This window comes from Cyprinodon tularosa, unplaced genomic scaffold, assembly GCF_016077235.1.
Source record: "Cyprinodon tularosa strain WSP-4 unplaced genomic scaffold, ASM1607723v1 ctg172, whole genome shotgun sequence".
Taxonomy (NCBI): Eukaryota; Metazoa; Chordata; class Actinopteri; order Cyprinodontiformes; family Cyprinodontidae; genus Cyprinodon; species Cyprinodon tularosa.
In genome coordinates, this window is record NW_024038551.1 from 293742 (window position 1) to 434447 (window position 140706).

At 40.5% G+C, this 140706-nt stretch overlaps 9 protein-coding genes and 1 pseudogene across 10 annotated transcripts; 3 read left to right on the plus strand and 7 right to left on the minus strand.

Annotated features, from left to right (window-relative positions):
- Positions 1–611: 611 nt before the first annotated feature.
- trappc14 (trafficking protein particle complex 14) lies at positions 612–20783 on the minus strand. 2 transcript variants are annotated; one of them, XM_038281577.1, is made up of 13 exons: positions 20498–20783; positions 12632–12954; positions 12446–12541; positions 12234–12363; positions 9269–9355; positions 8838–8958; positions 8618–8765; positions 7908–7990; positions 6433–6584; positions 5476–5612; positions 3398–3476; positions 1494–1608; positions 612–1424 (listed from the first exon to the last, which is right to left on the minus strand). In XM_038281577.1, exons 1-13 carry the CDS (start codon positions 20688–20690, stop codon positions 1268–1270), a joined length of 1821 nt encoding a protein of 606 aa, XP_038137505.1. In that variant the 5' UTR covers positions 20691–20783; the 3' UTR covers positions 612–1267. The 2 variants fall into 2 exon arrangements, with proteins under 2 accessions (XP_038137505.1, XP_038137504.1); XM_038281576.1 differs by having other exon boundaries at positions 12632–12957.
- A 2738-nt stretch (positions 20784–23521) lies between these two features.
- LOC119781186 (odorant receptor 131-2-like) lies at positions 23522–24546 on the minus strand. The gene has a single exon (XM_038281584.1). It carries the CDS (start codon positions 24544–24546, stop codon positions 23584–23586), a length of 963 nt encoding a protein of 320 aa, XP_038137512.1. The 3' UTR covers positions 23522–23583.
- Positions 24547–26415: 1869 nt separating this feature from the next.
- Positions 26416–117729, plus strand: LOC119781187 (odorant receptor 131-2-like). The gene is made up of 2 exons (XM_038281585.1): positions 26416–26770; positions 116427–117729. Exons 1-2 carry the CDS (start codon positions 26416–26418, stop codon positions 117020–117022), a joined length of 951 nt encoding a protein of 316 aa, XP_038137513.1. The 3' UTR covers positions 117023–117729.
- On the minus strand, positions 39016–40543 carry LOC119781185 (odorant receptor 131-2-like). Its single transcript, XM_038281583.1, has one exon. The coding sequence runs from the start codon at positions 40494–40496 to the stop codon at positions 39528–39530; it is 969 nt and encodes a 322-aa protein (XP_038137511.1). The 5' UTR covers positions 40497–40543; the 3' UTR covers positions 39016–39527.
- Positions 52187–53324, minus strand: LOC119781183 (odorant receptor 131-2-like). The gene has a single exon (XM_038281581.1). The coding sequence runs from the start codon at positions 53177–53179 to the stop codon at positions 52187–52189; it is 993 nt and encodes a 330-aa protein (XP_038137509.1). The 5' UTR covers positions 53180–53324.
- On the minus strand, positions 61178–62309 carry LOC119781180 (odorant receptor 131-2-like). The gene has a single exon (XM_038281578.1). It carries the CDS (start codon positions 62180–62182, stop codon positions 61178–61180), a length of 1005 nt encoding a protein of 334 aa, XP_038137506.1. The 5' UTR covers positions 62183–62309.
- LOC119781184 (odorant receptor 131-2-like) lies at positions 72854–74389 on the minus strand. Its single transcript, XM_038281582.1, has one exon. It carries the CDS (start codon positions 74337–74339, stop codon positions 73356–73358), a length of 984 nt encoding a protein of 327 aa, XP_038137510.1. The 5' UTR covers positions 74340–74389; the 3' UTR covers positions 72854–73355.
- On the minus strand, positions 81544–82564 carry LOC119781182 (odorant receptor 131-2-like). The gene has a single exon (XM_038281580.1). The coding sequence runs from the start codon at positions 82562–82564 to the stop codon at positions 81572–81574; it is 993 nt and encodes a 330-aa protein (XP_038137508.1). The 3' UTR covers positions 81544–81571.
- A 4729-nt stretch (positions 117730–122458) lies between the features above and the next one.
- LOC119781213 lies at positions 122459–124019 on the plus strand (annotated as a pseudogene).
- A 4792-nt stretch (positions 124020–128811) lies between these two features.
- Positions 128812–129947, plus strand: LOC119781149 (odorant receptor 131-2-like). Its single transcript, XM_038281530.1, has 2 exons — positions 128812–128851; positions 128959–129947. Exon 2 carries the CDS (start codon positions 128990–128992, stop codon positions 129932–129934), a length of 945 nt encoding a protein of 314 aa, XP_038137458.1. The 5' UTR covers positions 128812–128851; positions 128959–128989; the 3' UTR covers positions 129935–129947.
- Positions 129948–140706: the final 10759 nt, after the last annotated feature.

Below are 140706 nucleotides of genomic sequence, written 5' to 3' on the forward strand. Positions count from 1 at the left end.
ACATGAAAATATACAAATCTGCACGGTAACAACAAAATAACGCTACATAGGCCTGATTTAAATAGATCGCAAAAAGAAAAAAAAAAAATCTAAGAGAAACATTAGTAGCTCCAGATGAAGCATCTGGGGGACAGGAAGTGGTGGACAGATGACTTCCTGTCTGTCAAACATCACTACTGCGGCGGCCATTTTTCTTTACATTTTGGATAGTTTGTTCTTATTAAATCCACATGAGTGTGTTTAGACTCCTGGACACGTTGCCTCTCTGGATAAACCCAAAATATATCTAATTAGTGTTTTTCTAATATTGCTAACAGTAGTTAGCCACTAAATGGGGGGTGTTTTTGTTGCATTGTCTGTATAAAACCAGCAGCCTGTATGGCTGAATCATCTCCTCTACTTTTCTTAATGAGGCGGTTTCTTTGCTGCGCTCACTTCTGCTGAGTCGGGTTGCAGTTTTCATCAAACAGAAGGTGGGAGCTGTCACTCTGGAAGTTACCTGCTTTCTGAGATGGTGACAGAAGTTTATGCTCTTATTAGTCGGATCCTGGGCTGTGGTCAGACTCTAGGAGGAGGTTCTGTTGAGCTAATGAGGAGACCAAACACTCAGAAACTTTTAAACATCAATCTGTATTCTGGAGATCACAGCAGAGAGTTATTTTCCAGTGAACGTGACAGTCCGTCCAGCGGTTACTCCAGTGTCTTCACCTTTTCGGATCAGATCAATTCAACATTCAGTAACTTGAGGAGGAATGACAGCGATGCTGATTGTAAACAGATGATGGTGGAAGCAGCGCTGAAGCCAGAGGCCACTCCTCCGCCTTCAGGCTGACTGTAACGTCTTCCACCGTTAAACACTACAGAAACGATGAGGTAACACTTTAAGTTTTCCAGCTCGATGCAGAAGCTTGGTGCTAATCAGAGGGAAACCATGTTGATTTGAAGATTCAGCAGGTTAAATATTTCCCGGCTTTTTCCTAGAATCAGCTTCTCTCCCTGAGTTTCCCTCTGAATCAGGACCAAACGGGACACATGGTCATCTGAAGCAAACAGCTTAATACTCTGTAACATCAGGAAATGTTCAGGACCTGGAATGCTGCCTGTAAATACATTAAAACAATAAATATTTTATAATTAAACTCAGTTCCTCCCAACAGTTTCTGTGGAAGCGCTTCTCCATCAATATTTCCTGAGAAGCCAGCGTCTCTTCTGCTCAGTAGTTTCACATCTTTGACTTTAGTCTCATGGTTCTTTTTCCAGGTGAAAATTAGCCGACCGGATCCACCACCAGAACCTTACATTCCCTCTTGGCGATCTTGTCCACGGACAGCAGCGTTTTGTCCTGCGGTGGCAGGTAGAGCGGCCGCCCGACGGGGGAGCCGACGGGGGGCGTGATGGCCCGACGCTCCATGGCGCTGCCCGTCCTAAACACCCAGAAACAGTTAGAGACGCTCCCTGACAGATGGAACCATCTCCTGGACCTTATGTTTTACCTCATGATGTGCGATCGGGACGGCTGCTGGTGCGAGAAGGACTGGGAACGACCCAGACTGGCCTGGTGTCGGTCCAGCAGGTCTCGCACGGCTGGGCTGGACGGGCTGTTTTTACCTGAGGATACAAGAGAATTACATTTTGTTTCTGAGTTGAACTTTCAACTAAGATATCAAAAAAGCTGAGATCAAACTCTTTAGCCAGAATGTATACAGTAATATATAAAATCATTTGTTATTTATTTACAAAAACACAGAAATTTATTTGAACCGCTAAGTTTTTGAGGGCAGTAACGGTCAGTGCAGACGTCAGTGACCATTCGTAGCACAAACAGGTGCTTAATAAAAGTGTCTAAGTCTGCATGAATGTTTACTGGCATCGGGGGAATGCAGATCTTGGCGGTTTGCTTAATCAAAAGGGTTTGATGCATATTTGCAACAACAGGCGTTACGGGGTTAAAACAGATGTTTGGTTTCAGCTCCACCGAGTTCCGTCTCTCGGTTCATCAGGTATAAATACTGGATCCCACCAAATCAAGGAATGTGTCTCAGCATAAAAGTTCAGCTTCCACACTGTGAAACTGTCCATTCTGAGAACTCAGACACAATTTGATCAGGTTCACGAAATGGTTGGGGTAGTTTAACGGTAGGCTTAAAACTCTCCTTTTTGATAAAGCTTATAGTTAGGGTGGCTCAGGTTATCCTGAGAAATCTCTATAGTTATGCTGCTATAGGTTTAGACTGCTGGAGGACAGAAGTCTAAACCTCTCCTATTCTGCAGAATCTGTTAGTTCAATCTCTAATGTTATGCTCTCTCTGATTTTTCTCATAGTAGCTTCATCTGGTCCGTTCTGTTTGGCTGTGACTCCATCCTGGAGAGAAATATCAGCTGTGCTGCTGCCATCAACACCTTTGTTATAGATGTTCAAGATCAGCCTGTTTTCCAGTGTAGTCCTGTTTCTCTGACTGTGACTGGCTGGATGTGCTTTCTTCGTCCTCTGGCATGGGAGCTGGCTTTGAGCTTGTCTGCCTGACTGTGTGTTTCCTGGTTGGAGCCGCCTTTTATAGCTGCTTTTTGTATCTCTGCTTCTGTCTCCTTGAACCCCAGTCGAACTCGGCAGATGGCCGCTCACACTGAGCCTGGTTCTGCTGTAGGTTTCTTCTTGTTAAAAGTGAGTTTTTCCTCCTTCCATTAGAGTCAAAGAGTCGATGCAATCAACTGGTCCTTAGATAGAAAACTTTGAATCAATTAGACTGGATGATCTGGTAAACTGTGAAGTGCCTTGAGCTGACATGTGTAGGGATTTTACACTATAGAAACAAACTGAATTGAATTGAGTTGGATCCTGGAATGCTGCACAACGTGGAGAGGTCAGCTGGCTGCACCATCCAGCTGCAGACCACTGGGACTGCTGGGATCCAACAGACTGGTCAGAACCGTACTGGTGGAGTGAGATGAAAATATCAGAGTGTTGGTCCGATTTATGTAGCTGAACAGCCGATTTGGCACCAAGAGGTGATTTTCCTGGTGTAAACGGATCCATCAGTAGCCCGCGTGTTGATGAAGTTCTGGATGAACATGTATATATTACAGTAAGCCTTTTATTCAAAGTTCTAATCATAGATTTTAGATGACAGATCTGCACATTCAAATAGACATTCTGATGGTGATATGGTCATCAGGTTTTCAGGAGAGTGACTTCCTGGTTTTACTAATTAAGCTACACAGAGGCCCTTCTGTATTTGCTAACTAAGAGCGATTGTGATCTATGTATGAGGGCGTCATGAGGCGCCGACGCTGAGGGAGCACTCTTATCTACCATATCTACCAAAAACAGGAGCTGAAAACTTTTTCCACAGGAGTGTGTGCGTGTTTTGGCTCTTTCAGCGAATCGAGATATTCTTACGTGAGAGCGGCCGAGCATCAGGGGGAGGGTTGGAAACGGAAGCGGTGAACTGAAGCTTTAACTTCATGTGCTGACTTAGCTGGAGGAAAAGAAGGAGAAGAATCAGAAACTCAGAGCTGGGAAATTTAAAAGGATGTAAAAACCATCAGCTTTAGAAAACTCTAGGACAACCAAGGATCAGAGAAGTCAGTCACAAAGTTAAACATACATCTGTGCGCCATTAGAAAAAAGTCTGATTTCTTTTATAGCACAGCATACTGTGATCATGCCGATGCTTCTGCAAAAGGTTCTGCTTGATGCTTGAAACCAGGCAGATGATGAATAGAGTCCATTTAAACAGACTGAACTTAAAACGTCTGTACAAGAGATTCTCCAAACTGCAATGAAATATTAGTTAATCAGATAACCAATGTTTCATCCTTGTGGAACTTCCAAAGCAACCATAAAGCAAAGTTGGATCGGAAGCAACCGACTTCTCTCTCAGTTTTTCTTTAGATGTTTCCACACCTATCCAGAGATCTTTGTCATTCTGTCAGCTCCACCAGATCCACCTGTGGTTGGAGCGCTGCTGTTTTAAGCAGCATAGAGGTCTATCATCATAAGTAGGGCTGTAACTAATGATTCATTTGAAAATCGATTCATCTGTTGATTATTTCTTTATATTAATCGATTATTAATCGGATAGCCAAAGGTTCCTTAAAGAAGATTTATGGACGTAGCATATTAATGGTCGAAAAAATGTTTTTTTTTATCTTAAATGGAAAATGTTTAAATGTTTTTTAAAATTCTGATATAATTAATTCAATTCAATTCAGTTTATTTATATAGCGCCAAATTCACAACACATGTCATCTCAAGGCACTTTACAGTTCAACCAGATCATACAGTCAAATTGATACAAAGTTTTCTATCTAAGGAAAACCAGTTGATTGCATTGACTCATTGACTCAAATACAATCCCCCACACTAAGCATGCTTGTAGCGACAGTGGAGAGGAAAAACTCCCTTTTAACAGGAAGAAACCTCCAGCAGAACCAGGCTCAGTGTGAGCGGCCATCTGCCGAGGCCGACTGGGGTTCAAGGAGACAGAAGCAGAGATACAAAAAGCAGCTGTAAAAGGCGGCCCCGTCCAGGAAACACACAGCCAGGCAGACGAGCTCCAAGGCAGCTCCCATGCCAGAGGACGAAGAGAGCACATCCACTCAGTCACGGTCAGAGAAACAGGACCACACTGGAAAACAGGCCGATCTCCAACATCTATTAACAAGGGTGTTGATAGAAGCAGCACAGCTGATGTTTTTTTCCAGGATGACGTCACAGCCAAACAGGAACAGACGAGGCAAAGCTACTCTGAGAAAAAGCAGAGAGAGCAGAAGGTTAGAGATTGAACTAACAGATTCTGCAGAATAGGAGAACAGAGAGAGAATGAAGCAGAATGATGAAATGGGGGTCCCTATAATTACTGCTCTATTTGGGTCGCTCTGTCAGCTAAAAACTGTTTTAGAGTCTCTAATCTAATCGATTAATCACTATTTATCCGATTAATTGTTTCAGGCCCACTCATGTGCATGCTCCAATTACAAATAGTTGTGATGCAAACCGACAGACCTGACAAAAACACCTGATTAGGTGTGGAAACATTTCCAGGAAAACGGAGTAAAGATCTGGTTACCTTCAGCCTGGTTTGAAGTTGCCAATGACCCTGATGACTGAGATTTTGCACACATGTTCTATAAGGAATGTTGATTTTATTTAATAATGTTACAGTTAGTAAATAATCAAGCTCCATCTTATATCAGAGATCTGATTGTTCCTTATGTTCCTAACAGAGCACTTCGCTCTCAATCTGCAGGTTTACTAGTGGTTCCTAGAATTTCTAAAAATAGAATGGGAGGCAGATCTTTTAGTTATCAGGCTCCTCTCCTGTGGAACCAACTACCAGTTTTAGTCCGTGAGGCAGACACCCTGTCTACTTTTAAGGCTAGGCTTAAAACTTTCATTTTTGATAAAGCTTATAGTTAGAGGCTTTCAGTCCAGTTTAAACCTGAACAGTTTCTCACCGCAGGAGCTCCACCTACCTCGTACAGCCCAGGTTTAAGGATCTGGAAGGAGACGCTGAAGGACAGAGTGCTTCCTTTGCGACAGTGACCCAGGTTACTGAGTGGCGTGTGGCAAACCACCGCGGCCAGCGTGGCGTCCTCGCTCCGGCCGCGCCCTAAACACATCAACAACTTTACTCTGGTGTTTCAGGTGTTAAAAACAACTCGAGTAGGAAAACATCTATGAAAAACAGAGACGTCGAAGGAAATGAACGGAGGCTGTTCCTTACTGGACAATCTAGACAATCAGATCCAAACAGAACCTTAACAAGCTTTTTCTGTGCTTCCTTGGGGAATGTTTTTACTAACAGAGGAGCGGTTCAGTTTTTGGAACAGTCTAGTTCTGAGGCTCCAAAAACCACAACCAGAATTAAAAGTTAATGCTTGAAGCAAATCTCCATTTTGTCTCTGATAACGAGGAGGAAGCATGAAGCTTCTCCAGGTCCAGGAATTTAGTTTTGATGTGAGAGCAACTTAGGCTGAATATTTTCCTGTTGGGATCAAGAAGAAAAATGTTAAAAAAACCCCAAAACAAACTAAACTAACTTCCAGCAAACAGAACCTGTTCAGTGCAAACGATCTGCACCGCCGCCTGCTTTGCGTTACTCTCATCTTAAGAGTTTATTTGGGTCAGAGAAATCATAATTCATTAACATTTAATCCCAATTTTGCCACCATTGCTGTCTGAAGTTGAGCAATCTGCTTTGACTCGCAATGATTCATGGGAAATAAATGGCAACAAAGGCTAATCTCGACAGTTTCCTTCCAGATGCTTTTAATCAAAAACTTAGCTTTGTTAAAATCAATAATATATATATAAAAATCTATAAAAGTCTTTTTCCTGAGACCTGATGAATCTACTCCAACACATTTTTCCTGAGGAGGTCCTAAAATGTTAAACGTAGGAACTATAGTGGAACTGCTACAGGAACTAACCTTCGGGGGTCCAGACGAGCCGGACGGCCAGGAAATCCTGCAGGTTGTTGATCAGAACGTATTTGACCTTGAAGTGCTCCTTGACTCTGACGGCGCTGGGACAGCTGGCGGTCATGACGAACCGGGGCCGGTCCAGACGGATGCTGGGTAGCCTGGTGGAGGAAAGCTGAGTTACAGAGCTGCTGACATGTAGAAACATCGCCACCATGCTGCGGCCCGGAGGTCTGCCTCCAGCCGTCACTGGGGTAGAGCGTCTGCAGACTTCATCAGCTTTGGTTTTTAGGAACAATTAAAGAACCAAAAACTGAGCCAGGAACTCTCAGAAAGCCAGCCATCCGTCCATTTTCTAACACGCTTATCCCGAATGGGGTCGCGAGGGGTGCCTGTGCCTATTTCCAGGAGTCAATGGGCGAAAGGCGGGGTCACCCTGGAAAGGTCGCCAGTCCATCACAGGGTAACACAGAGACAAACAACCATTCACACACACACTCACACTTAAGGGGACTGTAGAGAAGCCAGTTGACCTAACAGTCATGTTTTTGGACTGTGGGAGGAAGCCGGAGTACCTGGAGAGAACCCACGCATGCACAGGGAGAACATGGGCTGGGAATCGAACCCAAGCTAAAAATTAAAATAATTTCCTATTCAGGAGTGAAAAAAAAGTGGATTTAAGGAAAAAGTAAAACTTTCTTTCTTTTATGGATTTTAATTTTGCAGTTTTGACTCATTGTGTTTCTTAGAGGAGAACTGAAACCTGACTGGAAAAAATTGAGCCTGCGGTGTGTTGATGGGACGCTGGTTTACAGCGCCATCTAGTTGTTAACAAGCAACATTGCAGCTGAATATCAGTAAATCAGAAAATAATCAAAAAATTAAAAAGAGCAATAATTTATAATTGATAAATGTCCCTTACTTTTGACACAGTGTGAGTTGAGCTCCACACTGTTCACAGCATGCTGCACCCAAGCTATTAATGGAAAGTTGAGTGGAAGGAGAAGAGCTGAACCAACAGACATAACTGGAGCTTTGAGAGGACTGGGAGGCAAACTAGTAGCTATTTACAGGCTGTGGTCTGCAGCTGCAACAAGGACCCAGGAATTAAAGCAAAAAAAATAAATAATCCTGGGAGAGGTGCCGTGGATAGCACTGAAACTAATGAGTCCACCCCTTTGGAATGAGGGTCATCTGCCTTCCCCCCATTCCAAAGAGGTGGACCCTTTGGTCCGTTTCAATTTGCATGTTTTCTAAAGGCTTTGCCAAGCATCGAACTCAACGCTATTTCGTCTTTACACTTGGAAACAAAGTCCAGTGGATTTTTTTGGGAATGACTGTGACCTGGATGACTGAGAACATTCATCAGCATGTTGAAACCATAGGAAAGAGTTTTGGAATAATGTGTTCATCAGTGTTCAGAACCAGGTTCTGATGGTGCTGTAGATGTTTGGACCTCTTTGTTTCAGACGGTCTGCGTTCACCTGTAGTGGGTGTAGATACAGTTGGTGAAAGGCATCTTGGGAGTGGACCACTGCAGCACCGCGACCAGAGGAACCTCCAAACCCTGAAAAGCACAAGAGAACCCAGACTTAGAACCTTCTGAGTCAGACCCAGAAACCTGTCTGCTTTCAGTCATTCAGATCGGCCAAACGTTTCATTCCCAGGATTTATTTCTTCTTTACTTTGGATTCTTTTATCTGTTCGCTTCACGTTTCCTCCTAAATCTGGATGTGCCGTTTTTAAATGTCTTCCAGAACCTTCTGCTGTGACTGATGTTGCTATCTTCTAACAGAGGAAGGAACATTTTAAACCTGTGGGATCATCTTCACTCTGGAACAAATCAAACTTTAGATAAGTCATTTTTTCTTAAAATAAGTGCATTTTTTTAAGCGCATTGAGTACAGTATGTGAGACACTTCGCCAATGGAACAAGACAATTTATATCTAAAATAAGAAAAAAAAAAATATTTCATTGTCTTATTTCAAGTGTGTATTATCCAATTACCTTATTTTAAGAGTAAAAATGCTCATTCCATTGGCAGATCATCTTATTTACCTTCTCTAATTAAGGGTAAACACACTTAATTTAAGCCATTTTTACTTTTTTCTAGATCGTTTTTGCAGTTCACCCTGAAGACATTCCTTCAGTTTCTACCAATAAAACAAACGTCTGAAGGAGAGAGGAATAAACCTCGTTAGAGTCGTCCTGCGGAACGTCGTTCAGGTGCAGCTGGAACAGGAAGTCGTGCTCCTCCAGAGCGCCGAGCATGCTGGGAAGTCGGCAGGCCTTGCTGTCCACTCGGCAGAAGGAGGCCATGCCGATTTCACCGGACTGATGGCTGGAGGCAGGAGAGGAACACGTGAGGCACGGCGGCTTCTGAACGGGGACCAGCGGAGAACCAGGTACGTACCAGACGTTGTCCACCAGCAGGACGGAGCCGTCCGGCATCATGGGAAGGTAGGAGGCGTTCAGGTTGGGTAGAATCCGGACGTCTCTGATGCTCAGCTCCTCCTGGGAAGATTCATTCAGGACTGGGAGGAAAACAGACGGAAACCAGTGAGAGAACATCAGGTCTGACCACAGGTCATCTGGACTTTGATTAGACTAGCAGGTGTTCTGATATAGTCCCGCCCATCTACCCACAGCATGATGCTGCCACCGACGTGTCTCGCTGTGTTCAGGTTGTTTTTCTTGTTATATTTTCAACAAACTTCCTCAATGTTTAAAGTTGAAAAGTTGAAAGAGTTCAGTGGTGTGGAAACTTTAGTGGTTCTGTCCCTGAAACTGCTGAGTTTGTAAAATAATGAAAGCAGCTGATGTTTGGATGAAGGAGGAGCAAACCTTTGAGGACGGCGATGTGCTTCCCAGAGACGGTCATCTGTTTGCAGCGGACGGTTGGAGGCGGCAGGACGGTCAGGGTGGTGCTCACTGTGGACAAACACACCAGAATCTCAGTTCTGTCAGAACTCAGAAACACACACATTAAAGGGGAACGCCATTTTTTTTCAATGGGCCCTTGATTTTACGTTATTACATCATGTTCTACTCACCCATATGAGTTTTGTGTCATTTGGAGCTGTCCTGGCGTTCCGGCGTGCGCGGATGACTTCATGCACACTCCCCTTCGTTTTTAAAAGATATTATTATAAAAAAACTATAACCGTGGATGTCTGGGGGACAGTGATTCGCCTACATGTTATAAATGCTGGCGTACCATAAAGAATAAATTATGAACGATTAGTTTGTGCCTTCAATTCGTTGCCCATAGGAAGACGTTACTTGAATATAACCTAACCGATTATCTTCAGAACAGCTCCAAATGACACAAAACTCATATGGGTGAGTAGAACATGATGTAATAACGTAAAATCAAGGGCCCAAGGTAAAAAAAAAAAACTGCGTTCCCCTTTAACCCCTCAGTTAACACCATTTTATAGCACAAACCAATTGCATAACCAAACGCCATCGGCCCATAAAAATATATTTTAAATCCCAAATGCTTGTGATTTGTCCCATTTAAAAGCTTAGATCTGAGGTCACGAATTAGCGGACCACGGCCCGGATCCTGACCCACCTGCTGGCTAATCCGGACCCAACCTGATTGAAAAACTTTACAAATTACCACATGTTGTTCGACAACAGTGTCTAACTTCGATGAGGAAAATAAAGCAGAGAAAGTGTGGGCTGCTGGAAGAACTGTGGTGAACTGGTGAAAGAAAAGTGAAATGGTGCTCAAAGATGATCCTGCACATTTAGAGGATGTTTGGCTCAACCTGCTGCTGTGAAGCAGGATTCTGCACCATGAACAGAATCAAACATAAATCTGGATCCAGGCTCAGAATGAGCTCCTTGATATGTGCTTTAGAATCACTTTGTCTCCATTAAACCCAGGTTTAAAGCCTGGCAGGGCAGCATAAAGCCCACTGCGAACATTAAGACAGAAAAAAGAAAAACAATAACAAACGGTCAGTTCAGGCGTTATAAAAAAAAAAGTGAGTCATGAAATTTTCTATATACCAACTGAACGATTGTGTTCTCTACTTAAAAACCTAATTTCATTTCAGTGTTAGATTCTGTTTAAAGTAACAGATTATAATTAAAAATGTCTCCGGAGCTTTACTGGTTGATGATTTTTTTATTCGGACCCCCTATATTCTGGGTATAATTCATAGTCGCTACACTTGTTGCTCATGTTGTTAATAACTGTGTAAAAGTTCAGATTTCCAGTCATAAGCATTGTGGAACTGTGACACTTTTTGTAAAGAAAATGTCCATTCAGCACATTTCATCCCAATTAGAACCAAAATTGAATTATTTGAATTTTATGACAAATTTGACCATAAAAAAAAAACATTTCTAGCTTTATACAATTCATTCAGGCACTTTCCTTTATAATATTTAAAATGTTCAGCTTTCAGAATTATTTAGAGAAAGTTATTTCTCCTCTCCCTCCTTATGAGCATCAATAAGCACCATCTTTTCAGCCCCTCACTAAACTTCCAATACTTCATTGAAAAGCTTTGCCTGTTGATTGACAAAATGAAATTGTTTAGAGAGCTGTTCTAAATGAAATTTATTTGTGTTTACACTTGTATATACAAAATGACAAAATAAATCTTTCTAAGCCTAAATATATCAATTAAAGATCGGCCACTATGTTCCAACTGCAGTTTGCAGTTTCTTAGGTGCAGGAAGTTTCTGATGTATCCTGGATACTAAGAACAGAACTTTGGGAGCAAACAGATTGGTGAATAAGCCAACATAATGTAGATAATCTAAAAGGGGGGGACATACTTCTTAAGACACAAAAAAGATCTGCTTTTTTTTGCTGATATTTTCACTTTTCCACAGAAAAAAAAAGAGCTTTTGTGGATTATTACGACAAAAGGGTTTTATTTTATGGTAAATAAAAGTGGATATTACTTTTCTGTGGAGTGTTACGGACAAAATGAGCCCATTTTTGCATAGATAGGAGAAGAAAGATGATGAAAGGAAGATGAAGATGAAAAAGAAGTAGGAAGTGAAAATTATGAGTTGTAAATTTCTGACAGATTATCAGTTATCTGTGTTTGTTTAGTATAGTTGCCTTACAGTTGAGTTAATTAACATTTTCTCTACAACATGTTGGGTTTTGTTTATAAATAAGCTTGCTGCTTGATATGAAGTCAAATATTTGATGTCAAAACATCCTGGGGGTGGGAGATAAGGGGTTAAACAAGCCACCAATCAATCAGCTTCACTCAGGATAACACTGCCACCTGTGTCTAAACCCGGTACTGCAACTAAAAGCAAGGCTGCAGGAAAATGATCCAGAGCCTGATTGGACCCGCCTCCATGAGCGGCTTCTCTACATCCTGAAGGTCCAACTGGAGCAGGAATTAGACCTTAGAACCAATCGGACTGGAGGGAATAGCACCACAGCATGATGCTGCCTCCTCCGTGCCTGATAGCTGCTACAATGCTCTGGACTCCATCGGCTACCAGCTCAGTCCTGATTGTCTGTTAGCAGCTGCAGGTCAAGCTTGTAGGTGTTGGTTCTGAAGTAAGAACTTCTGTTTGGGTCAGCGCCCTCTAAGGGCGGTCTGCTGGTATTCTGGCCGATATCGACACTAACCAAAGGTTAAAGGGCCTCAGCAGGACGGAGGTCCTTCCAGAACTTTCAGGAACTGATTAAATGTGTTTGAATATTTCTGACCCTGGCTGATCAGAGAGAACTGATCTCAGAGCTGCTCCTCATGAAGGTCAGATGAGTTTTTATCGCTGGGGAGGAGTTCTACTACAAGCAGAAGTCAGGAGGGCGTCCTACCCTGAGCTTTGAAGGTGTTCAGGTCGTGTCTGAAGGTGTGGCTCGGTTCTCGCTGCTGCAGGACGCTCAGGTATCCCAGCTCCTGGACCTCCACCTTCTCTGCTTCCTTCTTCCACACCGTCACCATGACCTGCAGCAGAAATCACCATGAAGCTCTGAGCAGACAAACAGAGGAAACCTGGCGGGTCTGAGCAGCAGGAGCTTCTCCTCACCTTCACCTTCAGGGTGTTTACAGGAAGTTTGTCTAGAGAGACGGTGAGCGGGAAGATGACTTCGTCTGTCAGAACCACCGGTTCGTCCAGAGGAGACTGGAGACAGGGAGGGAATGGCTTCAGAGGACTTTCTCTGCCTGCAGACACACCCAGCCTTCTCCGGAAGCTTCCACCCATTTTCCTTACCTGAACAGGAGCCCTGCGGAACTCCCTGGAGGCCGTCCCAGACCAGTTATGGATGAGCAGAGGTTTGCAGTCCCTGAAGCTCCGGCAGCGGGAGTCCACCCTACTGCCCAGCGCTGCGATGGCCGCCTCCGCCGCCGCCATGTAGTCGTCCTCGCCGTCCTCGTCCCCGCTGCTCTGGTAGTCCTGCTGGTGGTTGCCACGATGACGGCTGTTCTCACCCGGACTGACGCTGGCCACGGCGCAGAGAGAGCCGGCCAGTTCCCTCCACGCTCGGCTGCTGGCCGACTCTGAGCCAAAACTGGGTGGTGCCACGTCAGCGCCCCCTGCTGGGAGAGGAAGAACAAGGCTGTATCAGGGCGCCTTTTGATTAGCTAAGAGGCTTCAAAGGGGACCTTGAATGCTTCTAGGCAGACATTTATGCTACGTTCTGACCGCGCACAGCAGGAGCAGCAAAAACGAGGGGGCTGCTACATTTCTGATGCTTGTACAAGTTTAGTTCTGACGTTGGGCGAAGCTACCCTATCCTTTCTTTGCCTGTAACAATGGCGGCTATACAGGTCCTTCTCAAAATATTAGCATATTGTGATAAAGTTCAAATTTTACGCAACACCCAACACACTGGATGAGCTAAAGGCTGCTATCGAAGCATCCTGGGCCTCCATAACACCTCAGCAGTGCCACAGGCTGATTGCCTCCATGCCACGCTGCATTGAAGAAGTCATTTCTGCAAAAGGAAATGACTGAAATATGCTAATTTTGTGAGATAGGAATTTTGGGTTTTCATGAGCTGAATGTCAAAAATCATTTGTATTAAGACAATAAAAGACCTGAAATATTTCAGTTAGTGTGCAATGAATCTAAAATATATGAATGTTTAAGCATTATCATTACATTATGGAAAATAACGAACTTATCACAATATGCTAACATTTTGAGAAGGACCTGTATTTGCTGTGATCAGTGGGTAAAAAGTAGTTTTAATATGTATTTAAGTGAGAAAGTCCACCTGAAACTTCATCTGTGCAGTCAGTTCATACAGGTTACATCCTGCCTTCAAATATTGTTTCGCAGTCGGAGTCGCTCAGAACCCCGTACACCGGCGGTTCTCTGTCACTGGGAATCCCGTTCAACAGCAGCCTCTGATGCGATATCTTCTTTGCGGTTTTCAGCTACTGTTCGCGGCGGCTCGAAGGCGTTTTTCATGTACGTAATCCAAACTGCAGGCACCAGAATAATAATATCAAACATATTTTGCTGGAAGGTTTCGACATTTTAAGCTAATTTAGGCGTTAATAAACTGTTTCAGGGGAGTGATCATAGCGATCTGCATCAGCAGTGCTGTCTGTCCCCCTGCTAGCTCCAAGATCAGCTTGTCTGATTGGTTGATGTGGCGCGTAGAGCAGCAAAGATTCAAATTTTTACAACTCCAGCAGCTGCTGCTGTCAGATGCTCAGAAGCTCATGAGGCTCTGCTTCACTGGTTCAGACGCGCTGCTCCTGCTGCTCGAAACGCGCTGCAGGACCTTTTGTTGCCTTTTAATGCGCGTCAACCATAGACTCTGCATGTAAACTAGCTGCTTCTGCTGCCTCTGCTGCTTGCCTTTTGAACGTAGCATTCAGACGAGCCTATGACCTGTACTGTATCTTTTCTATTTGAGATTTCCTCTCTTTTCAGACAAAACTTTCACCTTTATGCACTGTAGATTAATTTGGCCACGCCCCCAACACGTTGCTAACACCTTTCACTTTATTTAGTGAACATGGCTGCAAACAGAGTGACATTAGTGGTCAGGTCTAGAGATCGACCAACACATAGGTGTATCTCTAGGCATAGCTTACTTGTTGCAGCAGCCAGTGATGCTGCAGCTCACACATCACTGTTAGCCACTGTTAAGGTTTGGTTTGATTTTGTTAATAAAGGTTTCCTTTTTGTTTAAATTGGCACCAGAATGACATTTGATATCCTTTTAGTTTTTATCATAGAATGAAAGAAGCATAATCAGTTCCAATGATCGACCCAATATCAGGGATTGAATCAAAATAAATATTTAAAAATAATCCTATCAAAGCTGGCCCTAAAAAAAACATATCAGTTGATCTCTAGTCTGGGTATAAATTCAAATTTCAAGAATTTATTTGATTCCAATTCCTAAGATTTAGTTGATTCTTTTGGATCCACTTCAATCAGGTCTGATCTTAAACTGCATTGCTGATATTGAGAAAGTTTTTTAAACTGAACTACATGACTGTGTAGCTATGAATCATATTAATGCTGGTGTTACATTAACATTCAACAGAGAACCGAAAGCAGCCATAAGGGGGAATGGGAATCCTTATATTAATCCATCTTTAGGAATTAGAGTGAATCCAGAACTGGATTACTAATTTCGTTTTTTAACGCACTTCTAATCCAGCCGTACATCTTTGACCCTGATTTAGACCCAGAAGCTGAAGAAGAAGCGCCGCCTCCTCAAGCAGCAACGATGCAGCGGGCGGCTTCTAAATGCTAAGGAAGGAGAAGCTAACTTGTCCTAAATGACAAATCATGTGCAATGAATAGAAAACACAGTCTGGTCATGTTCAAAATTCTAAATTCTAAAATTACTTTAAATATAAAATTAATCCATACTGTTCAACAAATAATAAGTGTTTTTAATTCAGAGTAATTTTCATGTGAATGTGTTTTACTGGAGGCATCCATTTTTTTCAAAAAACACTACTGCCACCTACTGGTTTGTGACGTCACGGTGCGGTATCGGCTGTTGATCAAGTCCCAGTGCTGTATCTGGTGTTTGTCTCAACGCGCTATTATCCAAGTCATCTTGAAAACATTCTTCTTCCAAATGTTGGCTACATATTACGTGTTTTTTCTCTGGCCAAAAGTTCGATGGCAAATCCTCCCTCTTCAAGTTGGCGATCCAACAACGAACCCGTCCGTGGAGGATCAGGAAAAGTGAAATAACTCATTTGTTTTTCACTTTTACCCGATATATTAAAACATCCAGCTGCCATGCACGTGGGCATTGTCGGTTTCACCATAGCTCTGGTGAATTTCAATGGAGAAGTCCTCTGGAAATGTTCAATAATTGTTGTTGATTGCAGATCATTAGATTTTGCTTGTAAAGCGGGGAGAATGGCGCTAGGCTAACCGCACCGTGACGTCACTGCCGGAAGATGTCAGGATTGAGGTGTTACTATATTTGGGAAAAAATGGCCGCTCCCTGACTCAGTGATCAAGATGAAAATTATTATTTTATTTTTTTTAGTGATTAATGCTAAATTCATTAAATCACTGTAAACATATTATTTTTAGGTATAAATAATGATCCATTGATTATTCCTTGCTGACCGGACTTTTCCTTTAAGAACGTGTCCTCCATCTGTAGATCTGCAACAAACAGAATTTTAAAGGTTTTAAAGCAGCTCCATCATGCAGCTGTTCTCCTGAATGGTTTTTGCAGCCAAAGACAAACAACAGTCTTTTCCAGCAGCTGCTGTGCAGCGCAGACAGAAGTAAAAGAAGCAGACCTTCTGATAAGGAGGTGGGTGGAGCTAGGATTGGGTTGCTAGGTGAGGAGCGAAGCCGCAGATTGTGATGTCATCAAAAGATCCAGACAAAAACTAAAGATTTAATTACTGAATAAAAAAAAAAAAAAAGATTTTCTTTCCCAAACTGAAGCAGAAAAAAAGAAAATGTGAATCTTTGGAATATTTGGTCCATTTAATCCTAAATGGCATCAAGTAGAAGGATATGAGCAGAACTCTGTTCGATGTTTTCTTATTTCGTGGTAAAGAAGAAACTAATGTTGTAAAAAGAAAAGCAAATATCTGAAAATATCTCCCATCACTCTGACATCAACTAACAGATATGATTAATAATAAAGTCATTTTATGCAGAGTTTATTTCCTTAAAGCTACAGTGTGTAACTTTTAGCGACATCTAGCGGTCAGACTGCAGCAACATGAACATCTCCCCCCCACCGCTTCTCCCCCCCAACAGTACGGCTAGCGTTACGGGACAAAATGTCTTCCACGACGTCCGCATCACCTACCTTCTCAAGTGATGAGGTTTGTTTACATAGATAATTTTACAGATAGTATTTCATTAGTCTGTGTGTTCAGTACCGTCTCAGTTCATCTCTCTCAACTTGCCGTAGTTACTTTCGAGCGAAATGGGCGATCTCGCAATCGCTAGTTTGTTGGCTCTGCGCTGCCGTAGCGCAAAGATGTCTGCCTCCATGGCTGCGAGACCCGCTCCTATGTAATTATAAATAACGAATTCTAAGGCAATGCAAATATTAAGGTTAAGAGGCTGAGCTCGTAGATGATGATAAATAACATAGTTACCGTATTTTCACGACCATAAGGCGCACCGTACTAAAAGGTGCAGTCTCAGTTATGTGTCCCATTTCTGTATTTAACACACACATAAGGCGCACCGGACTATAGGGCGCATTTTTTATATACAGGTACATGTCCTCTACTACCTTTAAATACCTCTACTGCGTATTTAAAAATACAGCGGGGGCAAAACTGAGTATGACTGTGCTTTATTCATGTATTTATTACAAAGTATTAATCAAACCTGGCAGCTGGCCGTGAGACAGACACATCGCAGATGACACAGCGCTGTGATCACTCCTAAATTAACTTAAAATCCTGAAACCTGCCGACGGAATATGTTCGCTTTTATTACCGGTATCCTGGTGCCTGCAGCTAAAATTGTTTAGATGAAAAACACCTGCCAGCAGCCGCCGGTGAGGCTGCTGTTGAAGGGATTTACTGTCGGTGCACCGCTGGTATGTGGGGGTCTGAGCACCTCCGACAGAAATAGTATAGGCACGATAATAATCTGGATGAACTGACTGCAATTATTAAGTTTTCAGGTGGTCTTTCTCACTTAAAAACATATTAAAACTACTTTATTCCTACTGATCACAGCAAATATAGCTGCAAGATTTAGATTATTTAGATGAAAAAACACCTGCCAGCCACCGCGGTGAAGAGGAGGAGACCCGCCCAGAGGCTGCTGTTGAATTAAGTTTTCAGGTAGAAAAATAGAGCGGGAGCAAAACTGAGTATGATTGTGCTTTATTCAAATATTTATTACAAAGTATTAATCAAACCCATCAAAGTCATCATCCTCTGTTTCTGAATTAAACAGCTGCGCTAAATCAGACATGCCAATTTCCCCTTCTTCGCTGTCAGATTCACTTTCCGTGCAGCGCAGCTCCTCAGAAATAATGCCGGCTTTTGCGAAAGCTTGAACAACAGAGCCAGCAGACACGTTAGTCCATTTACAATCCATCCGCAAACGGTGGCGTAACTTGCCCGGCGCTGCCTTCCACTTATCCTGAAACTGTGGTCTCTGTCGGTCACCCATCGCTCCCACGCCGCTCGCAGCCTTACTTAGAACGGCCGCTTCACACCGATGTCGAGCGGTTGAAGTTCCTTTGTCAGACCCCCCGGGATAACGGCGATTCACCTTTTTTCACATCGGCTGTGAGATGGGCACGCAGCGATGGTGATGCGTGGAAAAAAGCACCTGGTCTCCTCACATACGCCTGCCTGCATCATCTCCTCATACATCCAGCCTTTTCTTTTGCGTTAATATCATATGTCATCAGAGCGCTGTCTGTCTCGCTCTCAGCTCCCAGATCAGCTTCTCTGATTCGTTGATGCGGCGCGTCCAGCAGCAAAACTTCAATTTTTCCATCTCGAGCAGCAGCAGCGCGTTGGCGGTGCGTCAGATGCCTAAAGGCTGCGGGACCTTTTGCTGCACCTATACGCGCGTCAACCATTGACTTTGCATGTAAACTCGCTGCTTCTGCTGCACCTGCTGGGTCCGGTTCACACCGATGTCGAGCGGTTGAACAGCGAGCACAGCGTTAATTTGTTTCCCCATGTTTTTCACATCAGCTGTGAGATGGGCACGCATGGACTTACATATTAACAGCTATGGTGAGGGGTGGAAAAAAAAACACCTGGTCTCCTTACATTCAGCCACTCTTTCATCATCTCCTCAATGAGGTGGTCTCAAAAGTCGCAGTTACAACACACATAGGGCGCACCGCACCATAGGGCGCACCGCACATTTTGAGGGAAAAAAAAGACGTTTAAGTGTGCCTTATAGTCGTGAAAATACGGTATGTATAATATATTACATTTCTGACTGTATATCCCTGTAATTATTACACACTGTAGCTTTAAAGGTTTCTACAGTGGCGGTTCTAGACCAAATGTACCAGGGGGCCAGTAGGGGGCAGCGTGTTTTCATGCGGGAACAGAAAAGCATGAAATAAAAAACAGACCAAGAGATTTAAATATATTAAGAGAGCTGCATGAAGTGAAATTTCTATTCAATTAGGCTTAAATAAAATTCTATCTTATTAGGTTAATATACATTCAAAATGTAGGAATTTTACATAATTTTTTACTTAATTTAGGTTAAAATTACTGTTTTTTTTGTTTTTGTTTTTATAAAATCTGAATTAGAACTCAAGAAAAACTAATAAATTTACCTGCAAAAATTATAGTTTCTTATTTATTTATTTATTTTTTGAAAAACATTTCGCAAATGAAAACTGGGATGCTATCTCAACCCCAATTGAAGCTATTACCTTATGGTTTTAAGATAATTAGTAAAACAGAATTTTTTTAAGGAAAAAAAATGAAATAGACCCAAAGGACCAATCAGTAACCATGCCTGTTCCTGTGCATATTATCATTAGAATTTCTTTGAATATTATGTCTTCAGCACGGGGGCCATAATAGGGGCCAGGACATGATCTACAGGGGCACTGGGCCCCGTTGGCCCCTGTCTAGAACCGCCCATGGGTTTCAAACTGTTTCACTGTATTTTAAACAAAACCGATCAACTAATGAGCAGTGCAAGAGAATATGGTGAGATCCAATGATTCAATGATTCAGTGATCTAATGATCCGGAGATCCAATGATTCAGTGATCCAACGATTCAATGATCCAATGATTCAGTGATCTAATGATCCAATGATTCAGTGATTCAATGATTCAATAATCCGGTGATCCAATGATTCAATGATCCGGTGATCCAATGATTCAGTGATCCAATGATCCAATGATCCAATGGTTCAGTTATCCAATGATTCAATAATCCGGTGATCCAATGATTCAGTGATCCGATGATCCAATGGTTCAGTTATCCAATGATTCAATGAGCTGCTGATCCAATGATTCAGTGATCCAATGATCCTGTGATCCAAACAGAAGCATATGAACTGAAGTTCTGGTCAGTTATGGTTCCCTCAATAGAAAGCCCCCAGAAACCACCAGCTAAGAATAGTTAACTGGATCTCCAGGCTGAGGGGTTCTGCTGCAGGGCATCCTGATGGTCAGTCAGGTTACCACCAGTGCAGAGCTTGCTCCCTGTCAGAGGTGGAGCATGCAGAGAGGAATGAGCCAAAGCAGCAGCAGGGTTAGTTCTGCTACTGCGGAACTGAACAGAAACTGAAACCCTGGGTGAGTCAGCTGACCCCCCCACCAACACCCCCCATCATCACTACATGTTGTGATTCTGGGTTTCATTCTGCTTCAAGCCAGAACCTCCAGATCTATCAGAACCAAACAGCTGGAACTCATCAGAGAGGACCGGTTCCGGTACTGATTAATAACCGGGCTTTAATTACCGCCTTGTTTTCTGATCTGATGAACACGGAAATGATGCTCCCTCCATGTTGATGTTAAAGGTTCTGCTAAAACATCACAGAGGTTCGGTCCGACAACAGAACAAAGGCTGGATATTTACATCAGAAACAGGAGGCAGAAATGCTCCAGAACCATCAGGAAACCGGATCTGATCCGGACCGGACCCCCCCTCCTCCTCCTTACCGGGGCCCTGCTCGCTCGGTGTCCCCGCAGCGTCTCGGCACCGCAGCACCAGCAGGAAGCGGACCGTCTCGCCCAGGTAGAGGTGGCTCCGCCGGGGCAAGCTGCGGTACCGGGCCGGGTCCGACAGGTCCGTGATGGGCACCGCCGGGAAATACATGAAGTATTCACACTGCGACTCCATCATCTGCACCATGGCGACGACCGGAGGCTGAGGGGAGCGGGACCAGGACCAGGAGTCAACGGACCTAGACCAGAACAATCAAACACCACAACTTCCGGGTACTTTCAAAGTAAGAGCTTGATCAGCAATGCAGAGAGGCTAATGGATGACTCAGCTTCGCCCCCTAGTGGCCATTTTAAAGCACAGCCGCTTATTCACCTAAAAGAGAGAAACTACAGTGAAAAAAATAGTAATGCTACCGCATTGGGCATTTACTTAATCATATTTAGTTACTTTAACACTATTGTTTTATGTCCTACCCTGAAACAATTGTGTTACAGTAAATAAATATGATTAAGTAAATGCCAAAAACAGTTCCATTATTTTCTTCGGTGTGTTCACACCCTCACATATGTCCTCCCCTTTTTCATGTCAAAGACAACCAGAGAAAATAAAAAATATAAAAATAATAAAAAATGATTCTTTTATTTATAAATGGGAAATGAATAAATCAAATCCAGTTTATGGTCTACTTATTTTTGCAGCATTTCATTCCAGACTTTGACTAGACCCTTCCAAAAAGCTGCCTTCCTCTGACCTTTGGATGAGATGTTGATGTTCTCTTGGAATATTTTTGTTTTGTCATGCTCTTCTGGATGGTTCTCTTCTGTTCCATGTTTTCTTTTTAATTTTAATCCTTTGGAAATGAAGGTCATGCATGATGGTAACGTCAACAGCTCTGAACCATATCGCAATAAGACAAACTAAAATCTAATTCAAATAATTTTAACATTAAATTGCAATCATTTTAAGATGAAGTCTTTATTTCACTGTGTAACAAAATTTAACACTGACATAAATATTTTCTTTTTTTAAAGTAACTACTCAAAATTGGTCATTTATGCAGGTCATTTCTGCCATGTGGAACCGTCTGTGAAAGTCCTGAAGTTTGCAGGTGCTGGTCCTCTTCTTTCCACCACCATCCCTCTTTCTGTCCTGCGTTCACTCATCACTGTGAGCTTTGGCTCTTTTACAAAACATGACTGGTCCAAACGGCCACAAACAATCAGGTCTGCAGAGGGCATCATCACTGCTGACCAGAAAAGGCCAGAGGACGTCCCTGCAGACCCACAAATCACGTGCAGCAGGGCTATTCAGACGTCATCATGCATCTCATGTAGCGAATGGCAGATGTTGTGTAGAAAGGGCTTTAAAAGCAATGTGTGGGTAGTTCTGATCTGATCTTATATTGTGTCACGAGAGCAGAGAAACCCTTCTGCTCAAGACTGTTTAACTTCTGTAATTATTCTCTGTTCAGATGTTTCCCCACCTTGTTGATTTCCTCCCTGCACTGGAAAAAAAAATGGAAATCTAGATAATGAATTTTAATTAAGTGTATTTGTTTTGGACTGAGTAGGTAAAAAGAGACATTTTTCCAATGCAACAAGACAATTTACACTTAAAATAAGAAAACACAATTGCATTGCCTTATTTCAAGTGCATATTATGTAATTATCTTATTTTAAGGGTAAAAACACTCATTCCACTGGCAAACTATCTAATTTACCTTCTCAAATTAAGGATAAATACACTTAATTTAAGAAAGTTTTACTTTACTTCTGTTCATGAGAACAGAGCTACCCTTGCTCTCATCACTGCTTCTCGTAAACTTGTTTATTCGCCTCAGCCTCATTTGGTTGTAAGCGAGTCCAGGCGTGTTCACCTGAACAAAGGTCGTCATTATGTTGAATTAATATTCCTTAGAAAGGGGTTGAGTCACTCAGTGACGTATGGAGCCATTTTTTTCTCCTTGTCTGCTTTAAAACGTTAAAGAAATGTAAATTAAAAATAACAAAGCCTAATGTTCAACAACATTACAAGCTGTTTTTGGACTGAAAGCTCCTCCTGCTGTTTAATAAATGAAAAGGAAAATATTTTGGACATGAAGAAGCTCTCAGAGCTGCTTGTTTCCAGTAGTCATATTTTGAACAAACATAAAGTTGATAAGTTAACACAAGCTCTTTTTCTAAAGACAAATAATTGTGTAAAGATTGCCACATTTCTTAAAATAATCGTGCTGAATTGTTTATTGGATCACTGATTAGAAAACACTTTTTTTTTCTACACCCCTAAGATTCTTTTTCAGACTCAAACCAACAAACAAATGTAGGGATTTACAGTATATTTATTAACATGAGTTGCATGTTGTAGTTAATTTTGAAAGCTGAACTTTCATTCTAAAAGCAACCATTTTTATTTTGCAATAATTAAGGCATCGATATAATAATAATGAATATCATTCCTCCTTCTGCTTGAAGACATTAACATAAAGGAGAAAACATGTAATTCACTATTTCTTTTGAAAAAGAAAATGCCGCATAGTTTAACCAGTTAAATGACTGGATGAGGATTTTTTTCCTCCTCTTTCTGTAACTTCTTTTGTTTAAAGATAAATGTAATTAGTTAAACACTGCAAATCTAACTTCAGCTGATGTTTCTTTTAGCCATCTTTACTGATTGTTGTTATTGTGTACTTATGATGCATTAGTTATGTCATCTGACTAATAAAAATTAAATAAAATCAACTGTAAACCCAATTACAAAGCATTCAGTGTTCCAGTGGATCTCACATACTTACTGGACAACGATTTGGCTGATAGGTCCTAACATTGAGTCCACTCCCCTGAAGCAAGCTGATCCATTCACACCTCTGCTTGTACCTCTTAGCATCACATCCTGCTCTTTAATCACTGAATTCAATTAAATGTTGGAAGAGAAAACAAGTTTAACCTAATTTCCTTTACATTCAAGGTCACTAAGACTAAAAGAAAAGACTACAAAGAAATAATTAATGACCATATTTTAGAAAAGTACACAGGCTGTTGCTGTTAAAGCAAAACTCACAGCAATATATTAACTATTACGTTCAGTTCTCTCTTAGAAAGAGCAAACCGGAGCCTCTCCACTGACAGCTGAGATTGAGCACGAGGATGGGCCTGATTGTCTGGTCTCTAAGAGCATAGATGAGGCAGTTCAGACATTTAGGAAGAATAGTTAAAGAAACATAGAGAAAAATCTGCAGTTGAACAGCTACAACCCTGTGTAGGTTTTTGGAGATCACCATCACAAGTGAGCTGTGTACCGTTGAAGACACAGTGAGGCCCATCTGTAGCAGATGCAGAAGCAGAGTCCTTCGAACCTTTCTGGCTGAAGTTTTGTCTGCAGAGGCTGAACGAGCTGCTATAATGACACCAGTATAGGTAAAAACGACTGTTACGCCTCCCAACACAAACAGGAAATAGGTGGAGGCTCTGTCGTAAAGGTCAGAGACTGGATCAGAGAATATGCTCTCTTTTCCACAAAAGTCTGTCATCTGAGTGTTCTCCAGGTCTTCTACAGAAAATTTAAACATTATAATTATTTGAACCATAACATTTAGTGAAGTAAAAGTCCAAACAACAGAAATAATTCGAGTTGTGTTCCTGGTGGTGATGACAACGCTGTGTCTTAGAGGATAGCACACGGCTATGTATCTCTCCAAACACATCACCACCAGAGTGAGTGGTGAAATCCTGTGAGAAAGAAAATAAACGGCTGACAGGATGGCGCACACGGGATACGCAAGCGTTACTCTACCGAGAGACAGGAGGAACATCGACTGACTGTGGACCATCTGCAGAGTGTCTGCAAGCAGAAGGTTAAACAGGAGGAGATAACGAGAAGTCTCTCGAAACACTTCTTTACTTCTTAGTGTAAATAAAGTGATCAGATTAATGAAGAGAAAAACGCAGCACGGCACGGTTGTCACAAAAAAAGACACCGCCAGGTTCAGGAGCCCCAGGCGCTGCAGCTCAGCAGTGCTGTTTCCTTGAGTTTTATGAATAAACATTTTTACCAGTATTTAGAAACACTTGCATTTGAAATTTGACATTTCAATAGTACAATTACAGCTTTGGTTCATAAGGCTAAGGGAAATCAACTTCATTCAAAATGCACCATCATTCCTTCCTATGGCTGGACCTGCTTTCAATGCACTATTTATGTTATCTTCAGAGACACCTGAAGCCACTACCCTGTTGTCAAGCTCAGCTAATGATTAGCAAAGGCTGTGATGAACCCACTGAGGACATGGTGAGGCAGAACCTCTGAACTGATGGGGGCGGAATATTTTCAGGAACAAAGTTGGAGGAATCTGTTTTTTTCTTTCATAGGAGTTCTATAAAATTGTTCTGAAGCGGCCTGTCAGTCAATCCAGGAAACCTTTTTGCAGCTGATCAATCAGTTTAATCTATCCTGAAAAGAAACACCCCTTCCCTACAGGAACAGCATCCTCTTTTCCTTCAATAAACATTGTTGGATTTTTATGAGCATGTGCACAAACAGAACATGCAGTTTTAGTAAACATTGAGCGTTTAGATGTGGAATACAGTTTATTCAATCTACAAAGAGGAGTCTTTGAATATAAAAATGAGAGATCAAGTCCTGCAAGTCCCCCTGTCTTGCATGTTTTTGGGGTCTCCTTGCTGCTGTTAGAGTTCCAGTTCTGTTATGTTTTTCTTTTGGATGTTCAGTTTTGCTTTGCTCCTTGTTTTCCTGTTTTTTATGGTTTAATTCTTATTTTATTGTGTTCTTTGTTTTTTTCCGGGTTACTGTCTTAGTCTTGGTTCTGTTATGTTTTCCTTTGAATGTTCAGTTTTGCTTTACTCAATGTTTTTCTAGTTTTAGTTGTTTAATTCTTATTTTGTTGTTCTAGTTATTTTCAGTTCTCGGGTTTTTATTTGTTGCCCTCTGCTGCCCTCTTGAGTTCTCCTTTTTTCCCTTGCCCCTTACTTGTTTCTGCTCTGCTCACACCTGCTCCCAATCTCCTCGTTAGTCCTCTCTTTGTTTCAGTCTCCCATAAATACACTCTCTGTTCAGTTCCTCAGGGCTGGTTCCTCATCAAACTTCCTCCTACTCCGTCTCTCTGAGCCTACCTCCTTGTGATTGTGATCCCCCTGATGTCTCCTTGGTTTCTGGTTCATTTGACTTGTTTTCATGTTTTGATTTTTGGATTCCTGGTTTCCTGTTTGTTTGGGCTTTGTTTTTTCATATTAGGATTTCCTGCCTCTGTATTCAGTTTACCTTTTCATTAAATCATCAAGAAATTCACCTCTGCCACCTTGCCTCTGCATTTGGGTCAACAGACCACAACCAAATCTTGACAGTCGCCACACTGCATATAAAGGAGGAGTATTTACTTTATAGAGTAACTAGTTATAGTTACTAGAAACATTGACCGGTCAAAGCTCAGTAACTGAGATAACTTATCGTGTGTAAATGGAAAACAAACTGAACTAAACCGAGCTAGAAACAACCAAACCGAGCTAAGTGGAGACCAGTTCCCGAGGTGGGCTCGGCTCAGTTTTTCCCTGGCTCGGTTCTATGACAACAAGAGCGCATGAGTAAAAAACCCCGATTCCTCCAACTTTGTTCCTGAAAATATTCCGTCCCCATCAGTTCAGAGGTTCTGCCTCACCATGTCCTCAGTGGGTTCATCGCAGCCCTTTGCTAATCATTAGCTGAGCTTGACAACAGGGTAGTGGCTACAGGTGTCTCTGAAGATGACATAAATAGTGCATTGAAAGAAGGTCCAGCCATAGGAAGGAATGATGGTACATTTTGAATGAAGTTGATTTCCCTTAGCCTTATGAACCAAAGGTGTAATTGTACTATTGAAATGTCGTATTTCAAATGCAAGTGTTTCTAAATACTGGTAAAAATGTTTATTCATAAAAGTCAAGGAAACAGCACTGCTGAGCTGCAGCACCTGGGGCTCCTGCACCTGGCGGTGTCTTTTTTTGTGACAACCGTGCCGTGCTGCGTTTTTCTCTTCATTAATCTGATCACTTTATTTACACTAAGAAGTAAAGAAGTGTTTCGAGAGACTTCTCGTTATCTCCTCCTGTTTAACCTTCTGCTTGCAGACACTCTGCAGATGGTCCACAGTCAGTCGATGTTCCTCCTGTCTCTCGGTAGAGTAACGCTTGCGTATCCCGTGTGCGCCATCCTGTCAGCCGTTTATTTTCTTTCTCACAGAATTTCACAACTCACTCTGGTGGTGATGTGTTTAGAGAGTATGAGGATTATTCTCAGAATCGAGGTTTTGCTATGCCCGAACAAGTCAGCTAAACTGTTAAACCATGAATGATATTGAAAAAATTCCTTCAATGTGAGTGCTAGAAGGGTCTGAAGATGTTCTATACCAAGTTTCATGTTAGTACTTTAAATGGTTAAGAAATGGGAGCGATACGAAAATATGTATCATTTTGCCTTTTATTTTGTAGGGTTACTGGAGTCTTATTTTGAAAGTCTAGCAGTTTTGTATCAGGGTTGCATGTGAAGGGAAGGGTCATTGTTAGAGTGATAATTATAAAATTAATGTGTGGGCATATGAAACATTCTGGTTCTGGTTCTATCCTGTGATTCAATTTTTATGACCTGCATCCAGTAGCTCATGAGGCAGAGTCACACGGTTGTGTGACTTCCATCCAGCCAGATGGTCATTTCACACTATCCTATGACCTGCATCCTGCCAGATAATCATTACTGGGTTTTCTGTTTAAGGCCTGCCCTATTATGTTGTAAACTGTTAATAAAAGGCTTTGCTGTGAAGGGATTTGAGAAAAAAGGTGCTGTTTCTGAGCCAGCAGCTTCTCTCCCCTGTGCAGAGGTTGACAACATCCCTGTCTGTGTTTGATCATTTCGTCCTCTTAATCTTTTAAACTCACATTTCTCTGGATTTAAACCCCAACATTTTTGGTGCCGAAAACCTCGGGAGTCAAGATCCAATTGTCCAGGACCGTGCGGGACCAAGGCCAAAAAACTGTTGACAGTAGCCAATAGGTTGGTCCAGCCCTGCCCTGGGCATCCTGGTGACGACTCAAGCTGAGGACTGATCTGCACGACAAAGGGTAGGCCTAAAGCTTTTGATCAAAAGTTGGTCTGGGACCATGTGAAAGCTATAACTAGTTGTACTCGCAAGAATATTTGACAAACAGGGTTTTGTTGTGATAGATCTGGGATCGGTATTCTGTGCGTTTGGGTCTGGGAACCTCTGTGTTCAAGCTATAACTGGTTGTAGTCGCAAGAATATTTGACAACCAGGGTTTTGTTGTGATAGATCTGGGATCGGTATTCTGTGCGTTTGGGTCTGGGAACCTCTGTGTTCAAGCTATAACTGGTTGTAGTCGCAAGAATATTTGACAAACAGGGTTTTGTTGTGATAGATCTGGGATCGGTATTCTGTGCGTTTGGGTGTGGGAACCTCTGTGTTCTTTTAAGATAAGAACACAGCTAAGTAAGGTTTGCAGCTGCCGCAGCAGGGATATTTCACAGATACGGCATCTGGGTATCCAGTGCGTGCGAGGGCCTGGAGTTGGAGACTCCAAAGTGTACACGTAACGATAGCTGTTTTTTTTGTCTATGTTGGTTAAAATAAAAAAAATATATTAGGCCTTAGAATAGGTGTGTGTGACTGTGTGAAAGTGTGTGAGGATACAATCGAACCTTTCAGGTTCTGTTGTTTCATACTAAAACAGCAGAAATCAATACAGTATAACTCTTGTGGATGCAGAGGCAAGAATTTCTCACCTGAAAATGTAGAAGCAGAAATTACCACAACAGTGTTTGGGTGCTGTCCTGCTGAATGAACATCCAGTGCATAGAATACCCTAGGTGTTTGTACTGGACTAAATTCTTTAAAATGGGAAAAGGTCAAAATAAATTAGAGATAACTCAGAATCTACGATTAGAAGTCGTAGAAGTGCAGGATCCAACAAAAAAAATTATCACTTGAATATATAGTTTGGAAAAAATATGGGTTTGAGGGACGCCTCTATTCCAAGATAAAATAATAAGAACTAAAGGATAAAAAAAATAGAACTAAAGTGAGTCAGGGAGGTAAAAGAATTAAAAAGGATGGGTTCAGGGAAGAGTATAGAGAAGATCATAAAGGGGATGTAAAGTTTGTGTCAGATTGATTCAAGTAATTTAAAATACTTGTAGGAGTGGAAGTAGATCAATGGAGAAATGTTATGTGCCGGCTAAAAACAAGCACTAGTGAAAAATAGATAAATAAATAAATAAATAAATAAATAAATAAATAAATAAATAAATAAATAGATAAATAAATAGATAAGCTCCAAATGGTGAGGTGTAAGTATGATACATGCACAAAGTAGATACGATGAAAACCTAAATAAATAGATCTAATGCTGTGTTTGTCCGGTTTTAATTTTATGTGTTTCTGTCTTTAAAGTTATGTTTGTGGGTCTTTTAAGTTGTTTGTGTGTCCAAAAAATAATGAAACACAGTTTAGAGGGAGACAGCTTAAATCTGCATAAGCGCGCAGGGGGGATGTCACTGGAGCGATGGCTGCAGCATTGTTCTAATTGACAGCCTTCCTAATGCGTCTGCAGGGTCTCCAAAACTATAATTTCGGAACCAAAATTTAAAATTAATAAACCCACAAAAAAATTATTTTAGTCATGCAAGCTACATACAGGAAAAAGGGGGTGTTGAACGCTCCACAGCCTAAAACTAAAAAGCAAATGATGGCTTTTCTAGGTTTGTGTAATTACTGTAGGACATGGATTTCCAATTATGCTGAGGTTACTCAGCCACTGCTTGATCTCATTTATACAAATGATATGGCAATGATAGATAAAATAGTGTGGACTCCAACTGCAGAGTCAGCTTTTTCACAACTAAAGGACCTGATTGCAATCTGTAGTGGCACTACCAGATTATTCTAAACCATTTATCCAAGCAGTGGATTGCAGGGGACAATTCATGACCTCTCTGCTAATGCAGAAACAAGGGGAAAAATGAGGCCAGTGGCATTTTATTCCAAAAGATTAGATCCAGTTGTAGCTGCCCCACCACACTGCGTAAGATCAGTTTGTGCTGCAGCTCTAGCTGTGCAGAGCCCATCTGAAATTGTCTTGTATCATCCGCTGACCTTGTTAATACCTCATGCAGTGGAACTGTGGGTCACATTAGCAAAAATGACTTTTATGTCTCCAGCCAGACATCTAAATATTATGACCACTTTGCTGTCTCAGCCTCACCTCACGCTTCAGAGATGTAATTCTTTAAATCCCTCAACCTTGCGGCCCACACCGGAAGATGGTGACCCAAACCAATGTGTTGAAAAAACAACTATGAGTTGCAAGCCGCGTTCAGATATAAAAGATGAACCACAGGAGGGTTATAAAAATTTGTATGTGGATGTGTCAGTTTCCAAAAAGAAATTAGTTGTTTTTACAATTGTAGATGAGTTAAAAAAAAAAAAAAAACTCTTTACAGTGCTGCTTTAAAATTATCATATTCTGCGCAAGCTAGCAGAAATTGTTGCATTAACGAAAACATGTGAAATTTCAAAAGGCATCAAGGATGCAGGGGCGGTTCTAGAACTTCAAAGGGGGCTTTCAGCCCAGACCAGTAAAAGCAGACCAGGAAGGAAGAGTCCACAGGGGAAGTTCTTCATCTGAGTGTGAATAGGTGTTTGAGTAAATGGGGGACCAGGAAGACAGAGTCCACAGGGGAAGTTCTTCATCTGAGTGTGAATAGGTGTTTGAGCAAATGGGGGAGACATTAAAATAGTAGACGTGTATGAAGCATGGGGGATATTAAATGCATTAAAGGCAAAAACATGAATAGTTTTAACAATTATTAGACAAACAGTTAGACTTATATGCAATTCAGGAGCCTGTAAAATTTGCATTAAAGATAATGTAGGACTAAAACCATCTAAAATGCTAGTTTTTGTAAAACCAGCAAATGGTCAAACATCCTAGGAGTGGATGTCAAAGGATTAGGAAAAAGATTGCAAGGTTGCATGTTTTTGTAGTAATATCACCAACTAACCACATTAATTTGTTAGGATGGGAATTGATGGGAAAATTTAAGCAATTTTTCCCAAACAGGGTGGCATGAAGGCTGAATGTGGAGAACATATAAATAGCGTTTCAACAAAATCTTCTTGTGTTTATATGCACTATGCTAGAAGCACATTGTCAGATCCACAGGATGAAAGTCTGTTAGTTGAACAGTAGAACACTTTGAATTTGTGCAAAACAGTTTCTGAAACAAGACATTACTATAATGGCGACACAAATTATGTACATAGATGGGGGTTCTTAGCAGCAGTTACTGTTATTACACAGATGTAAGGAATGTACTGCTTATCATGGGTAAATCATTTGTAATTGGTTAAGACCAGTGAAGCACAGTGGAGAGACACAGGCCTGCATTTAGAAGCTGCAGAAGGCGCATCTGATTTCTATCTATGTCCGCACCACACAAACCAGGCTGGCTTTATAGCCATAACACAGAACTATGGAAACAGCCTCATAAAATTCTGTTCAATGTAAAACCCCAGGTTCAAGATTTAGCATGTGTTATAATAACTCAGCATTCTTTGCTATCACAATTTGATGAAAATGATTTCAAAGATATTCCAAATACTTTGTGGTCTACAAGAAGAATTGATGCAAGACTGTTGACAACTATAGATTTAGTTGAAATAGTTCCTAATACAGGCCAAGGATAAAACAATATCTGCTAGAATGTGAAGCAAAGGAAAGTATAAACTAGTTATACAAATTTTAGCGGGTGCAGAAATAAGTTTGTTGTTTGGGCCATGTTATTTCGGAGGAGGGTGAAAAGCTAAAAGGGTATCTTTTTGGAGTTGTGCAATGACTGCAGGGCTTAGATTCCACATTATGAAAAAAAAAAAAGAAACTCAGCTTTTCTTAAGTTTTTTTTTTTTATGACACACTAATAGCTATGTCAGAGAAGCAGACAGCAATTCACAGAGCTGAATGTAGGACTTTTCTCGGCAACTGTCTTAGCTTTGTAGACTTATCAAAAGCCGTGCAAAAGCTGTGCATTAAAACAGTTGGCGGTTGAGCAGGTCTACTTTTAGGGTTAAAGGGGGCCCGTGTGGACAACAGTTCCTCCATATTCTTATTCTTTAGTTGGATATATTTATATATATATAACTGTAACTTGAGCATGTAGCAAAAGCAATTTCCCTCTGGACTTATTCTGATTCTGATTAAAACCAGCAGCTATTTTGATCCATGAAATTATCATGTTTCAAACAGGGGGGGGGGGGGGGTTATGATGAATATAGTATAGTAACACACACAGGTGTGTAACTACTACTGCTTTTAAAAAGTTATGATGAATATAGTATAGAAACACACACAGGTGTGTAACTACTACTGCTTTTAAAATTTTTGCATGTCTCACATGTTGTAAATACAATTCACAAGCAAATCAGAAAACTAAGTGAGGACAGACACCAAGAGGTACAGCTCCATTTGAAGTAATTAGCATGGACTACATTGAGCTGACCCCAAGTGGACAGTACAAGTACTGCATAGTCCTAGTGAACAATTTTTCTAAATGGGTAGAAATTATTCCCACAAAACATGCCAATGCACTGACAGTAGCAAAAGCTTTGTGTAAACATATCATACCTGAGCATGGTATCCAAAAAAAAAAAAAAAAAAAATCCTTACAAAGTGATAATGGAACACATTTTGTGAATGAAGTGGTATGACTGATGTCCAAACATTTAAACATAAACTTTGAAACATCACTGTTCCTACCATCCACAGAGTGCATGATTAGTGGAGAGAATTGCAAAATAGATTGAGAAAATTCATGGCAGAAAAAGGAAAACCATGACCAGAGTGTTTGCAATTGGTAAAATTACTCATGAGGATTATTCCAACATGTGATGGTTTGGCCTCTTTTGAAATAGTGAATGGGAGACCTTTTGTTCTACCTTTATGGGAAGGACAGCCATGGACTGAAAAAGAAAAAGAACATTGACCCATTAACTAAGTGAATTCTGAAGCTGTTCAAATACAGAACTGTTCAAAGAACATGTAATCTGCCCAGAGCTTCTTTTGTTTCCCCGCAGGAAGGTCTGAAGCCTGGAGACCGAGTGCTGATTAAAATCATCAAAAGGAAGAATTGGGAAGCTCCGAGGTGGGAAGGACCCTACATACTGTAGTGCAACTAACAACCCCCACCGCTGTGAAGATCCAAGAGAGAAAAAACTTGAATCCACCAGAGTCATTGTAAGCTGATTAAAAAAATTTCCTCAGCAAAAAGCCCAGTTACTTTCACAGGGACCCCACAACTAAGGTAAAGATCTGTGGTGAAGTCCAGCTTCAAAGGGGTTTGGTTTTTTAGGACCACTCGTCTCAACGCTGGTGAAGAAACCAACCTAACCCAGTCTTTTAGAGTCCGGTTAGTGGGTGTTTCCTTGGACGGACTGGCGAAGATGTGCAAAACCAAAGTGGTTTTGCTGCCCGGTGATGACCGTTGGACTGGTGTTACTAAGGACTCAAACTGACTGTCTGAAACAAAGGAGGAACAGAATGGTCTTTGATGGATCCACAGCAAGTCATCCTACAGTGCCAAAATTTGGTGGCAGCATTCCAAGCGCCTTGCTGAAGATTTGAACAAAACAGACTGTTATGTTTTTACTCATGTTCCTACTTCTATGAATACAATATGAATTGAAAGATGCTGATGTTAATTATGCCCAACAGGGGGGAAATGTTAGAGTGATAATTATAAAATTAATGTGTGGGCATATGAAACATTCTGGTTCTGGTTCTATCCTGTGATTCAATCAGGAGAGTCATAAACTTTTATGACCTGCATCCAGTAGCTGTTCAACTGCAGATTTTTCTCTATGTTTCTTTAACTATTCTTCCTAAATGTCTGAACTGCCTCATCTATGCTCTTAGAGACCAGACAATCAGGCCCATCCTCATGCTCAATCTCAGCTGTCAGTGGAGAGGCTCCGGTTTGCTCTTTCTAAAAGAGAACGGAACGTAATAGTTACTATATTGCTGTGAGTTTTGGCTTTAACAGCAACAGCCTGTGTATTTTTTTAAAATTGGGTCATTAATTATTTATTTGTAGTCTTTTCTTTTAGTCTTACTGACCTTGAATGTAAAGGAAATTAGGTTAAACTTGTTTTCTCCTCCAACATTTAATTGAATTCAGTGATGAAAGAGCAGGATGTGATGCTAAGAGGTACAAGCAGGACCTATCAGCCAAATCGTTGTCCAGTAAGTATGTGAGATCCACTGGAACACTGAATGCTTTGCAATTGGGTTTACAGTTGATTTTATTTAATTTTTATTAGTCAGATGACATAACTAATGCATCATAATTTCACATGACATATAGATATATGTATATATATATATTTTAAAGTGACTCCTCAAAAATGGACCTTTATGCAAGTCATTTCTGCCATATGGAACCGTCTGTGAAAGTCCTGAACTTTGCAGCTGCTGGTCCTCTTCTTTTCACCACCATCCCTCTGTCTGTCCTGCGTTCACTCATCACTGTGAGCTTTGGCTCTTCTACAAAACATGACTGGTCCAAACAGCCACAAACAATCTGGTCTGCAGAGGGTATCATCACTGCTGACCTTCCCTCTATATAGGACCTGCACAGGTAGGAGGTCAGAGGATGTCCCTGCAGACCCACAAATCACGTGCAGCAGGGCTATTCAGACGTCATCATGCATCTCATGTAGCGAATGGCAGATGTTGTGTAGAAAGGCCTTTAAAAGCAATGTGTGGGTAGTTCTGATCTGATCTTATATTGTGTCACCAGAGCAGAGAAACCCTTCTGCTCAAGACTGTTCTGTAATTCTTCTCTGTTCAGATGTTTCCCCACCTTGTTGATTTCCTCCCTGCACTGGAAAAAAAAAATGGAAATCTAGATAATGAATTTTAATTAAGTGTATTTGTTTTGGACTGAGTAGGTAAAAAGAGACATTTTGCCAATGGAACAAGACAATTTAAACTTAAAATAAGAAAACACAATTGCATTGCCTTATTTCAAGTGCATTCTATATAATTATCTTATTTTAAGGGTAAAACACTCATTTCACCGTCAAACTTTCTAATTTACCTTCTCAAATTATGAATAAATACACTTAATTTAAGAAAGTTTTACTTATTTCTAGATCGTTTTTCCAGTGTGACCAACTGCCTCATGAGAACAGAGCTACCCTTGCTCTCATCACTGCTTTTCGTAAACTTGTTTGTTGTTCATTTGGTTGTAAGCGAGTACAGGCGTGTTCACCTGAACAAAGGTCGTCATTATGTTGAATTAATATTCTTTGGAAAGGGGTTGAGTCACTCAGTGACGTATGGAGCCAAGTTTTTTCTCCTTGTCTGCATTGAAATGTTAAAGGAATGTAAATTAAAAATAACAAAGCCTAATGTTCAACAAAATTAAAAGCTGTTTTAGGACTGAAAGCTCCTCCTGCTGTTTAATAAATGAAAAGGAAACAATTTGGACATGAAGAAGCTCTCTGAGCTGCTTGTTTCCAGCAGTCATATTTTGAACAAAACATAAAGTTGTTAAGTTAACACAAGCTATTTTTTTAAAGACAAATAATTGTATAAAGATTGCCATATTTCTTAAAGCTGCAGTCTGTTACATTGAGGAGAGAGCAGACTTTGACTGAAAATTTGAAGAAAAACAGGTTTCACGCCACTCCCCACCCTCTCTGCTTCACTCATGCCCCACCTCCAAGCTCCACCCCTCTCACAGCATCTGCGCGGCTACCGCATGCGACAAGAAGCGTCCAAGGAGCGTACGCGGCATGGAGTGTGAACCGGTAAGAGCGATAACACTCACCTCCAAGCAGCTAGATATAAGATGCCGGGCGGCAGCGGCAGGTTCAGCGGTGAGAGGGAGGGGGCGGGATTCAGCCTGTGTGAGCTGTGATTGACACTCCATCAGACGCTCCTCTGGCTGTGATTCGTTGTTTTGTCTCGTCCCGAAATATTCTTTCCAGATTGCAATACAGGCAGTAGGCGGGACCAATTGAAGCAGTTTTTTTCACAGGTTACATATCACATGTAGTGCTGTCTGGGCATAGGGACAGTTTTAGCCAATATGACAAAAAAGTGATTTTTAAAAACTTAGACTTCAGCTTTAAATTAATCGTGCTGAATTGTTTATTGGATCACTGATTAGAAAACACTTCTACATGTTGGGATCTGGAGCTGTACCACCTTCCTCCAGCAGAGTGCGCCGTGGGTCCTCCTGAGCTGAGCCTCCAACACACCTGTGGGGCATCTCATCATCAGAGTTCCAGCGCTATATAACCTGCCTTCAGACCTTGCTTCAACGCCGCAGTGTTGAGCTAGTTTGGTTAGCGACCTGAGCCTTGTAACCTGAGAATCTTAGCTATCTCTTTATGAGATAAGATTCTAACTCTTCGTTGTTTTTTGCCTCACAGGAATCCTGTCTCTCCCTGAGGCTCTGGATGAGCTTAACCTGCCGAGCCTGCCCTCGTGAGCCAAACCTGAAGACTCTTCTGTGGATTCCCCTGCAGCTCTTGGCTAAGAGCTGGAAACTCAAATCAAGGTCTGCCCTCAAAGTCAGAAGTAAGACGCTGAAGCAATTATTGGACTCTGCTGAACAAACAGTCTCTGGACCCAACAGTTTCCTCTCTCAAAGAGAAACCCGGACTCCTTCAAGGTATTCCTCAGAAATATCTAAGACTCATAACTCATCAGTCCGTTTGCTAACTGAACTGTCATCCCTGCAGACTCCAGTGAACCTGCCCCCCGACCAGCTCCAGTTCCAGTGCAATATTCATGTGCTTGTGTTTCAATAAACCTTGTTAAACTTTTTATCCAGCCTCCGTGTGTGTTCTGCATATTGGGCTTACTCTGTAACCCATCATGACAGAACACTGCGGCCAAACACTAAGCCCAGCAGGCCACCTCCGTCGGAGGCTTGAGGAGCAAGACGCTCAGATCCAAGGACACGCTCAAACCCTCCGTGAGTTACATACCAAGATTGAATGTCAAAATCAAATGCTTCAAACGTATGCTGGCTACATGGGCAGTGCTAACGCTGCATCAGCAGCACGTCTTTTTCCGGATCCACTTCCGCCTCTAAGGTCAACAGCTGTGACGTCATCTCCTGAGTTCCGTCCTAGTCTCCCTGAAAAGTTCTCAGGTAATCAGAAAGAATGTAAGGGATTTTTGTTTCAATGCCGTCTAATTTTTGAGAACTCGCCTGGCAGTTTCCCTACAGATAAGAAGATGATAACTTTTATTTTGTCCCAACTAACTGGACGAGCCCTGGAGTGGGCGGAGGCAAGGTTTGCCTCCGAGGACAGCTTCAGATGTACATTTTCTGATTTTGTTTCTGAATTTTCCCAGGTGTTTAATCAGGACTCTGATCAAACAATTGACTCTCGAGCTCTGCTAAATCTAAGACAGGGAAATTCCACGGTGGCGGAGTTTTTCATCGACTTCCGGGTCAAAGCCACAGCTTCCGGATGGAACGAATGTGCTCTTAAAAGTGCATATTTTAAGGCACTGAATGACAATATCAAGGATGAACTTGCAACTCTCGACGAACCAGCTAGTTTGGAAGAATTAATCCGCCTAACGATTAGGTTGGAGAACAGACTTCGTGCTAGAAACAGCTCAAGACAAAAGAGTCAAAATTTTTTTGTGTCTGCCCCTGCATTGAATAATGCTTCTGTTTTTTCTGGATCCACAGAACCCGTTTCCAAGCCAAGGCCTAAAACCCAGACTCTCTCTATGCCTGTCCAGGTCTCTCACTCAGTTGAGACGGAAGCCGAACCCATGCAGGTTGGACACACAAGGCTAACTCCTGAGGAAAGACGTTTCAGGGGCAAGTTGTGCATATACTGTGGTGAGACTGGCCATTTCATTGCTTCCTGCCCTGCTAAGTCAAAAGCCGGGGCCCGTCAGAGGAACTGAGGAGTCTGACGGGCCATTTGAAAATTGAAAAGTCTCCTCATTTGATGCTTCCAGCCACTCTGTTTTTCTCTAACCAGAATCTCACATTGTCTGCGTTTATCGACTCTGGATGTGAGCGTAATCTTATAGACTCTAACCTGGTTCTGCAGCTACAGATCGAAACTGTTCCGTTAGCCAAACCACTTAGTGTCTCTGCTATTGATGGGAAGAGACTGCATCAAGTTACCCATCAAACGCAACCTCTAGAGCTTTTGATCTCTGGAAATCATCGTGAGACTTTAACATTTTTTGTTCTTCCTTCTACATGTGCTTCCTTGGGGCTGGGTTTTGAGTGGTTGGAACGACATAATCCCCATATTAACTGGGCTGAACGCCACATTGAGTCGTGGTCGACCTCCTGTCATGAAACATGCCTTCGTTCTGCAGCTCCCGCTGTACAGTCTCCTAGAGGTGGGGGGGAGATGGACTCTCCTGACCTTTCTTCTGTCCCTTCCGAGTATCATGATCTGGCTCCTGTCTTCAGTAAGGTCAGTGCTACGTCTCTTCCACCTCACAGACCATATGACTGTGCGATTGAGCTATTACCTGGAGCTCCCCTGCCCAGCAGCAGACTTTACAACATTTCCAAACCAGAACGTGAAACCATGAAAAAGTATATAAATGAGTCCCTAGCTGCTGGAATAATCCGTCCATCTTCTTCTCCGTTGGGTGCTAGTTTCTTTTTTGTGGGCAAGAAAGATGGTTCCTTAAGACCTTGTATAGACTACAGAGGCCTTAACCAAATAACTGTTAAAAATAAATACCCACTTCCGTTACTAGCATCAGCCTTTGAACCAGTACAAGGGGCTACTGTCTTCACCAAGCTCGACTTAAGAAACGCATATCACCTTCTCAGGATAAGAGAGGGTGACGAATGGAAGACAGCCTTTAAAAACCCCTTTGGGCCAGTTTGAATATCTGGTTATGCCTTTTGGTCTCACTAACGCTCCTGCATGTTTTCAAGCGCTCGTCAATGATGTCCTCAGAGACTTTCTGAATATTTTTGTGTTTGTATACATTGACGACATTTTAATCTACTCCAAGAACCATTCTGAGCATAAGAAACATGTCCGTCTGGTCCTTCAAAGATTGTTGGAGAACAAACTTTTTGTAAAGGCTGAAAAATGCGAGTTTCATCAACCTTCTGTCACCTTCTGCATATTGGGCTTACTCTGTAACCCATCATGACACTACACCCCTAAGATTCTTTTTCAGACTCAAACCAACAAACAAATGCAGGGATTTACAGTATATTTATTAACATGAGTTGCATGTTGTAGTTAATTTTAAAAGCTGAACTTTCATTCTAAAAGCAACCATTTTTATTTTGCAATAATTAAGGCATCCATATAATAATAATGAATATCATTCCTCCTTCTGCTTGAAGACATTAACATAAAGGAGAAAACATGTAATTCACTATTTCTTTTGAAAAAGAAAATGCCGCATAGTTTAACCAGTTAAATGACTGGATGAGGATTTTTTTCCACCTCTTTCTGTAACTTCTTTTGTTTAAAGATAAAGGTAATTAGTTAAACACTGCAAATCTAACTTCAGCTGATGTTTCTTTTAGCCATCTTTACTGATTGTTGTTATTGTGTACTTATGATGCATTAGTTATGTCATCTGACTAATAAAAATTAAATAAAATCAACTGTAAACCCAATTACAAAGCATTCAGTGTTCCAGTGGATCTCACATACTTACTGGACAACGATTTGGCTGATAGGTCCTAACATTGAGTCCACTCCCCTGAAACATGCTGATCCATTCACACCTCTGCTTGTACCTCTTAGCATCACATCCTGCTCTTTCATCACTGAATTCAATAAAATGTTGGAGGAGAAAACAAGTTTAACCTAATTTCCTTTACATTCAAGGTCAGTAAGACTAAAAGAAAAGGCCACAAAGAAATAATTAATGACCGAATTTTAAAAAAGTATACAGGCTGTTGCTGTTAAAGCCAAAACTCACAGCAATATAGTAACAATTACGTTCCGTTCTCTCTTAGAAAGAGCAAACCGGAGCCTCTCCACTGACAGCTGAGATTGAGCATGAGGATGGGCCTGATTGTCTGGTCTCTAAGAGCATAGATGAGGCAGTTCAGACATTTAGGAAGAATAGTTAAAGAAACATAGAGAAAAATCTGCAGTTGAACAGCTACAACCCTGTCTAGGTTTTTGGAGATCACCATCACAAGTGAGCTGTGTACCGTTGAAGACACAGTGAGGCCCATCTGCAGCAGATGCAGAAGCAGAGTCCTTCGAGCCTTTCTGGCTGAAGTTTTGTCTGCAGAGGCTGAACGAGCTGCTATAATGACACCAGTATAGGTAAAAACGACCGCTACGCCTCCCAACACAAACAGGAAATAGGTGGAGGCTCTGTCGTAAAGGTCAGAGACTGGATCAGAGAATATGCTCTCTTTTCCACAAAAGTCTGTCATCTGAGTGTTCTGCAGGTCTTCTACAGAAAATTTAAACATTATAATTATTTGAACCATAACATTTAGTGAAGTAAAAGTCCAAACAACACAAATAATTCGAGTTGTGTTCCTGGTGGTGATGACAACGCTGTGTCTTAGAGGATAGCACACGGCTATGTATCTCTCCAAACACATCACCACCAGAGTTAGTGGTGAAATCCTGTGAGAAAGAAAATAAACGGCTGACAGGATGGCGCACACGGGATACGCAAGCGTTACTCTACCGAGAGACAGGAGGAACATCGACTGACTGAGGACCATCTGCAGAGTGTCTGCAAGCAGAAGGTTAAACAGTAGGAGATAACGAGAAGTCGCTCGAAACACTTCTTTACTTCTTAGTGTAAATAAAGTGATCAGATTAATGAAGAGAAACACGCAGCACGGCACGGTTGTCACAAAAAAAGACACCGCCAGGTTCAGGAGCCCCAGGCGCTGCAGCTCAGCAGTGCTGTTTCCTTGAGTTTTATGAATAAACATTTTTACCAGTATTTAGAAACACTTGCATTTGAAATTTGACATTTCAATAGTACAAATACAGCTTTGGTTCATAAGGCTAAGGGAAATCAACTTCATTCAAAATGCACCATCATTCCTTCCTATGGCTGGACCTGCTTTCAATGCACTATTTATGTCATCTTCAGAGACACCTGCAGCCACTACCCTGTTGTCAAGCTCAGCTAATGATTAGCAAAGGCTGTGATGAACCCACTGAGGACATGGTGAGGCAGAACCTCTGAACTGATGGGGACGGAATATTTTCAGGAACAAAGTTGGAGGAATCTGTTTTTTCTTTCATAGGAGTTCTATAAAATTGTTCTGAAGCAGCCTGTCAGTCAATCCAGGAAACCTTTTTGCAGTTGATCAATCAGTTTAATCTATCCTGAAAGGAATCACCCCTTCCCTACAAGAACAGCATCCTATTTTCCTTCAATAAAAATTGTTGGATTTATGAACATGTGCACAAACAGAACATGCAGTTTTAGTAAACATTGAGCGTTTAGATGTGGAATACAGTTTATTCAATCTGCAAAGAGGAGTCTTTGAATATATAAATGAGAGATCAAGTCCTGAATCTCTGCTCCCTTTAGGTCCCCGTGTCTTGCATGTTTTTTGGGTCTCCTTGCTGCTGTTAGAGTTCTTGCTCTGTTATGTTTTTCTTTTGGATGTTCAGTTTTGCTTTGCTCCTTGTTTTCCTGTTTTTTATGGTTTAATTCTTATTTTATTGTGTTCTATGGTTTTTTCCGGGTTACTGTCTTAGTCTTGGTTCTGTTATGTTTTCTTTTGAGTGTTCAGTTTTGCTTTACTTCACGATTTCTAGTTTTTTTATGGTTTAATTCTTATTTTATTGTGTTTTCTGGTTATTTTCAGTTCTCGGGTTTTTATTTGCTGCACTCTGCTGCCCTCTTGAGTTCTCCTTTTTTCCCTTGCCCCTTACTTGTTTCTGCTCTGCTCACACCTGCTCCCAATCTCCTCGTTAGTCCTCTCTTTGTTTCAGTCTCCCATAAATACACTCTCTGTTCAGTTCCTCAGGGCTGGTTCCTCATCAAACTTCCTCCTACTCCGTCTCTCTGAGCCTACCTCCTTGTGATTGTGATCCCCCTGATGTCACCTTGGTTTCTGGTTCGTTTGACTTGTTTTCATGTTTTGATTTTTGGAATTTTGGATTTCTGGTTTCCTGTTTGTTTGGACTTTGTTTTTTCATATTAGGATTACTTTTTCATTAAATCACCACAAAATTCACCTCTGCCTCCCTGCCTCTGCATTTGGGTCAACAAACTACAACCAAATCTTGACAGCTGCCACACTGCTAACGTATAAAGGAGGAATTTTTACTTAATATAGTAACTAGTTATAGTTAGAAACTGACAGTGGTGGACGAAGTACTCAACTGTAGTACTCGAGAGAAATCTCATAGTCAGATCTTACTCGACTACAAGTAAAGTGTAGTGTAGTAAAGTACTCACTGTTGAAAATACTTGCATTCAAAAATACAAATAGCATTTTCTAATATCAGTACATTTCTGTATTATTTTTAGAGTAGAAACTTGTAACTTTCAGAAACCACCTGATTTACTGACTGGAGCAGAGCTGGGATGATTGTATTGAAGGCAGAGCTGAAATCAACAAACAGGATCCTGGCTTAGGAACCTGCAGAATCCAGGTGCTGGAGGATGTAGTAAAGGGCCAAATTAACAGCGTCATCTGCAGACCTGTTGGCTCTGTAAGCAAACTGTAGAGGGTCAGAGAGGGGATCAGTGATCTCTTTCAGGTTTGAAAGTGCAAGGAGCTCAAAGGACTTCATAACCACATAGGTCAGGGGGACAGGTTTTGGCTTGTTGGGAACAGGAATAATAGTGGAGGACTTGAGCAGGTTGGCACGTGACATGTCACCAGTGAGGTGTTAAAAATGTCTGTGAACATTGGAGAAAACTCATCAGCACAGTGCTTCAAGGTGGATGGAGAGACAGGATCTGGTCCAGTAGCTTTCCGGGGGTTCCGTCTTCTGAAGAGTTTATTAACATACCACTCGTTTTTGGAAAGAGTTGTCACTGAGGTGGGTGGAAGGGAGGAGGCGTGGGTCTTTAAGGTGGGTACAGTGAGAGGTGCCCGGCCCCCAGCTGAGGTGGGGGAGGTGTCATGGGGGGTGGTTGCAGGACTGTCCCTTTTACCCCATTTACACTACCCTTGAAAAACCGTGTCGACACCGGTCAGAGCTCAGTAACTGAGATAACTTATCGTGTGTAAATGGAAAGCAAACTGAACTGAGCCGAGCTAGACACAACCGAACCGAGCTAACTGCAGACCAGTTCCAGAGGTGGGTTTGGCTCGGTTTTTTCCCTGGCTCGGTTCTCTGATAACAAGAGCGCATGAGCAGAACGCGTCATCTCCGTCTGGCTGCACATCCCGATTCACACTCAATTCCTGTAGTTGGTGGTAATGCCCCTCCAGAAGTTGCTTGCCAACCAACACAAAACAGAAGAACAACAACTATAAACAACTATAAACATCCACGAAAGGTTGCCGTCTTCGCCTGACCCGCCGCAAACACTGAATTACAGCAATAATAATCAAGCATAACTTTCTGAATATGACGGGCGCCGCCATTTTGATTTGCTTGATTCCCTCCTTCTTCATCTTCTTCTTGTGTTTTATGGTGGTTGGCAAACAACTTTTGGTGCATCAACTGCTTGATTTCCTCCTTCAATACTGGCAGTAATACCGCAGATCATCACTAGGAAGCGAGGAGTTGAGGAACCGAGATAGCGTGATGTGTAAACGGTCGTCAGAACCAAACTCGGCCTGGTTAACTGATCCGAGCTCGGAACGGTCTCGGCATGGATCGGTTTTTCAAGGGTAGTGTAAATGGGGTATTTGTCTGTCAAAACGACAATAGAAGTCATGCGTTGGTTGTTCATGGAGTTTGGGGGTTAGGCTTGTAATTTCTGATCTGTCTATGTCCTTTCCAGACAGACATAGTGTCATTGGCGGTAAACTGGTTTTGGTGTCTCTCAGGATACCATAATTTAGCCTCTTTCACAGCCTTGCTGACCTTGTATTTTGCATCTTCAATCTGCATTTGTCATCACGCCTGAAGGCTTCTTTATTCAACCTTAACCGTCCGAGTTTGGCAGTGAACCAGGGTTTGTGGTTATTGTAACTCACCCTGGATTTGTGATGGAACACAGAAGTCCTCACAGAAGCTGATGTATGATGTCACAGCCTCTATGTACTCATCTAGACTGTTGGTAGAGCCAGTCAGTAGAATCCAGACAAGCCTGAAGATCCTCCACAGCCTCAGTGGTCCACCACTTTGATGTCCTCACTACAGGTTTGCAGAGCTTTAGTTTTTATCATGAACCTACAATTTTGAACGTAACAGAAGTCATGTCCCCCTGATAGCAGCTGCGCCTCAGAACTTCCCTTCCGGTTCTTTTCCTGGCAGCAAGTTATTTACTAACTCAAACTGGGTAAAACCATATAAAAAAAGGACTATAAAAACAAGAGTAAAAAAGTAACAGAGTTTATTCCAGATCAGGTTGTTACAGGACAGAGAAATTGCTTGGAGTTTGCACAGCTGTGGGCTCAAAAAACATTAGTGAGTGTCTGGCAAAGTTGAGCAAAGATTGAGCCCCAGACAAGGTAATCTCCTCCTTATACCTCATGAGTCTATGTGTTGCATCATGTGGATGTTTAGCTGTCTGTATCAGAAACTGACACGCCATCCATGTCTTGAACTTCATTTGTCTTGCCTCTTTACCCCAGGATTGCACATAGCTCTCCTCTATCAGTCAGGCTCCAACATGTGCCCATATCCTGTGTATTTCTAAAGACATAAAGGCTGTCCAGATTAGATGACCTCCATACACACAGTGACATCCACAATGTGAAGGAAGGCCTTCCACTCCGGCTAATCTGGCTAACAGAATAACAATGCACATGCTGTATAAAGAATAAACCTAAGTTTCTGCTTGTAAATAGGAATCAGGTGAACCATGACTTGTTGGATTTTCCCAGTTTAAGCGCAGAGGACGGCGTGATAACCTTCCCTAACTTTGGTGTAGCAGTGATCCAGAATGTTATCTTGTTTGTTCGAGCAATTACTAAAATGTATATACTTTGGAAGTTCATGAGTGAGGTTTCCTTTGTTAAAGTAACCGGGGCAATCTGGTCTGCGAGTGTCGGCTGTGCGACCTGCACGTTTGCATGTGGCGCGATATAAGCTCTGACCAGAATGAATGAAGAAAACTTACATGGTGAATAGAAAGGCTTACTGTGTTTGATGAAGGATTCCAGGTCAGGAGAACAGTGCTGGATCACTGCCACATCCTTGCACCAGCCGTTGTTGATGTAAAAACAGTTTCCTCTACCTTTCACTTTGCTGTAGATTTGTGTGTCTGTGTCCACTCTTTGGAGTTAGAGGCCTGCCAGTCCAGTATTAATCCACACAGCCACTATTCTGTGAAGCACAAAACAGCAAATAAGGAGAAGTCCCTATTTTTTCCCAGAATCAGTTGTAACTGCTTCAGTTTGTTGGGCAGGGAACGTACAGTACGTTAGACAGGATTATGCTCGGTATTGGTGACTGGATACTTCACTGGCGAAGATGCATAATCACACCGGCATGTTTTCCTCTCCTCCAGCGTTTCGCAGCGTGAGCAATGGAGAGCATACCTTTGACCAGAATGTCCAAAATTTCCAGTGTAGGGAGAATAAAAGTGGGGAATAAATCCTCTGATGATGTTGCCCTGATGTTCATGAGCTATTCTCTGGTTAAAGAGTTCTGGGTTGTTAGGAATTGAGTTTGTGTGGGTTGTGTTTTTGTTTGTTTTCCCTCCACCACCAGTTGGCGCCTGGTTCTCATTGGCCTTCTCACACACCTGCGGATGGTTGCCTCATTACCGGAGGACTTTTAAGCTGCTGACTGCCACTACCTTGACGACAGTGTTTTGGGAAGTCATCCTGCAAACTGGATGTTTTGGACCTTCTCCCCCTGGAAGGATCGTATGAGTTTCAAACTGAACTGAGGATTCAAACTGGAGATTTGGAACTACTTTTCCCCAAGGAATTGTTTGAGCTACACTCTGAGCAGGGGATTCACCTCCACAAGAAACAGTTCAAGTACCATTGGAAATCTAAGTGGCAGTTAGCTCCTCCGTTCCTCAAGTAACCACCACAACCAGGGTAAACCCTGTCTGCCCTCCAATGAGCAACTCAATTACTGGAACAACCCACACCGACTGGATTCAGAGAAAGACAGCTTTTATTGGAAACGTGAGTGCAATTGCCTTTACTCCCTATTGCAATTTGAAGCTCAAATTTCCCACTGAGCCTTAACTAATCACAGGATCTTCCCCTTCACTTTTCAGTCCCGGTTGGCCAGTGTTCAGAAAAGCACTGGACCCATCTCTACCAGTTCTCAATAAACCTGTTAAACCTTCCCTTGGTCTCTCTGTTTGGTTTCCTGCATGTGGGTCAGATCTTAGAATTAAATCATGACACGGGTATCATTGCAAAAACCAGAGTTAAATTGTTAAACAAAACAAAAGAATGTGCACCAACACACTGAGGCAGCGGTCTGTATCGCCATCTTAGTACGTAAGTACGGTAATCAAGTTAAGACTGGCATACACTATACAGTATTTTCAATCGTTGTACAGGGCTACAGCTCAAATTGTTTGATGAAACTGCATTTCATTATTATTGAATGAAATACGATATTACCCAAAAATAATGATTGTGTGTAATTCATGTCTCATTAGCAAATTCCTATGACATGCAATGGAGGGATGTGGGTCACTGCCATGTAATCTAAGTTTGGCAGCCAACTTCCTCTGCTGATATTGTCTTTCCACCATCTTAGCATGTATGTATGGAATTTGCTCTCCTTCCTTTCAATGCAAACAAACTGTGCAAATATAAATGTATATGATATATGATCTATACACATTTACCTCTATGTCTGCAACAATATCATCTGAAACCACATCCACAGTGCCTGCTCAACTGTGCTCATCTCATAAATATGATATTGGTTTGATTAAAGACACTGAACTTTATTTTCTGTGAAGAAGATTGGACCCCCAGGTTGTCCAAGTGAAAATGTATGCAGCACCCTGTGAGCTGTTAATACAGTAGTTGTACCATGTGCATCCTCGGTGCCAAATCCGCATACCAAATTAGTGCAGACTCCATCTGAGGCCTGATTTCGTCTATGGTTGATCTATCCAATGTGCTCTCTTCAGTTCTGGTTCACCCTGATAGTCAATATTGGTTTCCTTTTATTTGATGGAAGACCTTATATCTTTAACAGGCTTGGTCAGGGTTATTGTGAAATCTCAACCATGTATAATACTGCATTAGAAACCTCCCTTGATCTTATCCTGACTAATGGTAAGATTAACTTGGTTCCTCTTTATGAGAAAATGGCCTGCAGTGCAAAGAAAATAATTTGCTAAGTTTTTCTTTGGAGGTCTTTATGTGTAACCATACTTTGGCTCTGGTTATTGATTGTCCATTGACAATTTCTTGCTTTGTGTGATCATCTCATAATCAAGAGGGAGGAGTGTTGTGGGAAATTTTTTGCATGACTGCCCTGACCATGCTGACTCTCATGTGAGCTGACTTCCTCAGCTTTTTCTATTTCTCTCTTTTGGTTTATTTGACTTAACATAAAATTACAGAGGGATTCAACATACTTTAAGATAAAAAAAAAAGTATTGATAAGACTGACTATAAAGACTAAAACACTAAAGTGTGAAGGATGGTGATTTGGGAGCAACACATTATGCTGAATGTTTTTTTCTTGGAATAAACACCAGCTTTGGTTATAGTTCTTAACAAGGCGTCTGTGACTATTTCATTTTCCTCCTCCTTTGGAACCTAGTTTTTACGTGTATCTATTCATATGGGCTGTATTACACTTTATGCACGTTAAACATAAGACAGTGGCTGAAGTTTGTCCAGCTCATTGCACAAACAGCGGACAGTGGAGACAAAAAGTTTTCTGACAAATAGGCTGGAGTTGTTCCTCTAACATTCATGAGCTGCAGCAAAAAATTAACATTCTTGCTGTAGTGAACAGAAGGAATAAAAGTAATTTTTGGTTTTACCAAATCCTCAGCTTTGTCTCCAAGGGCCAACTGCGCTGATAAATTAGATGTTTCTCTGCTCCAGCACACTTTATCCAACTGAAACCATTTGACACAGTACATATTCAGCATATGAAAAGTTAAATAAATACAAAAACAGTTGTTTATATTTTTTGCTAATGCAGGTATATTTGTTTTCTCTCATACTTACATTGTAGAGAACTTATTAGTACAGATATTATATGAAATCTGATTCTCAGACCTAGAAAAAAGTCATCCAAAGCCCACATTTATTTCATATTAGAATATTTCTAACAAAGGGATTACAAATGTGTTTACGGCAATAATCAGTCTTACATGCCTGGCAAATATTGTACCATAGTATAGATTTAAGTTAAAATCCATACCAGAGGTGATGGAGGAAATCACTGGACAAAGAGTTTAACTAGAATAATTTCACTTCCCTCACCAGCAGAGTTAAACAGACTTATGTATTTTGATTTTATCTTTAGCTGAAACATCAGGGATTAAAACTGACCTTCTCCACTGACAAATAAGATTCAGTACAAGGATGGGCCTGATTGTCCTGTCCCTCAGCCCATATATAAGAGAGCTCAGACATTTGGGAAAGATAATAATGCATATATACACAACAATCTGCAGATGCACAGCAAGAAACCTGTCTACAATTTTAGAGAGAACTATGAGCAAAGAGTTGTATATTGTTGAGGACACTGTGAGGCCCATCTGCAGCAGATGCAGCAGCAGAGTCCTCTGTGCTTTCTTGGCTGACGCTGCGTTTGTGGAGGCTGTGCGAGCTGCTACCATGATACCAGTATAAGAGAAAGTGACAGTTACACCTCCTAACACACAGAGAAAATAAGTGAAAGCCTTGGTAAAAACATCAGAAACTGGATCTTCGTACACACTCTGTTTTCCACAAGAGCCTGCATACTGCACCTGGTTTAAGTTGCGTAAAGAAAACTTAAAAATTAGACTTAGTTGCATAATGCTTTTTAGTGTACTAAAGCACCAAATGATACAAATAACCACTCCTGTGTTTTTGGTAGTCATGAACACACTATGCCTGAATGGATAACAAACAGCGATGTATCTCTCTAAACACATTATTATCAGTGTAACAATAGAGACAGTAAGTGTGAGACTGTTCAAAATAATTAAACCCACACACACAGAATACAGCATTGTTACAGTGGTAGTGGACAGTAAAAACATCGACTGACTCTGTGCCAGCTGGACTGTGTCTGCAAACAGAAGGTTAAAAAGAAGAATGTACCGAGAGGTCTCTACAAACACCTCTTTACTCCTTAAAGTGTATAACATTGTCAGATTTATGAAAAGAAACACACAACTTGGCAATGTTGTCACAGTGGAAAACAGCACATACCCCAGAATGCTCCATTGTGGCACACCTAAGGTGGTGTTTGCCTGAGATTGATTAATAAAGGACATATTTGACAAAGATTAGTTAGCTTTAAACTTTTATCAGAACAGAGACCTAGCAAGCAAAGTGATCCTCTGTAGGCTATTACAGCAATAGTAAGAATACAGATGGTGACTGAGCTGATGTCTTTTAACTAACAAACATCCTCTACCATATCTTGCAACCGGAAACGATCTGAATGATATGCCATCACCATTCTTTATATTTGCCGCACGCTCCAAAGTTTCCTTGAGGGGATAGGGAGCTTTACTTTAATTTAGGTTTTCTGTTACATCTATTGACACATGAGCTGCACAAGAGAGCAGGTAGTTTTTTTAAATACATAGATTATTATCTTTGAGCGGCTGGTAGGACCTTTCTTCTGCCTGATCAACTTTGAGCATTTTTATGCATAACTATGGTGATTGGAAATGCAATGCAAATACAAAACTTGCTGCAAAGATTTAAAGATATACTGTAGACTTCATGTTATTTTACATTTAAATCATGAAGAAGAGCATAACAGGTGGTTCTGAGTTATAAGAGCAAAAATACAATTAGTAGCGCCATGGTAGTAGCTAACATTTATTTCTTTATGGAACAACCAAGCGATTTTTTCAGTGAGGGAACAAAATTCAAAACATTTCCAAAGATGCCATAGAGTGCTACAACCTCTTCTGATCTTGTCTGACCTGCTTCACCCACTTTGACAGCAGCTTAGGATATTGTGGAGGATTTTGTTGATTTTTAAAAAAACGACCTGCTCTCTCCACTTGCGCCATCTTTGTGATTACTCTGTCGGGCAGCAGCAGCCTATGGCGACAGCGCTGTGACAGCAAATCCCATAATGCTTTGAGAGGAGAGCTCTCGCTCAGTGCAAAGCATTCCGGGATATTTTTGCCTCTTCTGAGGCCTTTATTTTCTTCTCATACACTTCGTAGACACTTTTTCTCTTATGACCCTCAGCCATTTTAAAGAACTGCGGTGAGAAAGATGAGCTTCAATGACACATATAGGCCTGAAAGTGTGCATGCGCAGAAAAAGATAGCTAACGGGACGAGCATGTAGGACGGTCTTATGTAAACATATCACCAGAATGATTGACAATTAGGAAGAGCACTTATTCAGATTGTCCTCTATACCTTTAAATAAACTGACATCATCTTTATGGGGTTGAAGCAAAACGCTTCAGCACAACATAACATAACATAACATAGCATAACTATATCTGAATCTATGAAAGCTTTAGCAGTTGTCCATGAAACCACTGTTCAACTCTGGCTCATTTCCCTGCATATGTCAATTTCGTTTTCTCCCTCAGTCACTAAGGGGCAGTAGAGTCCTCTGAACAGCAGCAATTTAAAGAAAAATAAAACTACTTTATGCAGGCCCCCTTGAAATTAATCATTGGTATTAACAATGCTAGACAATGTCAATATTGTGTCATCAACACTTGGGGTGATGATAAAACACAAACACGCAAAACATATGCAATGTAAAAATGCTGAAAGTAGCAAAAAACGTAATTTTGAGGAAAGTGCAAACTGACTCCTTATAAAACAAGCGCTCCAGACCACCATTTGATTAGAAGCTCAACTCTATAAAGACAGAAATATTGCTCGTATGATAACGTTAAAATGGTTATTAGTGTGGTGATTGCTGTGTAATGTCCCAATTTACCAGGTTATATGATGTAAATGGAACTGTAAATTTCCTGAAAAATGATTATGTGATGGGAATTTCCATCTTAAAAATTTTGAGTCAAAGGCTTGGTATTTGTAAAGAATATACAACTATTTGTGTAAAAAAATAAGGAAAAATAACTGGGTGCAGCTATATAAGCAGATATTGAATTAAAAATGTCTTTGATGTTTGATTATAAAAGTCATCACTTCTAACGTGGATTGAATTTACTTTCGCAAAGGATTAGGTTTTAAAAGTTTGTCTTTATTTAGCATGGCCAACATGAATTGACATATAATCTCTCTGTTTGTTGTAGAAACTGTCTGTGGACCTGGAACCCCTGAAGAAGGCCCTACAGTCCTTGATCAGAAATATCATGTTCAAGAAGACTGGACAACAGGAGGACAAAAAATAAAAATAAATCAGCTACTCCTGTTTAATTCTGACGTGTGGCAATAGCGTCTTTGCTCCTCCAGCTGCGCAGTCAAAAAGTTGGTCTGGGAGGAGCTACCATATCCTTTCTTTGCCTGTGATATGGCAGCAATGTTTGCTGTAATAAGTGGGTAAAAAGTAGTTTTAATGTTTTTAAGTGAGAAACTCCACCTGAAAACTTCATCTGTGCAGTCAGTTCATCAAGATTACGATCCTTCCTTCAAATATTATTTTGCTCTCGTATAATGTGTATAATGAGTTAAAACAAACTGAGAATTTATACACTTAATTCACTTTTATTTATTATCTAATTACTTTTATGCCAACAAAATGCACTATTCCTCTTTTTGTGTTTCTATTGTGCTCCTTATCTGAATTACAACAATTTTAAAAGATTTGCTAATAAAATGTGCTTGTGTTGCTTTGATTAAACTGAATAGCCAAATGACATTGCAAAAAACAGTGTTGCTTACAGTCTTGACAAAATTAATTGGGACAAATAAGGACGATTCAAACAATTTTAAAAGGAGTCTGACATGATTCTTATCACAGCATTAATGACACATTGGTTCACTCACTCAGATTGCACTTATTTATTCTCATGTTTTCTGGATCCTGTTTTACCTGAAACCATCTGATATAATCATTAACAATCCTATCATCCACATAAGGTCAAAGAGGGTGATGTTTTTCTAATAGCTCTTTTTCTTCATTTACTTAATCTTTTTAAAGGCTATACTTGAGCTTCTAATAAAGCTATCATTAACTCATACTAAATTCCACAATTTCATACTTATTAGAATAATCCCCCCACCTTTTTTAAAATGAAGCATCACCACAGTGACTTTGGAATAGATACATTTATATGAAAAGTATTTATTGAAAATTACAATATATATTAAATTGAAAAAAAAAAACAAAAACAAATATTGACAGAATTCATAGATTTTTCTCTATAAAAATTTTCTGTATTCTTTGAACATTGAATATCCACATATGTAACATACAGTTTACAACCATTAAGAAACATATACTCTGATATTTTTATGTGTCAGCACTACAGCCATGGAGACTGACCCTCTCCACTGACAGCAAAGGTTCAGCATTAGAATAGGTCTGATCGTCTGGTCTCTGAGGCCATAGATTAATGAACTCAGACATTTGGGGAAAATAATGATACAGATATAAAGAAAAACCTGGATACGCATGGCTTCAAGTCTCCCTACATGCTTTGAAATGGCTATAAGCAATGAGATGTATATTGTTGAGGACACTGTGAGGCCCATTTGCAGCAGATGCAGCAGCAGGGTCCTTCGAGCTTTGCTTGCTGATGCTTTGTCAGTGGAGGCTGAGTGAGCTGCTACTATGATACCAGTATAGGTGACAAAAACAGTTACACCTCCTAACACAAACAGAAAATAAGTAAAAGTTCTGTAATAAAGATCAGATGCTGGATCAAGAAAAATACTCTCCTTCCCACAGAAATCTATCATCTGTGTGAGCTGCAGGTCTGGAAATGAAAACCTTAATATCAAACTTAGTTGTGTAATTACATGAAATAAACTGACACACCAAATAACACAAATAACCCATCCTGTGTTCCTGGTGGTAATGATAGCACTATGTCTTAGAGGATAGCACACAGCAATGTATCTCTCTAAACACATGATAACCAGCGTGATGATAGAAACACTAATAGTGAGAAAGCTGAGGAGGGTTAAACCGACACACACAGAATAAGACATTGTTACTCTGGTAGTGGAAAGCAAAAACATCGACTGACTCTGTGCCAGCTGAGTTGTGTCTGCAAACAGAAGGTTAAAAAGAAGAATGTACCGAGAGGTCTCTACAAACACCACTTTGCTCCTTAAAGTGTATAACATTGTCAGATTGATGAAAAGAAACACACAGCATGGTAATGTTGTCATAGTGGAAAATAACACCAATGCCAGAATGCCCTGACGCTGCATATCTAAGGTGGTGTTAACTTGAGTTTGATTGATAATAGTCATTACAAAAGTCTTACAAACATTAAAGAGATTTCAATTTTAATTAGAACAGAGGAAGAAAAGGAAAAAACGTCTGAAGGCTACCTATTGCAGCAGTTCATAATAAGAATGCGGTTGGTTCCGGACTTCATATCTTTAAATCAAAAACCTAATTTGCACACTCTTGTGGCCCGAAATGATCTGCATGATTTGCCATTCCGTCTCCTTAAATTTGCTGCACCTTGTAAGTTTCGCTTCCTCATTCTCCCATTGGAAGGTGGTACCCAGATTATAGCAGATAAGCGGGGGCTATAGGGCTGGGTTTGGTCTCAGCTGAGATAGAGCAGAGCTATCACAATGATGAAAGGTTTGTGACGTAGCATTAAGAATTCTAGAGGATTTCTCTGCACCGGAGACAGAGATAATGAAAGAAGAAAGAAACCAGCAGCCCTGAGCCACACTGGTTTAAACTGCTGATTTAGAGGGTCAGTGTGGCTGTTCCCTCCAGCAACATGTTGTGGTTTTTATGGGGACTGACAAAAAATATTTAGAACCCAACACTCTGATAATTATTGGACTGACTGTCCATAATGAAAACCTTGTTTAATCATATGTCCACTGGTGCACTTTGCACCAGTACACCCAAGGCTAAAGGTCAATGATCAACTTTGTTGTTGTATCTTTTGACCTAAAGCCACATGTCTTGGACATTCGGGGTAAAGAGAGGTGCAGTCCACCAATCACCATCTGGAGGAGAGTTGGATATGCCGGAAGTGGAAGAAGCCTGAAAAACTAAGCAGGCCCAAGTGTGAAGTGAGAGTCTGCTGTGATCGCTTGGTGGAGCTCTCAGTCAGGGACATGTTCAAATGCCCCAAGCAGGAGAGCATCTCCCAGATTCCAGGGGAGGCTGGAGAAATGGAGTCTGACTAGACCATGTTCTCTGCCTCCATTGTCAACGAAATCAGCCATAACTGTAGCTGTAAGGTTTGTGCTGCCTGTCATGTTGGCAGTCACTGTACCCAATGGTGGACACCACCAGAAATAAATGCTATCAAGCTGAAAAAGGAGCCCTTCTAAGACTGGTTGGCTTGTGGGACTTGTCAGGTAGTAAGCAGGTATCCTGAGGCCAGGCATGCTGCTGCCCAGAGAATTGTAGAGGAAAAAACTCTGGTCTGGGATGAGTTTGGAAGGCCATGGAGAAAGACTTGAGAAAGATCAATTGGCCTTAAAGCAAATCTGGCAAACTATGTGGCACCTCCAGATGGGAAAGCAATGCTTAGCTAACACTGTTTTCAGTAGGAATGGGGAGCTGCTGACCCTGTAAGAGGAAATTGTTGAATGTTGGAATAAATACTTTAAGGATTTCTTCAATCTGACTGACACACCTTCTGTGGTGGAAGAAGAGAGGGGAGCTCAACGCTGACCAGGCTTTTGGGGTGGACGAGATCCGCCCTGAGTACCTCAGAGCTCTAGATGTTGTTGGGCTGATGTTGCTGACAAACCTCCTCTGTACACTGTGTCATGAACGCATTTCTGTCTAATGGCATGCGGGATAGGACATTTACATCTGCATTACTCATTCTATACTTTACAGACAAGTCAAATTCAGCTCCTTCACTCACCTAGAACCGTTGCATTAAGCTTAGCTGTCAAGAGAGTATAAGTTAATGGATTGTTGTCTGTATATACAGTACTTTGAAGCGTGGGGCATGATAAAGGTAATCATGAAAACTTTCAATCTATTCCCCATTTTAAAAACGTATTTATTTCCCTGAGTACATATGGTCCAACCACAGACTATAACTTCCATCTTACTATTCTCTCTCTGGTGTAGTACAGCCCCCAATTTTCTTCCTGGTATGCGTCTGTGGAGAATGAATGGTTCGGTCAACTCTGGGTATACAAGGAGGGGAGGCTTTAGAAGCTTGTCTATGAGAGAGTTTAATATCTTTTGGTGGTTAACTGCCCACTGCATTCGATTGCTAGGTGGGAGGGTACGTTTCTTCTTCCAATTTTGGCTCTGACTTTCTTTCCACTCCCTTGATCTGATGTTTATAGCAGCTTGCAGAGAGGCTGGGCTATTCTGGAGAAGTTTGGGATGTATATGGTAGTATGACAGGAATCTAATTACTTCTCTGTTATCCCACTTTTGTGGGTGCTTTTTCCTTATGGGCACTGAGCTTCACTCTGTGCCTGTGGTATCTCTTTAACACAGTTCTCAGGTGTTCAATCCTGTCTTCAAAAGCTTTTGGCTGATTTGTCATCTAGGTACGGTTGACACATTACATCTATCAAGACATGCAAACAGTCTTCCATGTTCCTCTAGAATTCTGAAGGTGCTGCACTCAGTCCGAATGGGATTCTGACCCAACAGTACAGGACCTAGGGAGTTATGAAAGCTGTCAGGGGCTGGCTTTCCTCATCAAAGAAACCCTGGTGGTAGGCTCTCCCCTGGTCTAGGAAGGCAAACCAGGAGCTGCCAGCGAGAAAGTGGAGCATGTGTTGTATTTAGGGTATGGGGTGGAGATAAGGCAATGAAATTTTGTTCAACTCCTATAATCACAACAAAGCCTTAATGTTCCATCCTTCTTTCGAACACACCTGACTGGTGAGGCATACGGAGATTGTGAAGGCGTAATCCAACCATGATTTAATAAGTCTTAGATATACTCTTTTACCTCCTGGTGAAGTGGCTTTGGGATGGACATGTTCATTGTTGGTTAATGTCATTCATTTTTTCAAAATGAATGACATTAACCAGCCTTTTACACCTGACCAGATTCGGAGAGCACAAGAAGTAGGTAATTCCTGTTGAGAGTTCTCTGGTGCAAATTGCAGACTGGAAGACCAAGTAGGACAGAAGTGAAGGCAGACTAACAGGTCTTTGAGGGTCAGAATTCTAGCTGATAGACAGGTGTTCAATCCTTTTTTTCAGCTGTATCATACAAATAAATTGTTAAAAAAAATCATATGTTGTCATATCTGGATTTTTTTATGTCTCTCACAGTGGACATGCACCTAAGATGACATTATCAAACCCCTCAATGATTTCTAAGTGGGAAAACTTGCAAAATAGCAGGGTGTTCAAATACGTTTTTTTTTTTTACTGCATATTAATGGTCATGAATTACTTCACGAGGTTCACACAAGGATACCCAACAAAGAACAAAGCAGCCAAAACACTGCTGACAAGCTCTTTAATGACTTTGCACTTGAGTTTGGCTTTGCAAGTGTGGCTTCCCGGTCAGATTACACCATGACATGAGCAAAGAGTTTGACAACAACAACAACAAGCTTATGGCAAGGTTGACAGAACTCTCAGCTATCAAGGGACCTCACACATTTTCCTACCACCCACAGGATAATGGACAGGTGGAGAGATTCAACCGCACTCTGCTGTCCATGTAATCGACCCTAGAAGACAAGGAGAAGGATGACTGTAAAGAGTCATTGAATAAAATCGTTCATGCATACAACTGTATGAAAAGTAAGGCAACAGGCAACGCCCTATATTACCTCATCTTTGGATACTCCCCATGCCTGCCCATCGGTCTCCGCCAGTCACGTGACATTTGTTGCTAAGACGCCATTTTAGGTGGAAAAGGCGTAGTGTAAACAACCGCAGCATAGCTAAACGAAGGACTAAAGGCCCGTTTACATAGCAGCCTGTCCAAGATAAGTCATTACAGTTAACATAAACCTGAAAACAGGGGCGGATTTAGGAAAATCGGTCTCCGCCGGTCACGTGACATTTGTTGCTAAGACGCCATTTTCGGTGGAAAAGGCGTAGTGTACCGCGCCCGAGGTAAACCACTGACGTCACTTGGCAGAGACCGATTGACCTGCTCTTCAATATGAGAAAGGATGAGGTTCATATTGACTATATTGAGTATGTCAGCAGCTGGAAAAGAAGAATGCAGGAGGCCTACACAGTAGCTTCTGAAGCAGCCATCAAGGAAGCTTCTCGTGGAAAGGCATACTACGACAGAAGAATTAAAGGGAGATATCTTCAGCCTGGTTACAAAGTTCTTCTCCAAAGTCTCACTCACTGAGGTGGACCCGCAAAAATCCAGTCTTCTATTTAAGCTGCTTGCTCCCAGTCATCAGGACCAGATTATTCTTGAGTCTTTGGTGTCAGAGCTTTTTTTAGCGTAATTGAGTTCTGATTGCCTGAGCATTCTGGCAGCGTCTGTTTAGTCGGTGTTCACAGAACATCAAATAACAGTCTGAAAGTTATTTGACCAAAAGTTAATTGACCAAAAACATATTTGCCGCACTGGAACATATTTATGCCCTTGAATCTAAAATGATTACCTAACACAAATAGTTTGTACCAAAGCAATTGGTTTCTTTTGAGTACATTTTTTGATATAGTCAAACAAATCATGTACAAGCTGTTAATGCTGGAGAGGTCGAAGAGAGTAGCGGGTGGGTCGGGGATATAGTTCCTGGTATCAGTGATGGGCAGTAGCGCCGCTACATGTAGCGAAGCTATTAGTTTAACTACATTTTCCAGTAGCTTGACCGTAGCGTCGCTGCTTTATTTATCAAGTAACTTTCCTGTAGTGACGTTATTGTTTTGATCAAGTAGCGACGTAGCGTCCACAAACGCTACAAAATCCAGGGCAAAACTAAGAAATGAAACCAGGTTTTCTATTTTGAAACAACAATCAGCCACAAAACTACTGTAAATAGCAGTTTCAGCTGATGCTCTTATAAGTGGCGTAGTAGCACAGGCACACTCCGTAGGGTTAAACAAGCGCACCCTTTCCCAGGCTGTCGTTCTATTGGCTGGAATAGTTGCTAGGCGACGATCCAACTGCAGTCTGAGAGAGCAACAAAAATCCGCAAGCAGAGCCTACGGGTTTGCGAGCGTATCTGAGACCCGAACAGAGCGCGGTTTGTGCGCGACGAGAAGGAGGCAAGCGAGAGGAGAAACTATCTGTGCAAGAAGCATTAAATCTGAGAGAAGAAACAAAGATTTGAGAGAGAAGAGAAAATATTTGAGAGAGAGCGCATGTTTTGAGTGTGAGCATTATAAGTTTTGAGAGCAAGAAGATGAAATTCTTTTCTCTAAATGAAATGATGTGCTCTTGCATTATGGCAGGATAATTCTCCCATATGTGCCACTAAGATACACTAATTAGAGAGCAGTAGTGAAACTTCCATATTGTATTTTCATGGCCTAGTTTACCTGACGGGATGTTTACATAAATCTGTTTTTAGGCTGTGCACAGATAAGATTTTTTTATTTATGGAGGAGCAGCTCTACCGTATATAAAATAAATACATAGAAAAATAAATGCTCAATAAATAAATAAATAAGCATTCAATTAATTGCCCCCAAAAATACAATGAATAAATATGTAGGTAGAAATTAAAGTATATGGTGAGACATAAATATATGTATCACTCAATTAGCTTCTTAATTTTTTTCACCTTTTTTGTAAACAGTTTCATTTGTTACTTGAATCGACTGTTTAATTGAGGTCTGAAGAAGTTTTCTCTAAGGGAGACCCTAAAGAAATAAGATGCCTTTTGTAGGGTTTTGTTTTCCCTAGAGATGTCCATTGAATGCAAACTCATAGCCATGTCTCCATGTGTAGAACAATACACGGTACCTTTAATTTGGTTCTAATAACAGCAGATTGTTTATTTTTTTGTCTGCTAGTAATTACTTCACTTTTTATTTTAATATGCTGATCATAAAGCAATTTTTACACTGTGATATGTCATTGGCTGATCTTTAATAAATATTTTAACCAGTGTATCAGACTCATTTTGAATTGATATTAGCTTGGTGCAACGTTAAGTAGCTTCTGATGTAGTTAAGCTACTTTTAACACATTAGTGTAACTTAGCTTGCTATAATTCTTTAGGTGGTAGCTTTGGTGTAGTGAAGCTTCATTTATTGTTGAGTAACTGATAGCTTAGCTCACTACAATGGACAAGTAGCTTGCCCAACACTGCCTGGTATGCTGTGCACTCTGGAAAAAAGTATTCTAAGATGAAAAATAAGAAGCGTACCATTGGATACCTTCTCACTTAAAGCGCTGTACCTAACCTTACTATAAAGCCATCTAAGCTCTACTTAACCTGTACTTCTGATTTCAAACACTTTGTCATGTGGTAGTACTTTGACAACCTATCACTCAACAGCCATGTATCCATTTAATGGCCAATATCTAACACACATGCTTACTATACAAGAACCAAAGACGTTTTCCTTATGCTAAAGCTAAATGTCCTATGCTAACCTGTAGCTGTCCTCCTAATATAACAATATGATACATGGCAACAATAATTCAAGTGAACTTGGAATTTATTATTGTTGTGGTTTTGGTGCTGCTTAAGTTGTATCTTTGAGTTTTCATTGGTTTTATTTCCATTTTGGTGTTATTCTAGTTATATTTTGTTGTATTTGAGTTCTCAGGTATTTCATGTTTGCCCTCTGTTGCCAGTCTATTTTTCCCTAGCTCCTTTTTAGCCTCCTCTGTCCACACTTGTTCCCAACCTGCTGATTAGCCTGGTCTTTATTTCTGTATCCCATATATACGCCTCCTGCTCAGTCACTGTTTGCTGGTTTGTCATCATTTATTTACCCTTCATGTAAGTTTCTGGATTTAAGTATTTTTGGACTTTGTGGATTTTGTTAGTTTGGATTCTGCTTCAGTCACCAGCTTTACCAACCTGCAAGAAAACCACCTCAGCTTCAGTCCCTGCACTTGGGTCCTTCTAACCTTCACCCAACTTGACTACGTAATTCATATATATATATATATATATATATATATATATATATATATATATATATATATATATATATATATATATATATATATATATATATATATATATATATATATATATATAAATTCAACACTTGTTGGTAACCTAAACATAAGAAAAAGTCTATGACTAGTATTCTCAATACTCATGATTCCAAATAATCCCTATGGGATTATGTTTATTGTTGTATGCCTGACTGCAGAGCTGTGATAACCTTAGTTTACATATGAAAAGTAAAGAAAATTAATCAGAATTGACCACCATTCAGCTGAAGAAGACAGCATTTAACGCCCTTACAAATAATAATAAAAAAAAAAAAACAGTAAATTCAGAATAGCACCCTTATGGTCCAGTTTAAAGTGATTACCTACAAAAAAAATTTATTTCGTCCAGTGCCACTTTGAGGAAATGGGAAAAATTGAATAAAAAATATCTTAAATTTGATTTTGAAACTTTAAAGTATTTCTTTATGGTAAACAAAATTAGTATTTAAACACGTTATTCATTTTAATTGATTATTGAATTACCTTTATGCCACGATGATGCACTATCCCCCTTATTGTGTTTCTATTATGGTCCTTTATTTAAATTCACAAAAATTTGTGAAGACTTGTAAAATGTGCTTTATAAATAAAGTTGTGTTGCTTTTGCTAAATGGAATCAGATCAAAACATTACATTATAAAAACCAGTGTTGCTTACAGTCTTGACAAAATTAACTTGGACAAATGGGGACGACTCAAACTATTTTGAAAGGAGTCTGATATTATTCTTAACACTGCATTAATTACCCTTTGGTTCACTCACTCAGATTGCACTTATTTATTCTTATGTTTCCTGGATCCTGTTTTACCTAAATCCATCTGATGTAATCATTAACAATCCTATCATCCACATAAGGGGTTTTTCAAAAAAAATTTTTCTACATACGCTTAATCTTTTTTTGACAATATAAGCTTTAAATAAAGTGAAGAGTCTATTATTAACCCAACTACAATCCAAAATTTCATTTCATCAATCTCTCCACCTTTTTTTGAATTAAGCATCATTAGAGTTGACAATAGCTTGGGAATAGATAAATTTATGTGCAAAGTATTTATTGACAATCAGAATATATCTTAAATCTAAAAAAAACAAACAGGTTCACAGACTTCACTCTCTAAAATTTATTTTCTGTATTCTTTGAAAATTGAATATCCACACGAACACACACATAACATATAGTTTACAGCGATCAAGTGAAATATACTCTGATGTTTTTGCGTCTCAGCACTATAGCCATGGAAACTGACCCTCTCCACTGACAGCAAAGGTTCAGCATTAGAATAGGTCTGATCGTCTGGTCTCTGAGGCCATAGATTAGTGAACTCAGACATTTGGGGAGAACCATGATACACATATAAAGAAAGACCTGGATGCGTATAGCTTCAAGTCTCTCTAGATGCTTTGAAATAACTATAATCAATGAATTATAGATGGTCGAGGACACTGTGAGGCCCATTTGCAGCAGATGCAGAAGCAGGGTCCTTCGAGCTTTGCTCGCTGATGCTTTGTCAGTGGAGGCTGAGTGAGCTGCTACCACGATACCAGTATAGGTGACAAAAACAGTTACACCTCCTAACACAAACAGAAAATAGGTAAAAGTTCTGTAATAAAGATCAGATGCTGGATCAAGAAAAATACTCTCCTTCCCACAGAAATCTATCATCTGTGTGAGCTGCAGGTCTCGAAATGAAAACCTTAATATTAAACCTAGTTGTGTAATGACATGAAATAAACTGACACACCATATAACACAAATAACCCATCCTGTGTTCCTGGTGGTGATGATAGCACTATGTCTTAGAGGATAGCACACAGCAATGTATCTCTCTAAACACATGATCACCAGCGTGATGATAGAAACACTAATAGTGAGAAAGTTGAGAAGGGTTAAACCGACACACACAGAATAAGACATTGTTACTCTGGCAGTGGAAAGCAAAAACATCGACTGACTCTGTGCCAGCTGAGTCGTGTCTGCAAACAGAAGGTTAAAAAGAAGAATGTATCGAGAGGTCTCTACAAACACCGCTTTACTCCTTAAAGTGTATAACATTGTCAGATTGATGAAAAGAAACACACAGCATGGTAATGTTGTCAATGTGGAAAATAACACCAGTGCAAGAATGCCATGACGCTGCATATCTAAGGTGGTGTTAAGCTGAGTTTGATTTAAAATAGTCATAACAAAAGTCATACAAAGATTAAAGAGATTTCAATTTTAATTACAACAGATATTTAGAAAGAAAGTATCTGTAGGCTACCTATTGAAGCAGTTCGTACTAAGAATGCAGTTGGTTCCTGACTTCATATCTTTAAAACAATAAACCCCCTTTGCACACCATTATGACCAGAATTAATGTGCATGATTTACCATTCGCTCTCCTTAAATTTGCTGCACCTTTTACATTTCCCTCCCTCATTCTCCAATTGGAAACTGGTACCCAGATAATGAGAGATATGCGGGGGCTTGAGAGCTGGGTGTGGTCTCAGCTATGATAGAGCAGAGCTATCACAATGACGAAAGGTTTGTGACAGAGCAATGAGAATGGTAGAGGATTTCTCCGCACCAGAGACAGAGGTAATGTAAGATGAAAAGAAAAGTTTTGTTCAGCAAACCAGCAGCCCTGAGCCACTCTGGTGTAAGCTGCTGGTTTAGAGGTTCTGGGGCTTTTTTCCTACAGCTTACATACTGTGGATTTCATGGGGACTGTCAGAATCAAACACTGCAATGGCACAAGTGCACCCAAGGCTGGAGCTCAATGATCGACTCTATATGCCAATGCCATATGCCAGCAAGACTGCTGGCATATGGCATTGAATGTGAAGAAAAAACAGTATTTCCTCACTACTCTGTCCTCCCTGACACATTTTTAATAACCTTCAAAATTACTTTAACAGAGTTGTCCTCCCCCAAAAAAGGTTCAATTTTAGATAACTATCACATAATGCAGTTTCATCCATCCATCCATCCATCCATCCATCCATCCATCCATCCATCCATCCATCCATCCATCCATCCATCCATCTTCTTCTGCTTGTTCAGGGTCGGGTCGAGGGGGTAGCTGCTTCAGTAGGGAGGCCCACACGTCCCTCTCCCCAGCCACAAGGCCAGCCGAGAAACATAGTCTCCTGCATCTCCTTCAGGTGGGACGTGCCCGGAACACCTTACCAGAGAGATGTCCAGGAGACTTTAGTGCTGAATTTTGCTTTAATATGCATATGGAGTATAAAAACAGAGATGTTTCACCCCCAAAAATTGCCCATGTTTAGGCCAGTACATCAGCATGCTCAGAAGGCAGAGACCTCAGTTGAAAGCTAAGAATGTAAAACAGCAGAATGAGTAATAGAGGAGATGTGCCACGAAGGCTTACTGAAAGGGCAGCACCAAAAAGGCTTACCAAAAGAAGGTTGTTGCTGTGAAGGCTTACAAAAAAAGAGAGCCATTGCCACCAAGGGTTACCATGTTAGGAATCCAGTTTGTGTGGGTTGTTGCTCTTGGGTAAACCTCATAGAGCAGACATTTTGAATTGATGAGGGGAGTAGGCCATGAATCTGCGAACCAACTATTTTGAAAGAAATGGGAGGAAGGAGGAAGGTAATGGAATTAGCTAGATCAATGAAAGAGCAACCCTGGAGATGATGCGCATGGCAAAATTGAGGTGAATTAGCAAGGAGAGCAACTAATGCTTGGAAATGACGATGTCATGATGACTGTGGTAATAACTGCAGTGGTAGGCTGTGCAATAGGCTTGTCATAATGCACTGACGTGATGAGCTGAGCACTCTGTGCCCGCCTGTCATAAAACGGGACAGATGGACCTGATATTCAAGGTGAGACAGTCTGTAAGAAAGTCCAAAATGCTTATTAATATAAAAACATAAACAAACTGAAACTAAAGTAGAGTTGCTAGGATCTGTGACTCTTGGGTGCTGCAGGAGGGGGGCGGGGCAGCGATCAATCGCAGACACTCTGCTGGGAGAAACACAGGTATGTAACCACGATCATCTGACAGAAGATGATAATCTCATTGAGTCACTTACCTGGTTCAACTGTCCAGTCCATCTCCCTGGAAAGGGGTTCAATCCAGCCGCTGGACTGAAGGCATGTGTCACTGAGAGTGTCCCCGGTGCTGCAGCTTCAGAGGATTTGCAGGAAGCTGATCCTGGACAGGGATGCAGAAACAGGCAGGAACATACAGAACAGGCAGGATCCAGGCTTCCAGGAATCCTAGAGCACCCAGGCAGGTTCAGATTCCAAACAGAGTCCAGCAGTGTGACCAGGTGGACAGGCACAAAATCAGACAGGATCAGGTGCAGACGGGCAGGCCCAGTGGAAGAGCGTAGCCGAGACAGGACGTGGAACCAGAACTTGAGCGCGACCTTTAAACTGGTGTCTGCCTTGGAGCCAGGCTTACTGGGATAAAAACTGATCCTCCCCACGTAAAGAGCCAAAAACTCAGAGGGCTCAGCAGGGGAGGAACAGTGGACGAGCAGAAGACAAGACAGACACAAAAACCCTTTTTCCTCTGGCTGCCAGGATCCAGGACATGAACCGTGGAGTTAACTGAACAAACTCAACAGAACAGACTAACAGAAAAGAACAACTAATGATCTGGCCATGATAGCTGTACCTGAGCCCCAGGGAAACTGGCAGGTGGATGAGATGAATGATAATTAGGAGCTGGAAAGAGTTAAGCAGGTGAAAGGTATGAGTAATTAAGGCCAGCTATCACAGCAGATCCTGACACCGCCACTATGAGATGGGATAAGCTCCATGCAATGATGAGCTTAGAACACACTTCATGTGCAGCAATGAGCTAAGATAAACATGCACGAGCCACGATGAGCTGAGGACGTGAGACGGGGACGCAATGAGCAAAGACTAGACGAGTAAGCCACTGAAGGCATCATAAAGAGCCCGCCACGATGGATGGAGGGCAACATAAAAGACCATAATAACCAAATGTCAAGACATGCAAGCCACGATGGTTAAGCGTGATGTTTCAGTTGAGATGTGCCTGTCATGATTTGGTAAGGTGTTCGATGTAAAGCACTTTTGATGATCCGACTGCATAGATCGGTGAGGGCGCAAAGCACCTGGTGTAACCTGAGGGGGCTGTAATGCATCTGCCAGGATGGGTTAAAAGCACTATACATCTGCCAAGATGGGTAGAGGGCGCCATAATGCACCCGCCGCGATTGGGCAGAGGATGCCACAAAGCAGCCATAAAGCAAAGGCTGTGAGGGATGGAAGGTGCCATAAGCGCCTGCAACAATGGATGGAGGGCACCATAAGCGCCTGCAGCAATGGGAAAAGGGTGCCATAAAACGCCCACCGCAATGGATGTAGGGTGTCATAAGCGCCTGTAACGATGTGAAAAGGGTGCCATAAAGAGATTTTTGATGTTCTTGATAGAGAGGAGAGAGCCTGATAAGGAATGGAGCCTTTAAACAAATGTGTCCCACCTGATGAGGATAAGTGTCAGAGAGCTGAATGCAGAGTGAGCCAAGCTGGCAACTGATGGCTGAAACACAGAGAGATGTGTGGAGACGGGGAGGAAGGCGCAGTGGAGCCGTTAATCTCTGCAGGTGTCTCAGAGGACAAAGCCGCACTGTGGCCGGTGCAGGAAGGTCTGAAACCCTACTTTTGAAGTGAGTCTGGGTCATCTGAATCAAGTCAGACATAATGCAATCACTGCCTGCGCTTTGGCTAGGTAGCAGACTGAGTTGTGGATTTGGAGACCTTTTAGGACGAACTCTTGATGCTGATTGGACTTCGTGGAGTTGTGGTTCAAAGCGGATTGGCTTGTGCCGGAGGCGGATGAGGGGAAGTAATTCAGTTTCTTCAATTGAATTTCCATCTAGGCTTCATCTTTCAGTTTGCTGATGTTAATAATAAATCTTCTTCATGATTTAGGGTTACCTATGGATTATCACAGGGATAACTGCAAGGGACAATTCTCTTAAATATATATTCTGATACTTAGTACACAGTAAAAATAAATGCTCTATAGTTTCAAGCTCTCCACATTCACATCTACCTGTCTGGTGCTTCTCTAAAGATCTATTTAGTCAAGTATGTCCAACTATTAGTCTTGAAATAATATTCTCCTCTCATGTTTTCCAGTCATCATCCTTTCCTATCTTTTTTACATTCCTTTTGCCACCTCACCTTCATTTTCCTTTTTATTAATCCCTTTAATTATGTCCTACTGATCTTAACATTATTTTTAACAAACAATTGTTGTTGCTATTCTTTGCCATCTTTATCTGTACTTTCATTCCCCTTGATCCCATACTGAGCAGTTACCCATATAGAATCAACTGAAAGCCCCATCATTTAAATTCTATGAAAAGTTTGCTGTTGCTCTAATAATATATCAGGTCTACCTTCTGACTGGTTATGCTGAAAACCTGAAAAAGAAAGAAAAAGTGGAAACTGAAATATTTCTGCTCCTTTCATAATTATCTTGTTGTTTTTTTGTGTTTCCCCTGTTCTTTATGATATGCCATAAATAAGGGGCAGGATTGCATATTCTGTAGTGTCTTGGAAGTTTGTGAGAAACTGAAGAGTGCCGAGCAAGTAAACCCTCATCCTTTTACCCCAATGATTATGTTATATAAAGTATATCAACATGGACATCGGTTCTCTATGTCGAAAACTAATATCATGGCTTTTTGCACATAAATAGACTAGAGGTGAGGCTGGAGAAAAAACATGATGACTCTAAACGTTCCACTTTTGAATGCACACACAACAAAAATGTGTTTTTGTACCAGAGTCTCTGAAAAAGAATCTGATTAGTCAGTCGCTGCATCTGGATGGGACTAAAAATGATCTCATCTAATAAGGTTAAAGCTTGGTATGGATAGTCTTGTCCAAATTCAACTAGAAGTAAGATATTGATGATGCGGGGCTGTGCACACAGCTTTAGTATGCTACCCTTGCTGTGGTTTGATGCTGGCAGGTGGGTGAGGAGGATAAGCCATCTTATCATATATATAATCAAAGGTGGATTTTGTTAGATAACAGTCAGTTTGACATTCTTTTTTTTCTTCTAAAGGGCATGTTGACTAAGGTTGCCCAAATAGTAAATGCCTTGCAGTGGTTCTAAATAATGGGGCCCCCACCTGATCAACAGTTCCAAGTGTCCAACCACTTATAGATGCACCACATTGAAAATCCAGGGTAACTTCCACGATCACTGGAGGTAGAAGGTCCCCCAATCTTCAAAGTGTAATGTAAATTTGAGGTTAGTGTTGGTCAGGCAAATAGGCCATGATGTCTCTTGAGTTTTGGTCCTACCATAATAGGGTTATGTTGATGAGTCAGTAATATCTGTGATGGATGAGGAAATATGCTTCTGTTACTGGAAAAAAAGTGGGATTTTCAGTGAGAAATAGCCAGGTAATAATCTTAAGAAGGGTATACCATTCTCTATGACATTCCAGACATTAGGACCCTCCTTGTGTCATGGTCTTGGTTCTGTTGTTCTTTACTTTGCTCCTTGTTTTCTAGTTTTATTGGTTTAATTACAGTTTTGTTGTAATTTCTAGATTTATATTAGTTTTTCTGTTGTCCTCTATTGCCCTCTTGTGTGTGTGCTTGTTCCTTTCCCCTTGGCTCCCTCGTTGTCTCCTCTCACACCTGCTCCTTGTATGCTCGTTAGCCCTCCCTTTGTCTCTCTCTGCTATATATGCTCTCCCTCTGCTCTCACTCTTTGTTGGTTCCTTGTCTTTGCTGTCCTCCCATGCTGTTGTCCACGTTCCTCGTCTCTCCCTGGCTCCTCGTGTTTGGTTTTCCCCAGATGTCTCCATAGTTCTGGTTTGCTTTATAGTTTTCATGTTTGATTTGGGATTTTTGGATTCCCGCCTCTGTTACCTCTGTTTATTTCATTAAAGCTGCAAGAAATCTCCTCAGCCTCTGCATTTGGGTCCTCAAACCACCACTGAACCCTGAAACCTTGATTCATGCATTTAAGAATGGGCCATCACTTGGTATATTGTTTTTCAGTTTCCTATTTCAGTAAAAACATTGGGAGACAGGGGCCCCTGAATTTGTTATTTTTTGTTTTTCTTTATCCATCTCCAGGTTTGCATGAAAGAAGGCAAGGCTTTGGACTTGGTTTTACTAACCTAACCTTTACTAGTGTTTGCCTGAGGTCCCTCCACTTCAGTGTGAGAGACTCCTACTGAGTTCCCTTATATGGAAGAAATACTATCTGAGCAGAGATTCTGACTCTTCTAGTGGTGCTTGGATCACTGGATAAGTGAGATGTCACCAACATCTCATAAATCTTTCCTTTTCTCTCGGTGCTGCTCTCCCAGTTTTCTAAAGCCATGGTGAAGTAGAACAGGACCATGGTGATTTGATATTACAGGGGTAAACCCAGCATTATAAGCCAACAATATGGTAGTTGCATACGGGGTTGGAAGGCAGAAAATAAAGCTGAACTGTGTTTATTTGTGAAGCACATAAATTTGATATAATTTTCAAAGTTTGTTAAAATGCTTTTATGTTAAATTTTGGGCACTTTGGGAAGTTGCAGGGGCTGCAGTTGGAAATTATCTTAATGCCGCTGTGACTGGAATGTTATTGTTCCAAAAATGACAGTCCGTGAAGTTTTGGAATTAACATCTTTAATTTTAACAAAACAATTGAACTTATGAGAAACATGTTTACTTGCAGAAGAGTTTTGCTGCTGCTATTTATGAGTGTGTGTGGTTGGGGTTAATGATAATAACCCCTTATTGTCCTAGAAAGAAACCAACACATGGCACAAGTTACTTTTCTGCAGAAGAGGAGAGTGGAAACAGATGGAGAATCCCTAAATGTTTGTGGTCACCTCTGTCAGGATATCTCTTTCCTCTGTTTTTATTGTTTGACTTCAAAGAAGAATCAGGAGGGGTCAGAATTTTACACATGATAAAGCATGACACTTCCTTGTGTAGTTTCATTGCTGGTGACGATAAGTCACCTGCAACCCCACAGCTGGATAAAGCATGACTTTTCCTTTTCTGGGAGATCCATTTGTTCTGCCCGTTTGAAGTTAGTAACAACAGAACATTCCTAGTAAGCCAAATGCCTGTAACCTAATACAAAGTAAATTTACATTTTTCTTACATTGAGCTAAAAATCGCTATATGTGGCAAGAAAATGCACTTGATATTAATATGCCCCAGGAAGCTGGTAATATCAGAACATCTGACAACTAAAAATCACCAGAAGAATCTCAATAATTAGAGAAAAACACTTAGGTTGACAACCTTGACACAGGCAACTAAGTTTAAATACAGTAGAATTACAGTAAAATTAATATATACTTTTCTACAATCATTTTTCTTTGGGCAGCTGTACTTCCACAGTCTTCCCTCTCATACCCACGGGGCTAATGTCAACTTAGATTAAAGTACTCCCAAATGTCTTTGTCTACTTGTAAGACTAGACTTAAAATTGTCCTTTTTGATAAAGCTTAGAGTGATTTAGGTTATCATAAGTTATCTCTATAGTTATGCTGCTATAGGCTTACACTGCTGGTGGACATATTATCACGTCTTGGTTGAGGTTTGGAGGACCCAAATGCAGAGGCAGAGGTGCTGAGGTGAATACTTGTAGTTTTAATAAAAAATGGTTAACAAAGGCAGTCCAAAAATCCAACTAAAATGTAACAGAGCAGAACCATGGAGACATCAACAGAATACAGTACATGTAGAGAGAGCCAGGGAGAGACGAGGGGAGAATATTGCAGCGATGAAAGGACCAGCAACAACAGCGGAACCAACAAAGAGTGAGAGCAGATGGAGAGCATGAATAGCTGACAGAGACAAAGGGAGGGCTAACGAGCTGACAAGGAGCAGGTGTGAGGAGACATCGACAGAGCCAAGGGGAAAGGAACACACACACAATCACAAGAGGGCAACAGAGGACAACATGAGAACTAACATAAATCTAGAAATTACAACAAAATAGGAATTAAACCAATAAAAACTAGAAAACAAGGAGCAAAGTAAAGCATAACATCACTAAAACCATGACACATATAGACCCCTTTAGATCGCTCTGCTTCATTCCATCCCGATTCTCCCATTAGGAAGTATTTGTTAGTTCAACCACTAACTTTATGCTATCTCTGCTTTTTCACATCATAGTAACTTCATCTGGTCTGTTCCTGTTTGGATGTGACATCATACTAGAGAGAAATATCAGCAGGGCTGCTGCCATCATCACCTTATATGATAAAAAAATAAATTTGTGCCTCTTTATCAGTGCTTAGTCCTGTTTCTCTCTCCAACTGCATATGCTCTCGTCTATCCCTTTTAGACATGGAATTTGGCCCAGAGATCCTATGCTTAACTGTTTCTTTCCAAGACAGAACCACATGTGGAGCCTATTGTTACCTTTTTCAACATATAGAGTATTTGTAAATCCGTGCTTCTATGTTCTTTTTGTATGACTGCTTCTGTTTCCTTGAACCTCAGTCAGCCTCAGCAGAAGGCATACACTGAGCCTGGTTCTGCTGGTTGCTGCATCCATCATCGGTCTGTAGACAATGGAAGTGAATATCTATTGTTGCCACATGCACACCTATAAGGTCGTACCCCGCAAAGTTAGTGACTCGGTGCAGTCATCCGGGTTTCCTTCTATAGAAGACTTTGAACCAATCTGAGTGTACAGGTGCTGGTCATAAAATTAGAATATCATGAAAAAGTAGATTGATTTCAGTAATTCCATTTAAAAAGTGAAACTTGTATATTATATTCATACATTACATACAAACTCATATATTTCAGATGTTTATTTTGTTTAATTTTGATGATTACAAATGACAACAAATGAAAATCTCAAATTCATCATATCAGAAAATTAGAATATTACTGAAGACCAATAAAAACAAAGGATTTATAGAAATGTTGGCCAACTGAAAAGTATGAACATGAAAAGTATGAGCATGTACAGCACTCAGTATTTAGTTGGGCCTCCTTTGGCCTGTATTACTGCAGCAATGCGGCGTGGCATGGAGTCGATCAGTCTGTGGCACTGCTCAGGTGTTATGATAGCCCAGGTTGCTCTAATAGTGGCTTTTAGCTCTTCTGAATTGTTGGGTCTGGTGTATTGCATCTTCTTCTTCACAATACCCCATAGATTTTCTATGGGGTTAAGGTCAGGAGAGTTTGCTGGCCAATTAAGAACAGGGATACCATGGTCCTTCAACCAGGTACTGGTAGCTTTGGCACTGTGTGCAGGTGCCAAGTCCTGTTGGAAAATGAAATCTGCATCTCCAAAAAGTTGGTCAGCTGCAGGAAGCATGAAGTGCTCTAAAACTTCCTGGTATGTGGCTGTGTTGACCCTGGACCTCAGAAAACACAATGGACCAACACCAGCAGATGACATGGCACCCCAAACCATCACTGACTGTGGAAACTTTACACTGGACTTCAAGCAACGTGGATGAAGTGCCTCTCTTCTTTTCCTCCAGACTCTGGGACCTTGATTTCCAAAGGAAATGCAAAATTTACTTTCATCAGAGAACATGACTTTGGACCACTCACCAGCAGTCCAGTCCTGTTTCTCTTTAGCCCAGGCAAGACGCTTCTGACGCTGTCTGTGGTTCAAGAGTGGCTTGACACAAGGAATGCGACAGCAGAAACCCATGTCTTTCATATGTCTGTGTGTGGTGGTTCTTGAAGCACTCACTCCAGCTGCAGTCCACTCTTTGTGAATCTCCCCCACATTTTTGAATGGGTTTTGTTTCACAATCCTCTCCAGGGTGCGGTTATCTCTCTTGCTTGTACACTTTTTTCGACCACATCTTTTCCTTCCCTTCGCCTCTCTATTAATGTGCTTGGACACTGAGCTCTGTGAACAGCCAGCCTCTTTAGCGATGACCTTTTGTGTCTTGCCCTCCTTGTGCAAGGTGTCGATGGTCGTCTTTTGGACAACTGTCAAGTCAGCAGTCTTCCCCATGATTGTGTAGCCTATAGAACTAGACTGAAAGACCATTTAAAGGCTTTTGCAGGTGGTTTGAGTTAATTAGCTGATTAGAGTGTGGCACCAGGGGCCATCAATTTTGAACCTTTTCACAATATTCTAATTTTCTGATATGATGAATTTGAGATTTTCATTTGTTGTCATTTGTAATCATCAAAATTAAACAAAATAAACATCTGAAATATATGAGTTTGTATGTAATGTATGAATATAATATACAAGTTTCACTTTTTAAATGGAATTACTGAAATCAATCTACTTTTTCATGATATTCTAATTTTATGACCAGCACCTGTATGCTCTGGTTGAATTGTCTCTGTAAATGTGTCTCTGCCTTGAGATGATATGTGTTGTAAATTGGCACAATATAAGTTCACTAAATTAAAATGAATTGAAATAAAGCAATAAATTTTTATACGTGTTTTTCAACCCTGCTCCTCAAGGTTCTCTGAAGGTATTAGATGTTTGTCTGCTTTGAATTTGATTCAGAATATGTTAATTTGGTATAATCTGTTCATCTCCCTTTTTAGAGTATCTTAAGTATCTGCTTCAAGATGACTGAATTAAATAATTGGATAACTTCAAGGAATCTGGATTACCTGACTGTATCCTGAGGTGTAATTAAGTCATTAGATCAAAGTGTGTGGAAGGAAAGACATTTGAAAAAGGGCTGGACTTTATGACCTGAAATTAAAGATCCCTGATCTACAACATGCAGGGTAGCATGTCCTGGGGAGAACTGTTAGAACACACTGCAAAACCGGACTTATAATCACAAACACTTACTCACTTTTGTAATAATCTGTAGTGAACATAATTTTATTATACCTTCCAGTGCAACACTTTCATCAGTATCTTGCATTACAGCTTTCATCATAAATGTGGTATGAAAAGTTGTTTATAGATACATAAACGTGTTCAGCCGCAACACAGAAATTTACATATTTATTCATTAGTTGAAAATACAGCTCAGATGTTTAACTGCTGCAACTATCCACTGGTATTTGAAAATATAAAAACAAATACACACATACACTCTTTGCATTTATAGATCAGTTTACATTTTAAAAGCTCAAAGTGTTACAGGAGGAAAACTTTATATAAAGAAACTATTTAAAGTTGATCTTTATATGTTTACATGAAATGTAAATGCAAGTCCAACTTTTAAAGCAGTACGATGTGTTCTTACTATAGCCCTACTTACCAGACATGGAAATATTATAAAATCAAAATTTTATTTGGTACACTTACCATTTGAGGCTAATAATGAATCTAGATTCCTGCTTCTCTGCCAGTTGTCAACCAAGCACACTGTCATAGTGTAGTTTATTCTTTGAACACTGAACACAAACAACAATTAAAATAAAATGTAAAGCCATCAAGTCACAAAAACTCTGATGTTTTTACATTTCAGCATGTAGACTGACCCTTTCCACTGACAGCAAAGGTTCAGCAATAGAATAGGTCTGATTGTCTGGTCTCTGAGGCCATAGATTAGTGAACTCAGACATTTGGGGAGAACAATGATACAAATATAAAGAAAAACCTGGATGCGCACTGCTTCAAGTCTCCCTAGATGCTTTGAAATAGCTATAATCACTGAGTAGTATATTGTTGAGGACACTGTGAGGCCCATTTGCAGCAGATGCAGCAGCACGGTCCTTCGAGCCTTACTGGCTGATGCTTTGTCAGTGGAAGCTGAGTGAGCTGCTACCATGATACCAGTATAGGTGAAAACAACTGTTACACCTCCTAACACAAAGAAAAAATAAGTAAAAGTTTTTTGAAAAAGATCAGATGCTGGATCAAGAAAAACGCTCTCCTTTCCACAGAAATCCATCATCTGTGTGAGCTGCAGATCTCGAAATGAAAACCTTAATATTAAACTTAACTGTATTATGCCATGTAATAAACCTGTAATCCAAATAACACAAATAGCCACTCCTGTGTTCCTGATGGTGATGATGGCACTATGTCTGAGAGGATAGCAAATAGCAATGTATCTTTCTAAACACATAATCACCAGTGTGGCAATAGAGACAAAGAGTGTTAGACTGTTGAACACTATTAAAGCAGCACATACAGGATACAGTAATGTCAGTCTGAAAGAGGACAGTAAAAACATTGACTGACTGTGTGCCAGCTGGACGGTATCTGCAAATAGAAGGTTAAACAAAAGAAGATACCGAGAGGTCACTCGAAACACCTCCTTGCTTCTCAAAGTGTATAACATCGTAATGTTAATGAAAAGAAACACGGTGCACTGCAGTGTTGTCAAAGTGGACGTTGTCACAATCCCCAGGATCCCCTCACGATGCAGATTAACAGTGATATTTAACTGTGTTCGATTATTGAGGATCATGATAAGTAAAATCTAAAAACAAGGTGAGGTAAATATTCATTACAAGCAAAATGGTCTTTAGTCCTACATTACACAAACAGAATGGCAGATCTGATGCTCTAAGGTCTAACTTTCCATCATAAACTATTTATCTGATCGGTGCACACACCTCCCTCATGTCTCGCTAGTTCCTCGTTCTATCAGGTAATGTGACGTAGTTATCCTCAAGTACAACACCAACTAAGGGGAATAAACTTTTATAAACAACACATTATTATTAAAAAGATAAGGATTTTTTTTAGCAGTGCGGTTCATCATAAAAGCAGATTGTTTGTACTGTATCTATAATGGTGATGTCTTAATGATAGAGAATCTAAGCACCTGCCTGAATTTTAAACTTTTAAGATATTTTTAACCCATAGGTTAAAAATATTTTTAACATCTTATATGTGTGCAACATAATAGAGATCTACATACCCAATATAAAGGTGGTGAAATGAATATTAATAAAAGGAGCTCTTAATTAAGAACATACAAGCAGAACTTCTTGTGGGCCGTTTCTCAATATGTGTACTTGTGCGTTCTCATGACCTCATCATCCTCAGCCCTAGTGCTGTTTCAATTCACAAGAACAGCAGACCGAGAACAGAGAAAGTCCCTGGATGTTGTTCTCGCTTCTCCCTATTTTCCGAGCGTGAATCAGAGCAGACTTGTCCGTTCTTGAGATTGACAGCTGTCCCAGCATGTACTGTGGCAGCAGCAGCTTTCAATGGAGCGCTCACAGAGCTCAGAGTATTAAGTTAAAAGTTCTATTTTCTGTTGCCGTTGTTCAATAAAAGTACGTTTTAAGATCATTTGAGACAAGAACATTGTACTTTTAGGACTCACTATATGGCCCATTAACCAATTTAATGTGTAATAAAAAATTTTAAAAAATCAGAAGATTACAGGACTGTGGCAACCAGCAGACCTCGAGGGTAATGGCAGTCATGTCTAATCCTAGCCCTTCTGCAGTAGCCCTCTCTCATCATAGCCGTGTGTAAAGGACCGCTGGCTATGATGGTGAGTTTTTTGTTTTATTTGGCTAAATGTTCATTTGATTTGTGTTTATCTGACTGCTTTGACTATTAATCCCCCGATAAAAAAGTAAAAATGTACTATTATCTAGAAACTGTTGGGATCCAGAGGCTTGCCCACCAGAGGGCGCCGAGGATCCCTTCCTGATGGTTTGTTCTTCTGTTGGGATCTGGGGTGCTGTCTACCTTCCTCCACCAGAGGGCGTACTGGATCTCCTAAAGCTGGAGCTGACTTCACCAGCTGCTTCTCATCTGCTCATCAGGGGACCAGTACTTAAGTGGGCTGTGGACAACACTCCGGTGCCAGAGTATTTTGCCAGTTATGGAAGAACCTGTCTGAAATCAGAAACTCTGGAAGAGTTTCTCTGTCAGAAACCTGTCTGTCTGACTACTGAAGAGTCCTGGAGATCAGAAACCCAGGAAGGGTTTCTCCGTCTGAAACCAGTCTGTCTGAACAAGGAAGAACCCTGGAGAATCAAACCTGTCAGCCCTCAGCCTGCCGTCAGCCTCTGGACCCTCCAGGTTTCCCCCCTCTGCCACTCTACTCAAACCTCTGAACAGGTAAAAACCTGCGCCCAATCTACCAGCAAGATTACCCGGCTTCTGCTAACCATTCTGTCCCCCTCTGCAGTAAGAATCAGTCGTGACCAGTCCTGGACCAGATAATCCCCTGAACCAGTTTTGTATTCAACCTGTGTGTTTAAATAAACCTTTGAACTTTTTCCCAGTCTCAGAGTGTGTTCTGCATGTGGGTGACGTCACGAGTACGCTTTTGTACCAATTGACCCAATGCTCCCAGAGTCCAGACATTACTGTGTTCTCCTAAAGAACATACTTGGCGAGGACACGAGTTCTTGTGAAATGAGATACGGCCATGGTTTTTCTTCGCTTCCATGCCCGTGGGAAGTGGGGATGCTGCAGCACCCCCTAGTGATGAAAGGAATACTTTTTTTTTATGTATTAAAAATATTTTGCACAATTTACACTCACCGGCCACTTTATTAGGTACCCCATGCTAGTAACGGGTTGGACCCCCTTTTTCTATTGTCCAATTTTGATGAGCTTGTGCAAAGTGTAGCCTCAGTTTCCTGTTCTTAGCTGAAAGGAGTGGCACCCGGTGTGGTCTTCTGCTGCTGTAGCCCATCTGCCTCAAAGTTCGACGTACTGTGCGTTCAGAGATGCTCTTCTGCCCACCTTGGTTGTAACGGGTGGTTATTTGAGTCACTGTTGCCCTTCTATCAGCTCGAACCAGTCTGACCATTCTCCTCTGACCTCTGGCATCAACAAGGCATTTCCGCCCACAGAACTGCCGCTCAATGTATGTTTTTTCTTTTTCGGACCCTTCTCTGTAAACCCTAGAGATGGTTGTGCGTGAAATTCCCAGTAGATCAGCAGTTTCTGAAATACTCAGACCAGCCCTTCTGGCACCAACAATCATGCCACGTTCAAAGTCACTCAAATCACATTTCTTCCCCATACTGATGCTCGGTTTGTACTACAGGAGATTGTCTTGACCATGTCTACATACCTAAATGCACTGAGTTGCCGCCATGTGATTGGCTGCTTAGAAATTAGGTGTTAACAAGCAGTTGGACAGGTGTACCTAATAAAGTGGCAGGTGAGTGTATATATATTAGTGCTGTCAATCGATTAAATTTTTTTAATCGCGATTAATCGCATCAATGCCTAAGTTAACTCGCGATTAATCGCATTTTAATCACACATTTTTTTTCTGATTGAAAATCATTTAAATACTCTCGATGACATACAAAAAATACATACAGGCTAGGTTTGTGCCAATGTTCTTTTTTTTTTAAATGAAAACAGGTCACAGACACTGATTTATGCCATCGAAAAATATGGCAAGAAGATGGGGAGGCATGTAGCAAAAAATAACAAATATGTAGCCAAAAAAAAGGCCCTGAAAACAGACTGATGTAAAAGACAGTCTTTACAGTTAATACAGTCTTTTGAACAAAGACAAGCATTTTACCCTACTGCTATAAAATGCAGTAGAGTTAACATTAGATGTTAATTAACCAAGATAATAATGAACAATTTTCAATCAATACATCAAAAAATAGACCGACATCACTAGATGGAGGTAGTCTATGCTCTAGAAAGTTACTTTTCAGCCTCTTAACAAAAATGAGAACACACACACACACACACCCACACACACACACACACACACACACGATACCGACCTGTGGCGTACACAGACAGCAAGAGTGCCGTAGCAGATTCCATTTCACCTCAGTAATCTGTTTTCTCAGCGTATTTCAGGTTGCTACTAGTTACCAGACACTCAACTTGTTTGTTGGTGGTGGGGCTTAAAGAAAAGGCACTAGCGCTACCCAGTGTATGTGCGTCTTTTTTCCTTGAGGAGCTCCGCTCTCGAAGCCTATGGAAAATGCATGGACTGGGGGATAATAGCCCCGCCTTCTCGCAGGCTGCAGCGGGATGTACTTGGAAAATTGTACCATAAAACCACATAGCGTTACTCTCACGTTAAAAAAATGATCGCCATTAAAATGGCCTCGCGTTAACGCGATAAAAGCGCAATAATTTTGACAGCACTAATATATATATATATATATATATATATATATATATATATATATATATATATATATATATATATATATATATATATATATATATATATATATATATATATATATATATATATGCAAAAATAAACCTGAGTGCTACAAATTAGCTGGATTGACAGGTAAGGGCGGGGGTCAGCAACCCAAACTGCTCAAAGAGCGATATTGGACCAAAAAAACAAAAATCTGTCTGGAGCCGCAAAAATGTAAAAAGTCTTATATAGGTGTCTTATTGCAATCGAGCTCTAAGTGTATTATAGAAATGGTGGTCGCCTGCATATTTAGCCTTCCCTGGAAATGCCTTTCCAAATTTTTATTTTTATTTTTGACAACCTCTCATTACAAAGCAAAAATGCAGGCAATCCTTCTGCATTGATAATGAAAGCAAATGATTCGGTCCATTCTTTGAATCCTCTTTGCTCTTCAGCTATCTTCGTTTTTCCCCTTTGGGATCCATGGTCCGAGACACACCCACCGCTTTGTTTGCCTGGTTCCAAGTTATGGCCACTGATCTCTATGGCTATGACGCAAATTATTGTTTAAATTTATTTATTATACAAATATTTACAGCCGCAAGGAGCCGCAAGGAGGAGGCTAAAGAGCCTAGATGAGGCTCTAGATTCGCGGTTTGCCGACCCCCGGGTTAGGGCTACAGAAAATAAATAGAAAAATGTGTCTCCTACTCTAGTCAGTCGGTCTGATGGACCCTTATCGCTAAAGTATGTTCACGCCCAGTTACAGGCTTTGACAAGAACGGGACAAAGACGAGCAGATCTTTTTCAAAAATATTTAGAAAACCCACGTGTTTGAGTCCCTAGGAACACCAGTCCAACGGTCATCACCAGGCAGCAAAACCACTTTGGTTTTACTCATCTTCACCAGTCCCTCCAAGGAAGCACCCACTAACCCGGACTCTAAAGGACAGGGTTAGGTTGATTTCTTCACCATCGTTGAGACGATTGGTCTTAAAAAACCAAACCCCTTTGAAGCTGGACTTCACCACAGATCTTTACCTTAGTCGTGGGGTCCCTGTGAAAGTAACTGGGCTTCTTGCTGAGGAAAATCTTTAATAAGCTTACAATGACTCTGGTGGATTCAAGTCTCTCTTTCCTGGATCTCTTCACAGTGGTGGGGGTTGCTAGTTGCACAATTTAGGGTCCTTCCCACCTCGGAGCTGCCCAATTTTTCCTTTTGATGATTTTAATCAGCACTCGGTCTCCAGGCTTCAGGCCTTCCTGTGGGAAAACAAAAGGAGCTCCGGACAGATTACATGTTCTTTGAACAGTTCTGTATCTGAACATCTTCAGAATTCACTTAGTTAATGGGTCAATGTTCTTTTTCTTTTTCTGCCCATGGCTGTCCTTCCCATAAAGGTAGAACAAAAGGTCTCCCATTCACTATTTCAAAAGGGGTCAAACTATCAGATGTTGGAATAATCCTCATCTCATGAGTAATTTTACCAATTGCAAACACTCTGGTCATGGTTTTCCTGTTTCTGCCATGAATTTTCTCAATCTATTTTTAATTTCTCAATTAATTCTCTCCACTAATCCTGCACTCTGTGGATGGTAGGAACAGTGATGTTTCAAAGTTTATGTTTAAATGTTTGGACATTAGTGATATCACTTCATTCACAAAATGTGTTCCAGTATCACTTTGTAAGATTTTTTGGATACCATGCACAGGTATGATATGTTTACACTACGCTTTTGCTACTGTCAGCGCATTTGCATGTTTTGTGGAAACAATTTCTACCCATTAAGAAAAATTGTTCACTAGGACTAGGCAGTACTTCTACTGTCCACTTTGGGTCAGCTCAATGTAGTCCATGCTAATTACTTCAAATGGAGCTGTACCTCTTGGTGCCTTTCCTCACTTAGTTCTCTGATTTCCTTGTGAATTGTATTTACAACATGTGAGACATGCAAAAAATGTTTTAAAGCAGTAGTAGTTACACACCTGGGTGTGTTACTATACTATATTGCTGCCAGTCTCTTTTTCCCTAGCTCCTTTCTAGCCTCCTCTGTCCACACTTGTTCCCAACCTGCTGATTAGCCTGGTCTTTATTTCTGTATCCCATATATACGCCTCCTGCTCAGTCAATGTTTGCTGGTTTGTCATCATTTATTTACCCTTCATGTAAGTTTCTGGATCTAAGTATTTTTGGACTTTGTGGATTTTGTTAGTTTGGATTCTGCTTCAGTCACCAGCTTTACCAACCTGCAAGAAACCACCTCAGCTTCAATCCCTGCACTTGGGTCCTTCTAACCTTCACACAACCTGACTACTTAAGATACATACATAATTCATATATATATATATATATATATATATATATATATATATATATATATATATATATATATATATATATATATATATATATATATATATATATATATATATATATATAAATTCAACACTTGTTGGTAACCTAAACATAAGAAAAAGTCTATGACTAGTATTCTCAATACTCATGATTCCAAATAATCCCTATGGGACTGTGTTTATTGTTGTATGCCTGACTGCAGAGCTGTGATAACCTCAGTTTACATATGAAAAGTAAAGAAAATTCATCAGAATTGACCACCATTCAGCTGAAGAAGACAGCATTAAACACCCTTACAAATAATAATAAAAAAAATTCAGAATAGCACTCTAATGGTCCAGTTTACACAGTTTACCTACAAAAAAAATTAATTTTGGTTGAATGACACTTTGAGGAAATGGGAAACATTGGCAAAAACAACTCTGAAATTTCATTTTGAAACTTTAAAGTTTTTCTATATGGTAAACAAAATTAGTATTTATACACGTTATTCATTTTAATTGATTATTGAATTACCTTTATGCCACCATGATGCACTATCCCCCTTATTGTGTTTCTATTATGGTCCTTTATTTAAATTCACAAAAAAATTGTGAAGACTTGCTAATGAAATGTGCTTTATAAATAAAGTTGTGTTGCTTTGGCTAAATGGAATCAGATCAAAACATTACATTATAAAAACCAGTGTTGCTTACAGTCTTGACAAAATTAACTTGGACAAATGGGGACGACTCAAACTATTTTGAAAGGAGTCTGATATTATTCTTAACACTGCATTAATTACCCTTTGGTTTACTCACTCAGATTACACTTATTTATTCTTATGTTTCCTGGATCCTGTTTTACCTAAATCCATCTGATGTAATCATTAACAATCCTATCATCCACATAAGGGGTTTTTCAAATAAATTTTTTCTACATACGCTTAATCTTTTTTTGAGGCTATAAGCTTTAAATAAAGTGAAGAGTCTATTATTAACCCAACTACAATCCAAAATTTCATTTCATCAATCCCTCCACCTTTTTTTGAATTAAGCATCATTAGAGGGGACAATCGCTTGGGAATAGATACATTTATGTGCAAAGTACTTATTGACAATCAGAATATATCTTAAATCTAAAAAAAAAAAACAGGTTCACAGAATTCCCAGACTTTTCTCTATAAAATTTATTTTCTGTATTCTTTGAAAATTGAATATCCACACGAACACACACATAACATATAGTTTACAGCCATCAAGTGAAATATACTCTGATGTTTTTGCGTCTCAGCACTATAGCCATGGAAACTGACCCTCTCCACTGACAGCAAAGGTTCAGCATTAGAATAGGTCTGATCGTCTGGTCTCTGAGGCCATAGATTAGTGAACTCAGACATTTGGGGAGAACCATGATACAAATATAAAGAAAGACCTGGATGCGTATAGCTTCAAGTCTCTCTAGATGCTTTGAAATAACTATAGTCAATGAGTTAAACATGGTCGAGGACACTGTGAGGCCCATTTGCAGCAGATGCAGCAGCAGGGTCCTTCGAGCTTTGCTCGCTGATGCTTCGTCAGTGGAGGCTGAGTGAGCTGCTACTACGATACCAGTATAAGTGACAAAAACAGTTACACCTCCTAACACAAACAGAAAATAAGTAAAAGTTCTGTAATAAAGATCAGATGCTGGATCAAGAAAAATACTCTCCTTCCCACAGAAATCTATCATCTGTGTGAGCTGCAGGTCTGGAAATGAAAACCTTAATATTAAACCTAGTTGTGTAATGACATCAAATAAACTGACACACCATATAACACAAATAACCCATCCTGTGTTCCTGGTGGTGATGATAGCACTATGTCTTAGAGGATAGCACACAGCAATGTATCTCTCTAAGCACATGATCACCAGCGTGATGATAGAAACACTAAAAGTGAAAAAGTTGAGAAGGGTTAAACCGACACACACAGAATAAGACATTGTAACTCTGGCAGTGGAAAGCAAAAACATCGACTGACTCTGTGCCAGCTGAGTCGTGTCTGCAAACAGAAGGTTAAAAAGAAGAATGTATCGAGAGGTCTCTACAAACACCGCTTTACTCCTTAAAGTGTATAACATTGTCAGATTGATGAAAAGAAACACACAGCATGGTAATGTTGTCATAGTGGAAAATAACACTAATGCAAGAATGCCATGACGCTGCATATCTAAGGTGGTGTTAAGCTGAGTTTGATTGATAATAGTCATAACAAAAGTCATACAAAGATTAAAGAGATTTCAATTTTAAGTACAACAAGTATGTTACCTATTGAAGCAGTTCGTACTAAGAATGCAGTTGGTTCCTGACTTCATATCTTTAAAACAATAAACCCCCTTTGCACACCATTATGGCCAGAATTAATGTGCATGATTTACCATTCGCTCTCCTTAAATTTGCTGCACCATTTACATTTCCCTCCCTGATTCTCCAATTGGAAACTGGTAACCAGATAATGAGAGATATGCGGGGGCTTGAGAGCTGGGTTTGGTCTCAGCTATGATAGAGCAGAGCTATCACAATGATGAAAGGTTTGTGATGGAGCAATAAGAATGGTAGAGGATTTCTCTGCACCAGAGACAGAGGTAATGTAAAAAGAAAAGAAAGGTTTTGTTCAGCAGACCAGCAGCCCTGAGCCACTCTGGTGTAAGCTGCTGGTTTAGAGGTTCTTTGGCTTTTTTCCTACAGCTTATATGCTGTGGATTTCATGGGGACTGTCAGACAAGGACACCCAAGGCTGGAGCTCAATGATCGACTCTGTATTCATATTTTCTGACCTCCAGTCGCAAGTTGTGGAGGCCTTGGTCAGGGACGTGTTCAACTCTCACCACCCTGAGAGGTTGTCCCAGATTATGGGGGAGGCTGGAGACAGAGTCTGAGTAGAACATACTCTCTTCCTTCATTGTTGATGTGGCCAGCCATAGCTGTGGCCATAACATCTGTGGTGCCTGTTGTTGGACAATCTCCATACCAGGTGGTGGATACCGGCAGTAAGGGATGCAGTCAAGCTGAAGAAGTAGTCCTACCAAGGCTGGTAGGTAGGTCTATTAATGACATATGCCAGCAAGACTGCTGGCATATGGCATTGAATGTGAAGAAAAAACCAGTTCGAGAAAGAAAGATTGGAGAGCCATACCTCCTGGTTCAATAGTTTATTAAAGCACAAACACACAGAATGTACTGATTCTGGTTCGGGGCCTGGATACTGGTTCACCGGAGTCTGCGTGAGAGACAGCACAGTTAGCGGTTTGCTGGCAGGGTTTTACTTCCAGAAGTTCACTGATTGTACCTTGAGGGTTCTTGAGGTTAACTTTGGGAGAGTCACTGTTGGTTCTGGAGAAGGGTTCATCAGCAGAGTCCGTTAGCTGCTTCAGCGTCTCACGTCTTGTTAGAACAGACCTTGGATTGGAAGTCCCAGCTCAGTCCTGAGCTGCTTGAGGTTTCTCGGAGGGATCTTCAGGGTTTGGCTCAGAGGGTCGGCTCGGCAGGTTAGTTCTTCCAGAGCTTTCTTAAAGGAGGCACAGGTTTCCTGGAAGACAGAGATAATAGTTAGAATCCAGACTGGATTCAAAGTCATGGAGATACTCAGAGGATCTAGGCTTTAGCGCTGACCAACTGGAACAACACTGCGGCGTTGAGGCAAGGTCTGAAGACAGCTTAAGTAGTGCATCCTCTGATGATCTTGACGAGCTGCAGCTGTGCAGGGAGCTCCCTCAGAGGATCCACGGCGGACTCTGCTGGAGAAAGATGGGATTTCTCCAGCTCCCAACACATACAGTGTAACCTGGTTAAGGAGGAAGGTAATGGAATTAGCTAGATCAAGCAGCTTGGAAATGAAAGAGCAACCCTGGGGATGATGCGCATGGCAAAATTGAGGTGACTTAGCAAGGATAGCAACTAACGCTTGGAAATGACGATGTCATGATGACTGTGGTAATAACTGCAGTGATAGGCTGTGCAATAGGCTTGTCATAATGCACTGACGTGATGAGCTGAGCACTCTGTGCCCGCCTGTCATAAAACAGGACAGATGGACCTGATATTCAAGGGGAGACAGTCTGTAGGAAAGTCCAAAATGCTTCTTAATAATATAAAAACATAAACAAACTGAAACTAAAGTGGAGCTGCTAGGATCTGTGACTCTTGGGTGCTGCAGGAGGGGGGCGGGGCAGCGCCCAATCTCAGACACTCTGTTGGGAGAAACACAGGTAAGTGACCACGATCATCTGACAGAAGATGCTGATCTCATTGAGTCACTTATCTAGTTCAACAGTCCAGTCCATCTCCCTGGACAGAGGTTCAATCCAGCCACTGGACTGAAGGCATGCGTCACTGAGAGTGTCCCCGGTGCCGCAGCTTCAGAGGACTTGAAGGAAGCTAATCCTGGACAGGGATGCAGAAACAGGCAGGAACATACAGAACAGGCAGGATCAAGGCTTCCAGGAATCCTAGAGCACCCAGGCAGGTTCAGATTCCAAACAGAGTCCAGCAGTGTGACCAGGTGGACAGGCACAGGAGCAGACAGGATCAGGTGCAGACGGGCAGGCCCAGTGGAAGAGGGTAGCTGAGACAGAACGTGGAACCAGAACTTGAGCGCGACCTTTAAACTGGTGTCCACCTTGGAGCCAGGCTTGTTGTGATAAAAACTGATCCTCCCCGCGTAAAGAGCCAAAAACTCAGAGGGTTCAGCAAGGGAGGAACAGTGGAGGAGCAGGAGGTAAGACAGACACAAAACCCTTTTTCCTCTGGCTGCCAGGATCCAGTACAAGAACCATGGAGTTAACTGAACAAACTCAACAGAACAGACTAACAGAAAAGAACAACTAATGATCTGGCCATGATAGCTTTAACTGAGCCCCAGGGAAACTGACAGGTGGATGAGATGAATGATAATTGGGAGCTAGAAAGAGTTAAGCAGGTGAAAGGTATGAGTAATTAAGGCCAGTTATCACAGCAGATCATGACACCACCACTATGAGATGGGATGAGCTCCATTCAACGATGAACACACTTAGAACACACTGCATGTGCAACAGTGAGCTAAGATAAACATGCGCGAGCCACGATCAGCTGAGGACGTGAGATGGGGACGCGATGAGCAAAGACTAGACGAGTAAGCCACTGAAGGCTTCATAAAGAGCCCGCCACAATGGATGGAGGGCGACATAAAAGACCATAATAACCAAATGACGAGACATGCAAGCCCCGATGGTTAAGCGCGATGTTTCAATTGAGATGTGCCTGTCATGATTTGGTAAGGTGTTCGATGTAAAGCACTTTTCATGATCCGACTGCATAGATCTGTGAGGGCGCAAAGAGACTGGTGCAATCTGAGGGGGCTGTAATGCACCTGCCAGGATGGGTTAAAAGCATTATACATCTGCCAAGATGGGACAAGGGCACCATAAAGCACCTGCCACGATCGGTTATTGGCGATGCGCCTGCTGAGATGGGTAGAGGGCGCCATAATACACCCGCCGCGATTGGGTAGAGGATGCCATAAAGTGCCTGACACGATTGATGGAGGGTGCTATAAGTGCCTGCAGCGATGGGAAAAAGGCGTCATAAAGCGGCTGCTGCTATGGACAGAGGGCAACATAAAGCTTCTGCAGTGATGATGAAGGGCACTATATGCACCAGCAGTGATGGGAAAAGGACACCATAAGGCGCCTGCAGCTATGGATGGAGGGCGCCATATGCACCAGAAGTGATGGAAAAAAGGACACCATAAGGTGCCTGCAGCTATGGATGGAGGGCGCCATATGCACCAGAAGTGATGGAAAAAAGGACACCATAAGGTGCCTGCAGCTATGGATGGAGGGCGCCATATGCACCAGAAGTGATGGAAAAAAGGACACCATAAGGTGCTTGCAGCTATGGATGGAGGCGCCATAATTGCCTGCAACTATGGATGGAGGTGCCACAATTGCCTGCAGCTATGGATGGAGGTGCCACAATTGCCTGCAGCTATGGGAAAAAGCAGCCATAAAGCAACCGCTGTGATGGATGGAAGGTGCCGTAAGCACCTGCAACGATGGATGGAGGGCACCATAAGCGCCTGCATTGATGGGAAAAGGGTGCCATAAAGAGATTTTTGATGTTCTTGATAGAGAGGAGAGAGCCTAATGAGGAATGGAGCCTTTAAACAAATGTGTCTCATTTGAAGAGAATCAGTGAAGTGAGTCGGGGTCCTCTGAATCAGGTCAGACATAAGGCAATCACTGCCTGCGCTTTGGCTGGGTAGCAGACTGAGTTGTGGATTTGGAGACCTTTTAAGATGAACTCTTGATGCTGATTGGACTTCGTGGAGTTGTGGTTCAAAGCTGATTGGCTTGTGTCGGAGGCGGATGAGGGGAAGTAGTTCAGTTTCTTCAGTTGAACTTCCACCTAGGCTTAATATTTCAGTTTGTTGATGTTAATGATAAATCTTCCTCATGATTTAGGGTTACCTATGGAGTATCACAGGGATAAGTGCTAGAGACAAATATCTTAACTATATATTCTGATACTTTGTACACAGTGAAAATAAATGCTCTATAGTTTCAAGCTCTCCAACATTCACATCGACGTGTCTGGTGCTTCTCTAACGCAGTTTTTTTCAACCCTGGTCCTCAAGGCTCTTCATGTTTTGGATGTTTCTGAGCTTCAGCACACCTGATTCAGATGATTGCAGTTCAGCAAAGCCTGATAATCTGCTATCAATTGATAACAGGTGTGTGTGAAAGCTGGGAAACATGCAGGGCAGTGTGCATTGAGGACCAGGGTTGAAGATCTAGTAGATTTAGTCAAGTATGTCCAACTCTTAGTCTTGAAATAATATTCTCCTCTCTCTCATTTTCTCCAGCCATCATCCTTTCCTATCTTCTTTACATTCCTTTTGCAACTTCACCTTGATTTTCCTTTTTATTAATCCCTTTAATTATGCTGAAAACTTGAAAAAGAAAGAAAAAGTGGAAACTGAACAAATTACAGAATGTAATGGCTCTTCTATCCACTGTCATTCAATCAATCATAATATTTATTAATATAATCCTGTGTGGTATATACATAAAAAATTTTCCATGGTGATTAATAGTCTGTCATCCTGCCATCCCTTCATTTCAATTCAATTCAGTTTATTTATATAGCACCAATTCACAACACATGTCATCTCAAGGAACTTGTCAGGAATCCAGTTTGTGTGGTCTGTTTTGTGTTTGTCTCTCCCTCCACCACCAGGTGGCGCCCTGTCCTTGTTGGTCCTCCCTGCACACCTGCGGTTCTCTGGATCATTATCTGGAGGAGTACTTAAGCAGTGGACTGTCATTACCTCGTGGCCAGAGTGTTTGCCAGTTTTCGGTACTCTAGCTATGCTTAGATTAGCAGAGTCTAACCTGAGTCTTTGTTTCACTGAGTCAAACTGAGTCTCTGTCTCTCTGAGTCTAACCTTGTTTTTTGTCTTTGCCTTTGGCAGGAAGTCCTCCAGCATACTGGATGTTTGGCCTTCTTTCCCTGGAAGGACTGTTCAGGGGAGAAACCTCCACATGTGCTGTTTAAGTCCCTTACGGAAATCCAAGCGACAGTCCGCTAAAGTGCTCCTCCGGGTCCAAAGGAGGTTCCCTCTTCTCTGATCAACCCACACAGACTGGATGCTAGTGAGAGAAGAACCCCCCCAAATGTGAGTCTCTCACTAGCATTTGCCCTACAGCATTCAAGATTCCAACGGTTCCTGAACTCACCTCTGTGTACTTCCCTCCTCCCTTTCAGTTCTGGTTCACCAGCCCTCTGAGTACACTGAGTTTCCTGAATCCAACCCCTGCTGGTTTTTTCAATAAACCTGTTCAAACTTTTGCCTTACTCTCTGTGTGGTTTACTGCATCTTTGGGTCAGACCTTTTAAAACACCTCATGACAGAACATTACTATTCAACCAGTTCATTTAGCTCGTAGTCTTTTATTCATTTGCTTCTAATAAAGATCCTTTGTGCCAAAACATATTTCTGCTCTTTTCATAATTATCTTGTTTTTTCTCTTTTGTGTTTCCCCTGTTCTTTATGATATGCCATAAATAAGGGGCAGGATTGCATGTTCTGTAGTGTCTTGGAAGTTTGTTAGAAACTGAAGAGTCCCAAGCAAGTAAACCCTCATCATTTTACCCCAATGATTATGTTATATAAAGTATATCAACATGGACATCGGTTCTCTATGTCGAAAACTAATATCATGGCTTTTGGCACATAAATAGACTATAGGTGAGGCGGAAGACATAAAAAACATGATGACTCTAAACGTTCCACTTCTGAATGCACACACAACAAAAAATTGTTTTAGGACCAGAGTCTCTGAAAAAGAAGCTGATTAGTCAGTCGCTGCATCTGGATGGGACTGAAATGATCTCATCTAATAAGGTTAAAGCTTGGTATGGATAGTCTTGTCCAACTTCAACTGGAAGTAAGATATTGATGATGCGGGGCTGTGCACACAGCTTTAGTATGCTACCCTTGCTGTGGTTTGATGCTGGCAGGTGGGTGAGGAGGATAAGCCATCTCATCATATATATAATCAAAGGTGGATTTTGTTAGATAACAGTCAGTTTGACATTCTTTTTTTTTCTTCTAAAGGGCATGTTGACTAAGGTTGCCCAAATAGTAAATGCCTTGCAGTGGTTCTAAATAATGGGGCCCCCACCACAGTTCCTGTACAACCAATGATAGATGCACCACATTGAAAATCCAGGGTAACTTCCATGATCACTGGAGGTAGAAGTTCCCCCAATCTTCAAAGTGTTGAGTAAATTTGAGGCTAGTTTTTGTAAGGCAAATAGGCCAAGATGTCTCTAGTTTTTTGGTCCTACCATAATACGGTTATGTTGATGAGTCAGTAATATCTGTGATGGATGAGCAAATATGCTTCTGCTACTGGAAAAAAAAGCGTGATTTTCAGTGAGAAATAGCCAGGTAATAATCTTAAGAAGGGTATACCATTCTCTATGTCATTCCAGACATTAGGACCCTCCTAGATTCATGCATTTAAGAATGGGCCATCACTTGGTATATTGTTTTTCAATTTTCCATTTCAGTAAAAACATTGGGAGACATGGGCCCCTGTATTAGTTATTTTTTGTTTTTCTTTATCCATCACCAGGTTTGCATGAAAGAAGACAAGGCTTTGAACTTCGTTTTCTAACCTAACCTTTACTAGTGTTTGCCTGAGGTCCCTCCACTTCAGTGTGAGAGACTCCTACTGAGTTCCCTTATATGGAAGAAATACTATCTGAGCAGAGATTCTGACTCTTCTTGTGGTGCTTGGATCACAGGATAAGTGAGATGTCACCAACATCTCACAAGTCTCCTTTTCTCTTAGTGCTGCTTTCCCAGTTTTCTAAAGTCATGGTGAAGTTGAACAGGACCATGTTGATTTGATTCTGCAGGGGTAAACCCAGCATTATAAGCCTAAACAGTGTGGGGCTGGAAGACAGAAAATGAAGCTGAACTGTGTTTATTTGTGAAGCACATAAAATTTGATATAATTTTCAAAGTTTGTTAAGATGCTTTTATGTTAAATTTTGGTCACTTTGGGAAGTTGGAGGGGCTGCAGTCGGAAATTATCTTAATGCCGCTGTGACTGGAATGTTATTGTTCCAAAAATGACAGTCTGTCAAGATTTGGAATTAAGATCTTTAATTTTAACAACACAATTGAACTTATGAGAAACATGTTTACTTGCAGAAGAGTTTTGCTGCTGCTGTTTATGAGTGTGTGTGGTTGGGGTTAATGATAATAACCCCTTATTGTCCTAGAAAGAAACCAACACATGGCACAAGTTACTTTTCTGCAGAAGAGGAGAGTTGAAACAGACGGAGAATCCCTGAATGTTTGTGGTCACCTTTGTCAGGATATCTCTTTCCTCTGTTTTTATTGTTTGACTTCAAAGAAGAATCAGGAGGGATCACAATTTTACACATGATAAAGCATGACACTTCCTTGTGTAGTTTTATTGCGGGTGACGATAAGCCACCTGCAACCCCACAGCTGGATAAAACAAGACTTTTCCTTTTCTGGGAGATTCATTTGTTCTGCCCTTTTGAAGTTAGAAACAACAGAACATTCCTAGTAAGCCAAATGCCTGTAACCTAATACAAAGTAAATTTACATTTTTCTTACATTGAGCTAAAAATCGCTATATGTGGCAAGAAAATGCACTTGATATTAATATGCCCCAGGAAGCTGGTAATATCAGAACATCTGACAACTAAAAATCACCAGAAGAATCTCAATAATTAGAGAAAAACACTTAGGTTGACAACCTTGACACAGGCAACTAAGTTTAAATACAGTAGAAAATTAATATATACTTTTCTACAATCATTTTTGTTTGGGCAGCTGTACTTCCACAGTCTTCCCTCTCATACCCACGGGGCTAATGTCAACTTAGATTAAAGTACTCCTGAATGTCTTTGTCTACTTGTAAGACTAGACTTAAAATTGTCCTTTTTGATAAAGCATAGAGTGATTTAGGTTATCATAAGTTATCTCTATAGTTATGCTGCTATAGGCTTACACTGCTGGAGGACATATAGACCCCTTTAGATCGCTCTGCTTCATTCTATCCCTATTCTCCCATTAGGAAGTATTTGTTAGTTCAACCACTAACGTTATGCTCTCTCTGCTTTTTCACATCATAGTAACTTCATCTGGTCTGTTCCTGTTTGGATGTGACATCATACTAGAGAGAAATATCAGCAGGGCTGCTGCCATCAACACCTTATATGATAAAAAAATAAAGTTGTGCCTCTTTATCAGTGCTTAGTCCTGTTTCTCTCTCCAACTGCATATGCTCTCGTCTATCCCTTTTGACATGAAATTTGGCCCAGAGATCCTATGCTTAACTGTTTCTTTCCAAGACAGAACCACATGTGGAGCCTATTGTTACCTTTTTCAACATATAGAGTATTTGTAAATCCGTGCTTCTATGTTCCTTTTGTATGACTGCTTCTGTCTCCTTGAACCTCAGTCAGCCTCAGCAGAAGGCAAACACTGAGCCTGGTTCTGCTGGTTGCTGCATCCATCATCGGTCTGTAGACAATGGAAGTGAATATCTATTGTTGCCACATGCAGTGTTGTGCCTGAACGCGTTCATTGAACGAAAGTTCATGAACTTGTTCATATTTTGGGCGAACGTGAACTGAACGTACTGTATTACTGCCTGATGAACGTTATTGTGAACTCATTCATTCTGGCGTCTGTGAACGGCACGCTCAGCTCCGTTCAATAGGTTGCCAGATTTCTATAGAGCCCTCCAGGCGAAACCCCGGCTAAATCAAACCGTAAACAGGCCTTAATATGTAGCCGGAAAAACACCCAATCTGGCAACACCAGCTACCAGCCTCGTAGCCTACAGCCGCGTGCGTCATCAAAACAAAATGCAGCGTGGAAGCCACAGCAGCATGGAGGCGACCGTGGAGGCGACAAAGCAGCAGTATGATCACTTAAAACAGTTTTATGACCAGGTGGTCGGTGAGGATGATGGCAACAAGTTTGCCCGCCGGCTTTTAGTAAAAAAAATCCGCACTTCAGTAACCTTAAATTCCTACCTCAGCCTGGTCCCTCAGTTTGTGTTTGTAAAATGTTCTTGAGCGAGGTCTTCAACAGGGGATCCGCGACCCCTAGGGGGTCCACGGAGGTACTGCATGAGGGTCTGCATGGTTAGTTGATATTTTTATATTCCCCCCCTGCAATTTTTTCCCCCACTAATTGAAATGTCTTTAAATACTCATTAACATGAAATCAACACACTGTAGTAAACAGATAAATGGAGGCAGAAGATGTCTTTCAGTCATCAATGCAAACATTCAGCGACACACAGGAGCTCTTTCAAGCTGCGCACCGTTTCCTTCACAACACCTGTCCCATCAAGCAGGAATCAGAATCAGAAAAACTTTAATAATCCCAGGGAGAAATTGATTTCTTTACATTACTCCATCTGTAATAGAGTGACTATAGGACACAATTTCATACAATATATATAGTTAGGGGGTCCCCGCTCCATCTCGCCATCAGTTTGGGGGTCCTTGGTCTGGAAAACATAGAAGACCCCTGTTCTTGAGGGTTTTACTATCCATGTAACTTGTTTGTTAAACCTGCCTGGTATAATTTTCCAGGAATCCAGTATTCCTTTTTAGTATGTATCGAAATGGAATTTCAAATGGAAAAAAATTATTAAAATAAAAAAAAACTTTTGCACCTTAAAGACTACTTTCCTATTTTTCTTTTAATAATTCCTCATAAAAAAAAGACAATTCAAGCAGCACATTTTTCCTGATGTTTTTGAGAATATACTGTAGGGGTGAAAGCTGCAGCTGCTACTAGTGTGAAGTGAATGGACAGCAACAAAGCATTAAAGCAACAATGGGGAAATGCTGTCCCCTCAATGCTAATGTAAACCCTGGTTGGATAAGGATTCAAAACTGGATATGAAGATGAAATCTGATGCACAGTTTCAGTGTTACAACTGATAAAATAATTGCTGTCTGTGGTTCTACAGTAGGCTATGATGTAATTGAGCAATATATGAAAAAAAAAAAAAAGAACTATGAACTAGTTCATTTTTTGGAACTGTGAACTTAGTTCAAAATTTTGAATTATGAACTATGAACTGAACTAGTTCATTTTAAAATGTGTGAACTGAACTTTGAACTAGTTCACGTAGAAAGAGAACTTTCCCAACACTGGCCACATGCACACCTATAAGGTCGTACCCCGCAAAGTCAGTGACTTGGTGCAGTCATCCGGGTTTCCTTCTATAGAAGACTTTGAACCAATCTGACTGTATGCTCTGGTTGAATTGTCTCTGTAAATGTGTCTCTGCCTTGAGATGATATGTGTTGTAAATTGGCACAATATAAGTTCACTAAATTAAAATGAATTGAAATAAAGCAATAAATTTTTATACGTGTTTTTCAACCCTGCTCCTCAAGGTTCTCTGAAGGTATTAGATGTTTGTCTGCTTTAAATTTGATTAAGAATATGTTAATTTGGTATAATCTGTTCATCTCCCTTTTTAGAGTATCTTAAGTATCTGCTTCAAGATGACTGAATTAAGTAATTGGAAAACTTCAAGGAATCTGGATTACCTGACTGTATCCTGATGTGTAATTAAGTCATTAGATTGAAGTGTGTGGAAGGAAAGACATCTGAAAAAGGGCTGGACTTTATGAACTGAAATTAAAGATCCCTGATCTACAACTATGGAAGCTTATTGGTAGAATTCCCTTTTGACAGAAAGAAGGCCACGATTCACACCATCTATCATCCGGATGGGGGGAACATTTATTTACAAAACCGAATTCATACAGCTGTCTTAAAAACTTCATACATTCAGCAATGCATCGTCACATCTCAGTTAATTCCCCCACCTTCAATCCATTCTGGGCAGCCCTTTATAGTTTCCACATCGCACTGTGTGGATGCACGTGCACGACTGGACGCTCTTCCTGGAAATCTCTTAGCTTATGACCTGATTGCGTGCGAGTCAGCCAGTAAGCACCCTGTTTTTGCCAAGATTCGTACGTGACTCCCAGCTTGTAGACTCTCTGTTTACATGTTGCATTCTCTGTGTTGCTAAGTGAGCATAAGGTCAGAAACAGGACTACATAACGCAGTACAACTGCTTCCATATTTGGCAAGCAAGCCAGATATTTATATTCTACAGCATTAGAGACTTTATTATTGCTAAGACTCATACCTGAACTTCAAGATGTACTGTTTTGTTGCTAAGTAAGTATATGGCCATGTTGTAGGATACATTCTGATTCTGATCTGATATAGGACAATAAAACTGCTTCTACATATCCCCCCTGTAGTTCATTACAGATGAAATACTTTGTGATGTTACATGGTGATGTGAATACTACGCGACTAAGTGCACTTACATGTGTGAAGTTTAAGTGAAAAAACAAAATTTTAACTTTACCGACACAGCCTGATATGGATGGAAGTTGGGGGATATAAACCTTTAAATGAAACCATTACTAAGTATCATAATTAATAATAAAAGTCAGTCAGAAGTCAGTCATTCAGTACTCCTCTAAACAGCCAGGGTAGCATGTCCTGGGGAGAACTGTTAGAACACACTGCAAAACCGGACTTATAATCACAAACACTTACTCACTTTTGTAATAATCTGTAGTGAACATCATTTTATTATCCCTTCCAGTGCAACACTTTCATCAGTATCTTGCATTACAGCTTTCATCATAAATGTGGTATGAAAAGTTGTTTATAGATATATTTCTATGTTGTTCAGCCAAAACATAGAAATGAACATATTTATTCATTAATTGAAAATACAGCTCAGATGTTTAACTGCTGCAACTATCCACTGGTATTTGAAAATATAAAAACAAATACACACACACTCTTTGCATTTATAGTGCAGTTTACATTTTAAAAGCTCAAAGTGTTACAGGAGGAAAACTTTATTTAAAGATTCTATTTAAAGTTTATGTTTATATGTTTACATGAAATGTAAATGCAAGTCCAACTTTTAAAGCAGTACGATGTGTTCTTACTATAGCCCTACTTACCAGACATGGAAATATTAAATTTAAAGAACATATTTGGTACACTTACAATTAGAGGCTAATAACATGAATCTAGATTCCTGCTTCTCTGCCGGTTGTCAACCAAACACACTGTCATAGTGTAGTTTTTTCTTTGAACGCTGAACACAAACAAAAATTAAAATAAAATGAAAAGCCATCAGGTCACATAAACTCTAATGTTTTTACATGTCAGCATGTAGAATGACCCTTTCCACTGACAGCAAAGGTTCAGCATTAGAACAGGTCTGATCTTCTGGTCTCTGAGGCCATAGATTAGTGAACTCAGACATTTGGGGAGAACAATAATACAAATATAAAGAAAAACCTGGATGCGCACTGCTTCAAGTCTCCCTAGATGCTTTGAAATAGCTATAATCAATGAGTTGTATATCACTGAGGACACTGTGAGGCCCATCTGCAGCAGATGCAGCAGAAGGGTCCTTTGAGCCTTACTGGCTGATGCTTTGTCAGTGGAAGCTGAGTGAGCTGCTACCATGATACCAGTATAGGTGAAAACAACTGTTACACCTCCTAACACAAACAAAAAATAAGTTAAAGCTTTTTCAAAAAGATCAGATGCTGGATCAAGAAAAACGCTCTCCTTTCCACAGAAATCCATCATCTGTGTGAGCTGCAGATCTCGATATGAAAACCTCAACACTAAACTTAACTGTATTATGGAATGTAATAAACCTGTAATCCAAATAACACAAATAGCCACTCCTGTGTTCCTGATGGTGATGATGGCACTATGTCTGAGAGGATAGCAAATAGCAATGTATCTTTCTAAACACATAATCACCAGTGTGGCAATAGAGACAGAGAGTGTTAGACTGTTGAACACTGTTAAAGCAGCACATACAGGATACAGTAATGTCAGTCTGAAAGAGGACAGTAAAAACATTGACTGACTGTGTGCCAGCTGGACGGTATCTGCAAATAGAAGGTTAAACAAAAGAATATACCGAGAGGTCTCTCGAAACACCTCCTTGCTTCTTAAAGTGTATAACATCGTAATGTTAATGAAAAGAAACACGGTGCACTGCAGTGTTGTCAAAGTGGATGTTGTCACAATCCCCAGGATCCCCTCACGATGCAGATTAACAGTGATATTTAACTGTGTTCGATTATTGAGGATCATGATAAGCAAAATCCCCCCCAAAAAAAGGTGAGGTAAAAATTCATTACAAGCAAAATAGTCGTTAGTCTTCCATTACACAAACAGAAGGGCATCATAACTATTTATTTGATCGGTGCACACACCTCCCTCATTTCTCGCTAGTTCCTCCTTCTCTCCGGTAATGAGTAAGACCTTGTGACGTAGTCATCCTCAAGCACAACACCAACTAAGGGAAACTAACTGTTATAAACAACACATTATTATTAAAAAGATAAGGATTTTTTTTATTAGTGCGGTTCATCATAAAAGCAGACTGTTTTTAGTGTATCTATAATGATGATGTCATAATGATAGAAAATCTAAGCACCTGCCTGAATTTTAAACTTTCAAGATATTTTTAACCCATAAAATGTAATTTTTTTAATCTTATATGTGTGCAACATTTCTGAAAACTTTAGAGATCCATGTACCCAAACAATATGAAGGTGGTGAAATGAAACCTAAATAAAAAGGGGATTCTTATTTAAGAACATACAAACAGAACATCTTGTGGGCCGTTTCTCAATATGTGTGCTTGTGCATTCTCATGTCCTCGTGAAACATCATCGTCCTATGCCCTAGTCCTGTTCCAATTTACAAGAACAGCAGACCGAGAACAGAGAAAGTCCCCGGATGTTGTTCCCGCCCCTCCCTATTTACCCAGCATGCATCAGAGCAGACTTGTCCGTTCTTGAGCTTAACAGCTGTCCCAGCATGCACTATGGCAGCAGCAGCTTTCAATGGAGCGCTCACAGAGCTCAGAGTACTCGTACTCGTCATCTCCAGCTTTATCCGGAACCGGGTCGTGGGGGCAGCAGACTAAGCAGAGACTCCAGGACTTCCCTCTCCGCCTACACCTCCTCCAGCTCTGTTGGGGGAAGCCCTAGGCGCTCCCAGTCCAGTCGAGAGACATAGTCTCTCCAGCGTGTCCTGGGTCGTCCCCTGGGCCTCCTCCCGGTAGGACGTGCCAGAGGGCATCCGAAGAAAATGTCTGAGCCACCTCAACACACTCCTCTCGATGTGGAGGAGAACCGGCTCTACACTGAGCCTCTCCAGAATGAATGAGCACCTCACCCTATCTCTAAGGGAGATCCCAGCCACCCTGCAGAGGAAGCTCATTTCAGCCCCTTGTATCCGGGATCTCTTTCTTTCTGTCATGATACAGATTTCATGACCATAGGTGAGGGTAGGAACGTAGACCGACCGGTAAATTGAGAGCTTTGCCTTTTCGCTCAGCTCTCTCTTCACCACGACAGACCGGTGCAGCGTCCGCATTATTGCAGCAGCCGCACCAATCCGTCTATTGATCTCCCGCTCCATTCTTCCCTCACTCGTGAACAGGACCCCAAGATACTTGAACTCCTCCACTTGAGGCAGGGGCTCTCCTCCAACCTGAAGGGGACAAGCCACCATCATCCCGGCTGCTTCACACTCGGCTGCAAACCGCCCCGGGGCACGCTGTAGGTCTTGGCAGGATGGAGCCAGCAGAATTGCGTCATCCGCAAAAAGCAGGGACAAGATCCGCTATTCCCTAATCCGGACTCCCTCTGGTCCTTGGCTGTGCCTAGAAATCCTGTCCATAAAAGTTATGAACAGGACCGGTGACAGAGGGCAGCCCTGTCGGAGTCCAACATGCACTGGGAACAGGTCCGACTTAATGCCAGCAATGCGAACCAGACTCCTGCTCCGCTTGTACAGAGAACGGATGGCCCCTAATAAGGAGCCCCCGACTCCATACTCCTGGAGCACCCCCCACGGGGCAGCACGAGGGACAAGGTTGAATGCCTTCTCCAAGTCCACAAAACACATGTGGACTGGTTGGGCACGCCCATGAACCCTTAAGCACCCTACAGAGGGTGTAGAGCTGGTCCACTGTTCCAAGGCCAGGACGAAAACCCCACTGCTCCTCCTGCAGCCGAGGTTCGGCAATCAGCTGGACTCTCCTCTCCAGCACCCTGGCATAGGCCTTTCCGGGGACGCTGAGAAGTGTGATTCCCCGATAGTTGGAACACACCCTCCGGTCCCCCTTCTTGTGGAGGGGAACCACCACCCCAGTCTGCCAATCCATGGGGACCTTCCCCGACCTCCAGGCGATGTTGAAGAGACGTGTCAACCATGACAGCCCGACAACATCCAGAGCTCTAAGATACTCAGGTCGGATCTCGTCTCAAAAACATTTACAAAACCCATGTGTAGTGAACAAAGCATGTCCAAGGAGCGAGTAAAGACTGTAACTGGCTGAAAACCAGCCTTTTTAACTGCAGCCTGGTGGGTTGCACAGCCGGGCCATCCAGCTACTTCCTGAAAGAGAAAAGGAAAGGACAGAGACACCCAGTGGACTGCGAGGGCTTCACAGCCCCACCCACAAAAATGTTCTCACTAAAACTCCAAATACACACCACTACAAGTCTTTCAACAACTTTAAAGCAAGAACATGGTGCTCTGGACAAAGCATCAGCCAAAACATTATCTGAGCACATAATAAGGTGGATATCCAGACAATAGGACTGCAAGGACAACACCCAATCTGCGATTCAGGTACTGCAATGAATGCAAGAATGTTAATGGATTATGATCCGTGACGACCACCAGAGGAACCCTGCCAGCATCCAAGAATACCCCAAAAAGCCGTAAAGCCCAGATCAGTGCAAGCATTTCTTTTCAATGACTTACTAGTTCAACTGAAATTTGTAAAATTTTTTGGAGTAAAAACTCAGTGCACTGAAGTGCCATAATGTATCTGAAATAATAAGGCTCCTGCACCTACATCACTAGCATTCATATGTAGGGCAAAAGGACAATCAATGCGTGTAGCTGAAAGAACAGGGGAAGAACATAGAAGAGATTTGACTTTCAGATGTCTTCATGGTGACCAGATGTATTTCACCTTCTCCTTCAGCAAATCTGTGAAAAGCTCAACCACAGCAAATAAACTTTTACAAAAACTGAGGTAATATCCCACAAGGCCAAGAAACTGCTGGAGTTCTCTTTTTGTTGAATGCGCAACTGCAGACACTGGCTACATGGTCCCTTGACCTACCACCTAAACCAAAGAGGTAACAAAGGCTTAGAAAACTAACACTTGGAAAAACGTACCGTCAGGTGTGCTTCAGTCGATTTGTCAAACAGTTTACAATGTTGTTGTTGATGTTCTTTCAATGTATTACTAAAGACCATACAATTATCCAGATATATACAGCACAACCCTTTAACCCTGACACAAAAATGTTCATCAGGTGCTGAAATGTGGCAGTTGTATTTCATAGTCAGAAACTCATAACAGGAGAAGAAACCAAAAGGAATTATAAAGGCAGAAATCTACCAAGCCCACCACACAGTGGAACTTGCCAATAACCCTTCAAACTTGTCCACGAACCAAGCTGAACCAACCTGATCGACACAATCTTCCATTCATGGCAAAGGGTAAGCATCTGATGTAACCATGTTTATTTTAAGATAGTTCGTACAAAACCTACAACTTTGGTCAGAGTTCTCCACCTACTAACAAGTCTATACCCAACTAGATTTAGAGGTTTTGGCAACACTATGTCCAACATGTACTAAATCTCCCTGTCCATCACTTTCTGCTTTTCTTCAGATATGCAATGAAAACTTTGTCGGATTGGCTCTGCCTTACCTACATCAGGATCGTGTTTGACCCGGTGTGTTCTGATTAGCACATCATGAAACAAACAGGGATACTAATACTAGTCAACCCTGCTCTTCCAGAGAAAAATGTCCAAACATAACGCAATAACTACCGAAACAGCTTTTTCAGTGTGCTTCTCCTTTCCTGGTGCATCAGAATCCTGCAATTCCATAAATGCACCAGGGAGCGTTATCAAAGATCCTTCCTCCAGTAGCTGTAAGACTTTAAAACCATCACTGTTCCCAACAGCATCAATAAGTTGTCACATTCATCCTGATTTTTGCAAAGTTTCTGTCTTAGTCACTGAAGTAACATGCTGCAGTGATTTTGCACATCTCTAGTGTTTCTCTGTCCCCCCTGTTGTTTGGCATAGGTCTGAACACCCTCAGCTAAATAATCAATAAGACTGGGTATGGATAGCTGAGGCCACTGTAAGCCACATCCTGTACATGGATGATATCAAGCTGTAGGCTATGAGTAAACAAGACATTGACTCACTCATCCACATAACCAAGATCTACAGCAGGTACATTGGAATGGGATTGGAGCAGGAGAAATGTGGCCAGAAGGAGGGGATCACACTCCAAGAAGGGAGACTAGCAGATGATGAGGAGAACTACAAGTACCTCAGAAAACCACAGGTGAATGGCAACCATGAAGAGCCAAATACCTGCAACGAGAGAGGGAAGTTTAATATTTCTTGCCAGTAATCAGATACCCTGCTTAGGCAATAAGTTGACCAAAGAAGAAAATTAAGGTCACTGATATTAAAACACAAAAGATGCACCATTCTCTGTGGATTCCACCCTAAATCCAATATCGACAGACTACACTAAGTGTAAAGTTGGAGGCAGAGGCCTAGTGAGCATGGAGCTACTACTGAATATGAAGCATCCAAGAAAACTTAAGGAAGATGGCCCCAAGTGATGATTCGCTCAGTGAAGTCTTAGACAAGATGAAGAGAAGGAACAGGAGGAACCACCATGGAGGGAAAAAAGTACTGCATGGGATGTACCTCCAACAGATAGTTGTAGTGACTGATAAAATCTAACTAATGGCTAGAGAGGGCCAGGCTGAAGGTCAGCCTGGCTGATCGTGACAGCACAGGATCAGACCTTCAGCACCAGAGCAATGACACCTGAATTTATTGATCTCACACTGGAAACATTTACCTCTGCATTGAATCAATCCCCTTGAGGAACAGTGGGCTGCCATCTTGGGGTGCCCGTGGAGCAGTGTGGTATTAAGGGGTCTTGCTCAGAGAACAAAAAGTTCTTGAGTTCTCAAGAGTTGCAGCCTGTGGGATTGGGGCTCGAACTCAGAACCTCAGGATTCCAAGCTCTATGCCCTAACCACTATGCAGCCACACGCACTAGAGGCCCAGGTTCAGGCTACGCAAAGAGGCTCCAGAAATAATCCAACATCTCACAGCAGGATGGAAGATACTGGCAGGAAAGGAATACATGGACTTTCATAACCAAGCGACTGGTATAGTCACTTCTATAGACTTTCATATATAAAAAGACAAAATGGTTGCGGCCAATCAACAATACATTTTGATAATTGATAATCAGCAGAGGATGGCCATCCTCAATGTGGCTTTCCCAAATTATGGAAACATCAGGAAAAAAGAGCACGAGAAACTGGAGAAATACCACGGCCTCATGGAAGAACTACAGAGGGGATCACACTACAGTGTTGGGTCATTGGAGCACTGAGAGCAGTAAGCCCCACACTGGAGAAGTGGCTCAAACAGATCTAGGTCCAGAAGAGGGAATTTGAAGAACTGCCACTACCTATTGTTATAACTATTGGTTTAAAAAGAGCCTCTAACTGTGGGAATTAAAATCTCCCTGTTTGTTCTGCATCTATTCTTTCAAGGAATCCAACATGTCTTGTTAAAACACCAGAAATTAAAGTTTAGGAACTTTGCTTCTGACAACAACAAAAAAATCAACAGAAAGTTCTTGGGTGTAACTTTACAGGATATAGTTAATTTACTTTCTAATTTGGGATTATTTGCTGTGACCATCCTAACACATCATTAGTGATATGAGCTGTTCTGATAATAATAATCTCAGTGTGATGTAATTCTCTGAGGAGCAAGGAAGTAGTCTTCGAGCATCTAACTTAATCCCCATGATAACTACATGCATTCAATATTCATATTGCACTTATTTCCAGTAAAGGTTGACTCTTAGCCTCAGTTTATGTCTCTGTAGACACAAAGTTCTTAAAAGATAAATACTTTTCTACACTAAACAACTTAACATCATCACTCAAGTGTATCAATATTAAATGTTTGCTGAAACCATAAAGTCTGCATTTTTCCCCCTGACAATTCATCCTAAGAGAACCGTGACTTCTGCTCTACCTTTCTATAGATGATACACTTGGCCTGCTGTCCTTCCTAAACACTTAAGTTAAAGGAAACTATTTTAGAGACAAACTTTTTCACAGATGGTGTTTTAATTGCATAGATTTTCCAACTGACCTTTTGTTTAAGTCAGTTTCTCCTTCAGAGCAAAAAAATATTGCCACCATGAATTCTTGGCTTTTCATTGAACTTAGAAGTCTTTTCTTGCTCTGTGTTATGAAATTCCAAGTCACTTCTTATAAAGGAAACAACACCATGTTACTGCCCATCCACTGTCACAATATGCTGTAACTGGAAAGTGGGAAATGCACAACTTTTGGCTAGGTTTCTATGTAAAAGAAAATGTAAAAAAAATGTTAACATTTAAATAATAAATTGAAAGTATTGTTTCATAAATAGAACCCAATATGAATGTATTTTATTATCCCCATTATTCCCATCCAGGCAGCTTTTTCAAAAAAACAGCTGCCTGTATGGGAAGCAAAGCTCCTTCAAACCTGGAAACAAAGTCCATTGGATTGCTTTTTAATTTTCTTTTTATGATATTACTATGACCTTGATAACTGATAATATTCACCAGAAAGTTGAATGAATTCAGAGGATATATGTTTTTTTGAGAGTATAGACTGAAAATTCCTTGTCTTAGCTGCACCCTGTGGCCTGTTTAATCCAACGCTACAGTCTCTTACCCTCAAAGCTTTCAAATTTGGCAAAAATATATCAAGAATTATCAGCTCCAACCAGAGCAGGGATGTCCAAGTCCGGTCCTTGAGTGAGGACCAGAAGAGTCACCAGATTGAGTATTCACCCAAGTATGTACCTGAAACCCTGAGGTCACATCAAACGGCCAGATTTATGAAACATGCTGGTCTGTTAAAGTAAACTCAAAAGCTATACTTTGCTGTTTACTTTATAGTTTGTGCTTGTTTGAGCAGCAGACAAATGCAAACAGGATTCATAACCCAAATTACACAATGTTTATATCATAACTGTTTGCTGGTACCATAGTGAATAATTTGTCTCATGATATAAGATCATTTGATGGCCTCAGCCAATTTTATATTAATAATTTCATGACAGGTTTTCAATATCTGCACCCTTATATAGACTTATATAGATTTAAGATTTACATGATGATTTATATTGATGTGACTTTTATCTGCAGACTAAACACCACACCAGTCATATAAAGTGTTTTCCTTTTGGTGAAGTTGTGAAGTAATCAGTTTAACTTTTGTTACTTTGGAATATGTTTTTGTGTTTGTGTCTTTTTTTTCCCATTGAGCTCTCTTGCAGGTAAAATAAAAAGTCTTGCATAAAGCCCAAGGGGCTCATTTAGACACATAAAATATTTAAGCTACTAAGTCCCTAATGGACCTTGTAAGTATCAGCATAGCTATCACAACTTGTTTACATTATTAATCCTAACAGAGATGGTGCAATGTGTGTCTCTAGAGACAAATATGACAAAGTTTATGAAGTTCAAATTAAATGATAGGAAATAACACCAACCTCTCAACTAACTCTGAATAATGGCAGAAAAAGTTTTTTTTTATGGATGCAAAAGTTAAGAATGTAGCAGAGTGTTTTAGTCTCAGGGTTTAGAAATCAAGAGATGTGATATGGACTGTGAAAAGGATTGAGTTACAGAAACAATTATATGGATTTGGATGTTTCATCATTTCCATGGATGTATGCAAAAGTTTTACTGGTCTGTACAGAATCCTGACCTCATCCCCTGTAGGGATGAGGTCAGGATTTGAGATGAGGTCAGGATTTGAGAGGAGGCTCAGCTGCAGTTTTCTCATTTTACTGTAAAATACGAATTGGTCTGATCCAGGATTGTAAAATACCATAATATGACATGTCACAGTGTAATGGGTTTAAGCCCTCTGCAGTTAAACTAACAGTATCCCTAGAACTGAACCACTAAATAACTTAATACAGTGGTTAACATAAGCAAGAAATATAAAAATAACCAAACAAGCCGAGTAAGGCAGGGGTTTGAGTTTTTAAATTGGGCCATTAAGCCTTTATCAAGTCTTTAAAGGGCCTGGTGCAGCCATTTGTATTGCTAAACACATACAGCTAATTTGTTATTTATTTTTGTTTTGTTTGTTTGTCCTTTTTTAAAAGAATATATTTTCTGGAGAGCTCTACTAAAAGCCATTTTAAAGAGCAACAGCTTAAATAGTTTGACGAGAACACTGTACAAAAAATTATATGATATATTAATAGTTATATAATATTATAATAGTTCACACTACAGTAGCAATACCATAGACATTAGCAAAGCATGTCAGGAAAAAAATGATATTCAGGTAACTCTACTCGTCTTTGATCAATTATGATCCAAGATGTGTTTGCATGGTTGTGTATATCTGTGTTGCCCTGCGATGGACTGGTGACCTGTCCAGGGAGAACCCCACCTTTTGCCCAAAGACTACTGGAGAGCCCCACCATGACCCTGACTGATGACGAGGGAGGAATGATGGATGTTGGATGGATTGATGATGGATGAATGGATGGGTGGATGGATGGATGTATAGAGGAGTGAGATGGATGGATGGGTGGATGATGAATGAATGATGGATGAATGGATGATGGATGGATGGATGGGTGGATGATGAATGAATGATGGATGAATGGATGATGGATGGATTGATGGATGGATGGATAATGGATGGATAGATGGAAAGACTAATGATGATTGATGGATTGATGGATGATCGATGATGGACGGTTAGATGGATGGATGGATGGATGGATGGATGGATGGATGGATGGATGGATGGATGGATGGATGGATGGATGGATGGATGGATGACAACTTCTGTGATCATGTAAACAAAACTAACATCTAGAAACATTACACATGAGTCAACTGAATAGGATTGAAACAGGACTGCGGTCAGAAAAATCTATTTCCTATCAGATTCCTTCTAATATTAATTATGATAATATACTTTTGAAAGTATTCACTCAAGCAGAGTACCTGCTAGACAATGTTGAATGCTGGTCTTATCTTACTGATGCCTGGAAAGCTGTTTTTCAGTTTTCGATGTTTCGGTATGCTGCTAGACTGCTTTAAACTTATGGTTATTTCAATAACCCTACTGTTTGTTGTAAACTGTCCACTTTTTTCTGTGATAATCTCTCCATGTGCTTCTTAAGCAGTTTGTGAAATCCTTTGTGACCAGAACAGGCCAGAACATTGGCAACACTGCACTTGTTTTCCCTAGAAAGGAAGCTGTTTGAAATTAAAAAAACACATTCCACATGGCTAAAAATAGAACTATGATATGGACAACAACCCCTCAATCAGTAAGATTTGATAATGGTTGTCTATTTTGTTAAATAATAACCAAAAGTATTGGGTCTGTCACAGATCTTTTTTAATGGACCATCAAGCACTGGACACCCTGGCAATCTAACTTTTTTGTTCTTCCCTTGGCAGAACTCAGCGGCTCTGTGCTGTTGGATCCAATCTTCTGATCAGGCTGACTGGTGCTTATAAAGCACTGCAGGATCATAATTTCTTTACCCCAAGTAGTTCTTGAGTTACAGTGTTCTTCCTGTACTTTGGTGATGATTGTGATCCATGTCTCATGTTATTATATTTTGACTGCCCAAAGCTCTTGGGCAATGATATATCTGAATTATCTGCTTGATATAATTCAGATCAGCAAAAACTCTGGCCATAAAATACCTGTTAGTCTGCCTATGAAAAGTCAACTTATTATCTTAAATTAGACGCTCCTGTTTGAGGTTGGTAGCAGCAGAAACCTGTCTGCCGTATACAATCAGTAAGACTCCAACTACTCACATGGCTAAACCCCAAAAGCTGTTCAAACACACCACAGACAAAATTGTGGAGCTCCATATCGCTGGAAAGGGCCATATGGAGGGAAACTGCAAGCTGCTTGGTGAAAAAAGATAAACCGTTGGATCAATTATTAGAAAATGCTAAACATGAATGTCAGTCTCCCTAGGACTGGGGCTCAACGCAAGATCGCCCCATGTGAGGTATCAATGGGCCTTATGCAAAAATTTTCCTTTTTCTCCCACCATGGGATCTTACAAACATCCCACATCAGAACCAAACAACATTTATAACTTCAGTAAATTATTGTAAATATACGTAAGTCAGAGGGAGTTCAAGAGAAATTTAAATCTGTATAATTACCCCCTTGATATCACCATGAAAGGCCACATATAATAAATTGGAGGGCTACAACTTCCCACGCTTGTCAGAACCTGGTTATTCATAGAAATTGCATAGAAGATGAAGAGGAACATTTTTTTCTGGTTTGAAGACCGAGGATCTGCTGACTGAGAGCCGAGTAGCAGAATTAAAGGACCATAAAAGCCAAGCAGTGGGAAATAAATTACAAGAGTTGTAAATGATGAGTTTGAGCTGTTAAATACGTAAAAATAAAATAAAAAACTAAAAAGTAATATACAAAACAAATTGATCAGAAAACACTCAATGAAAACTACTGATGGAGGCAAAAGAGTACATTTTATGTGTAAATGCTTGGAATCAGTTCACCTTTAACCAACACAACAACATTCTCCTTTTAATTCACACACACACTTGTACTGTACATCTCTAGACCATGTCTTTCATCCCTTCATCCACTCCCCATCTCTCTCAACATTAAAATGTTACCAGTTAAATTCTAATCTGATGAATTCAGACCAAAACATTTACATGTACTGACATAAAAAAGCCAAGGAGATGCCTTGGAGGGAAAGTAATGAACGTTTGACTGTTAAAGGGGGTTTGCTGAACTTTCATCCATTTTCTGTTTCAGATGGTATGTCAATAGAAGCTTGATCTCACATATAGTCACTGACTCTTCTTTCTTTGGACGACATGGCAACAAATTAAACCAGACTTCCCTGGATACCGACATGCCAACTGCAGGTGTAGTGACCCATAGTTCTGAAATTAGCCAAATGTAGCCTAATGAAATGGAAAATTGCTTCTAAGTAACAACAAATGTGGTTATTTAGTAAAAACTAAGCTTCGATAACAGCTGACTCCTACATTAGTCTAGAGCAATATTATGAATGCAACATTTTAACCCAAGTACTAATTTTTCGTACTAACAGTTCTTGCATGAGGCCCAATGATCCTAATAAAGGTGAGAAATAAACTCAGAACTGCATGAGAGCAACTGGTCAATGACCTGAAGAGAGCTGGCATCACTGTTTCTATGGTTACCGTGCATAACAAACCAAGACGTCATGTTCAAAATCATGCATGACACGGAATGTTCCACTGCTTAAATCAACACATGTCCAAGCCTGTCTTCAGGCTGTCTATGACCATTTGGATGATCCAGAGCAGTTATGGGAGAAAGTTATGTGTTCAGATGAGACAAAAATATAACATTTTGGTCTTAATTCCATTCGATGGATGAGTACTATCACAAAAAAATATCCCTGCTGTGAAGCATGGGGGTGGAAGCACAATGCTTGGGGGTAGTTTTCAGCAGATGGGACAGGAGGACAGCACTGCACTGTACTTTGCCTTAGTACCTCATGTAACACATCATCCTTGTGAGCACCCATAAAACATATTTTTCACCCACTTCTCCGCATCAAAAATTAAGTTTTCACCAGCAACACTTGAAATGGATGCTTTTTTTTTCAGAAAAGTGTATGATTATATGGGTAACCAGAGATAGGATTAAATGAATGCAACAAACCTATTAATATGCAGTTTAATCTTATGCTTTGAAAAAGTGTGGGGGTGATTATGTTGAACTCGTTTTATCTTTAAGCAAGCCTTTTAGTTTGCACCAGATGTTTTATTTAATCTCTCCAAATACAGATTTTACATCTAATATTTAAAATATTCCTATCTATATTATTTTCACCAGATAAAATAAGTCAGATATTCTACTAAACTTTGTTTAATGTTATTGTAGAAATATATCCTGATTAGACGCTCCTGTGGTGTAGCTAAGAGAAACCTCATGAGGCCTGGCCTCCAAAGATGTCATTAGGATGTATTAAATATTCAGAGTCTAAATGACTGTAAATATTGACAAGATAATTATTCCCTTGGGCATTTTTCAGTATTGTTAATGAGGTTTCTGTGAAGGAAACTTTTCCTGTGGAAGAACTATGGGACATTTGGAGTTTTAAGATAGAGCTAATTACTTTTAACAGCTGTTAAACTTGTCAAAGGTTTAGCTTTTAATCAGGCTACAGACAGACATAAAGTGGTTATTTTAATTTTGCATGTTTTCATTGGTTTAGAATGAATTAGTCATTTTGATCTTAAATCAACATTTTCTAATATTTTAAGTTTTGCTTATGAAGCCATCTACAAATTTCAACATCACTCTGACAAAAGTTTACCCCATGTTTCATAATCAGCTGTGAGATGTTTGGGGCTTTCTGGCATTTTCATCCTATTTCAAGTCAGTCAACCACATCTAAACAAGATTAAGATCAAATTGTTGCAGTGACATATCATTACAACTACATATACATTTATTTCTTGCAACAATAAAGTAACCATTTATGGAATTGATCATAATAATAATAAAAAAATTAATATTATATATATATATATATATATATATATATATATATATATATATATATATATATATATATATATATATATATATATATATATATATATATATATATATATATATAAAGCACACCAGACTCCATTCATCCCATCAAGTCATCAGGTTAAGACTAGACTCACCTTGATGAGATGAATGAGTCTGGTGTGCTACTGCTTGGGTGGAAAGAAAACCAGCAGCCACACGGCCCTTTCTGGAACTAGTTTGACACCTGTGGGTTAGGCCATGGGTGGGCAAACGTTCTGGCCATGCGGGTTTGGACACACAATTATCAAACCTGGGGACTGAAATGAATGAACATTTTTTAAAGAAATCAACATTTAGTGGAAAAGAATCAATGGAATCACTTTCAACATTCAGAACATATTATTACCCAACAAAAGAAAGGGGTCTTTAAATCGAGAGTGATGTGCGACATGTTAATTAAGCTACTGTACCGCTGCTCTGAGTAATTGCGCAAGTTGCTATTTTTTTAATAACACAGTAGAGAAACTCACATTTGTTAGTCAATAAACAAGGATCTGTGATGGGCTTTGTTGATGTTCATGACGCTAAAAGTCTGCTCACACACGTAGGTCAAGCCAAACAATGCCAGCATCTTCTGTGCCGTCCTTCGGACATTTGGAACTGAGGCTTCGTTAAGTGAAGTGTAAAAGAAATTCAGTTGAAGATCGATCAGCACCAACTGCAGCTCATGTGGGGCTTTTTTGGGTCTTGCATCAGGGGACAGGACACCAGCTGAAGTGACTTGTCAATTTTTTTTGTAAATCAGTGAACCGACGACAGAATTTTCTGTGCATGTCATGCAGGGATTTGCAGTATTTCTTCACATTTTGGGTGGCCTTCTGCAGTGTGAGGAAAAAATGTGCAAAAGATTTGAAGGCTCTCACATTTTCTGTACATGTTGTGATTTTATGTTCAGTTCAATTCCCAGCCAGCTGGGAATTTATATTTCTGATACTTTAATATGTTTATTGCCCACCCCGGTGTGAATACATGACTCTTGGTCATACTTGGTAATGGAAATGTAATGAGCAGATGAGGAACACATAAACACTAATGTTATATCAATGATTAAGCCCTTAGTGAAATAAAGCTTGTCCAAGCTTCAACAACAGCTTACAACATATTCTTGTAGCATAGCATAGCCTGCGACCTACCCTGTTAGCTTTGTCGTTATTCATTAGTAAGCACATGAAATAATCAACATCATAAAAAGATATATTGTTTGTTCTGTCCCTAGTTATGCCAGACCTGCAAACCTTTTTGTCCATTTCCATTTGGAAGGCTTGAGTTTCATCCAGCTGCAGCTCAGCAGTCAGGCCACTGCAAGGCAGGCTCTCTCTCTGTCTCAGTGGTACACAGCAGTGGTCCTCTTTGTCTCCGTGGCTCATCAAGGCAGGCTTTCTTGTCCAGTCTGGCTCTATAAGTTCTGAAACCCAAGAGAAATGTGTTGCAAAAGGTTCGTTTTTGCAGCTTTGTTTCTGAAAGGTTCTGACCTATCCTTGATGATTCTGGAGATCTGGGTCCCCCTTGGCCTTGGATCTCCATCTTGCCGGATATCCTGCCGAAGCTGATTTTGCAGCTGGTTATTCAACAAACTTTATCCTCTTTTCTGGTTATCGGGTCAAGATTAAGTATGAGCACTGGTTCCCAATGTCCAAAAACCATGATCATGGCATATGGCACAATAATGTCATTTTATGTATTTCAGTATTTACAATAGAAACCCAGACCCAGTAACATTATTATGCTAATGATAGTGCCTAATCTGTTCATTCTTGCTTTTGAACATTTTTATCTAATAATCTTACAAAATACTTAAAGTAACACGCAATAAACATTTGACTTTTAAAGCATATACAGTTCTGGCACAGTATCTGTCTTTTCTAGTACCTGCTCTACCTCTATTTCTGTCACAAAGCTCAGGAATAAAGGACTCAAATGCAAGACCTGACACAATGGATTCAAACTAAAAGTTCCTTTAATACAGTCCTGGGTTGAACATCAAAAACATCCAGCAGAAACAGAGGTATCAAAAATGGAACCAGAGACAGGTCCAAATCAAAGCTGGGGTCAAAACACTAGAAAGCTAAAGTCTAACAGGCAAAAGGCTGGAACGCTAAGCTCTAAGAACAAAGACGAACTAGCAAAGGGAAGCTGTAAGAGTGGGACTTCCACCAGGAAGTCCCACTCTTGCATATGAGCACATATGAGCACTTCCACCAGGTGAATTGCATTAGGCTGTGGAAGATCCTGATTGCAGGAAGGAACTCAGGAAGTGAAGCTGCCTAAAACGACAGAGGAAATTAGAATAAAATAAAACTGGAAGTGAAAAGACAAGGTAAGACAAGGACTGCCCCTGACATTACCCCCATGGGCGTAGGTTTGCATAGGGACCATAGGGACATGTCCCTACCAAAATTTTGAACCGACCCATTTGTCCCTACCAATAATTGGATGTGAGCAACATGTTAATAATTTACAGCAGTAGTTATCGCAGCAGTGGCTTCTTTTCCTCTCGCAGCTCCTCTGCCTTGTCTCTCCTGTCCCTTTCACGCAGCAGCGCATGGAACTGTGCTGCGCTGTTTAACTCAACTCTCATTGGTTGTTCTGCCTTAAGTTCCGCCTTCTCTCTCTCTGATTGGCTGTTTTCTAGTCCGTGTGTGCTTGGAGCACAACATTGAAAATTTATTCAACCTAGAATGCTGCGGTTACTACAATTAATATTAGGCTACAAAACTAGTCCCAATAAAAAAAATGAATATCATGTATACTAAAATACAAAAACCTTTTTTTTTCTTTTATAAAACGAAATATTCTGAGTCAGCCAGGAGTTCTGAAGACTGCTGGAAAAATGGGCAAATAAAGGCTGTAAGCATCAACATTTCTGATTCTTAGCCACAGCCACCTAAAAAAGAAAATGTGAGGGTTTCTTTTTTACAGATATTTAGTTAATATTACTGTTTTCATTTTTTTGTTTTTATTTTTACAATTTTGATATAATAACTGATCTAAGTGGGTTGCTCTGTGGGGAAAGGCACATTTTACATTTATATTACTGTATGTTTTAAAGTCTCTATTCTCCAGTTAATGATGAATCACTTACTAAATTAGTTGACGATTATTGAAATAATCAATTAATATGATTCATTTTTTTCAGCCCCAGATAAAATACATGAAATGGGCTACACAGAGTAACTACAGCCCAGATGTTCAACTTTTATAGTGAAGTTAATATTTTAATGAATGTATTATTTTGCTTGATACAGAGAGAGAATAGTAGGTACAAATATTAGAGTGGGGTTTAACTCTGCACAATTCTATATCTTCAGAAGAAAATACTGTATTTACCTTCTCTCTTAGTCGTTCAAATGAAACCATTTTCAAAGTGGAAAACAGTCCTAATTCCACATTCATCAGAGCCGGTGATACTTCAAACATTGATAAACAGCATCTAATGAGTGTAGAGCTTATAACATTTTTATTAATGGAGCAAAATGTTTTTCTCTTTTAACAATGAATTCCCCTTATCAGTACGGATGCTCACATTGAGCATAAAAAAGGACATGCATATTGCATAGCACCAATGACACCAGGCCAATAGTGTCCCTACCAAAGTTCAAATCAAACCTACGCCCTTGATTACCCCGACCACAAAGTCCGGCTCCAGACGGACCAGAAGTGTCCGGGTGCTAATCATAAAAGTCTTGAATGAAGGATGGGTCCAGAATGTTACTGGCTCGCTCCCATGATCTCTCAGGGCCCAATCCCTCCCAATCAATCAGGAACTGATGTCCACGACCCCGATGCCTCACAGCCAGCAGCTTCTTAGCTGTGTAGACTGGTTCACCATCAATAATCTGGGGAGCAGGGGGAGCTTTGGTGACAGGTACCAACTTGCTTTCTCTGGCTGGTTGGATATGGCTGACATGAAAGAGGGAATGGCCTTTTTTCCCCGGCGGCGGTTCCTACGCCTGAAAGAAGCAGATTGCAGGGGGAGGGCAACAGCTGGTGATGGTGGAGGTACAGGATCAGAGGTTATTGATTGAGTGGGAATGTCACGGAATGATGGTTTGGGTGGTGGAGGTCTATTAAAAACCTGAGAAAAGGCATCCTGTATATTCCACTTGGCCAAAGCAATGTATCCAGTCTTAAGGAAAAAATCATGAAAATCCGGAAACTTCTCCAGTTTCTCCTTTACCAGCTTAGCTGCACCCACCCACTTCAAAGGTGGGCTGATGAGAGGTAGGCTGTCCAATGTGGATATTAAGAGAGGAAGGAAGTTTCTTATTGGGTTTGCCTCTGCGGGGTCCATGTTTTGGTTGGTTCCTTCTGTCACGTTTTGGTTGAGGTTTGGAGGACCCAAATGCAGAGGCAGAGAGGCTGAGGTGAATACTTGTAGTTTTAATGAAAAAGGTTAACAAAGGCAGTCCAAAAATCCAATTAACAATGTAACAGACCAGAACCATGGAGACATCAAGGGAAAACACGTAGAAGGAGCCAGGGAGAGAAGAGGGGATACGACTTCAGCGATGACAGGACCAGCAACAACAGAGGAACCAACAAAGAGTGAGAGCAGAGGGAGAGCATAAATAGCTGACAGAGACAAAGGGAAGGCTAACGAGCTGACAAGGAGCAGGTGTGAGGAGACAACGAGGGAGCCAAGGGGAAAGGAACACACACACACACGAGGGCAACAGAGGACAACAGAAAAACATGAGAACTAACATAAAACTAGAAATTACAACAAAATAGGAATTAAACCAATAAAACTAGAAAAAAAGGAGCAAAGTAAAGCACAACATAACCAAAACCATGACATAGATGTCTTATTCCTCTTATGCAATATCAGGCTCAGCCTAGTTCACATGTAAGGTTTTTTTCTCTCATCATCAGTTCCCATCCTTTCCATACTCAGGTTCATGTTGTACACTCTCCTTGCCACCATTCTCTCGCACCTTTTTCTCTTCAGTCTGGCCCGGGAACATTCTTTTGGGGGGAAGACGTATCTTCTCCTTATCTCACAATTATCATCCAAACTCATTCTCTTCCAGAACTGACAGGTTAATCAATTAATCTCTCTAATTGTGTGGCTTCTTGTGTGTGTTAGTCTCTTAAGGCTGAAATGATGTTACACAGATATGCTGAGTTATACATCCATTTTTATTTTTCACAAAGAATTAGATCACTTTTACTTCATTTTAGGGGCTAATGTTCCTGGTGGGAACCCGAAAGTGACTTTCAAAACATTATTTGCAGGGCGTAATTCAAACCTCTGACTCTGAATCTGATGACACCTTAGATAGTTTTCTTCCAAGCACAAACAAACCTAAAACACTGGTAACATATTGAACATTTCTTCATCACATGTTCTCAAATGGATTACACTTACTGCTAAGAGCAATAACATTACAGGCTGGATTCAATGTTCCACCACTCAACAAACGCTTTTCACCTCCCTTGCACCTCTGTTCTTTGACTGATAACTTCCTGGATCTAACTTAATGTTAGCTTTGCACATGAATCTCTAGCCCTCGTATTGTCCCAATTTAAATGCTTTTTCCCCCCAACTAGAAACACCACTATTGATTGACTCCTTGTTCTGGTTATTACTAACATTAACCTGATGGTTTGATCACAAAGGGTCTAGATGGATTACGTACCCTAGCAAAACAGATGGCCGAGGATACGGTCATGATCTTGGCGCTGATGACTGGCTTGATTAGTCATTTCATTCACTTGTCCAATCCTGCCCGGTTGCTCATTACCTCTCATCTGATCCACCTGCTCGTACTTATATTTTAACTGCTTGCTCCCAGTCGTCAGTGCCAGATTATTCTTGATCCTTTTGTCTGAGAGTTTTCTACCATTACTAATAGTGTTCTGATTGCCTGATCATTACCCATATCTGTCTTCGGACCTTTGAGCCCGCCTGCCCACTGTTCCAATTTGTTTGCCTTACCGGTCTTCTGGCTCTGTTGGATTCTACTGTGACTGAAACTGCTTCTTGACTTCACCCTGTGGATTATCCTGCCTTCCTCTGTCATCTGCTTGGATCTGATCTCCTGTCAATTCGGTGTCCTTCAAAGTTTCGGTGTCAGAATCTCTCTGTGCGGCAACTACTGTGTCTTGTCAACTGACCGGCTGGTATCGACCTTCTCTGGGCACGGCCTGCACTCAAATTAAATCTTCAGATTAAATTAAATTCTGAAATCAGATTAGTGATTCGTGCATTCAGATCCTCCTCTTTCAGGTTTTCGTGGTCACTAGCCTGTGTTTCCCCTCGCCAGTGTTACCTGCCTCAGGCTCTCTAGCCGCTGCTGCTGCAGATCTAAAAACTGTCTGCCCTTGCCTTAATCAACGCCTTTTAAGTTTGTCTGTCTTGCCTGAATACAGGGTCCCTCTGTTCTAAGTCATTACAGATTCTGAATTTCAGAACCTGATTGGTTTAGCTCTGTTTTTGGTAAATGGAAAACTTTTGTTGTTATCGCCAAGGCTTCGATTTCCGCATCTGCAGCTATTCTCACCTGCTCTGCCTGCTGTGCAAATCCTTATCTGCATTTGTTATTACCAGTTTAATAACAGTAGCTATGTCTGAAAAATAGACCACTTCGCCATATCAGATGCCTTTAATGTCAAATGTTTCTTCACATGACTTTTGGAACATTGGAAAGCTTGAAAGTATTTTTCCTAGACTCTAAATTTGCTATGGCATGAGATTTCTGTGTTTGTAAATATCTACATATCCACAGTTTTTGTATTCAAAATAAATGTAATGTTATGGTTTGCATAGTTGAATGTGACTGTGACTGAGTGGGAATATGTGCAATTGTGATTTAATCTAAATATCTATTTATAATGGACTGAATTGCATTCATTTGAAATTCTGATCTTGTGTATGAAAGGGCTACAAAAACAGTGTTTAGCAAATTTAAAACTTTTTACTTTCTGGATAGAATTAAATGAACTCAAAAACATTGATACAAAATGCATGACATATGAGTTTTCCAGGGACTGCACAAGAGGACTAAGGTCATTATGATTGGGTTAGATCATTAGCAAACAGTTCTGACATGAAATGTGACGTGAACATTTATATAGAGCAGGACTTGATACATCCACTTTGTTAAAGAAAAGGCAGATGACAAGCATCCTTGATCTAATGTAAAGCGTCACATAGGTAAATAATAATTTTATTGGACTTCTTCATTTTCTATTACCTATCAGCCATTATTCTTTTAAAAATACACTTTGCATTTAAAATTATGTAATGACTAATGGGTTTTTTTTTGTTTCCTACAGATAACGTTGATCCAGCTTTAAGAAGTGACCAGCATGCTGAATGGATCCCAGACTGGGTCGAACATGACATCTCTTAGTGAGAATCAAGAACTATTGAAAACGATTATAGTTGCAACTCTGTCTACGGTTCCATCTTTTATTTTTCTCTACATTAATGGGACTATTCTGTTCACTCTCCGGAGTAAAGCTGTATTTCGTGACACAAGTCGGTACGTTCTTCTCTACAACCTCCTTCTGACAGACACTCTTCAGCTGGCACAGAGTCAGCTGCACTTTTTGCTTTCTAATTGCAAAGTAAAAATGGCATATTCAATCTGTATTTTCCTGAACTTCCTTGCCAGTCTAACAACTGGAATTTCTCCACTAACACTGGTAGTAATGCCTTTAGAGAGATATGTGGCTGTGTGCTTCCCACTGAGGCACTCCTCTATCATCACCATCAGAAATACTAACGTGGTAATCATGGCAATCTGGGCTGTCACCTCCTTAAACAATCTCACTCGTGTTTTTTGGTTCCTAAAATCTTCATCAGAAAAAATTGAGATTTCTAAGCTTAAAGACCTTTGTTCTACAGTGTCTTTGATTCTTGGGGCTTTAACTAACGAGTATGACAGAGCCTATACCTGTGTTGTGTTTGTTTCAGCTGGTGTTGCTGCAACTTTCTCCTATGTTGGTGTCATTAAAGCAGCCAGATCAGCCTCCACAAATAAAGCTTTAGCAAATAAGGCCCGTCACACCCTGCTGCTTAATTTAATTCAACTTGGGCTGAGTCTTTCCTCAACTATTTACACCCCACTTATCATTGGTCTTTCGAAAATTTTAACAAGGATAGCATTTTCATGGGTGCGGAATGTTTTCTATGTTTGTTTTATAATCTTCCCTAGATGTTTGAGCTCTCTCATCTATGGGCTCAGAGATCAGACCATCAGACCTGTCCTGCTGTATTACCTATGTTGTCCTCTTAGAGTTGAAGTCAATGACTAAGTCTTTCTTTCTCCCTTCTGAAAAATGGCTATACGGTGTCCAGAGTCAATTTGGAAACTTGGTTTGCTTTGACCCAAGGGAAAAAAATGGGTACAGTTCTCTCAATACATATGTTGTCATGAAGAAATTAAGTTTAAAACTAGAATTAAAATTGATAGGCAGTAAAAAAGCATAATAGTTAGACACTTTCATTAAAACCTGCATCTCAGAATCGAAGCTTTGAGTGGACGTTTTAACCTGTTAGTTTAAAGCTTAAATGTTTAGTTAATAGTATATCTCTTAGGTTTATATAAATTACTAATCTTTATGATATTCTTGTGTCTTCATGTTTGTGGTCTGTTTGTGATTTTAAATATAAATGCACTGTATAGATCAAATATGCCTTTTAATGTTGAGATTTCCCTTGATTTAATAGTTTCAAACATTTAAGGGAGCGGGCACTAAAGGGAAAATATTAAAATGCCTCCAAGCTTTATAATCTAGTCTTTTAAGAAGGCTGAGAGCATCTTGGAGATATTTTTAACATTTAAATCCAATTGGATATTACCGTCACATGAAGTTTACACTTTAAAATATATCAGTGAAACAACATAAGTTCAATTGTTTGAATATGTTTTGCTTATTTTAAGTGAGCTGCTGGCATGTTTTTTATGTTCATTTTGTTTTAACTGTTTCTATTATGTTTTTGTGTTAAATATTTGATCAGCAATGCCTTCTGGAATCTTACTAAAAACTAAAATATATATTTCTCACTCACTAACTTCATTATGTGGAAATTAAAGTGTACTTTGATGAAGAGTCTGTTATTGAAATTATAATAAAAAATATAGCTGAGTATGATATCCATGCAGTTCATCATTGCCTCATTTATTTTTATTTTTCAAATATCAGTCATTTAGAAGATGTTAAACATATTGTATTATGATTTAAAGTCTGTTCTTTAAATTCTCTTTTCTAAAAAGAAACATTTTTTTACACTAATTCATAGTCATTTGTTATTTATACTGAATAAAAATGAGAACAAGTAAAGAACAAGTTAGATGTATTTCAAATTCAATAACATCCCATATTTTATATTAAGTTGTGTTTACCCTTAATATAATACAACATTTAACATGATAACAGCTAATAGCTTTGTCCAAAAGTGTTGCTGTTTTTGGAGGCTCTGGGGTTTTTTTTTTCATTTGATTTAAATATATTTTATTTATTTATTTATTTTACAGCCACTGCAAAAAATAACTTGCTTCTGATTATAATAATCTAATTTATTTAATATTTCTGTTTGCCTCAATAAATCATCACTAAAAAGCAACAAACTTAATCCGAATTCTTTATTGAATTATATTCCCATTTGCAAGAACCATTAAGGACCAAACTTCTTCTGTTTATTATAGCCCCTAAGCAAGTGGAATAAGTCTGCTCTATCCGAATTAGATCTAGAGAATATAGGTGGCCCATCTGGACAGAGTCTGTGAAGACTTTTATTAGAATAATATGTGTCCCAAGCTGTGCCGCTTTTTTGTGGTTCCCAAGCTGTGCCTCTTCTTTGTGGGTCACAAGCTGTGCGGTTTCTTCTTGGGTCGCAAGTCTGTGACATGATTTAGTTTTTTTCAACAGTTCAGCTGTCTGATGGCGGTAGGGAAGGATCTCTTTCGGAATCTGTTGGACATGCATCAGATTCTTCGAAGCCTCTTTCCAGAGGGCAGCAGGGAGAACAATCCATGGTGGGCTGTGAGAGATCATTGAAAATGTTACAGGACTCACAGTGCAGGGATGAAATGTCTTTTATGGAGACATTTCATCCTAGAGGAGAGGAGCCCCGATTATCTTCTCTGCTATTCTCACCACTTTTCTCACCTTCTAAAAGTATGCGGTGCTGCAGCCTCCACACCACGCAATCAGGCAGCTGGTCAGAACACTCTCTATGGTGCTTCTGTAGAAGATCGTGAGAATGGGTGAGGATAGTCCGGCTCTCCTCATCTTCCGAAGGAAGTACAGGTGCTTTTTTTTTAACCTTTTTAACAGTGAGGTGGTGTTTACAGTCCAGGTTAGGTTGTCTGTAATGTGCAACCCCAGGAATTTGGTGCTGCTGACCACCCCTACCGCTGAGTCAACCAGCTGCTCCATCGTTTCTCTGTAGACCTGGTCGTTGTCATCTCTGATGAGGTCCACCACCGTAGTGTTGTCTGCAAACCTTATGATTTGATTGGTGGTGAACTTGGGGACGCAGTCATGTGTCCTCAGGGTGAACAGCAGGGGGCACAGTACGCAGCCTGTGCTTAGGGTGATGACATCAGGGGAGTTTTGTCCGACCAGAGTTGCTGCGGTCTGTTTGTGAGGAAGTCTCATAGCCAATTGCAGAGGGGTGTTCCAGTTTCCCTATCAGATGCTGTGGGATGATGGTGTTGAAAGCTGAACTGAAGTCCAGCAACAGCATCCGCACGTGGGTGTTCTAGACCTCCAGGTGTGCTAGGCTCAGTCGAAGAGCAGAGAGGATGCCATCTTCAGTGGAGCGGTTTCATGGGTAGGCGAACTGGAATGGGTCGAATGTTGGGGGAGACTGGAGACAATGTGTTCTGTGGAGTAAAAAGTTTTGAGGTATGTCTTTTCTTAGCCTCCCAGGCTCCAAAAGAAGGTCATGAGAGATAAAAATGAGTAACACAGCCTCCTTAATGGCATGAAGGGGAGGACTGTTGTTTTGAGAAGATCCATCTGGCCAGTGAAAGATATATTAATCTAACAGGGAATGGCCCTGACGAACTGAAGTTGTTTATCTTCGATGTTCAAGTGTGAAAAAGTTCTTTATGCAGGGGGTTGGTCGGCTCCCCTGTGGAGGGTGTGTGTGTGATTTTGTAAGGTATAAATGTATGTACTGAAATGCCCCAGGGAGAGCTCTGTCTTTCCGTCCGAGGATGTTAAATAAATTTGAACCTTATTTCTTGCAAGAAATGCCTCTGCCTCAGCTTGTCCAGTGAGTTGTTAAGATGTCTGTGAGGACAGCAGCCAGCTGACCTAAACACTCCTTGAACACCCGCCCAGGTGTGTTATTGGGACCTGGGCCCTTTCTTGGGTTGATTCTACTTAGAGTTTTCCTCACTTCAGCTATGTCAAAGTTGAGTGCATCTTCCCCCTGGTGTGCAATGGCTTTCACTGCTGGAGTGCTGTTTAGTGCCTCCTGGTGTTGCTGGTATTGTTGAAAAGATCCTGGACTTTCTGGCTGTGGTTCTACTTCACTGATCTGATGGCACAGTTCAAGTTGGCATGCACTGTTTTCAGAACCTCTCTATCACCAGACTTGAAAGCTGAGTTCCGTGCTTTCAGCAATTTCCAAACCTTTTCATTCATCCAGGGTCGTTGGTTTTCTTGGGTGGTGATATTCTTTGTGATGCTGACATCTTAAAAGCATTTGTTGATGTAGGCTGACACAGTCATGGCATACTCATCTACATTTATTTTGTTGCCATAGGTTGCTGCAGCTTTGAACATATTCTTGCCATATTCTCTTGACTTTTCCCTCTTGATTATCCTTCCTTCCTCCATCATCTGAAGGTCTGTCTTGCCTGAATACTGGTTCTCTCTGTTCTGAGTGATTACGGAATAATCTGGCCATAACATGGACCCATCGGCAGTCAGAGAGTGGCGTTCTGAGGTTGAGCAAAGTATTTCATGGCTTGAGTCAGGCATGCAAGAGATACTTGATTAATCGGGCTACCCCCACTCCCACACTTGCTGATGGATCAGCTTGTCAGAAACCCCGTCTGTCCCCTCTTTAAGGGTGATTCAGAGCAATGTCAGGCTTTTCTGTGAGATTCACTTTGAACTTCAGCCCTCCACATTTCCCTCGATTTGTTAAAGGTGGCTTATGTAATCTCTCTGTTAGCGGGCAAGGCTAAGTTGTGGGAAAGATCAGAGTGGCAAAACAATCCTTGCCTGTGAAATTCCTATGATTGTCATGGTCTTGGTTCTGTTGTGCTTTACTTTGTTCCATGTTTTCCATTTTTATTGGTTTAATTCCTATTTTGTTGTAGTTTCTAGATTTATGTTAGTTCTCAGGTTTTTCTGTCGTCCTCTGTTGCCCTCTTGTGTTTGTTCCTTTCCCCTTGGCTCCCTCGTTGTCTCCTCTCACACCTGCTCCTTATCTGCTCGTTAGCCCTGCCTTTGTCTCAGTCAGCAGTATATATTCTCTCCCTCTGCTGTCACTCCTTGTATGTTCCTTGTTGTTGCTGGTTTCTCATGCTGTTGTCTTCCTACCTCGTCTCCCCCTGGCTCCTCGTGTTTGGTTTCCCATGATGTCTCCATGGTTATGGTTTGCTTTACATTTTTAGTTGGATTTTTGGATTCCTGCCTTTGTTTACTGTTTGAATCATTAAACTGCAAGAAATCTCCTAAGCCTCTCTGCCTCTGCATTTGGGTCCTCAAACCTCAACCAAAACTTGACAATGATGACTTTTCAAAGAAACTAATCTGAGTTTTTTGCCCAGTTCTTTCTAGTTCTAGTTCTAATCTACATTTGAACAGATGGGAACATTGGAAAGTTAAATGAGGAATACCAAGCTCAATTTCTTGTCAAATATAATAATATATAATATAATCTAGATATCTAGATTATATTATATATAATCTAGATATCCACACCATGTTTTTTCCACCACCACAGAAGAATTTCTCATAGTTTGTGGCTAACTCTGCTAGTGTACAAACTTCTTAGGGGAGCCAAAAACTTAATTGTTTAAGTGTTTTTATAAGTAGGCATAATGAACGTTTGGCTTTACTCCCTAGTGTGTCCTGTGACAAGTCACAGAAAAAGCAGTTTTCTTAGACTTCAAATTTGCTATGGCTGAGATTTCTGTATTTATAAATATTTATATATCCACAGTGCTCTTATTCAAAATGAATTTAATGTTATGGTTTGCATAGTTTGCATAGTTGAATGTGACTGGGACTGAATGGGAATGTTTGCAACTATAATTTAATCAAAAATATATACCTATAATGGACTGAATTGCATTAATTTGAATTTCTGATCCTGTATATGAAAAGGCTTTTAAAAAAACAGCGTTTTAAAACCTTTTTACTTTCTGAGTTGAATTAAATTAACTCAAAATACATTGATACAAAACGCATGACATATGAGCTTTTCAGGGACTGCACAAGAAGACTAAGGTCATTATGATTGGGTTAGATCATTAGCAGATAGTGCTGACATGAAATGTGACGTGAACATTTATAAAGAGCGAACCTTGAGATATCCACTTTAGTCAAGAAAAGGTAGACGACAAGCATCTTTGATGTAATGCTAAGCCTCTAGGTAAATGGTAAATGGATTTTACTTGTTGTTTTTCTATTATCTATCAGCCATTATTGTTTAGAAATAAACTTTGTATTAACAATTATGTAATGACTAATTGCATATTTTTTCTTCCTACAGATAAAGTTGATCTAGCTTTTAGAAGTGACCAGCATGCTGAATGGATCCCAGAATGAGTCTAACATGACCTCTCTTAGTGAGAATCAGGAACTATTGAAAACAATTATAGTTGGAACCCTGTCTATGGTTCCATCTGTTATTTTTCTCTACATTAATGGGACTATTCTGTTCACTCTCCGGAGTAAAGCTGTATTTCGTGATACAAGTCGGTACGTTCTTCTCTACAACCTCCTTCTGACAGACACTCTTCAGCTGGCACAGAGTCAGCTGCATTTTTTGCTTTCTAATTGCAAAGTAAAAATGGCATATTCAATCTGTATTTTCCTGAATTTCCTTGCCAGTCTCACAACTGGAATTTCTCCGCTAACACTGGTAGTAATGCCTTTAGAGAGATATGTGGCTGGTGTGCTTCCCACTGAGGCATTCCTCTATCATCACCATCAGAAATACTAACGTGGTAATCATGGCAATCTGGGCAGTCACCTCCTTAAACAATCTCACTCGTGTTTTGTGGTTCCTAAAATCTTCATCAGAAAAAATTGAGATTTGGAAGCTTAAAGACCTTTGTTATAGAGTGAATTTTATTCTTGGGGCTTTAACTGATGAATATGATAGAGCCTATACCTGTGTTGTTTTTGTTTCAGCTGGCGTTGCTGCAACTTTCTCCTATGTTGGTGTCATTAAAGCAGCCAAATCAGCCTCCACAAACAAAGCTTTAGCAAATAAGGCCCGTCACACCCTGCTGCTTAATTTAATTCAACTTGGGCTTAGTCTTTCCTCAACTATTTACGAACCACTTGTCATCGGTCTTTCCAAAATTTTAACAAGCCTGGCATTTATATGGGTTTGGAATGTTTTGTATATCTTTTTTATAATCTTCCCCAGATGTTTGAGCTCTCTCATCTATGGGCTCAGAGATCAGACCATCAGACCTGTACTGCTGTATTACCTATGTTGTCCTCTTAGAGTTGAAGTCACTGACTAAGTCTTTCTTTCTCCCTTCTGAAGAATGGCTATACAATGTCCAGATTCAATTTGGAAACTTGGTTTGCTTTGACCTAGAGGGGGAAAAAAATGGGTACAGTTCTCTCAATACATATGTTGTCATGAAGAAATTAAGTTTAAAACTAGAATTAAAATTGATAGGCAGTAGAAAAGCATAATAGTTAGATACTTTCATTAAAACCTGCGTCACAGAATCCAAGCTTTGAATGGACGTTTTTAACCTGTTAGTTTAAAGCTTAAAAGTTTAGTTGAAGGTATATCTCTTAGGGTTATATAAATTACTAATCTTTATGATATTCTTGTGTCTTCATGTTTGTGGCCTGTTTGTGATTTTCAATATCAAAGCACTGAATAGATAAAATATGCATCTTGGTTAGTGTTGCACTAATACCGATACCAGTGGTGGTGTTGGTATCAGTGAGTACCAACAAATGGGGCACCGATACCATTTTGATAGCCAAAAGTTTATTCAACTATTCTCACCCATTGCAGTTTCAAACATTTTTTTTTATGATTTCTTTAATGATCTTAACCAAATAAATGTGAGTTAAATGATATATTTTAGGGAAGGGCTACAAAAGGAAAATCCTATTAAAATTCCTCCAAGATTTATAATTTAGTCTTTTTAGACAGTTGTTTAACCTCTAAATTCAATTGGACAGTATCTTCAAATGAAGTTTACACTTTAAAATATATCAGTGAAACAACATAAGTTAATCTGTTTGATGTGTTTTGCTTATGCTCAGTGAGTTGCTGCCATGTTTTTAATGTTAATTTTGTTTCAACTATTTTTGTTTTTGTGTTAAATATCTGATCAGCAATGCCTCCTGAAAGCTTAATAAAAACTAAAATAAATATTTCTCGCCTGATAACTTCAATATCTGGAAAATAAAATGTACTTTGATGATGAGTCTATTATTGAAATCACAATAAAAAAAAACAGCTGAGAATGAAATCCATGCAGTTCATCATTGCTTTATTTTTTTTTCTCAAATATCAGTCCTTTAGAAGATGTTATACGTATTGTCAGTGATGGGAGTAACGGCGTTGAAAGTAACAGCATTACTAACGCCGTTACCTTTTTTTAGTAACGAATAATCTAATTACTTTTACTGTAACTATAACGCAGTTACCATTGCCGACACCCCGTTACTGCACATTACTCAGGTCCCACAATTAACCTTTTTTTCATGATAGGACTCGTGCGCGCCTTGTCATGAGAGAGGGGAGGATGAGATTGGCTGATGTATGTAGTGAGATTGCGTCTGTCAGTTGGGTAGGTGGGTGTTTCTGCTGGCGGGTGTTAACGTACAGCACACACAGAGAGATGGAGAGTGAGGAGGACTCCAGCAGCAAAACAGCGTTTTCCAGATGGAAATACTGGTGTTACATCGAGCTGCGTTTCCCCTGCATCTCTGCACAGCGCAGGCGGCACGATTCACCGCGCAAGCAACAGGAAACGCTCATGCTCGCTAAAGGCGCGCAACAGTCGCCCTGTGCTCGCATAGGGGAACTACGGAGAGCACTAACGATCAAATGTTAGCCTATATGGAGAAAGGGAGAAATCGGGATGGATGGATGGATGGATGGATGGATGGATGGATGGATGGATGGATGGATGGATGGATGGATGGATGGATGGATGGATGGATGGATGGATGGATGGATGGATGGATGGATGGATGGATGGATGATAGATAGATAGATAGATAGATAGATAGATAGATAGATAGATAGATAGATAGATAGATAGATAGATAGATAGATAGATAGATAGATAGATACTCCACTCTATTTAGCTGGCTTTTGAAACACACGGAGAGAAGGTGGGGGCCGGGTGTTGAGGGTTACGGGGGCGAGAAACGCAAAAGTAACGCAATAGTTACTTTTACTAAGAACTAGTTACTTTTATTGTGGAGTAACTCAGTTAGTAACTCGGTTACTTTTTGGGAGAAGTAGCTAGTAACTATAACTAATTACTTTTTCAAAGTAACGTGTCCAACACTGCATATTGTACTGTGATTTATTGCCTGTTCTTTAAGTTCTCTTGCTGAAAGGAACTGACCTACAAAGAAAACAAAACTCTTTTTACATTAATTTATAGTCATTTGTTATTCATCCTAAATAAAATGAGAAGAATTTAACATGTATTCCCATCAATAATAACATCCCATATTTTATAGAAAGGCTTATAAGAGTCTTACAACATTTTTTTCAATTTGAAAACAGCCATTGCAAAATAACTTGATTCTGAATATAATGATTTGATTTACATAATTTTTTTCTGTTATTCTGTATCTCTCAAGAAATCATCACTTAAAAGCAACAAACTTAATCCCAATTCTTTTAATAATTATTTTCCCATTTGTAAGAACAATTAAGGTACAAAAGTATTTGCTTTATTATAGCCCCTAAGGATGTGATATAAGTCTGCTCTATCCGCATTAGATCTAAAGAATATAGGTGGCCCAGCTGGATAGAGTCTGTGAAGTTTTTATTTTATTTTTTAATCAGAATATGTGTGATTTTACAGATTTATCTTTCTTTGTCTTGTATTTTTGAAAAATTCTTGGATGTAAGGATTTTTTCTGTGATGCTAGGATGTTCTTAAAAGTACTCACTCTCTACATAGATGCTATACATTGCAAACATTAAAAAAAAATCTAAATATATATGAGAAAGTTGTAGCTTTGTTTATATTTTTTGGCAAAGTAGTCGCCATGTTGCAGTAAGCAGTGATGTCACAGGATTGGTTCACTCTGTAAATTCCAGTATAATATATTGGTAATACCAGTGATACTTCATAACTGTAAAAAACTGTAAAACACAATTTGGTATAATGAAAGGCAAAGTTAAAAGGACAGTCAAGCCTCTAAGGTTCATTGCTTATGCTTTTGAGCCCATTCGCCATGTCAGTCAATGGGGGAAGGAGAGAGAAGGCAGCTGTGGAGACGGTGTTCTGACTATCACTGCTATTACGATCCACCCTACCCTGTGGCAATGCGCATTTGCAAAATGATCGCGGGTTGCAGATAGACAACACTATCTGGACAAGCAGGAATAGGAGCTGAGCATGGAGGATAAAAACAGTGGAAGTCGAAGATTTCATATCATTCAGTTGAAAAGATTTATATGATGTTATGTATGAATAACTACCTAGGGGAAAGTACTCTTTCCCAGAAGCAGCGCTTATTTCTACAGATGAGCTAAAGTCCATATTATCTTAACCTTCTCATGATTCTTCCCTTTTGGTTTTTTGAAGTTTTCTTTTTGAGTTTTCAGTTAAACTTATATTTAAGTCATGCACTGCGTTCTAGGTCATTGCTTTCATTTCCATTTTTGCGTCATTCTAGTTGTTCTGGTTATTTTTGCGCACTTATGTATTTCTTGGTTGTTCCCATTTGCCCCCTTGTGCCAGTCTCTTTTCCCCTAGCTACCTTCTAGATCCTTCTGTTTTCATCTGCTCCCACTCAGTTTATTACCCCCTTCTTTATTCTGTTCGGCATATACACTCATCCTCTGTAGTTACTGTTATCTTCCACCACTGGTCAGCCTAATGTCACCGTAACCTCTCCAGTAAAACAGATCAGATTCCCCAGTGCTCCTCATACTATTTACCTTCAGCTCTGTCGCCATCTTTAGGGGTGACACTTGCTCCATCCATCCATTGTTTCTGTCACACTTATCCCAAGCGGGGCTGTGCCTATCTCCAGCTATCTATGAGCAAGAGGTGGGGTACACCCTGGACAGGTCAGCAGTCCATCGTAGGGCAACACAGAGACAAACAGGACAAACAACCAATCACGCACACACACCAGAATTTAGAGAAGCCATTTAACATAAATGTCATATTTTTGGACAGTGGGAGGAAGCCGGTGTACCCAGAGAGAACCCATGCATGCCCAGGGAGAACATGCAAACTCCATGCAGAAAGACAGCGGACCGGGAATGGAACCCGGGACCTTCTTGCGGCAAGGTGGCAGTGCTACCCACTGCGCCACTGAGCAGACCATGAGCTGCTTGCTCCAAGTACGAGAAAATTAAAACAAATTTCCCCGACCACATCTCAGGCAGGCAAAGCTCATTATGTCCCTTATGTCTCAAGCTGTGCCGCATCTTAATGGGTCTCAAGCCGCGTTGCCTCTTCATGGGTCTCGGGCTGCACCGCCTCATTGCTGTTCCCAGGCTGCGTCACCTCATCGGGGGTCTCGGGCTGTGCCGCTTCTCCTATGCGGCCCCAGAGCTTCCTGCTACTTGACACTGGCCTCGAGAGGCTCTTTGTCGTTGCCGGCCTCACAGCCATCCTCCAGACCCTTGTCTCTGATTCCGGTCTAACGGCCTTCCTCCAAAGACTTTGCTCTATCTTCGGCCTCAGGCCTCCAGGGACTCTGTTTCGTTGTTGTCCACCTTTGGTGGGTTGTTGTTTTTGGATTTTGGTTTTGGACTTTTTAGGGTGTCTGGTATCCACCCCTAAGAAGGGGGATAGTGTCATGATTCTGTAATTTCTGGACTTTTTGGGTTTTTAGTTACACATTGTTTTATGTCATTCTGTGTTTTCTAGGTCGTTGGTTTCATTTAAATTTATGTCATTCTAGTTGTTTTCTAGGTGCATTTGAGCACCTATGTATTTCTTATTTTCTCTCTGTTGCCCCCTTGTGCAAGTCTCCTTTCCCTTAGCTCCCTTGTAGATCCTTCTGTCTACATTATACCTAATTAGTTGATTACCCCATTCTTTGTTCTGTTCAGCATATATACTCCTCCTCCTTGGAGGCAAAACAGTTTAATCTGTCAGATGGCGTCAGATTAAATTACCCTCTGAGTTTTTCTGCTAGGAAAATTGTGAATTAGGAATTGTTTATGAAAAGTTCTAATTGGTTGAAGAGGTATACATACCCAAAGACCCTGAGCAGCAAAAGCTAAGGCACTGGGAAGACCCTCCAAGGAAGAAGAAGAGTTTACATGTTTTAATAAGTAGACCATATGACCAAAAAACAACCCAATGTTGCTATACATTACTTTTTCTTTATTTTAAGCACATTTATATGTATACAAAACACTGTTTGTCTTTGCAAAGTCAGACAAAATCTGATGCTCATAAAATATGGTCTTAATGGCTCATGGCTTGATGGCTAGAGTACTGTATATATTCCTGAATGTGATTTGATCTGAATGTTTATCCCAAAGGTATCAGGGAAAAAAAACATGCAAATCATGACCTTTGCTGGGATTGCACTAGAGGATTTAGGTAATTGTGCTAGATTTGATTAGATCATGAGTAAACAATGATGACGTGATGTAATGTGAACATTTATAGGGAGCAGAGCTATTAGGATCTACACTAGTGAAGAAAAACCATAAGACAAGAATGCTTTAATCAAACTCTAAGCTTTTCATAGGTAAATGTTCTTTGTTTCTTTGAATATCTTTTATTCTTTTTATATTAACTTTCAGCTGTGTTTGCATTCAAACTTCTGTGATGACTAATTTGTCCTTTTACCAACAGGTACTTGTTCTAGCTTTTAGAAGTGACCATCATGTTGAATGGATCCCAATCTTTGTCTAACATGACATCTGTTAGTGAGAATCAGGAACTATTCAGATTAATTCTAGTTGGAACCCTGTCCACAGTTCCATCTGTTATTTTTCTCTACATTAATGGGACTATTCTGTTCACTCTCAGGAGTAAAGCTGTGTTTCGTGACACAAGTCGGTACATTCTTCTCTACAACCTCCTTCTGACAGACACTCTTCAGCTGGCACAGAGTCAGATACACTTTTTAATTTCTATTTGCAAAGTAAAAATGGCATATTCAATCTGTGTTGTCCTGAATTTCCTTGCCAATCTAACAACAGGGATTTCTCCACTAACACTGGTGGTAATGCCTTTAGAGAGATATGTGGCTGTATGTTTCCCACTGAGACATTGTTCCATTATTACCATCAGAAACACAAATGCTATAATCATTGCAATCTGGGCTGTCAGCTCATTAAACAATCTCACTCATGTTTTCTGGTTCTTAAAATCTTCATCAGAAAAAATGGAGATTTGGAAGCTTAAAGACCTTTGTTCTAACATAGCCTTGGTTATTGGGGCTCTAACTAGTGCATATGACAGAGCCTATACCTCTGTTGTGTTTGTTTCAGCTGGTGTTGCTGCAGCCTTTTCCTATGTTGGTGTCATTAAAGCAGCCAGATCAGCCTCCACAGATAAAGCTTTAGCAAATAAGGCCCGTCACACACTGCTGCTTAATTTAATTCAACTTGGACTTAGTCTTTCCTCAACAATTTACAACCCACTCATGTTAGCTGTTTCAAAGGTTTTGACAAGAGTGGCATTCTCATGGGTTCGGAATATTTTCTATGTTTGTTTCATAATTTTCCCCAGATGTTTGAGCTCTCTCATCTATGGGCTCAGAGATCAGACCATCAGACCTGTTCTGCTGTATTATTTATGTTGTAGCCCCAAAGTCAGAGGCTAATGTTTTTTTTTTCCGTTTTCTATCTGAAGAATAACTGTACAGTGTGTAGAATCATCTTCGACAATTGGTTTATTGCAGCCAAAAGACAAAGGGTACTGTTACTATATATTTTTGTCGTGACTAATTAAAATTTAAAACTGAGAATACAGTTTATTGGGAATACAAGAGCATAATAATTTGTTATTGTCATTAACAGCGATCTTAGTTCTATTAAAGAGTCTCAGCTTTACGGGGAAGTTCTACTGTGTTAGAAGCTTTTTTAACAGATGGGGGAATTATTCACAGTTTTTTTTTTTTTTTTGATGAATTAGAAATTGCCTTAAAATGAAGTTTACAGTTTAAATGAAATCACTACTTGCTTAATGTATTGCTGCTATACATTTTAAGTGTATTTTATTCATATTGTGGCTATTTCTTTGTAAAATATGTAACCAACTTTGCCTTCTCAAAGCTAAATAAAAATATTTCTCACATCCCAACATCATTATTTGTAGAATTTAGTTTACTTTGATGTTTTTGGAATCAGTAATGGGGTTTGAATATAAAACAATGTTAAATGATACAGTTCACTAATGCAACTGGTACATCTAACTATCACTTGCAGTGTATTTGTTATATTTTTAGAAATTAAGCATTTTCTTAATCACTATTTTCTATACCATGTGAGAATTACACCTGATTGACATCTTAAGTATGTGAGAACAGGAAGATAAGTACATCAGGCCATCAGGACAAGATTGGGTGGTTAGACATGCTGGTGGTCTAAAGCAGTGGCCAAGAATGGCTCCTCTCGACAACTTAGAAAATTTCACAAAACATGCCGCTTAAAATGATACAAACTAGACATCAAACCCGCATCTATGATCGCCAACGCCTGCTGGAGCTATGGTCACAAAATGTTTTAAATCCAGACATTTTTGACCGTTTAAAAAGCTGCGGAGTGCTATGGACGGATGTAAACAAAACAACAGCCGAACATAACAGACAGAGAAAGAGAGGCGCGAGACTAAGAAAGCGAGGCTGCAGAGGGGGGCTAACTGCAAAGCTAAAGAGAAATCCCTACAGACCATCAATCCTGCTCTCCAACGTCCGCTGGTTGGAAAACAAAATGGAGAATCTTGGGCTGGAACTGACTTCAAAAAAGGAGATATCCCTCTGCCTGCTCCATCACACTGCCACACTTGTATGTCCCCCACTCCAATTTTATTTTGGATTTTAGACACTTCCATCTACAACATTTTCACAACACAAATCTATGTAGGGCATTGTCTGGGGGGTAGGGGTCAAGGCCACCGGGGGGGCTTATTTCGACATCTGACACCTGACATCGTGTTTCATACTGTTCACTTTCTATCTGCCTAGAGAGTTCAGTGTGGTTAGCGTCACTGCTGTTTATGTGCCTCCCAACGCTAATGGAAAAGAGGCCATGAAGACTCTATACCAGGCTCTGAGCTCCAATCTGCACACAGAGGGTGTTTTCAGCATTGCTGGGGATTTTAACCAGGCTAACTTGAAGACTGCCCTCCCTCATTTCTACCAACATGTGGACTTTGCAACTCGGGGTAAAAACATTTTAGACCTGGTTTACCTTAACATCAATTCTTGCATTCAGAGCAGCCCCCCGCCCCAACCTCGGTTCATCAGATCACCTATCTTTATGCTTATCCCATCATATAAGCCCCGGCTTATCAGGGCTAACCCGACATTTAAAGAGGTCCAAGTGTGCTCTGATGGCGCCATGGAGACACTCCAGACTGTTTTGAATGCTCTGACTGGAACAACTTCAAGGCTGCAGCAACATATGACAACATAAATATTGAGGCCAAATGAATGCATCCCCAGGTTCACCACCAATAACATCGGGAAGTTTGCAGAAGACACCACAGTGGTGGGCCTCATCAGTAATAACAAAGACCAGAACTACAAAGAGGAGGTGGAGCAGCTGGTGGACTGGTGCAAAGACAACAGCCTGATTCTGAACATGGAGAAGACAAAGGAGATCATCTTGGACTTCAGGAAGAACCGTCCTAACCACGCTCCACTGGTCATCAACAGCTCAGCTGTAGAGGTGGTCAGCAGCACGAAATTCGAGGGGGTAAACTTCACAGACACCCTCGCCTGGAATGTAAACACCACCTCACTGATCAAAAGGGCACAGAAGCACATGTAGTTCTTGCGGAGGATGAGGAGTGCCCACCTGCCCCCACCCATCCTCACCACCTTCTACAGAAGCACCATAGAGAGCGTTCTGACCAGCTGTCTCACTGTGTGGTGTGGAGGCTGCAGCGCCTCAGACTGGAAGAAAGTGAGGAGAGTAGTAAGAACAGCAGAGAAGATCATCGGGGCTCCTCTTCCCTCCAATTAAGACATTTCATCCCTGCGCTTCGTGTCCTGAGCCCATAACATCATAAATTACCCCTCACACCCCCACCATGGACTGTTCTCCCTGCTGCTCTCTGGGAAGAGGCTTTGAAGCATTGGATCCAGGTCCAGCAGATTCAACAAAGGTTTCTTCCCCACTGCCATTAGACTGCTGAATGTTTTGTAAAATGGGTTATTTTATTGTATTTTATTATATTTTTTATATTTTATCATTATTTAAAAAATTAAAAACACCTGAAATGTTAGAATTATAAATTTACAGTCATTTGTCATCACTGTTTTTATATATTTTTTTTTACTATTTTTCAAGGCTGCAGTTTAAAAAATGAAATTATCAGAGCTGTTCTAAATTTCTTTTTGTTTTACACTTGGGTATACAAAATGACAAATAAATCTGTCTAAGTCTAAAACTGTCAAACAAATCACATGAAAAATCTGCAGTTATCTTGCTATGTAAAACAGGCCTCAGTCTCTTACGTTTCTTCTTACTTAGCTTTGCAAAAAAACACTATTTCTGGTCTAATTTGTAGAAGTTTTAACTTTTTTATATCTTTTACGTAGAGCTGCTAAAGAGATCTTAAAGCTGGTCCTGGCCTTGCTGATCGCTGTACAGGTGCTGGTCATAAAATTAGAATATCATGAAAAAGTAGATTGATTTCAGTAATTCCATTTAAAAAGTGAAACTTGTATATTATATTCATACATTACATACAAACTCATATATTTCAGATGTTTATTTTGTTTAATTTTGATGATTACAAATGACAACAAATGAAAATCTCAAATTCATCATATCAGAAAATTAGAATATTACTGAAGACCAATAAAAACAAAGGATTTATAGAAATGTTGGCCAACTGAAAAGTATGAACATGAAAAGTATGAGCATGTACAGCACTCAGTATTTAGTTGGGCCTCCTTTGGCCTGTATTACTGCAGCAATGCGGCGTGGCATGGAGTCGATCAGTCTGTGGCACTGCTCAGGTGTTATGATAGCCCAGGTTGCTCTAATAGTGGCTTTTAGCTCTTCTGAATTGTTGGGTCTGGTGTATTGCATCTTCTTCTTCACAATACCCCATAGATTTTCTATGGGGTTAAGGTCAGGAGAGTTTGCTGGCCAATTAAGAACAGGGATACCATGGTCCTTCAACCAGGTACTGGTAGCTTTGGCACTGTGTGCAGGTGCCAAGTCCTGTTGGAAAATGAAATCTGCATCTCCAAAAAGTTGGTCAGCTGCAGGAAGCATGAAGTGCTCTAAAACTTCCTGGTATGTGGCTGCGTTGACCCTGGACCTCAGAAAACACAATGGACCAACACCAGCAGATGACATGGCACCCCAAACCATCACTGACTGTGGAAACTTTACACTGGACTTCAAGCAACGTGGATGAAGTGCCTCTCTTCTTTTCCTCCAGACTCTGGGACCTTGATTTCCAAAGGAAATGCAAAATTTACTTTCATCAGAGAACATGACTTTGGACCACTCACCAGCAGTCCAGTCCTGTTTCTCTTTAGCCCAGGCAAGACGCTTCTGACGCTGTCTGTGGTTCAAGAGTGGCTTGACACAAGGAATGCGACAGCAGAAACCCATGTCTTTCATACGTCTGTGTGTGGTGGTTCTTGAAGCACTCACTCCAGCTGCAGTCCACTCTTTGTGAATCTCCCCCACATTTTTGAATGGGTTTTGTTTCACAATCCTCTCCAGGGTGCGGTTATCTCTCTTGCTTGTACACTTTTTTCGACCACATCTTTTCCTTCCCTTCGCCTCTCTATTAATGTGCTTGGACACTGAGCTCTGTGAACAGCCAGCCTCTTTAGCGATGACCTTTTGTGTCTTGCCCTCCTTGTGCAAGGTGTCGATGGTCGTCTTTTGGACAACCGTCAAGTCAGCAGTCTTCCCCATGATTGTGTAGCCTATAGAACTAGACTGAAAGACCATTTAAAGGCTTTTGCAGGTGGTTTGAGTTAATTAGCTGATTAGAGGGTTGCACCAGGGGCCATCAATTTTGAACCTTTTCACAATATTCTAATTTTCTGATATGATGAATTTGAGATTTTCATTTGTTGTCATTTGTAATCATCAAAATTAAACAAAATAAACATCTGAAATATATGAGTTTGTATGTAATGTATGAATATAATATACAAGTTTCACTTTTTAAATGGAATTACTGAAATCAATCTACTTTTTCATGATATTCTAATTTTATGACCAGCACCTGTAATTGCTGACGATAGCCCAGTTATTCAGGTAGCTAAACACTCTCCCATTCATCTGCCAAGAAGCACTCTATTTTGATCTTCAGGTTTTTGTCGAGACAAATGTAAAATTATAGCACGCTAAAAACAGCCAAATTCCTGGATTAATAACTTAGGCCAGTCCATTACATTGTTTCAAATTATAGTGTTCAAAAGCAGAAATGTAGATAATTACTGACAGACGATGCTGCTGTGGGGTTAGCTCAAAGATGATGATGACCATATAGCTTCATGAACACAAAGTTTGTGTGACTTTTTCGGAACCAAAAACAAACTTTTGCCACTATATACTGTAGAACAAAAGTAAACGAGCACCATCCATTACAAAACTCATGTAGAATCAATAAAATTGTTCTGCCACTGAAAGTCTTTACAGATTCATTATACTGAGCTCTGTAGTCTGAAAGTTTGCATACATAGCTGTTAAAGGAACATGGATACCTAAATAAAAAATAAAAAAACCCATAGACCAGGCATGCCTAGGGTCAAACCTTGAGGGCCACTGTCCTGCAGGTTTTAGAGGCTTCCCTGGGGCTGCAACCAGACGGTGTCTAACTACAACGCTCAGCTGGAAAGTACTTAATTTCAGAAACAAGTATTAATACCAAACTGTTTGGAACATTATACTGAGCTTAAATGTGATAACTGGCAGCGACACACTGCTCAGAGCAGCCCTTTGTTACAGACACTCCCTCTACTGCACTAAGATGTGTGCAATGAAGGAGAAACTGCTCTAGACATCAAAATAGGCTTTTTATTTTTTATTTTGGTAAAGCTAGAGATTAACTTATGAGATGACACCATAGCCATGTGGGAAATTAAGACATTTGTCATGAGAAATGTAGATATAAGTACTATTGTAAGTACTATATCGTCACATTGCCCCTTTTATCTTCTCTTTCTGCCTGGCATTTATCAGGAAAATTGTGGATGTTAGTGTCCTTTATGTTTTTTATGTAGACAACAAGGAAAACATTCAGTTTAAAATACCTTTTGGTAAATATTTATTAAGGCACATTGATATTTTTTGCCTCTGATTTTAACTAATATATGTCATTAGTATAAGATCGGATCACATCTCCAACATGGAGTCCTTCCGCTTCCTGGGCACCACCATCACCCAGGACCTCAAGTGGAAGTCGACCATCAGCTCCCTCATCAAGAAGGCCCAGCAGAGGATGATCTTTCTGCGGCAGCTGAGGAAACTCAAGCTGCCAACCCGGATGTTGGTGCAGTTTTACACCTCCATCATTGAGTCCATCCTCACCTCCTCCACCACCGTGTGGTACGCTGGTGCCACCACCAGGGACAGATACCAACTGCTGCGCATTGTGCGCTCTGCTGAGAAGGTGATCGGCTGTAAGCTGCCATCTCTCCAGGACCTGTATGTCTCCAGGACCAGGAGGCATGCAGGTCGCATCACAGCCGACCCTTCTCACCCTGGACACAGACTGTTTGAACCTCTCCCCTCAGGGAGGAGGCTACAGTCCATACGGACCAGAACCTCCCGCCATAAAAACAGCTTCTTCCCCTCTGCCATAAGACTCATGAACACCTAACTATATGTCAGACTCTATAACCTGCCCATGCCATTTACACTGCTCTATTTGCACACTGCTCTATTTGAACTCCTTGTAAGATTTTACTTTTTATATTTTATTTTATATCCATATTTTTATCCTAAGTGTATATATTAGTATATTTTAATGCATGCCTTATACCCACAGTGTTTTAGATATTTTTATAATTTTATTTACCTAATCCATATTATATGTTTCATGTTGCACGATTGTACCATAAAAAATTCCTAGTTCGTCAACTCCTTCACTAACAATGGCAATAAACCTGATTCTGATTCAGATACATGATTGGTCTCCCATGGGGGAAACCTGTCCTGGAAGAGAGGAAAATAATTCGACACACCATACTCTAAAACAGAATCAGTAGCAAAAAATAAATAAGCAAAATATTAGCACAAAAAAAAACATATACATATAACAGCAAAAGTTTGATGATTGTTTATGATTTATTTCACAAAGTAGGGCTGGGCGATATAGAAAAAAAGCTTATCGATAAAAAAAAATGCATATTGATCGATATCGATAATTATTGAAAAGATTTGAAACCATATTTTATGTGCAGCTCTGCCTGGACTTTTATAATATTGCTAAATGATTTAATTTTAATAAAAAACACAAACACAGACTTCGAATTAAATCTTTATTTAACCAACTTTTTTAACCATAACAGAATTGTTTTAAAGAAAAATAACTTAAGAGACCTGAGTTATATTATTAAATACTGACAAAGAATAAACTAAAGTGACCAGAAAAGTGACCAAAATAAATATAACAAATAAATAAATGCCCCCCCACCGCCCCCGTTTCCTGCTTTAACCTGAGTTATTACTTTGAAGTTTCTGGCCCCTCAGCATTTTTCTCTCAATTGTTAGAACTACGTGGGAAACTGCCCAGAACTGAAAATATATATATATTTTCCGAAGATTCCTCGGAGGAGAGCCGCGTCGGGGCCTACACAGCTCGTACTCCTGCGGCTGTGAGCGGCTGAGAGAGACGATACAAAAAAAAAAAGTTGGTTGCGTTATCAGACTGGTTTTCACTGGTTCCCGACACATTTTCCAGATGACTGTGGTTTGTTTTTGGTCCGACTTGCCATGACCGAAATACTGCCAGACTGCCGAACTACAAAAACCCTTTTTTGGAACAATTTCCTCCGCCTCTCCTTGCTGCATCTTCATGTGCTCTGTGTTGTGGTTTGAGAGGGCGGCGCTTGGTGACGTCGTGCCTGGGTCCGCGATTGTGATTGGTTGGGAGGAAGCAGTGACTAGCATAAACCTACATGTTAGGCTACAATGAGAAGGAAGGAAAACTGCGTTTCTTTTTTATCGAACTTTTATCGACCCTCTTTTTTTCTATTGCGCCACACGTCTATCGATCGATATATATCGTTATTGAATTATCGCCCAGCCCTATCACAAAGCACCCCAAAATCAACAAAATGTTAAATTGTCATATCAACTGGAGTAGCAGTCTGCAGCTCAAAGTTGCACAGTAAATATAAACTCCTGTCCTGGAGATTTCATTTTATCATTCCCCCCTCCACCACATTGTAAGGCTGGAGACTTGGTGGGTTTGTTCCTGTAGCTTAAAGCTCAGGGAGGCCGGCCACGACTAAGCAGTCTTTCAGCCGTAACCGCTCAACTGAACAAAATGACTGGCCAGGACATAAAGTTATGATTTTACCTCCTTACTTAACCAATCCCCTTGGGGAGCAGTGGGCTACCAGGGAAGAATTTAAGGGTTTAGGGTCTTTCTTGGAGAGCCAGAATGGCAGTGGTTTTCAAACTCACAACCTCAGGATTCCAAGCACAATGCCCTAACCATTATGCTGCCACTCCGCTCCAAAACCAGGTGCTAACTTGGTCGATCAACACGTGACGACTTAACAAATGGGCTTAGTAAAATGGGCTTATTAGCAGGCTGTGCCGAATTTTCAGCTCCAAGTAGATGCGTTGGCAGTGCTTGTGAAAAACACATGGTGTCATCAAGGACATGGTACTGTGAAGATTCATCACTGTATCCCAGATTGAACTGCCGGCAGGTGGTTTTCAGCCACATAGACCTGTTGCTCTGACATCCCTCATCAGATGAGATCGAGACTTCAGTTGGTTCACTTTAGCAAACAAGCAGCTATGAAGACCCCCTGCAGTGTGTGTATTGCAGTGGAGTTGGAGTTAAAGAACCATCATACAGCTGCTTGAACAAACCCACTGTCATTAGCCCAAGGCAGACAGCACTGTGAGAGCTGTGTTCTTCAGGCATAGCTATCAACAATTGCCTGGATCAAATACTACCTGACAAAAGGACCACAGTTTGGTTGACTTAAGGGTCAGCTCTCCAATCAAGTAGTAAGCAAATCAGAAAGACAATAGGGGACTGTACTCTCACTATTCCTTTTTCCTCTATGCACATTTGACTTCCAGTGCCTGACAGTCCTCTTACCTGCAGAAATATTTGGATGACTCTGCAGTCATTGTGTGCATCAGAGATGGACAATAAGCTGAGTAAAGAGAGCTAGTAAACCACTTTGTAGCATGATGCTGATTCTAAATGTGAGTAAATAAAGAAAATGATTATAAGTTTCAGAAGATATAAGGACAAGTTGAATAATTCATGGAAGGTGTGTATATATATATATATATATATATATATATATACACACCTTGATGTTCACCTGGACAAAAACTAGACTGGAGACACAGCTAAGAAGAGACAGAGCAGAGTGTATTTCCAGATCCGACACCTGCTACAGAAGATCCTTCCTGCTTACAGCCTACAACTGTCATATAGAGGGAACAAATAGACCCAGTGTTCAAGGTGAGACAGTCAGTAGGAAAGTTCAAAACATGGAGCTGATGTGGATCTGTGGGCCTGCAAAAACCCAGTCTCATGGGAAAATGTACCCCCACTACGTTGGTCCACACTGCAAAACGTAGTGGAGGTACATTAATGGCCATTTTTTTGTGGTACTGTTACATTTCTTCTGCCTATACGCTTTCTATTGTTTCACGTCCTAGTCACGTGACTTTCAAGATTCCAGCTGGGAGAAGAAAAAATATGGCAGACATTCGCTCATTTTTTGTGGAAAGATTAAGAACTTGAGTTTGTTTTTGCATTAAAATGAGTTTTGATTACATTTCTAGTGAGAAATGTATAGTTTGTTGTCAGAATATTTACTCAGGGAATGTACATATTCACTTGCTTGTTCGTTTCTTGCAAAGATTTTTCAAGATAATGTGAAACTGTAACGTTTTGGTATAAACATGGCTGAGATTTCTCTAACTTTTAGTGGGAAAATCAATAATTTCAATCAGTTTCTGCATTTAAATGGGTTTTGATTACATTTAAAGCGAGAAATGTAGGGTTTATTTACATAATATTTACTTAGTGAACATACATAATCACCCGCTTGCTAGTTTTTGCTTTGATTTTTCGGATCTCGTCAGGATTATGTGAAATTGCAACGTTTTGGCTGCTACCCATCGCCTAGCATTTAGCTGCCGCCCCGATTCAACATTGAATTCTTTGTGATTTAACTCCATCTGACAGGTCAAACCCTCGCCACTGCGTGCGTTGCGTCTGAGGTTGATTTTCAGATCAATGCATTACGTCGTGGCATACGGGAGAAACTAATGTTGACAAAATGATCATGGGTTAAGATCGGATGTGTTTTATTTGGAAATCTACCGGATCCTTTGTGCATTTAACTTCCCGTTTTGTGCGATCTCATTGATGGGCTTTGACTCACAGCTATCTACTTCCCCCCCATGGGACTTCAAAGACGAAAATTTGAAAAAAATATGAATGGAAGTCAAAGGGGAGAAAATAATTATCTTCTGGTCCCAGTCGTTCTCTGCCCTGGATTCCAGATATTTTGAACGTGGATTTAAATGAAAAATTTTCATGCAAAGAAAAAATAAATGCTGCAAAGAACTGATTATTTCCAACCAGGTTTTACTTGAAGCCACTTTATTTGTTTTGTTTTTTCCCCAAGTTTTTTAACATTTGTCCAAAGAACAATTCACATTTATATGTTATATAAAATATAACATAAGACAAATATGAAATGACAAACAAAATTGATAAGTTCACTTGAAGCTGCTTTGTGGACTACAGCTGTCACTGCGAGTGATGACGTTGCTCCCTGCGACTGGCAAGATCTAGACTGGCCATCATTCAGTCGGCGTGATGGAAAGACTCAACATTTCCTTATCCTGTCCATGCTATTTTCCTGTTTTTGAAAATAAAATAAAAATGCTGTGACGTGCCGGAGTAAAATCCTAATTCTAGCGTACCCGGGACAGCTGGTGACGTATGTTGCTCGCGACGATAGCTGTAGTCCACACAGCGGCCTCAACTCTTGGAATAATCTGAAATCTTCGCGGTATTTTATTTTTTTTTTTTAGACTAAAAAAAAAACCAAAACAAAAAATTTAAAAACACAACCAGCATATCTGGAATCAATGACAGAGAGCGACTGGGACCAGAAGTTTATTCATTTCTCCCCATTGATTTCCATTCAAAATGTTTTCGGTCCCACCGGGCTCTAGG

Bases quoted from the DNA above. Each gene is read 5' to 3' on its own strand.
- trappc14 (XM_038281576.1), bottom strand. From the start codon at position 20,690: ATGGTGCAGATGATGGAGTCGCAGTGTGAATACTTCATGTATTTCCCG. The intron at 3,477-5,475 runs GTAGGTGGAGCT...CTTTTCCTCCAG, and splicing joins TTAAACCTGGGCTGTACGAG to CTAAGTCAGCACATGAAGTT. The intron at 1,609-3,397 runs GTAAGAATATCT...TTGTATCCTCAG, and splicing joins TGATGCTCGGCCGCTCTCAC to GTAAAAACAGCCCGTCCAGC.
- LOC119781186 (XM_038281584.1), bottom strand. From the start codon at position 24,546: ATGTTTATTCATAAAACTCAAGGAAACAGCACTGCTGAGCTGCAGCGC.
- LOC119781187 (XM_038281585.1), top strand. From the start codon at position 26,416: ATGTTTATTCATAAAAGTCAAGGAAACAGCACTGCTGAGCTGCAGCAC. The intron at 26,771-116,426 runs GTATGAGGATTA...TAATGCCTTTAG, and splicing joins GGTGGTGATGTGTTTAGAGA to AGAGATATGTGGCTGTGTGC.
- LOC119781185 (XM_038281583.1), bottom strand. From the start codon at position 40,496: ATGTTTATTCATAAAACTCAAGGAAACAGCACTGCTGAGCTGCAGCGC.
- LOC119781183 (XM_038281581.1), bottom strand. From the start codon at position 53,179: ATGACTATTATCAATCAAACTCAAGTTAACACCACCTTAGATATGCAG.
- LOC119781180 (XM_038281578.1), bottom strand. From the start codon at position 62,182: ATGACTTTTGTTATGACTATTTTAAATCAAACTCAGCTTAACACCACC.
- LOC119781184 (XM_038281582.1), bottom strand. From the start codon at position 74,339: ATGATCCTCAATAATCGAACACAGTTAAATATCACTGTTAATCTGCAT.
- LOC119781182 (XM_038281580.1), bottom strand. From the start codon at position 82,564: ATGACTATTATCAATCAAACTCAGCTTAACACCACCTTAGATATGCAG.
- LOC119781149 (XM_038281530.1), top strand. From the start codon at position 128,990: ATGTTGAATGGATCCCAATCTTTGTCTAACATGACATCTGTTAGTGAG.